Source organism: Gobio gobio (genome assembly GCF_949357685.1).
Source record: "Gobio gobio genome assembly, chromosome: 18".
Lineage (NCBI taxonomy): Eukaryota > Metazoa > Chordata > Actinopteri > Cypriniformes > Gobionidae > Gobio > Gobio gobio.
This window is the reverse complement of record NC_137111.1, coordinates 6,386,553-6,502,761: the sequence shown is the minus strand read 5'-3', so window position 1 is coordinate 6,502,761 and position 116,209 is coordinate 6,386,553. Positions and strand designations below refer to the sequence as shown.

Below are 116,209 nucleotides of genomic sequence, written 5' to 3'. Positions count from 1 at the left end.
GTGAAGAATATGTACTCTGAGCTCAATGTCCTCTACAACAGTCTCAGCCTTCCTCCAACGTCAGGCCGCCTGAACGAAGCCTGGACAAAATCTGTCAGATTCAACATTAATCAGCTGAAGTGTGCTTTACTTTATTACAAGACGTACAAACATCACATTTGGTGACGAGAATGTCGATTACAGCTCCTTTACCGGCTCCATTCCTGCCATGCCCTGGTGAGCCTTCACTTACTTTTACAGTCTGGTTCAGAATGTTTGAAAATTACTTTTTAAATCGATTGCTACAGGCGACGCATGGCCGGAGGAAAGGAAGCAAGCTGTTCTGCTACAAGGACAAAGACAGTTATAACTTACCAGACACGGGTAATAGTTATACTATGGCTGTAGCTGCACTGAAAAGATTTTTCGTTCCTAATGTTGACGCAGAGAGACACAAAGTACTTCACAAGTACGAGCCAATACAAGTCACCAGAATGTAAAACAACGAGACAGAAAGACAACACCTTCCTCTTCGTCAGATCGGCCAGTCGCCAACGCGAGACAACAACGTTCATGTTACTGTTGCGGATCCAACAACCATGTCCAGCGATCAAAGCAGTAGGCAATTCATGTGGAACAATTGGGCACTTTGCAAAAGTTTGTCGCTCATCACAGAAACAGGTACGTGCGATTGTTATACCAGAGCTCACTGTATTGTACTTGAATGATTGAAGACTAGCAGACAGCATTCTGTGTTCAGTGCAAATTAAAACAAATGATGGATATTGTCAGCCAGTGGAGTTAATTGTGGGCCCAAGAGCATTTACCGTAAACATTTTGCCTCATGCACCCTCAATAGTTTCCTATTCCAAAGAGACTATCCCAGTTCTGGACTGTTTCTCTACAAACGTCTTCCATGATAGTAGTACAGCGGGTGGGCACGTTCTACATAAGCCGCGTTTCCACCACAGGAACTTTCCCCAGGAACTAGGAACTTTGGGTGGTACTCGTTGTGTTACGACCGCAGGGTCTAAATTAAGTTCTGGGTAAATATTTCCCCCTCCGAACGGCCCTGCTCGCGAGGTAGTCCTTTTTCAAAGTTCAGGAACTTTCTGGGGTGGGACTTGGGAGCTGAACATGCTGATTGGTTGAGCTCACGCAGCATTTTATTTCAACCAGCATTTTTAAAAGCCTTTTGTGAGGTTCGTTCTGCGTTCAGTAAATATCAGTCTTGCTCTTTCTGTCCAATGGCGCGCGTTCGTCTCAGCAAACGCACGGTCAATGTCCGTAATAGCTGATAATAACATACGTTGTCTTAATTTAAATCTAGCTTTACGAGCTTTCAGAATACACTTTAGTATCAGTGCTCGTCTCTTTTCCACCGTTTTATTAATTACCTCTTTAGTAAACCAATACATAACCAGCTAAAGCAGCGCTGCTTGAATCTCCTCCACTTGTTATTGTTGCAGACAGTGTCGCGCAGAAATGATTCCTGTCCATCGCTGACTGGAGGAGCAGTCGCACGCAGTCCTACATCACCGGACTAATTTGCCTAATCTTCACGGTACTTTAGACCGCAGTGGAAATGCAGACAGTAGCAGGTCTGGGGGAAAAAAAGTTCCTGGTACAAATTGTTCCGGGTAATTTCGGTGGAAACGGGGCTATAGTAAAGTCAGGCTCACCTTTCCTGGAAATGGATCTGCTGAAAGCTCTTCACTGCCGTATTGAAGGTGATACTGTGATTACGAATGAGAATCCTGAAATACTTCCAGTGCAGTATTAGCCTAATGCTGTGTTCACAGCGAATGCGAATAGAGCGTAACATTCACGTCTGTTGCATCTAGTTGGACTCTTGAACATTTTGAACCTACTTGCGCATTTCCACAGCGCATTGGACGCTTGTATAAATCAAGTGTTTGAAGCTAATTAGATGCGCGTTCGAGGTGAAAGGGTCAAGTGGGAGGGGCAAGTGCTAGGCGGTTGTCTGTTTGCAAGATGGCTGATGTTGATCGAGCATTCATCGAGAGACTCACCGCTCTGTATATGCTCTGGAGAGCAGAACAGCGGCGTAGGGGTCAGCGTCGCCGTACTTGGGTCCACCAGACCCTCTGGAGGCGTACCCAGTTTGGCGAGTTTCACAACTTGCTCTAGGAGCTGCGCCTGGATGACGCCGCTTTTAGCGGTACTTCCGCCTGTCCCGCGTACATTTTGATGACCTGTTGTCCTAAATCGGAGCGACTATCGAGTGGGAAGTTCTGCTGGCATTTATCACGAGCAGGCTCCTGATTGGTTTACGTGGCGCAAACAGACGCCAAAGTTCAGATTTTTCAACTCGGGCGTCAGACACGAATTCACTTCAAACGCGGGAATGCACAAAAAGCACCAAATAAAATCACTCGCGCAAGACTTTTGCTCGAACTGGACATGCGAACAAGGCAAAATCGTGTCCACCACATCGCTCTAAATGTGTCTATCGTGCCGCAGGACCTCCTGACGTGCGTCAATGTGTCTTTACATCGACTTAACATGGAATTCACTTGCTCCAGACGCTCTATAATAAGGCTCTAGTGGTAGATAGCCACCCCTTGTCCCATATAGAGGAACTGTTGGCTGAACTGCCTGGGGAGACAGTATTCTCGCCCATAGACCTGGCCTCAGCATATCACCAGGTTCCTGAGATTTCTTTGTAGCCACCATTTCAATCCTGCATGTAATGCAGCTCTCTGTCGCCGAACACGTCATTCATGGAACTCCGGACAAGTTCTTGCGTGCGTCCGTTTTTAACACGCCTTGACTATCGTACAGTCTGACATTTAATGACAACTGAGATCTTACAGTGTGACATGGCTTACAGCGGGGATCATGTTCCTACAGTCTGACAAGGAACAATCGTGAAGGACTATTATAAATCGCACAGTGTGCACCGGCTTTAGCCACATTTCTCACGGGCGTCTGCGACTCATCGGCGAGTCTCTCTAGTCGCGTCTTTGATCATTCACACCGTGTGATTGTCACTCATGTGCACGAGCACCGATTTGCCGATTTTCGCTAAACCTGTCGGCGCCAGACACCTGTTTGGCTCCAGTCGTGACTGTGAGTGTTGACGGCTGGAAATCAGACCATTAACATTTGCACTATAAATAAGCGAACACTCATTTCAATAAAGCGTTTGTTTTGCTCAACAGTTTCACATAAAGGCAGTTCTCAGACCGACAAAGCACTGAATGAAAAGACAAGAAAGACACGGATACTGTCACGCATTTATTCTGGAGCAGGAATATAAAAAGAACAGCAGATTGGAGGATGCAGAACAAAAACAGGCTGATTTTGGCGTGTCAGAGAAGACGTCTCAGTCTTTCCTGAGTGGCACGATCTCTTCTCGAATGCCTTCCTTGGTGATGATGCAGATCTTGAGGGCATCTCCTGTGTAGACGTCCCTCTCAGCGGCCGAGATGAAGACGTCCTTCACCAGCTGCACGGCCTTCTCCTGGCTCAGGGGAAGCTGCTCCACGTTCTCCATGTTCTTGAATCCGATCTGAGCACAACAGAAACTCGGTTAAGCCTTAAGGAAGGAACGCTTTGGGAAGAAAACGCCCTTCGATTGAGCTCCATGAGGGACACACACTACTTTCATTTTATCTACTAAAAAGGGGGAAATGTAGCCTGGCGTGGCCATACTCAATTCTAGTCAGAATATGAGTCTGGTACCGCTCCATTGAGCTTTGATTATGGGGCGTGTTTCAACCGAGCCAGGAAAGACCTCAATTGGATAGACCCACAACCAATCAGAGCAACGGAGCGACGCGTAACGTTAGTTGTCAAATGTCAACAGAACTCAACTGCACTGTGTTACCAAGTCCGTGTTTTTCTCCATGTCCGCGGGTTGAAGCGACCCCAATTATGTGATTATATAAACCCAGGAATGCGAATTTTAGCAGGCAACCTTGCCAAAATAACATATTTTGCCAACCAAACGGCATTTTTTCCGGAGAACCCCCCGGAAAGTTATTGTTTTGGGCTATCGTTTTGAGTAGCAATTGTGCGCGACATTGCAAAAACACTTGGAAACCCTGTCTGCACGCACGCTGGATTAAGTAACGTTACAAGAAAAAGATGAGTGTAAACGATCTTTGCCAGTAATAAAATAATTTAAGGATACACAGAGTACTTACCAACACGATCATCGTTTCTGAGAGAAATAGTAAAGGTGAATGCATATACGAACAAGTTCTCCGTTTAGGATAAGAGCAAATTCAACCCAAGAGCCTTCGATGACGTGGATGATTACGTTACTGTTGATCATCTGTCCATCATCGTCTAAAGCCCGCCCTGACAATTTCATTGGTCCGAACAGTTTCTGTTCGGGCATAATTCCTCCTCTATGGAGCGAGTCCAGACCGAATTGCCCAAGCAAAAATTTTTGTGGGCGGGGCTAAATTCGGCTGGCATCCAGGCTAGGGGAAATGTGTCCAGGATACAAATCAAATCAAATATTGTTAACATTAATGATAATGTTTTTCTTGTATTTAGCCCTCGGGTATTCCTCACTAATTACTCACACTCATTGATGGTCAAATGTGTCCAATACACCTTAACTATTTTTCAATTTAATAAATGTTCTATATTTTAGTTCAATAATATTTATTGAATATTTTGAGGAGATCTTTTGGTACTAAATACTATTTGTGCAATAATTATTGTCAATTAATGACCACTTAAAATATTTTTTTCTTCTAATATTTTTCTTCTAACTTATTTACATTACAATTAGTGCAGTTATTAAGGTTAAAATAGAGAATTCCAATTCAAAAAGGCAAATTAGAGTCTTTTTGTGGCTAGAAAAATAATAATTTTCATTTGTAATGCCATTACCCAGCAGATGCCTGTATTAATAATTATAATAAATATACATGTATCTAGTCTAGTTGCTCAAAAAAGTACTGCTTACTTATTTTTAGGTTTTGCATTTTAATAAATATTTAGATATGAACAAATACTAGATTTCTTTAAATGTGAAATTTTAAAACGTTAATAACTTACATCCTAATATTTTTAATGATACTTATAAAAGCACACACAAGTGAATATTAATGAATTCGAGCACATATAATTAAACCCAAGAAACGTTTAAAATAGTTCTAAGGCAAACTTATTTTTCATTATGTACAGTAGGCTATATACATATGAATACTGAATCAAGATCGAAATCAATATTTGTGTCAATCACACCCCCCAAAAAATCTCACTCCAACCTGAACTTAAAAGTTGGAAACCCTGATATTGCATGACAAATAATAATTAAAATAATTTATTCATTTTAGGATTAAAGTGTCTTTGAGATCTTTGATTGAAATGTTATAAATCACTCGTGTGCCTTAAACTGCACTTCATTATTCTGTGATTCAATCCTGCATTTAATCATCAATTCTTCTCAATTCGTCTCTTTCTAACAAGAAAGGAGTAAAGCTGCCCATCAGTGTAAAGCTGCTCTGAATTCAATCTGAATTGAGTCTGAATCGTTTAAAGCGCTTTATAAATAAAGCTGACTTGGCTTGACTTTTAAAACAAAGCAAATGTTCCCGGTCTTCAGCCTCTCGTGTTCGTCTCAGACGTGGACCGGCTCTGAGCTCTGCTGTGGCGGCTTGACTTCCTGTCAGGATGATATCCATCCAATCCTACGTTTAATCCAGTGTGTTTTCTGTAGACTGGATGGTGTGTGTCAAAGCCTGGGGAAGAAAAGCAAAAGCATTCACACACTGCCAGTCCATCACATCTCAGTCTTTAGGGCTGGACTGGAGCAGAACTGAACTCTGTTTGCATCATTTCCTGTTTATTCCCGTGAAGCTGCTTTGAAACAATCTGGATTGTATAAATGAAGATGACTTGACTATAACAAGAACATTACAGTGAACACATTTGAAAATCTCCCTCCAGAATTGCAGATCAATGATAATAATGCTACTCTGTCTGTCACTTCCTCACACCTGAAATCACCGATCGAGTGAATCTGCTGAACTTCTCCATCATATCTAATCCACTCATGCTCTAACATCTGCTCTACTGTCGGCCGGCTAGTCGGATCCCGGGCTAGGCACTGGCTAATTAGATCTCTGCATTCTGGACACATTTCATTGAGGAGAGGCTGGTTAGTCATGACCATGTGACACGAATGTTGGCATCTATGAGAACAGCATCTGAAACATGACTGATATAAGGTCAAGTGTTCTTTATCTTCCTTTAAAGGTGAAGTATGTCATTTTGCGCCCATCTCAAACATCACAAACGCAGCTCTTACGGGTTCTTCATATCATATCTCATATCAGAAACACATTTAGCGGAGTTACATTTCTCTTCATGAACATGTGTCTTTCTGAATGAGTGCATGATGCTGTATTGTACTGAAGCACCTCTGTGGTGTGTTTGTAGCATCGCAATGAAAATCTGTTCGCTTTGACGTGTTCATCACGTGTTTAATGTGCTTTCACTTCAGTGACTAAAGGCCCTCTCACACACCCGACGCAATGTGACGCCAGGCCCGACGCAAGTGTGTTTTACTAGTTTCAGCCGGACGCAAGTTCTCATGTTCACGTCCAGCTTCTCGTTGTTTAAATATCAAATGCACTGGCGCTTCTGTTCACCCATGAGCATCTGGTCTGAACACCAGCTGTGATCTGCGACTGACCATTGACCAACACAAACCTGCTCTAAAGTCAATAGTGCAGTTTTTTTGTGCTATTTAAAGGGCGTGTTAGTAAAACGAGCCTATAGGCGGTGCACAACACTCTGATTATTACACACACAGGGACGCACAGCAGCACACACACATTTAAATATGAAAAATAAACGTTTTCCTCTCTGGAGAAGCGTTCAGTCTTTCCGCTCACATGTAAATAGTGAATCCTCCATGGTGCGAGCGCAACTGGCTTTTAAAGGGAAAGGGAGATGAGACTCTGATTGGTTAATAAACGTTACGCCCAAAACACACCCATGACTCATTAAGAGACGAGGGACGACCCTTTTGGATCATGTGTCTGGCACATCGACCGTTTTTTTCCGTCGTTAAACTAGCAAAAGTGGATTCAGACACGGCCTAAGTGCACCTACGCCGTGAACTTGAGACCATGAGCTCAGATCGGTAAAATAAGGCCCTAAATCTGATTTTTTTCCCATGTTCCCACTGTGGCTAAACACCCTCAGGCTCCGCCTATTGCAGTAGCCACGCCCCCAAACACACGCTATAGGTTGAGCTGTTAAAACGCGTTAAACTACAATAATAGTACATTCTTCACCTTTAACTGTTTCTCTACAGAGCCTTTGCTTTGTGTGTGTGTTTATCAGTGTTATCAATATTATTCACTCACCTTTGGATAAGTATGAGTTCTGAAATGTCACTTTAGCTTGTTTGATTTCTGTTGTAGTGGGAAAAGGAGGACAGGCGTTCATCAGCTCATACAGCAACACCCCCAGAGCCCAGACATTCGCTGGGATGGCGTGGAATAGAGGATCAGTGAAGACTTCTGGCGGAGTGTAATCCATTACTCCTGTAAGCAAGACATTTGAGCATCAATGAGCAATTTATCAAAGCGTCAAATAATCAGTGAGTCACTACATCCACACACTCCAGAAATGCTCACCGATGTATTCTTCGCCTTTATAGCCATCGCTGCTAAGCAGGCGACCGGAGCCGAAGTCGATCAGTTTGAGCTCTAGTGTCTTGGTCTTCAACAGGAAATTGTCTGCATGAACGTCGTTGTGAAAAACGTCTCTCTCGATGCAGTGTTGCACCGCCAGCACCGCCTGCCTCATGATGACCCGAGCTGTGCTTTCGTCCAGGGGAGGATTGCAATTGATGTAGTCCAGCAAACTTGTGCAGGGGTCAGGGAACTCCATTACCAGTGTGAATTTACGAGGGTGGTCAAACCAGTCATAGAGTTGAATAGCGTAGGGGCTTATGGGTCCTTGCCTCATCTTTAACAGCAGCGCCACTTCTGTGATGAGAGGTTTGGGATGCTCAGGCTGGAGAAAAGGAGTGGACAGAAGGTTAGCTGGCTCAAAATCTGAAGAAAACGTGATTATAGATCTGATCAACAGAGCCTTTCATTTGCACATAATGCGTCCTACAGGTGTATTGACTACAGTAATCAGCACAACACACACACACACACATTCAGCTTTTGACCAACTCACAATAGCAATATAGCGATCGTTGTCATTCTTGCGCATCCGCTTAATTGCAACCTGTAAAAAAAAAAAACAGTATTCAATAACAATGACAGTATTTAAAGGGTTAGTTCACCCAAAAATGAAAATTCTGTCATTAATTACTCACCCTCATGTCGTTGGACACCCGTAAGACCTCCGTTCATATTCGGAACACAAATGAAGATATTTTAGTGTAAAGCTGATGCTGAGAAAGGCTTCACACAGGCCTCCATTGGCATTCAGTACACTTACACTTCCAAGATCCATGAAAGGCACTTAAAACGTCGTTACAAAGTCTATCTCACCACAGTGACTCTACAATAATCATACAATGCGACGACAATAGTTTTTGTGCGCAAAAAAAAATCAAAATAACACCTTTATCCAACTTGTTCTTGTCTTCCGTGTGCGCCTCCACGACGCATGCGCGAGAATATGACGCAGATCCGGCGTTCGGACAGATGACCCAGAAGCGATTTGTTTACGAGCAGAGGAAGACGCGCGTGTCTAAGCTGTTGGATTCTACATTGATCGTGCTTTAGGTCTCGGCGTAGTGCTCAAAATGGGGCTTAAGTGTGTATTTCATCGATTCCCGAACACCGGCGCTACGTCATATTCTCGCGCATGCGTCGTGGAGGCGCACACGGAAGACAAGAACAAGTTGGATAAAGGTGTTATTTTGATTTTTTTTTGCGCACAAAAACTATTGTCGTCGCATTGTATGATTATTGTAGAGCCACTGTGGTGAGATAGACTTTGTAACGACGTTTTAAGTGCCTTTCATGGATCTTGGAAGTGTCAATGTACTGAATGCCAATGGAGGCCTGTGTGAAGCCTTTCTCAGCCATCAGCTTTCAACTAAAATATCTTCATTTGTGTTCCGAATATGAACGGAGGTCTTACGGGTGTCCAACGACATGAGGGTGAGTAATTAATGACAGAATTTTCATTTTTGGGTGAACTAACCCTTTAAGCGACTGACCTTACGAATAACATTTATGATTTGAGCATCTAAAACAGGGGTCTCCAAACTCGGTCCTGCAGAGTTTAGCTCCAACCCTAAATAAACACACCTGAACCAGCCTATCAGTGTCTAACTAGGGCCTAGTGAGACACTGATTGGCTGGTTCAGGTGTTTAATTAGGGTTGGAGCTAAACTCTGCACGAGTTTGGAGACCCTGATCTAAACCATCTGTATTAAACATGTTCTGATGCACACAAGAGCAAAATGTTCAGCTTTACCTTTTTGCCATCAAATTTCCTGGTTCCCTCGTAAACTCTGCCGAATCCTCCGTGCCCGATCATCTCTCCCGCGTCATAGAGAGTCTCAAAGACTGAAAAATATGAGAATATATACAGTATAAGTTTATTAGATCCTTTGTTTTATATTAAAAATATCAGTGCTGGTCGTGTCGAGAAAATAATATTGATATTCTCTGAAAACAAGCCTTAAAATCACACGCAGATGATTAAAACAAGAGAGACCGACATTAGAAAACTGGACAGATGTGACCATAGAGATTTATGTGATGGAAAAGAGCTCCTTGTTGTGTGTTAATTTAAAGAAGGATGTGATTCTGGGGGAAAATGGAGGAAAAGTGTCAGAAAGAAGGTCTGATTTTGCTGCTATACATAGAGGAAGATTAATACAGATTTTAAAAAAAGTATAATTATAAGGCTTGGGGTCATTTTGATTAGTTTGATCGGTGAGGTAAGAGGTAAGATATCTTTAGTGGAGCACAAGATGATAAAACAGACCTTCATCATTGGCCGTGACGGCGGAGTGATCTGGATCAGGTGATGCTGGCTCAGGATCAGGATCAGGCTCTGGCTCCAGATCGGCTGGAGGAACAAACGGCTCCACCACATCCACAGCCCCACTGAGACAACAGCAGAGGAAGGGAAACTTCACAGCCTTCCACAGCATCTTCATGAGGGAACGGAAGCCGTTCCTCTTCTCACGTTCGCTAGGTTTTTCTGAAACAAACACAATTATTAGAAACATCTCTCATCTCAAATTTGATATAGCTCACATTTTACTGTTCGATTCTTATCTGTAATGTTACAAATCCAAAGTAATGCAAATATCCCCCAGATATCCGCCTGACGGCAGCCCTGCTTGTTTACGCCACAGAATCAAAAATACCAAAGATAACTGGGACCTTTTCTCCTCACAATTGGACTTTATAACTCGCAATTTTGATAAAATGTGTGTAGAGTTTTGAGAAATGGAGCCATAGTTTCAGAAATTGTAAGCAATTAAAAAACTAAGTAATAATAGTCATTTTATTTCACAATAACGATATAGTTGTTATTATTTTACTTCAAACATTTCCAGACCTTATTTGTCCAATTCTGGCAAAGGCAAAGGTCATATGGGCTATATCTTAAAATATATTTAACATTAAATATAATATTTTTAATAACATAGTAATGTCATATTAAAGTCATAACCGACAGTGTTGACATGAATGGCCACAACAGCCATTTTGACACCATTTTGTGTGTATTTGAGCATTCAATCGCAATAAGTGGTGAAATAGAGCAGGCTTGAGAAGAATATGAGATATACTTTCTTTTAAAAACGCATCTGAAATAATAAATAAGTGCAATAGTGTTAAAATCCTTGTACCGATACTGAAATATCTGAAACACACTAATTTTCTGCTGAATAAACACACAATATCAGCATCTCTTTCTCTCTCTAATCTCACTCACTCGTTTCATTTGATCCGGATGAATATTGAGCATAATTTTACTCATTCCCGCAGATTTTATGCTTAAACACCCAAAGTGTGCACATAAAGCTGCCTCAGAACTAAAGTGAGCTCTTTTTCTCTGCTATTGTGCTTAAACAGTCAAACACACACACACACACACACACACACACACACACACACACACACACACACACACACACACACACACACACACACACACACACACACACACACACACACACACACACACACACACACACACACACACACACACACACACACAATAATGTCAGTCTTGATGAGTATTCATGTAAACACAGTCAGTTCTGAAGAGTTGAGAAAGAAAACGCGTGTGTAACAGTGTTATGGGTCCGTGTGCGGCAGCTCTTAAAGTCACAGCAGCCTAATATATCTATAATATAGAGATAATATTTAACAAATATCTGGCAGTTTTTACCCATGGTATCAATGTCAAAATAGTGGCTAGTGAACATGCTGAGTAACTTTGGGAAACCACGGACACTTGGTCTCAACATCCTATATATTTCTATATCCTATATTCATCCTATATTCCTATATGTCTTACCTGTTGAGCTGTTGTCCGCAGGTGAAGCCTCAAGGACAGGTTTCCTCAGGACAGGTTTAGTCTCCCTCAGGACAGGTTTAGCCTCGGCTGGCTCGATGGGAACTTGTCCTGGCACTGGAGGGCACATCCACTCTTGGAGGCTGTCGGATCTGGACAATCTCCTGGTTCTGCTGTCCTGTTCACACCGGCTCTCCGATCTATCCGAGCCGCTCGACCTCCTCTCCACGATGTACGTTCCTCCGCTGCAGAGGCTCAGCTCTTCACACTCATTCTCCTCCTCAGAGAGGGACATGATGCCCGGGGAAGAGTTCATCAATCTGGAGATTATCTGGACTTTCTACACACTGTATTATCTGCAGATTTGGACACCGTATGATCGCTGGACGTGGACGAAACTCGCTCTGTGACTCAGGAGATGTGCTCGTGTTGGCCATAAACGCTCGGAGATTCTGTGAGTGCGCGCGGATGGAACGCGGGGATTATGACATCATAGTGCAGAACGCCCGAGTCTCGAAGCGCATTATTTAAAACAGCAGAAACTGGAGAATTTGTGCCTAATCGATTTAATGCATCTATTTTACACTGGGTACACAATTAAACTCAGGACCTTAATTACAAAAATGTCCCCATTAAAACTGCAATTTTTAATCCATTTGGCTCTATAATATGCAGGAGCAGAAAACAGGAATAAAGCGAGTATTTGGTTTTACACTGTAAAAAAAAAAACGGTTGTGAAAACTTAAAAGTTTAAGGCAACCAGCTGCAGAACATTTTTGAGTTTTCTCAACTTAGGGTGAATTAGTTGTACAAACTTTTTCATGTTAAATATTTGAATAAACTTTAAAAGCTGAATTTGTCATACAAAACATAAGTTGGATTTTTTACAGTGTAACTAAATTATAAAAATATTAGTGCGGTCAAATCGATTAATCACATCCAAAATAAAATGACGTGTGTACTGTGTATAATTATGTATATACACTCATTCCTGTATATAGTTAAGACATTTTGTATGTACTCTATATTTATTAAATATAAATATTTCATATAAAAAAAATTTCCCCCTGAAATAGGTACATATACAGTATGTGTGTGAGTAAGTTTACACAGTAGCCTACACACACGTGTAAACAGGAACTTTTATTTTGGATGCGATTAATCAATTTGACAGCAATAACATTATTATTTTTTACCAGAGTTACTCAGGTTTGGCCTGTAAAATACTCGCTTTATTCCCGTTTTCTGCTCCTGCATATTATAGAGACAAATGGATAACGTAACAAATTGTGTGCATGTAATATTATTTGAAAGAGAAAAACTACTGTACTGCAAATTAGGGATGCACTGATATGAACATTAACCAATAATTGATCATTTTTATATTATTGGCCAATAAACCTAAATTCAAATCATTTTTGAGCGCCTGATTACAAAAACAAAAGCCTCAGCATTAAAATCCATGTCCCAAGCACACAATTATGATGCTCTCACTATAATATTATGTAGCCTATATGACAGATTTGCACTGAACTGTATTTTCCAATCATATTTCAATCAATTCAACTCATCAAGTTGATCAGTGTCTCAGCTGAAGGAAATACATTATTTATCAGCCAAACTTTCTTATCAGGCCGATACTGTTATAGTGGCTGATATAAATCGTGCATCTGCAAATCACAAATACAAGCACTGTGTCCCAGTGGAGCTTTACTGGCATCTCATGGGGAACATTTGGTACTGCACCCAAACTAAATCTTACTGAAAGCTCGTGCATTGACAAAAAAAAGCACTGGATGCATTTGAGAACAGTGTAAAAACTGATCTTATGAGTGTTGACGGCTGGAAATCAGACCTTTAACATTTGCACTATCAATAATCAAACACTCATTTCAATAAAGCGTTTGTTTTGCTCAACAGCTTCACATAAAGGCAGTTCTCAAACCCACAAAGCACTGAATGAAGAGACTAAAGAAAGACACGGATACTGTCACGCATTTATTCTGGAGCAGGAATATAAAAAGAACAGCAGATTGGAGGATGCAGAACAAAAACAGGCTGATTTTGGCGTGTCAGAGAAGACGTCTCAGTCTTTCCTGAGTGGCACGATCTCTTCTCGAATGCCTTCCTTGGTGATGATGCAGATCTTGAGGGCATCTCCTGTGTAGACGTCCCTCTCAGCGGCCGAGATGAAGACGTCCTTCACCAGCTGCACGGCCTTCTCCTGGCTCAGGGGAAGCTGCTCCACGTTCTCCATGTTCTTGAATCCGATCTGAGCACAACAGAAACTCGGTTAAGCCTTCAGGAAGGAACGCTTTGGGAAGAAAACGCCCTTCGATTGAGCTCCATGAGGGACACACACTACTTTCATTTTATCTACTAAAAAGGGGGAAATGTAGCCTGGCGTGGCCATACTCAATTCTAGTCAGAATATGAGTCTGGTACCGCTCCATTGAGCTTTGATTATGGGGCGTGTTTCAACCGAGCCAGGAAAGACCTCAATTGGATAGACCCACAACCAATCAGAGCAACGGAGCGACGCGTAACGTTAGTTGTCAAATGTCAACAGAACTCAACTGCACTGTGTTACCAAGTCCGTGTTTTTCTCCATGTCCGCGGGTTGAAGCGACCCCATTATGTGATTATATAAACCCAGGAATGCGAATTTTAGCAGGCAACCTTGCCAAAATAACATATTTTGCCAACCAAACGGCATTTTTTCCGGAGAACCCCCCGGAAAGTTATTGTTTTGGGCTATCGTTTTGAGTAGCAATTGTGCGCGACATTGCAAAAACACTTGGAAACCCTGTCTGCACGCACGCTGGATTAAGTAACGTTACAAGAAAAAGATGAGTGTAAACGATCTTTGCCAGTAATAAAATAATTTAAGGATACACAGAGTACTTACCAACACGATCATCGTTTCTGAGAGAAATAGTAAAGGTGAATGCATATACGAACAAGTTCTCCGTTTAGGATAAGAGCAAATTCAACCCAAGAGCCTTCGATGACGTGGATGATTACGTTACTGTTGATCATCTGTCCATCATCGTCTAAAGCCCGCCCTGACAATTTCATTGGTCCGAACAGTTTCTGTTCGGGCATAATTCCTCCTCTATGGAGCGAGTCCAGACCGAATTGCCCAAGCAAAATTTTTTGTGGGCGGGGCTAAATTCGGCTGGCATCCAGGCTAGGGGAAATGTGTCAAGGATACAAATCAAATCAAATATTGTTAACATTAATGATAATGTTTTTCTTGTATTTAGCCCTCGGGTATTCCTCACTAATTACTCACACTCACTCATTGATGGTCAAATGTGTCCAATACACCTTAACTATTTTTCAATTTAATAAATGTTCTATATTTTAGTTCAATAATATTTATTGAATATTTTGAGGAGATCTTTTGGTACTAAATACTATTTGTGCAATAATTATTGTCAATTAATGACCACTTAAAATATTTTTTTCTTCTAATATTTTTCTTCTAACTTATTTACATTACAATTAGTGCAGTTATTAAGGTTAAAATAGAGAATTCCAATTCAAAAAGGCAAATTAGAGTCTTTTTGTGGCTAGAAAAATAATAATTTTCATTTGTAATGCCATTACCCAGCAGATGCCTGTATTAATAATTATAATAAATATACATGTATCTAGTCTAGTTGCTCAAAAAAGTACTGCTTACTTATTTTTAGGTTTTGCATTTTAATAAATATTTAGATATGAACAAATACTAGATTTCTTTAAATGTGAAATTTTAAAACGTTAATAACTTACATCCTAATATTTTTAATGATACTTATAAAAGCACACACAAGTGAATATTAATGAATTCGAGCACATATAATTAAACCCAAGAAACGTTTAAAATAGTTCTAAGGCAAACTTATTTTTCATTATGTACAGTAGGCTATATACATATGAATACTGAATCAAGATCGAAATCAATATTTGTGTCAATCACACCCCCCAAAAAATCTCACTCCAACCTGAACTTAAAAGTTGGAAACCCTGATATTGCATGACAATTAATAATTAAAATAATTTATTCATTTTAGGATTTTAAAGTGTCTTTGAGATCTTTGATTGAAATGTTATAAATCACTCATGTGCCTTAAACTGCACTTCATTATTCTGTGATTCAATCCTGCATTTAATCATCAATTCTTCTCAATTCGTCTCTTTCTAACAAGAAAGGAGTAAAGCTGCCCATCAGTGTAAAGCTGCTCTGAATTCAATCTGAATTGAGTCTGAATCGTTTAAAGCGCTTTATAAATAAAGCTGACTTGGCTTGACTTTTAAAACAAAGCAAATGTTCCCGGTCTTCAGCCTCTCGTGTTCGTCTCAGACGTGGACCGGCTCTGAGCTCTGCTGTGGCGGCTTGACTTCCTGTCAGGATGATATCCATCCAATCCTACGTTTAATCCAGTGTGTTTTCTGTAGACTGGATGGTGTGTGTCAAAGCCTGGGGAAGAAAAGCAAAAGCATTCACACACTGCCAGTCCATCACATCTCAGTCTTTAGGGCTGGACTGGAGCAGAACTGAACTCTGTTTGCATCATTTCCTGTTTATTCCCGTGAAGCTGCTTTGAAACAATCTGGATTGTATAAATGAAGATGACTTGACTATAACAAGAACATTACAGTGAACACATTTGAAAATCTCCCTCCAGAATTGCAGATCAATGATAATAATGCTACTCTGTCTGTCACTTCCTCACACCTGAAATCACCGATCGAGTGAATCTGCTGAACTTCTCCATCATATCTAATCCACTCATGCTCTAACATCTGCTCTACTGTCGGCCGGCTAGTCGGATCCCGGGCTAGGCACTGGCTAATTAGATCTCTGCATTCTGGACACATTTCATTGAGGAGAGGCTGGTTAGTCATGACCATGTGACACGAATGTTGGCATCTATGAGAACAGCATCTGAAACATGACTGATATAAGGTCAAGTGTTCTTTATCTTCCTTTAAAGGTGAAGTATGTCATTTTGCGCCCATCTCAAACATCACAAACGCAGCTCTTACGGGTTCTTCATATCATATCTCATATCAGGAACACATTTAGCTGAGTTACATTTCTCTTCATGAACGTGTCTTTCTGAATGAGTGCATGATGCTGTATTGTACTGAAGCACCTCTGTGGTGTGTTTGTAGCATCGCAATGAAAATCTGTTCGCTTTGACGTGTTCATCACGTGTTTAATGTGCTTTCACTTCAGTGACTAAAGGCCCTCTCACACACCCGACGCAATGTGACGCCAGGCCCGACGCAAGTGTGTTTTACTAGTTTCAGCCGGACGCAAGTTCTCATGTTCACGTCCAGCGTCTCGTTGTTTAAATATCAAATGCACTGGCGCTTCTGTTCACCCATGAGCATCTGGTCTGAACACCAGCTGTGATCTGCGACTGACCATTGACCAACACAAACCTGCTCTAAAGTCAATAGTGCAGTATCTTTTGTGCTATTTAAAGGGTGTGTTAGTAAAACGAGCCTATAGGCGGTGCACAACGCGCTTATTACACACACAGGGCAGCAGCAGCACACACACATTTAAATATGAAAAATAAAAGGATTCCTCTCTGGAGAAGCGTTCAGTCTTTCCGCTCACATGTAAATAGCGAATCCTCCATGGTGCGAGCGCAACTGGCTTTTAAAGGGAAAGGGAGATGAGACTCTGATTGGTTTATTGCACGTTACGCCCAAAACACACCCATGACTCATTAAGAGACGAGGGACGACCCTTTTGGATCATGTGTCTGGCACATCGACCGTTATTTTCCGTCGTTAAACTAGCAAAAGTGGATTCAGACACGGCCTAAGTGCACCTACGCCGTGAGCTTGAGACCATGAGCTCAGATCGGTAAAATAAGGCCCTAAATCAGATTTTTTTCCCATGTTCCCACTGTGGCTAAACACCCTCAGGCTCCGCCTATTGCAGTAGCCACGCCCCCAAACACATGCTATAGGTTGAGCTGTTAAAACGCGTTAAACTACAATAATAGTACATTCTTCACCTTTAACTGTTTCTCTACAGAGCCTTTGCTTTGTGTGTGTGTTTATCAGTGTTATCAATATTATTCACTCACCTTTGGATAAGTATGAGTTCTGAAATGTCACTTTAGCTTGTTTGATTTCTGTTGTAGTGGGAAAAGGAGGACAGGCGTTCATCAGCTCATACAGCAACACCCCCAGAGCCCAGACATTCGCTGGGATGGCGTGGAATAGAGGATCAGTGAAGACTTCTGGTGGAGTGTAATCCATTACTCCTGTAAGCAAGACATTTGAGCATCAATGAGCAATTTATCAAAGCGTCAAATAATCAGTGAGTCACTACATCCACACACTCCAGAAATGCTCACCGATGTATTCTTCGCCTTTATAGCCATCGCTGCTAAGCAGGCGACCGGAGCCGAAGTCGATCAGTTTGAGCTCTAGTGTCTTGGTCTTCAACAGGAAATTGTCTGCATGAACGTCGTTGTGAAAAACGTCTCTCTCGATGCAGTGTTGCACCGCCAGCACCGCCTGCCTCATGATGACCCGAGCTGTGCTTTCGTCCAGGGGAGGATTGCAATTGATGTAGTCCAGCAAACTTGTGCAGGGGTCAGGGAACTCCATTACCAGTGTGAATTTACGAGGGTGGTCAAACCAGTCATAGAGTTGAATAGCGTAGGGGCTTATGGGTCCTTGCCTCATCTTTAACAGCAGCGCCACTTCTGTGATTAGAGGTTTGGGATGCTCAGGCTGGAGAAAAGGAGTGGACAGAAGGTTAGCTGGCTCAAAATCTGAAGAAAACGTGATTATAGATCTGATCAACAGAGCCTTTCATTTGCACATAATGCGTCCTACAGGTGTTTTGACTACAGTAATCAGCACAACACACACACACACACACACATTCAGCTTTTGACCAACTCACAATAGCAATATAGTGATCGTTGTCATTCTTGCGCATCCGCTTAATTGCAACCTGTAAAAAAAAAAAACAGTATTCAATAACAGTGACAGTATTTAAGCGTCTGACCTTACGAATAACATTTATGATTTGAGCATCTAAACAAGGGGTCTCCAAACTCGGTCCTGCAGAGTTTAGCTCCAACCCTAAATAAACACACCTGAACCAGCCTATCAGTGTCTAACTAGGGCCTAGTGAGACACTGATTGGCTGGTTCAGGTGTTTAATTAGGGTTGGAGCTAAACTCTGCACGAGTTTGGAGACCCTGATCTAAACCATCTGTATTAAACATGTTCTGATGCACACAAGAGCAAAATGTTCAGCTTTACCTTTTTGCCATCAAATTTCCTGGTTCCCTCGTAAACTCTGCCGAATCCTCCGTGCCCGATCATCTCTCCCGCGTCATAGAGAGTCTCAAAGACTGAAAAATATGAGAATATATACAGTATAAGTTTATTAGATCCTTTGTTTTATATTAAAAATATCAGTGCTGGTCGTGTCGAGAAAATAATATTAATATTCTCTGAAAACAAGCCTTAAAATCACACGCAGATGATTAAAACAAGAGAGACCGACATTAGAAAACTGGACAGATGTGACCATAGAGATTTATGTGATGGAAAAGAGCTCCTTGTTGTGTGTTAATTTAAAGAAGGATGTGATTCTGGGGGAAAATGGAGGAAATGTGTCAGAAAGAAGGTCTGATTTTGCTGCTATACATAGAGGAAGATTAATACAGATTTTAAAAAAAGTATAATTTTAGGGCTTGGGGTCATTTTGATTAGTTTGATCGGTGAGGTAAGAGGTAAGATATCTTTAGTGGAGCACAAGATGATAAAACAGACCTTCATCATTGGCCGTGACGGCGGAGTGATCTGGATCAGGTGATGCTGGCTCAGGATCAGGATCAGGCTCTGGCTCCAGATCGGCTGGAGGAACAAACGGCTCCACCACATCCACAGCCCCACTGAGACAACAGCAGAGGAAGGGAAACTTCACAGCCTTCCACAGCATCTTCATGAGGGAACGGAAGCCGTTCCTCTTCTCACGTTCGCTAGGTTTTTCTGAAACAAACACAATTATTAGAAACATCTCTCATCTCAAATTTGATATAGCTCACATTTTACTGTTCGATTCTTATCTGTAATATTACAAATCCAAAGTAATGCAAATATCCCCCAGATATCCGCCTGACGGCAGCCCTGCTTGTTTACGCCACAGAATCAAAAATACCAAAGATAACTGGGACCTTTTCTCCTCACAATTGGACTTTATAACTCGCAATTTTGATAAAATGTGTGTAGAGTTTTGAGAAATGGAGCAATAGTTTCAGAAATTGTAAGCAATTAAAAAAACTAAGTAATAATAGTCCTTTTATTTCACAATAACGATATAGTTGTTATTATTTTACTTCAAACATTTCCAGACCTTATTTGTCCAATTCTGGCAAAGGCAAAGGTCATATGGGCTATATCTTAAAATATATTTAACATTAAATATAATATTTTTAATAACATAGTAATGTCATATTAAAGTCATAACCGACAGTGTTGACATGAATGGCCACAACAGCCATTTTGACACCATTTCGTGTGTATTTGAGCATTCAATCGCAATAAGTGGTGAAATAGAGCAGGTTTGAGAAGAATATGAGATATACTTTCTTTTAAAAACACATCTTAAATAATAAATAAGTGCAATAGTGTTAAAATCCTTGTACCGATACTGAAATATCTGAAACACACTCATTTTCTGCTGAATAAACACACAATATCAGCATCTCTTTCTCTCTCTCATCTCACTCACTCGTTTCATTTGATCCGGATGAATATTGAGCATAATTTTACTCATTCCCGCAGATTTTAAGCTTAAACACCCAAAGTGTGCACATAAAGCTGCCTCAGAACTAAAGTGAGCTCTTTTTCTCTGCTATTGTGCTTAAACAGTCAAACACACACACACACACACACACACACACACACACACACACACACACACACAAACACACACACACACACACACACACACACACACACACACACACACACACACACACACACACACACACACACACACACACACACACACACACACACACACACACACAATAATGTCAGTCTTGATGAGTATTCATGTAAACACAGTCAGTTCTGAAGAGTTGAGAAAGAAAACGCGTGTGTAACAGTGTTATGGGTCCGTGTGCGGCAGCTCTTAAAGTCACAGCAGCCTAATATAGCTATAGAGATAATATTTAACAAATATCTGGCAGTTTTTACCCATGGTATCAATGTCAAAATAGTGGCTAGTGAACATGCTGAGTAACTTTGGGAAACCACAGACACTTGGTCTCAACATCCTATATATTTCTATATCCTATATTCATCCTATATTCCTATATGTCTTACCTGTTGAGCTGTTGTCCGCAGGTGAAGCCTCAAGGACAGGTTTCCTCAGGACAGGTTTAGTCTCCCTCAGGACAGGTTTAGCCTCGGCTGGCTCGATGGGAACTTGTCCTGGCACTGGAGGGCACATCCACTCTTGGAGGCTGTCGGATCTGGACAATCTCCTGGTTCTGCTGTCCTGTTCACACCGGCTCTCCGATCTATCCGAGCCGCTCGACCTCCTCTCCACGATGTACGTTCCTCCGCTGCAGAGGCTCAGCTCTTCACACTCATTCTCCTCCTCAGAGAGGGACATGATGCCCGGGGAAGAGTTCATCAATCTGGAGATTATCTGGACTTTCTACACACTGTATTATCTGCAGATTTGGACACCGTATGATCGCTGGACGTGGACGAAACTCGCTCTGTAACTCAGGAGATGTGCTCGTGTTGGCCATAAACGCTCGGAGATTCTGTGAGTGCGCGCGGATGGAACGCGGGGATTATGACATCATAGTGCAGAACGCCCAAGTCTCCGAAGCGCATTATTTAAAACAGCAGAAACTGGAGAATTTGTGCCTAATCGATTTAATGCATCTATTTTACACTGGGTACACAATTAAACTCAGGACCTTAATTACAAAAATGTCCCCATTAAAACTGCAATTTTTAATCCATTTGGCTCTATAATATGCAGGAGCAGAAAACAGGAATAAAGTGAGTATTTGGTTTTACACTGTAAAAAAAAAACGGTTGTGAAAACTTAAAAGTTTAAGGCAACCAGCTGCAGAACATTTTTGAGTTTTCTCAACTTAGGGTGAATTAGTTGTACAAACTTTTTCATGTTAAATATTTGAATAAACTTTAAAAGCTGAATTTGTCATACAAAACATAAGTTGGATTTTTTACAGTGTAACTAAATTATAAAAATATTAGTGCGGTCAAATCGATTAATCACATCCAAAATAAAATGACGTGTGTACTGTGTATAATTATGTATATACACTCATTCCTGTATATAGTTAAGACATTTTGTATGTACTCTATATTTATTAAATATAAATATTTCATATAAAAAAAAATTTCCCCCTGAAATAGGTACATATACAGTATGTGTGTGAGTAAGTTTACACAGTAGCCTACACACACGTGTAAACAGGAACTTTTATTTTGGATGCGATTAATCAATTTGACAGCAATAACATTATTATTTTTTACCAGAGTTACTCAGGTTTGGCCTGTAAAATACTCGCTTTATTCCCGTTTTCTGCTCCTGCATATTATAGAGACAAATGGATAATGTAACAAATTGTGTGCATGTAATATTATTTGAAAGAGAAAAACTACTGTACTGCAAATTAGGGATGCACTGATATGAACATTAACCAATAATTGATCATTTTTATATTATTGGCCAATAAACCTAAATTCAAATAATTTTTTTGAGCGCCTGATTACAAAAACAAAAGCCTCAGCATTAAAATCCATGTCCCAAGCACACAATTATGATGCTCTCACTATAATATTATGTAGCCTATATGACAGATTTGCACTGAACTGTATTTTCCAATCATATTTCAATCAATTCAACTCATCAAGTTGATCAGTGTCTCAGCTGAAGGAAATAATACATTATTTATCAGCCAAACTTTCTTATCAGGCCGATACTGTTATAGTGGCTGATATAAATCGTGCATCTGCAAATCACAAATCCAAGCACTGTGTCCCAGTGGAGCTTTACTGGCATCTCATGGGGAACATTTGGTACTGCACCCAAACTAAATCTTACTGAAAGCTCGTGCATTGACAAAAAAAAAGCACTGGATGCATTTGAGAACAGTGTAAAAACTGATCTTATGAGTGTTGACGGCTGGAAATCAGACCTTTAACATTTGCACTATCAATAATCAAACAGTCATTTCAATAAAGCGTTTGTTTTGCTCAACAGCTTCACATAAAGGCAGTTCTCAAACCCACAAAACACTGAATGAAGAGACTAAAGAAAGACACGGATACTGTCACGCATTTATTCTGGAGCAGGAATATAAAAAGAACAGCAGATTGGAGGATGCAGAACAAAAACAGGCTGATTTTGGCGTGTCAGAGAAGACGTCTCAGTCTTTCCTGAGTGGCACGATCTCTTCTCGAATGCCTTCCTTGGTGATGATGCAGATCTTGAGGGCATCTCCTGTGTAGACGTCCCTCTCAGCGGCCGAGATGAAGACGTCCTTCACCAGCTGCACGGCCTTCTCCTGGCTCAGGGGAAGCTGCTCCACGTTCTCCATGTTCTTGAATCCGATCTGAGCACAACAGAAACTCGGTTAAGCCTTCAGGAAGGAACGCTTTGGGAAGAAAACGCCCTTCGATTGAGCTCCATGAGGGACACACACTACTTTCATTTTATCTACTAAAAAGGGGGAAATGTGTCCAGGATACAATCCTGTATTTTGCTCAATGAAAATGGAGCCGTTTTAAGACCATTACGACTGTTTGAATGGTGACATTTTCATGACAAATACGCATTTTACAAATATGGAGGGTTCTAAATTACGAACAATAACACACACAATTATGCCAAAATGCCAGTTTTGTTGAGTATCCTCATAAAAGCAGCCTTAAAAGAGTTAAACCACTGTAAAGAACAAAAGTAATTAGTCGGTAAATACGCACTGCTCTTGACTAAATAACTTTTATAGCTTTAATTAGGATTACTATATATAATTTATGCAGTGCAAACTAACTTTTCAATTTCTGTAGGCTATATTTCCTAGGTGGGAAGGACACAGGTAGCCTTCATATGAAATGTATTATGGGCTTATGTGAGGATTGTTTTTAAAATCCCAAATTAAAAGTTTTTTAAGCTTAATAAATGTTATTGTTAGTGTCAGAGTCATCAGTATATTAGTATCAGTGATACTGGCCTTCATTCATAAAAGATGCCATTGAACAAAAATTGTATGCATTGTACTTTATATGCGTTTTTCATGCCAACAATGTTAATAAAATGATCAAATGCATTCATTGGCACTCGTAATTTCTCTTATTTTCACCGGAAAAAATTTGGCTAGTGTAAAATTTTAATTGGCTGGTAATTTTATAAAGTTAATTTAGAACCTTGATGACATGATGTATAAATAAATATAATTGCAACACACAAAAAAGAAAATGTCAAAATGCTGAATAGTCCTGGAAACAATCTTCATTTTATTAAAAATAATTCATGATGAAGCTATATAATCCTATATTCAGACGAGTGAATGTGTTCTTCAAACCTCATTGTGCTTTTGCTTCTTGTTTATCATTTTTAATTTGGTCGTTTTAATATCTACTTTAAATTAGTAAGCAATCGGTTGATTTCAGGTTTAGAGTGTAAAGTTTGTAATTTAACTAAGCGGCAACCTCCCGCAGTTTCTCTTGAAGCCGATATGGCAGTGACTTAAACTGCAGTTCATGAACTGGCCACTAGAGACAGATCCAGAAGGAGCAGAATCTCATTGAGCTCATGTTAAAATGCCCAACTTTACAGCAGAAGAACACATGTTTACAGTCAGGGACAAACTGTGCTTTTGGTCTATACGGCTAATTTTGCCCTTCATGACGCCTGTGAGGGGGTGAATTTATTTTATAACTCATTGATTTACATTATATAAAGCCTATGTTCTGCATAATTAAGGCGTGGCCACTTTGAGTGACAGGTGTCATTTATCTGCTGTCTGTTAGTCATCACGTCACCTCAGCCCCGCCTCTTTACCCATTTTCTATATTCATATTTTTTATAGTCTATGAATTCAACCTTTTTGCTTATAATGTCCAGCATAGACTGCATAGATACATGCACTATCTTTGTTTTGATAGGCTTTATATTACACATTGTTTGGAGGACAGCACTGGGCAGGATGTGGAATAACATTGTTGGATTAAATAATGGAGTAGAATTAATTTTTAATAAAAAGAATTTATGTATAATAATGTTTAGATATTTCATCCGATTAATCGAGGAAAAAAACGACATCAGATTGATCGTTTATCAAAATAATCATTAGTTGCAGCCCTACATCTTTTGCAACACGGACGCTATTTTCCCAATTAATTCGCTACTACAGGAAGGGAGCTAAACGAATACAATAGTGCAGTAAACGCTAAGACTATTTGCACTAGAAACACTTTTTCAATTACACAACAATACAATATGATGAGAAATACCAGTTTGCATTGGCAGATCAAGCAGCATAATGAGCGAATGAGCGGAAGACTCTCATTCAAAGCCGGACCGTCTCACCTGGTTGTCCAGAAGAGGCTGCAGCATTGCACTCGCTGATCCACCCGCTTTGTAAGAGTCTCTCTGGTAGGAACCAACTGGATCGAAACTATAAACGGCACCTCGACCTGGAACGAGAAAACAGACGGGCTATTGAAAGACAATAATGTTCATTACAGTGAACGCTTTGCTTTTCATGCACTGGCCAATCATAACATGTAGTTTCAGACTAGTGGAAGGAAAACATCCAAAATACACTTTTAACCAGGGCTTAAAAACGGAAAAAAATATCAATCGGTTCACTCCGAGCAGAATCGATATTATAGCGTTTCCGTTTTTGCGTTCCTCAATAAACATTACTGGTCCGAAAACGGTTTGATTTGAAGAAATACTGGTTAATAACGTTATTTTAATTTAGCCTATACTTTAAACAAATTTTAATTTTTTTCAGAAGAGTGATAACATTCTTTGTAACATTAATTAACTTTTTTTCAACACGACTTGTTTTAAAAAATGTATGAATAAAGAATAAATAAACTGGATAACCATTAATACACCGTCAACTGCTAATTTCAAAGCAAACAATGCGCAACACTGCATCACATAATCAAATTCAGTCAGCTAATAAAGCTTGATCATTTAATGCAATATAACATACCATTTAATACGAAGCATCAGCCGTCTATATAGAAAACATTGACCTGTCCTGTATTGGCAATCTGAAAGACTATAGGACAAATGTTTGATAGATGCTATAGCCTGCTTGGATAGGCTTAAACGGAATCCATAAACTAACCTAAATCAGTCTATTTGAGCTTAAAGTCCGTACTGCTTATTTAAACGTACGTAAAGAATGTCCTCCAATACCTGCGCATTCATTGTAGACCTCAGTGGGGAAAGAAATGTACTTGAGGCATGTAAATGCGCGCTCACACTGACTTGCGTACCGGTAGATTCATAGACGATGGTGCGCGGGCATTTCACTCACGCTTGATCCGACAACGTCACATGCTGAACTACTCTATTCATGATTGGTCACTGCCAAATTAAAATATTAAAAGAACGATAAAATAACGTTATTAACCGGTTAATGGCCATTTCAAATTAACGTTTCTGTTCAGAACGATTCAAATTGATTTTGATTTCGTTTTTGTTCCTCTTAAAATTTTGTTCGTTTCAGTTTTCGTTTTCGTTCCTTGAACCGGTTCGGAGCCCTGCTTTTAACTGATACTTTAGTAACACTTTCTATATTCTGTATTTATAATGCATCATACGGGTATTCTTAATGCATTATAATGTATACATAATGCCTTATAAACAACCTTATAATAAGTTGTATCATCTGATAATCATAAGTTACAATACATTATAATACTTACCTATTTGTGGTTATAAGAGTACAATGCATTATAACACCAGATCAAGCCTGCATTTATAATGCATTACAATGATAGTTGAAAATAGTTTCAAACAAACCCAGCAGACCCACAGCGCATCTGATATGACATTCATAAAGTTGGCTTGACATTCGCAAATTTAGGGACCATCTCTAAAGTTACACACGACACTGGTATACACGTTTCTAACTTCAATAGCATTTGAAGAGAATGACTTAGTCATAAAACTGACTGTAAAGTGTGTCAGGTATGATGCACACCTTTTGGATTTTTGATATTTAATCAAATAAACTGTCAAATCATATGAAAATATGGAGGCATTATTTCACTAGGATACTGTTTGGGCTCTAACACAAAATATGCTAGATTTAAATGCGTCATAGCTGATAGAACACTGTAAATATATTCTCAAGCAATATTCTCATCAGAGATGATATTAGAGATTATATTTACACCAAATTATTCATATTTATTAGGGATGCACCGATGTATCGGCCGCCGATATTTATCGGCTGATTTTTGATCAATTTACAACCATTGGCATATCGGCTATACCATGAGAAAGGCCAATAATGGTCTATTAATGAACTGCGTGAAGGTACTGAGCTGTGTAATGTCTGCTGCATAATCCAAGAGTATATGAAGACTTCAGATGCCAAAGCCTCTAAATCCGTCTGACGTTTTTCTTTAAAATAAGCACTTTTGTCAGGCTTCTATGTATAGGTTTCTACCTAAGTCCCGGTACTTCTGAATGGGCTGAGGCTGGGATTTAGTGGGTTTGAAGTGAAAGTATTTTATGAATGTATACTATATGCGGAGAGCATTCACTCAGTATCGTTATCTCATTTTTGACCGAAGTGGCTTTTAGAGGCTTTTGCATCTGAACTCTTCATATGTAATATTCCTGCTGCGCTACTGTCTGTTTTAATGTTTATCAAACAACAAAAGACCAACAAACTAAAATAATACATCGCTCACTACTCTTGACTAAACTTTCATAAGGATTAATTTCCGCAATAAGGACAACGCAGACAGAATCCAGTCATAAAAACGAAATTTGCTGCATAATGCGGAATGGCACGGAATGTTTTGATGAATAAATAAAACGTTGTTCAGTCACTTAAATCAATCGCGATATATACTAGTGTCTGGGAATATTAAGCCCCAAAAGGACTGTTTAAATATGAATACTGCATGTTTCTCTGTCTCTGTGAATGAATGGAGACGCCCGGCTTCATTTAGCCTGACGTTACCTCTTTCTCTCTCTCACACACACACACACACACAGAAACTCGCTGTGTTCTTTAGCCTCTGCCACCTCAATATGAGACACGAATGCATCTCTTCATGACCATTTTACCTTTTATTCGACAAAATCTATCGTCATATCAAAACACACACACAGACGCACAGGAACTCGAAGCACATGGCAACCCGTCAAAATAAAAGTTCAGTTTAACAAAGTAATTGTGACAGGATTAATGTTGTACAGATGAGCTATGTCTCAATGTAATAATAATATATTAATTTAATTTATACAGTGAAGAATATGCAGTGTTATTTAACATTAAACCTACTTAAAAAGCACTGTTTATTTCATTTTTTCCGTTGTGTGTATATGTATGTATGTATGTATGTATGTATGTATGTATGTATGTATGTATGTATGTATGTATGTATGTATGTATGTATGTATGTATGTATGTATGTATGTATGTATATGTATATATATATATATATATATATATATATATATATATATTATTTATGTTGGCCGGGTGATTGTTAAAAGGATCCAGTGCATGTTCATTAGATATTATTTGATAATGCAGCAATAAACTAGCTAGTAGTCTATAAGTTAATAATGTTGTTTTTTGTTGTTGTTTTTTTTACTTTAAAAACACTATTTTAAAATGACAACATTTCAAATAAGAGGGCAAGTGACAAATATCGGTAAATAATTGTTTGTTAAAATCTGTATCGTATCGGCCCCAAAAAATCGTATCGGTCCATCCCTAATATTTATGCCTTACATGTTGCTATTGACGACGGTCATCATAAGGAAGGAAATCCCACAGAATCTAGTTTAAAAAAGTGCATAGAGCTGCTTGATTTATTTGTTGTTTGTTGATTTTCAAATATAAAACTTGATGAAATGTTTTCAGTGTGTGCATCTGTTCTTTTTGAACACTTTCCTCTCAGTGATAATATTGATAACCATGATAATTTGGGTCACTATAATCGTAATGTGAAATTTCCATACCGTTTCATCCCTAGTACATTTATTTAATAAACTCGAGCACAAGTTTTGGAGCTTTGGAGAAAGAAATCTGTACAAGCATCTTTGAGAAACTAGGACCCGGTTGCCAAACTCACCCTCCTCATCGAGTCCGCCGATGATGTTGTACACATAGTAAGGGAAGAAGCGCCTGCCGTACAGGATGGTCGACAGCATGGCTGCGATGGCTCCACTGGTCATGCTCTTGTTATTTGAATGCTTGTACATCTGTAAGGGACAGAAACACACCGCTCATACAACATTCAATCATTTCTGTGCCATACCGTTAGTGCTGACCGAACATGACCATTTTCCGTTCTAGGTTCTGTTGTCAAACGCACCTTCAGTCTCGCCTCGATGATTTTGGTTAGCGTCAAGCAATCGCCATGGAAACCACTGCAGCCAATCACTGTAGTGTCTGTCCTGTATGGGAATGAGCGAGAGATTCAGCCAGCTGATCTTTATCTTGATATTCTTCATACAGGTACAGTTCAATCAAAGCACTGAAGCCACATATCGTCACTGTCGGGGGGGAAACCTTAAATATTTCATCTTTTCTTACCATAAATCATTACTCTTCGCCATCCTTTATGTCTGTCTGTGGGTTTTGCAAATATTTAACCAGTGAAAAGTATTACGAAGAGCTTGTGACTTAACCTCGTTAATCCATTGGATCCTCAAACCTCATAACTCCGCCCACCTCTATTGTGAATGAAGTTGTGCAACACTTGAGGTTTGAGGATCCAGTATTGAGTGTCTCTGCTTGTGTGCAAGAGCAAATAAAGGACTGGTTGTTTGAATAAGTGTTTTCTTTACTCAGGAAAAATAACGTTTTTAAAACTACTAAAAAAGTAGAAGTACACAGAAAAACAACTCATTTACAGTAGAGTGAATGTAATTTGTTACTTTCCACTAGGGTTGGGTATCGTTTGGGTTTTTTACGATACCTGTGTGCCAAACCGATACTTTTAAAACGGTACCGGTGCCTAAACAGTGCCTGAACCGATACTTAAAGTAAAATAAAAAAAGAGGAAAATAACTGAAAAATAGATGAAAATAAATTCATCCTCGTCTCACGAAATACATGAAAGTGAGTGACCGCTGAACTGGGAGAAGAATAGAGTAAACTATAGAGTTACTACATAATGTGTATCTGATATGAATAAAACACATAGTCAAGTTCAAACTGAAAATTTGTTATTGCCGCTTCCATAGACATCAGTGTGTGATTTTTGCTAGTACTTATGAGCATTTAAATGACTGGAACCTAAAATAAACATGATGTGGTTGAAAACACTGAATGGTTTTGATGTGTGATGAGCGCTGAGCGTGTCTGTCTCTGGCTCAGCCCCAGCACGAAAGCACGTTTGAGTTTAAGTGGAACCGTAATGAGGCACTGAAATCTGCGTTCTGATTCGGTCCGGTTACATAGGTACTGGTGCCATATTGATTATCTTTAAAGCTACACTGTGTGATATTTTCCCCCATCTAGCGGTGAAAAGGTATATGACCATCCAGAGAATTTTTGTTTCTGTTCCTCTCAATTCCGATTTCGTTTTAACTCCTACGGTGGCCGATTTAGTCCAAAATTAACATGGCTTCCAGTTCAACCTCGTCCACATTCGACACAGTGCCATCAAGTGTTAAAACGCGAAAGGCGAAGCGTGAATTTACGGGTATGTCCCTCTTTGGCTAATGTACATTCAAGATGGAGGGGCAACATGGCGACCCGCATTCGAACCCCTCACCCGGATGTATTTTCAATGGCATATTATAAACTTACGAGAATACTTTATTACTTGAAAGAAGTAAATATACATTATGGAGCATACATTTTTGAAAGAACTAAGTGTTTTTAGCTAAGAATAAACAAAAAAAGTTACACAGTGTAGCTTTAAATAAATTACTGCATTGTATTTTACGGTGCAATAAAGTTAAAAATAATAACGACTATATATAATAAATTACATATACATATCAAAAAGTTTCATTTTATGTGAATGATTGATGTCATAACTCACAGTTTGTAGCATTTCGGGGAGTCTCTGCTGTGGATGCTGTATCCCTCGCTTAAACGTGTGTCTGAAGCCACGATAGCAAAGTCTTCACCAGCCACCGCCAGCACAGTCCTGAGGAGAGATACAGAAAACAGACTCTTTACAATCTATAGTGAGGGGGAAAACAAGACATACATATATGGGCTGTAAAACGATTAATCGCATCTAAAATAAAAGTTTGTCTACATAATGTGTGTACTGTGTATAATTATCGTGAATATATAAATCCATGCATATATTTAAGAAATATGTGCAAGTATATACTGTATAAATATATTTAAATAATTTATCCTATGTATAAATATAAATATTTTACATATATAAATTAGGGCTGTCAAAAGATTAATCGTGATTAATCGCATCCAAAATAAAAGTTTGTGTTTACATAATATATGTGTGTGTACTCTGTTAATTATTATTTATATATAAATACACACACATTCATGTATATGTTTTAGAAATATTTGCATGTATATACTGTATATACATTTATATAATCTATAATACATATAAATATAAATGTTTTATATATAAAAATAATTTTTTTCTTAACCCTTTAACTGTCACCGTCCCACAGGTGGGACGCCTGGTGCTCTTTTTTTGATCGCCTTTTTTTCATATCATATATTTAAGTAATTATCACAAATTAGGTATCATTTGAAAGCTTACAAACTCAAAATTCATCCTGTGAAAACCGTTTTGAAATCGGACATTGTGTTGCCATGGAAACGTTACTCTAAATTATTCTAGTGGGCTCCTCCCCTAGTGGGCGCTGTCATGTTTCATATTACAACAACTATTTTAACTACTTTATATTCAAAATCTTTTCCAATCTTGACAAAACGCATATTGTCGGAAAGGTCTGAGTCTCAAGGGTCCATATTTGGTGACTGTTTTGTGATGGAAGTAATATTTGGACAGAAATTTACAGGAAAATGCATCAAAACAACAATAAATGGAATTTGAATGACACCCGGTGGCTATTTTTGGTACAGCACCCTAAACAAAATCTCATGGGGACTTCAATTTTTGTGATATCAACTTCAAATTTGGAACACAAATTGGTTAGACATTTGGCTTTGATTTTATAGTAATTTTAGAGTAAATGCTTTTTTGTAAAATATATATTTTATATGAAATAAAAAATATTTAGTACAGTATTTTTCATTTACAGTAAATTTAAACTTCCATAACTATTTCATACTTTCATATTTTGAATTGCTTTCACTTCAGCAATAATCTGCAGAACGTCGTCTTTAAAAAGAGACCAAACTTTGGTCTATATTCCAAAGCATTCTCGAATTACAGCCCTTTAAGTTTGGATAGTGCATTTTCATGTGTATTCTCAAAAAGGGGGGTGACAGTTAAGAGGTTAAATATATACATGCTTGTGTGTGTATTTATATATAAATAATAATTAACAGAGTACACACACATATATTATGTAAACAACACAAACTTTTATTTTGGAGGCGATTAATCTTTTGACAGCCCTAATATAAATATAACTAATATTGCTTAAATATATATACACATGCATGTATGTATGCGTGTGTGTGTGTATATTTAGGGATGCACCGAATATTCGGCCACCGAAAATTTTCGGCCGAAAATGGCCCTTAAGTACATTTTCGGTTTTCGGCCGAAAGACTTTTATCACCGAAACAACACGGCCGAAATGTTGTGATGATGCAAACAAAAAACCGCGACCTGCACGTGCTTGTCTGAAGCAACATGTCCGCGGTGTGGACGTGTTTCAGTATATCTGAGAAACACCCCCGTCTGCTCCATGCACAAGCACTGACAGCGAGAGCTCATGTTCTCGATGAGAAGAGGACCAGACTTCACTGTGAAACCCAACGCAATCTTTAACAGTGGGCATGTTTTAAGCGCGGAACACACTTCAATCTGGCGGCGGCGTGCGCGTGTGTGAACGCGATCGATCATCTCTTCCTTAAGAATAAACATGAATGAACATCTAAGGTGTGTTGAGGATACATTACAACTTACTGTCATGTGTATATATGTGGTGTAATCGCTCAATCAGTGTTTCAACGGCGGAAAGACGTCAATATAACTGCTGTAAACTAAACAGTCATGTAGCATCACATTTACCTCAGGCACCTCAGTGTCCACAGCTGTTAGTTCACTAGAGAAATCAACTCTTTCACTAAATATATGCTCTATATTAGCCGTTATATTCATTATATTCTACTGAACCTGTTAATGATATCTTGATTATTTCATGTATGTTTAAATAAAATGACAGACACTGTGTATAAATGATTATATTTCAACAACGAATTGGATAAAAAACTATTTTATAATTAAATTTAGAAGTTATTGCAAAAACTGCCTTATGTGAAGTTTACATGTTTGTGTACTCTGTTATTTGAGTGTTGATTATTAAACCTAAAAATACATAGCAACTGAATTTAGGCTAATAGTTTGGGCTCTGTTGTTAACCTTTAATATAAATGTGCAAGTAAGGGCTCCCTATATAGTTTACAGTAGGGGTGTAACGGTACACAAAACTGACGGTTCGGTACGTACCTCGGTTTTGAAGTCACGGTTCGGTACGGATTCGGTACAGCAGTTTTACAAAATTGCTTTTTATTAATTTTTATTCAACAGTGGTTTAATGAAAAAAAATTGTGTCAGTCCTTAAATTAATTCAGTTATAACTAAAAGTTTCTTAAAGATAATGCTGTAAACTATATAGGAAGCCCTTACTTACATATTGCTATTAAAGATTAACAACAGAGCCCAAACTATTAGCCTAAATTCATTTGCTATGTATTTTTAGATATAATAATCAACACTCATAAGCTTCACATAAGGCAGTTTTTGCAATAACTTCTAAATCGAATTATAATTTTTTCTCCAATTTTTTGTTGAATTATAATCATTTAGTGGCTGTAATTTTAATGACAGGTTTATTTAAACATACATTAAATAAACAAGACATCACTAACAGGCTAAGTAGTATATAATGAATATATATAGGCTAATATAATGAATATATAGGCTAATATAGTGCATGTATTCAGTGAAAGAGTTAATCTCTCTAACGTTAGTGAGCTAACAGCTGTGGACACTGAATGACTTCTGAGGTAAACGTGATTCTACACGACATTGTTTACAAGCTGTTTTATTGTCTTTCCGCGGTTGAATCACCGATGGAGTGATTACACAACATATGATACGTTTCAGTAAGTTGTAATGTATCCTCAACAAGATATTAATTTATATTTATTCTCTTCCTGATCGCGACGCGTTCACTCGCGCAGCGCGCGCTGCCGCTTGAAGTTGAACTGATACGCGTCTATCAGTCACGTAACATTAAAGAGCATTAAAATGCATTTATCGTTTGAATTTCGTGATAAAATGGACTGAATAAAACTCTTGAATCTTGAATACTCAATATTAGGGCTGTAATCAACCAAAGAAAATCTTGGTCGACTGAAGTCCTGAAATTTTCGACTAAAAATCGACTAAAATAACGTTAGGAAAAAAAAAACTTAAATGAATAAGCTGCACACTGTGCGCAGTACTTGGTAGCCTTGTTGTCTCCCTAAATTAATTATAAATAAACATAAAAAACTAGTAGGCTATTTGCTGTAGGCTATATTAAATAGTTTTTGAGCTGATTATTTTGCACTGAAATGAGTCTGACACACGAGTCTGTCGGCTCTGACAGCGTCGCATCGCATGCACCTGCGCAATATCATAGACTATGACTTCCGAAAATATGGCACTATGTGTTGTCAACTAGATATCATCACAAGAACTTTTGAGGAATATGCAACATAATTTAGACAATTGTTTTTGTCATATGTATTATAATAACTGACAGACACTCATTTCAGCCGCTCTGTGCAGCTCAAACATATGAGACACGAATAGACTATTAACTTAAAGCTTTTACTCTTAAACACAAAAGGCACGTCCTCTTTAATAAAAAAGGAATATTTATTAAACAAGCCAGATCAAGAGCAGAAAAAACGCTATCACAATTAAATAAATAATATACAAGAAAACTAGCCTTCTTCAATCTGTCTCTCTCGCCAGCGGGTTGGGCTAATCCAAAATAAGTGAAACAATGGGGGTGTTCTGAAGGCAGACTGTTACCTGTGAAACAGGGGTGCTCTGAAAACACCCCCATTAGCAATTAGTGCTTTCCACCTGATGAAATGAACGCGGCGCGGCAAAACTAATGAAATTAACGTGGCTCGGCAAAACTGATGAAATGAACGCGGCAAAACTGACAGTACAGATCCACTTATAGCGCGGTGTTGTGACGCTTCCCCTCATGTGTATGTTGATGGGCGTTCCTCAAGTTTACCACTTTGGGTGTACGTTTGAGCCAGCGGGGAATGAAACACAAAGGACCAGTGAGAGACTTCTCTTCGCCAGTGGGTTGGGCTAATCCAAAAGAAGTGAAAACAATGGGGGTGTTCTGAAGGCAGACCGTTACCTGTGAAACAGGGGTGCTCTCAAAACACCCCCATTAGCAATTAGTGCTTTCCACCTGACGAAATGAACGCGGCGCGGCAAAACTGATTAAATGAACGCAGCAAAACTGATTAAATGAACGCAGCAAAACTGATTAAATGAACGCGGCAAAAAATCGACCAATCAGAATTTTGGTCGAGCCAGAACGTATCGACCAATAATCGACTAATCGACTGGGAGATTACAGCCCTACTCAATATGTTCGTGTGGGAACTCGGATTGAAGTGTGTTCCGCGCTTTAAACAAGCCGACTGTTAACTGTTAAAGATTGCATTCATAACCGTTCGGTACACGCGTGCACCGAACCGAGAGCCTTGTACCGAAACGGTTCAATACGAATACGTGTACCGTTACACCCCTAGTTTACAGCAATATATTCAATAAACTTTTAGTTATAATTTAATTCATTTAAGGACAGATACTTTTTTTTTTTCTTCAGTAAACCAATAAAAATAAATAAGCCATTTTGTAAAACTGCTGTACCGAACCGTCAGTTTTGTGTACCGCTACTACACCCCTATTCTACAGTTAACATATGGGCTATGGCAGTCTTTGTTTTGATACACTATTATGTTGAAGGCCTACAGAGAAAATAGTTGTATCTTTAAGCAGTTGCACTTGTTCTGAATGCACTTTCTTGCAGTAGTCCTACAGAGAAAAATTCTAAATGCACTTTGTTTTTATGAGAGAACATTTCATTTTAAAACCTTTCTGTAGGCCTGTACATTATTATTTAATGCACAAATGAGTGGGGTCAAGTTAAACATTTTAGTTTGAATTTTATTTTATACTGTGCATTGTTGCAATGTGCTAAATAAATATTGGCATAATTTGTAATTGATATATTCTTTGAAACTTTAATATTAATTTATGCAATTGCAATGCCTTGATTTTAGTAAAGTTAGTACACAGTCAGCCATAAATGCAATGGTACTAATAATTGGCATAATTTTTTTCGGTGTTTCGGTTTTCGGCCTTGGTTTCCTCTTTTTCGGTTTTGGCCAGGAATTTTCATTTCGGTGCATCCCTAATAATATATATATATATATATATATATATATATATATATATATATATATATATATATATATATATATATATATATATTAAAAATACTTATACACAGTACGCACACACATACATTATGTAAACACAAACTTTTATTTTGGATGCGATAAATTAGAATTAAACGATTTGGCAGGACTAATATATTTGAAAGAAGCCTCTTATGCTCATCACCAAGCTTGCATTTATTTGATCAAAAATACAGAAAATAAATAACCTTTAATATTACAATTTAAAATAATGGTTTTCTATTTGAACATACTTTAAATGATAATTTATTCCTGTGATCAAAGCTGAATTTACAGCATCATTACTCCAGTCTTCAGTGTCACATGATCCTTCAGAAATCATTCAAATATGAGGATTTATTTTTCAATGTTGGAAACAGTTGTGCCGATTAAAAAATTGTATAACCCGTGATCCTTTTTTCAGTATCCATTGATGAATAAAAAGTTCAAAAGAACAACATTTATTCAAAATGGAAATCTTTTCTAATATAAGTCTATCACTTTATATCAAATTAACACATCCTTGCTAAATAAAAGTATTAATTTATTTTTTAAAAAACCTGACTGACCCCAAACTTTTGAACGTTACTGTATATTGTTACAAAATATTTATATTTTAAATAAATGCTGTTCTTTTAACTTTTTATTTATTAAATAATCCTGAAAAAAGTATCACAGGTTATAAAAAAAACAACATTAATAATACATCATAATATGAGAGTGATTCCTGAAGGATCATGTGACACTGAAGACTGGAGTAATGATGCTGAAAATTCAGCTTAAAATCACAGAAATAAATTAGATTTTAAAGTATATTAAAATAGAAAACCATTATTTTAAATTGTAATAATATTTCACAATATTACAGTTTTTGTCCTGTATTTTTGATCCAATAAATTCAGGCTTGGTGAGATTAAAAGACTACTTTCAAAAACATTCAAAATAGTAATGTTTCCGAGCTTTGGTGTGTGTGTGTGTGTGTGTGTGTGTGTGTGTATGTGTGTGTGTGTGTGTCCAAAATAATAAAATCACCAATGAATGAATCTGCAGAAATCAGGCAGCAACATCAATACACCATGAATTATACATATGATATTATTAGAGCAGATATCATTTGTTTTGACTAATATTATTGACTTTGAGGGTGTAAATCGGTCTTTTATTGTCATTCATATGCTGCAGTTATGATAGTGAAAGTAAAAAAAGCACACCGTTCATACCAACTTATTATTTTACCCTTACGACTGAATTTAACTCCAGAATGCGAAGCTTATCATATGGAGAAACTTACAGAAAGCAGGAATCAGTAAATAGACTTTATACAGAGTTTCTGCGTGAAGTGAACTGTCATGATCGGCGCGTGAGGAAAATGAAGAGAAGTCCGAAAACCCTGCGCTTCTTACCCTCCGTTGAAGGCATAAGGAGAGAATTTGTGCTCCACCGGTCCCGAGTAGTGATATTCCTTCATCTTTCCATTACCACCATAAGCTTGAGAAGAAATCATGATGGAGCTCCCTCACCAAAACTCGCTGTATCACCGCAATATGGCCGCCGGAAGTTGACAGGTCCTTTGTTTCCTGTGCGCCTACGTCACAGGGTTGTAGTAGCTTACACCGCCGTCTGCTGGAAGTCTCGTTTATATGAGTTTCACCGTAAATTTGTCAATAATAACTGATAATAACCTCAATATATTGATTCGTAAAACAAGTGAAAAGGGATAGGGAAAGCTATATCTGGAGGGTTGATGTGAACCGGGTTATTATTAACTAACAAAGGACACATCTGCTATCAATATTCATCAAATAAAGAATTTTTGTTGCAACTATTGTAACTACTAGGGCTTTTATCAGTATTTTTAGAGAATTGCCAGTGAATAAAAAACGTGAAATGAATAGCTATCAGCTAATACGAGTTATACAATAAATACTAGGCTATAGGCTAGCCTAGCATACATTAAAAGCAAATTCTATAGCATATGAGATGTTTTGTTTCTCTAATAAAAAGGAAAATATTACAATAAAATTAAAAAAATTGCACCTAAATATAATTCTATCTTTATCACTCGCAAAAAGAAAGGTACAAAAGCTGTCACAGGGGTGGTATACTATCTACGTTTTAGGTAGGCTACTAATATGCACCCTTTAGGGGTAAACTAATAAGATACAAAGGCGTATTTTCCGAAATAAATGTATATGTTTGTTTTCAATACATGAATGTATCTTTAATTGTAATATTATTCTTGGTTAATTTTTATTTTATTGGCTATGTAAACTTGTGAGTGATAAACGTAGAAACTTAAATCACTCCATCCTGTTCTGTTCAACCTGTTTAAGTATAATACAATTACTTAATTTAAAGGGTTAGTTTAGCCAAATAAAAATTCATTAGTTTCTCATTAAGTTTAAATAAAATTCTCGATCGTGTCTCTTCAGAAAAATCTGGACTAAACCGCTCTATTCATACGGATTAGTTTTAAGATCTCTTTATGAACTTTTAACTTTTATTAAATAATATTAATAGTAACTATTGTAACTACTAGGGCTTTTATCAGTATTTTAGAGAATTCCCAGTGAATAAAAAACGTTAAATGGATAATAGCTATTGGCTAAATTAAAAGAGTACAATAAATACATATAGGCTAGCCTAGCATACATTTTAAGCATATTCTATTGCATATGAGATGTTTTGTTTATCAAATAAAAAGGCAAATATTACTATAAAATTTTAAAAATTGCACCTAAATATAATTCTATCTTTATCACTCGCAAAAAGAATTATGATTATTATTTGATTGATATGATTATTTTATAGGCTATGTAAACTTGTGAGTGACAAACGTAGAAACTTAAAGAGATAGTTCACCCAAAAATTAAAATTCTGTCATCATTTACTCACCCTCAAGTATGTATGAGTTTCTTTGTTCTGCTGAACACAAAAGAAGATATTTTGAAGAATGTTTGTAACCAAGCAGATAGAGCAAACATTGACTACCATAGTATTTTTTTCCCTACTATGGTAGTCAATGGTTGCTCTCTCTGCTTGGTTACAAACAACATATCTTCTTTTGTTCTCATCAGAACAAAGAAACTCTTACAGGTTTGGAACTACTTGAGGGTGAGTAAATGATGACAGAATCTTCATTTTTGGGTGAACTATCCCTTTAAGTCACTCCAGCCTGTTCTGTTCAACATGTTTAAGTATAATAATTACTTCATTTAAAGGGTTAGTTTAGCCAAAAAAAAAAAAAAAATCATTAATTTCTCATTAAGTTTAAATTAAATTCTCGATCGTGTCTCTTCAGAAAAATCTGGACTAAACCGCTCTATTCATACGGATTAGTTTTAAGATCTCTTTACAAACTTTTCACTTTTATTAAATAGTTAATAATAGTTATTAACTATTAACTTTTATTAACAAAATTTTTGAAGCATCGTAGTTGTTTGAATGAAGATCTTGATTTGTGTTTTGAAGATGAATGAAGGTTTTACAGGTTTGGAATGTAAAGGGTGAGTAAATGATGATTTTTGGGGTGAAATATACCTTTAATATTACAATAATAAAAATAAAAAAACTCATAATCCAAAGATTTTTTAAAAGATTTTTATTCATAAAATCTTTATTTATATCCAGAGTGAATAGATCTCCATTGTAACCACTTCCACTTCAATATTTATTTATTAGCTACTACCTGACCTACAGCGATCAGTTGAAATTAATAACACTGATGATCTCTTCATCTCCTGTTAGTGGGTGGGATATATTAGGCAGCAAGTGCACATTTTGTCCTCAGAGTTGATGTGTTAGAAGCAGGAAAAATGGGCAAGCGTAAGGATTTGAGTGAATTTAACAAGGGCCAGATTGTGACGGCTAGACGACTGGGTCAGAGCATCTCCAAAACTGCAGCTCTTGTGGGGTGTTCGCGGTCTGCAGTGGTCAGTCTCTATCAAAAGTGCTCCAAGGAAGGACCAGTGGAGAACCGGCCACAGGGTCATGAAGGACCAGTGGAGAACCGGCCACAGGGTCATGAAGGACCAGTGGAGAACCGGCCACAGGGTCATGAAGGACCAGTGGAGAACCGGCCACAGGGTCATGAAGGACCAGTGGAGAACCGGCCACAGGGTCATGGAGGACCAGTGGAAAACCGGCCACAGGGTCATGAAGGACCAGTGGAGAACCGGCCACAGGGTCATGAAGGACCAGTGGAGAACCGGCCACAGGGTCATAAAGGACCAGTGGAGAACCGGCCACAGGGTCATGGGCGGCCGAGGCTCATTGATGCCCGTGTGGAGCGAAGGTTGGCCCGTGTGGACTGATCAAACAGACGAGTTACTGGAGCTCAAATTTCTCAAGAAGTTAATGCTGGTTCTGATAGAAAGGGGTCAGAATACACAGAGCATCTCAGTTTGTTGCGTATGGGGCGACAAACGGTATGGAAACGGTATTCCCTGGTGGCTGTGGCTCTTTCAGCAGATAATGCGCCGCCACAAAGCACAAATGCTTCAGGAATGGTTTGAGGAGCACAACAACGAGTTTGACTTGGCCTCCAAATTCCCCAGATCTCAATCCAATCGAGCATCTGTGGGATGAGCTGAACAAACAAGTCCGATCCATGGAGAACCCACCTCACAACTTACAGGACTTAAATGATCTGCTGCTAACATCTTGGTGCCAGATACCACAGCACACCTTCAGGGGTCTAGTGGAGTCCATGCCTCGACGGGTCAGGGCTGTTTTGGCAGCAAAAGGGGGATCAACACAATATTAGGTCATAATGTTATGCCTGATTGGTCTATGAAAAAATCAAACAAGATAACATTTCCGAGGGAACACAAGAGACATGGTGATGGAAAAAAATACATGAGATGGGATGGAAATGTCAATGTTTTTGCAGTTACTTATAGTGAATGCAAAACATTTGCAAGAAATGTTCATTTTTTCATCATCATCCCTTTTGGGGCTCCATTTTGTGTTATAATGGCAAGAGAATGTCTGACACATTTATTCAAAACAACAAAAGAGAACACAAGCAATTATTATAAGCCAAGGAAGACGCCATCCCACATTATAATTGAACAGATCAACACTCAGAACACTGACGCGGTCTGGTCTTTGTTGTAAGATAAAGAAGGCTGTGCCATTAGTGAGTGACCAATAAACAATTCCTACTTGCATGAAGGATGCTAAATAAATAATAATGAACACACTCTCGTTGTGCCAATGGCACACGGTGAACATGAGGTGAAGTTCAGGGTTGGGTGTGACGGACACCTGAAGGCAGGGCCGTCCCCTTCCTCTCACACGGGCCCCGCCTCATGCTCGGGTCGGCCCTGCCTTCAGGCACCTGTGGCTTCAGAACCTGTCTATCCAGGGAGTGTGTGTGAGGTGACATTTTCTCCACCGCCTTGCTGAGATGGTAATGTTTCTTGAGTCATTTGAAAATTCAGTCTGTAAATATTAAAAGTCTCTAGAGCCCTGTCTCATCAGAAGGCAGTGAGAAAAACCACACCCACCAATGCGCCCCATTGGTCATCTCTGATTCACGTGAAATCGTGAGCACGGGAATCAGACAGCACTGTTTCATCATGGGAGTATGAAAGGGTGGACATATGATTTCCTTGAATTATTCTGATGAGGCAGTTTCAGGACTTAATGATCACGCCCTTTGATTCATGCAACGACTGCAAAAATCACTGGATTAGGCCTATTATTATACGTCTCAGAAAAGAAAGCATGCGCAAGATTGTACAGTTAGAAAGTTTTACAAGCCAGTCATGTTTGTTCATTCATAATTTGTTACATTTATATAGCGCTTTTCTGGGCACTTTACATATACAGGTGCTGATCATATAATTAGAATATCATAAAAAATTTGATTTATTTCACTAATTCCGTTCAAAAAGTGAAACTTGTATATTATATTCATTCATTACACACAGACTGATATATTTCAAATGTTTATTTCTTTTCATTTTGATGATTATAACTGACAACTAAGGAAAATCCCAAATTCAGTATCTCAGAAAATTACAATATTGTGAAAAGGTTCAATATTGAAGACACCTGGTGCCACACTCTAATCAGCTAATTAACTCAAAACACATGCAAAGGTCTTTAAATTGTCTCTCAGTCTAGTTCTGTAGGCGACACAATCATGGGGAAGACTGCTGACCTGACAGTTGTCCAAAAGACGACAATTGACACCTTGCACAAGGAGGGCAAGACACAAAAGGTCATTGCAAAAGAGGCTGGCTGTTCGCAGAGCTCTGTGTCTAAGCACATTAATAGAGAGGCGAAGGGAAGGAAAGATGTGGTAGAAAAAAAGTGTACAAGCAATAGGGATAACCGCACCCTGGAGAGGATTGTGAAACAAAACCCGTTCAAAAATGTGGGGGAGATTTACAAAGAGTGGACTGCAGCTGGAGTCAGTGCTTCAAGAACCACTACGCACAGACATATGCAAGACATGGGTTTCAGCTGTCGCATTCCTTGTGTCAAGCCACTCTTGAACAACAGACTGCGTCAGAAGCGTCTCGCCTGGGCTAAAGACAAAAAGGACTGGAGTGGTCCAAAGTTATGTTCTCTGATGAAAGTACATTTTGCATTTCCTTTGGAAATCAGGGTCCCAGAGTCTGGAGGAAGAGAGGAGAGGCACACAATCCACGTTGCTTGAGGTCCAGTGTAAAGTTTCCACAGTCAGTGATGGTTTGGGGTGCCATGTCATCTGCTGGTGTTGGTCCACTGTATTTTCTGAGGTCCAAAGTCAACGCAGCCGTATACCAGGAGGTTTTAGAGCACTTCATGCTTCCTGCTGCTGACCAACTTTATGGAGACGCAGATTTCATTTCCCAACAGGACTTGGCACCGGCACACAGTGCCAAAGCAACCAGTACCTGGTTTAAGGACCATGGTATCCCTGTTCTTAATTGGCCAGCAAACTCGCCGGACCTTAACCTCATAGAAAATCTATGGGGTATTGTAAAGAGGAAGATACGATATGCCAGACCCAACAATGCAGAAGAGTTGAAGGCCACTATCAGAGCAACCTGGGCTCTCATAACACCTGAGCAGTGCCACAGACTGATCTCCTCATGCCACGCCGCATTGCTGCAGTAATTCAGGCAAAAGGAGCCCCAATAAGTATTGAGTGCTGGACATGCTCATACTTTTCATGTTCTTACTTTTCAGTTGGCCAAGATTTCTAAAAATCTTTTCTTTGTATTGGTCTTAAGTAATATTCAAATTTTCTGAGATATTGAATTTGTGATTTTCCTTAGTTGTCAGTTATAGTCATCAAAATTTAAATAAATAAACATTTGAAATATATCAGTCTGTGTGTAATGAATGAATATAATATACAAGTTTCACTTTTTGAATGGAATTAGTGAAATAAATCAACTTTTTGATGATATTCTAATTATATGACCAGCACCTGTATATTTCCTCAAGCACCACCAATGTGCAGCAGCACCTGGATGATGCGACGGCAGCCATATTGGGCCAGAACGCCCACCACACACCAGCTGACTGGTGGAGAGGAGACAGAGTGATGAAGCCAATCAGTATATGGGGATCATTATGGTGTGTTCACACCAGACGCGAATGAAGCGTTTTGCGGAGTGATTTACATGTTAATGCTGCGTTCACACCAAACGCGAATAAAGCGTCAAAATCGCGTCTAGTTGGATGCTTGAATATTTTGAATCCATTCTAGCGTCCACAGCGAATTGGACGCGCGTTCAAGGAGCTCCAGGAGAAATATGTCATAAAACACCACTCTGCATCTTTTCATTTTCACTAAAAATATATATTAAACATTAATAACCACACAAATGTGGTCCAGGGAACTCCCATTATCTTCACTGCATGTATATTTAAATATCCCAAAAAAATTAAGTTATGAAACTTCTCTTTGCCCTCAGTCAAAACAATTTGGCAGACAACAAATTATAGATTCATGAGAGCAAAGATCGGCTGTTAGATCCACACAAGACGAACCACAACAGGACATCAGAGCCAGCGGCAGACGGCAGAAGGACTGGCTGAGGAAAGGCTGCTCTTGCTGGGGTTAATGAGCGCTGAGCACCCGGTGATCGCCTGGATCTCACAACTCCAAAAACACAAGATTATTTTAAAATAGATGATCTCTTTATAAATAAACCACAGATTTGAGCTTTAAACAACTACATTCCCACCTGAGAAAGTCTTAAAACTACATTTTGTGACACAATAGTAGTATTTTTAAATTATGCTGGGTTTCTCATCACATTTACCATGTGACAGCAGCGAGCAGGCTCCTGATTGGTTAACGCGGCAGGGTTTTTTTGGGGGGGGCTTATATTGGGTCACTATGTTGGGTCATTCTAACATCGTTGGGTTAGGTCCGGTAGTCAACATATGTATTTGTAGTTTTATTACTTAGTCATCTTAGGTGTATATAACCAGGACAATAACCAGGGCCTGGTTATTTCTAGGCTTGACTACTGCAATGTGCTTCTGGCTGGACTCCCCTCTTGTGCGATCCAAACACTTCGAATGATCCAGAATGCAGCGGCACGTCTGGTCTTCAACGAGCACCAAAGGACCCACGTCACACCTCTCTTCATCTCTCTGCACTGGCTTCCACTCGCTGCTCGCATCAAGTTTAAGGCGCTGCCGCTTGCCTACAGAGCCCCCACGCGCTCAGCTCCTGCATACTTTGACTCGATTCTACGACTCCACACCCCCACCAGAAGCCTTCACTCAGCTAAGGAGCGACAGCTTGTGGTACCTTCACAGAGAGGCAAAAAATCCCTTTCCAGAACATTTTAATTTAACGTTCCCAGCTGGTGGAACAATCTTCCCAACGCCATCCGAAACGCAGAATCATTGACAACATTCAAAAGTCAACTAAAAACTCAACTCTTCCGTGAGCACATAACCTCATAAAAAATAAAAAAAAATTTTTAATGGTTTTCCTTTCCTCTTTCTTCCCTCTTTCCCTCCCTACTCTAGCCAGTGCTACACTGAGAAATGTACACGGTCTCAGTATTTCAGACACTATTTCAGGCACTCACTCGACTCTTCATGACCAATCGCTTATTGTACCCCCAAGTTGTAAGTCGCTTTGGATAAAAGCGTCTGCTAAATGAATAAATGTAATGTAAATGTAATAGGACATTCTTCTTTCAGACGAGCACAATCAGAGTTATATTAAAAATGAGAGTTATATTAAAAATGTCCTGGCTCTTCCAATCTTTATAATAACAGTGAATTGTTGCTTCGCTTTTGAAGTCCATAAAAGTCCATCCATCCATCATAAAAGTGCATCTGTCATCATAAAAGTGCATCTGTCATCATAAAAGTGCATCTATCCATCATATAAGCACTTCTATCCATCATAAAAGTGCATCTATCCATCCATCCATCATAAAAGTGCATCTATCCATCATAAAAGTGCATCTATCCATCATAAAAGTGCATCTGTCATCATAAAAGTGCATCTATCCATCATAAAAGTGCATCTATCCATCATAAAAGTGCATCTGTCATCATAAAAGTGCATCTATCCATCATAAAAGTGCATCTATTCATCATAAAAGTGCATCTATCCATCATAAAAGTGCATCTGTCATCATAAAAGTGCATCTGTCATCATAAAAGTGCATCTATCCATCATAAAAGTGCATCTATTCATCATAAAAGTGCATCTATCCATCATAAAAGTGCATCTATTCATCATAAAAGTGCATCTATCCATCAAAAAAGTGCATCTGTCATCATAAAAGTGCATCTATCATCATAAAAGTGCATCTATCCATCATAAAAGTGCATCCATCCATCATAAAAGTGCATCTGTCATCATAAAAGTGCATCTATCCATCATAAAAGTGCATCTATCATCATAAAAGTGCATCTATCCATCATAAAAGTGCATCTATCCATCATAAAAGTGCATCCATCCATCATAAAAGTGCATCCATCCATCATAAAAGTGCATCTGTCATCATAAAAGTGCATCTATCCATCATAAAAGTGCATCTATCATCATAAAAGTGCATCTATCATCATAAAAGTGCATCTATCCATCATAAAAGTGCATCTGTCATCATAAAAGTGCATCTATCCATCATATAAGCACTTCTATCCATCATAAAAGTGCATCTATCCATCCATCCATCATAAAAGTGCATCTATCCATCATAAAAGTGCATCTGTCCATCCATCCATCATAAAAGCACTTCTATCGATCATAAAAAGTGCATCTGTCATCATAAAAGTGCATCTGTCCATCATAAAAGTGCATCTATCCATCATAAAAGTGCATCTATCCATCATAAAAGTGCATCTGTCCATCCATCCATCATAAAAGCACTTCTATCGATCATAAAAAGTGCATCTGTCATCATAAAAGTGCATCTATCCATCATAAAAGTGCATCTATCCATCATAAAAGTGCATCTATCCATCATAAAAGCACTTCTATCCATCAAAAAAGCGCTTCTATCCATCATAAAAGTGCATCTATCCATCATAAAAGTGCATCTATCCATCATAAAAGTGCATCTGTCATCATAAAAGTGAATCTATCCATCATAAAAGTGCATCTATCCATCATAAAAGTGCATCTGTCATCATAAAAGTGAATCTATCCATCATAAAAGTGCATCTATCCATCATAAAAGTGCATCTGTCATCATAAAAGTGAATCTATCCATCATAAAAGTGCATCTGTCATCATAAAAGTGCATCTGTCCATCATAAAAGCACTTCTATCCATCAAAAAAGCGCTTCTATCCATCATAAAAGTGCATCTATCCATCATAAAAGTGCATCTATCATCATAAAAGCACTTCTATCCATCAAAAAAGCGCTTCTATCCATCATAAAAGCTCATCTATCCATCATAAAAGTGCATGCATCCATCATAAAAGTGCATCCATCCATCATTAAATCACATCTATCCATCATAAAAGTGCATCTATCCATCATAAAAGTGCATCTATCCATCATAAAAGTGCATCTATCCATCTTAAAAGTGCATCTATCCATCATAAAAGTGCATCTATCCATCTTAAAAGTGCATCTATCCATCATAAAAGCGCTTCTATCCATCATAAAAGCGTGCATCTATCCATCATAAAAGTGCATCTATCCGTCTTAAAAGTGCATCTATCCATCATAAAAGTGCATCTATCCATCATAAAAGTGCATCTATCCATCATAAAAGTGCATCTATCCATCATAAAAGTGCATCTATCCATCTTAAAAGTGCATCTATCCATCATAAAAGTGCATCTATCCATCTTAAAAGTGCATCTATCCATCTTAAAAGTGCATCTATCCATCTTAAAAGTGCATCTATCCATCATAAAAGTGCATCTATCCATCATAAAAGTGCATCTATCCTTCATAAAAGTGCATCTATCCATCATAAAAGTGCATCTATCCATCTTAAAAGTGCATCTATCCATCATAAAAGCGCATCTATCCATCATAAAAGCGCTTCTATCCATCATAAAAGTGCATCTATCCATCATAAAAGCGCTTCTATCCATCATAAAAGCGCTTCTATCCATCATAAAAGCGCTTCCATCCATCATAAAAGTGCCTCCATTCATCATAAAAGCGCATCTATCCATCATAAAAGCGCTTCTATCCATCATAAAAGCTCTTCTATCCATCATAAAAGCGCTTCCATCCATCATAAAAGTGCATCTATCCATCATAAAAGTGCATCCATCCATCATAAAAGTGTATCTATCCATCATAAAAGTGCATCTATCCATCATAAAAGTGCATCCATCCATCATAAAAGTGCATCCATCCATCATAAAAGTGCATCTATCCATCATAAAAGTGCATCTATCCATCATAAAAGTGCATCTATCCATCATAAAAGTGCATTTATCCATCATAAAAGTGCATCTATCCATCATAAAAGTGCATCTATCCATCATAAAAGTACATCTATCCATCATAAAAGTGCATCTATCCATCATAAAAGTGCATTTATCCATCATAAAAGTGCATCTATCCATCATAAAAGTGCATCCATCCATCATTAAATCACATCTATCCATCATAAAAGTGCATCTATCCATCATAAAAGTGCATCTATCCATCATAAAATCTCATCTATCCATCATAAAAGTGCATCATAAAAGTGCATCTATCCATCATAAAAGTGCATCTATCCATCATAAAATCGCATCTATCCATCATAAAAGTGCATCTATCCATCATAAAAGTGCATCTATCCATCATAAAAGTGCATCTATCCATCATAAAATCGCATCTATCCATCATAAAAGTGCATCTATCCATCATAAAAGTGCATCATAAAAGTGCATCTATCCATCATAAAATCGCATCTATCCATCATAAAAGTGCATCTATCCATCATAAAAGTGCATCATAAAAGTGCATCTATCCATCATAAAATCGCATCTATCCATCATAAAAGTGCATCTATCCATCATAAAAGTGCATCTATCCATCATAAAATCGCATCTATCCATCATAAAAGCGCATCTATCCATCATAAAAGTGCATCTGTCCATCATAAAAGTGCATCTGTCCATCATAAAAGTGCATCTATCCATCATAAAAGCGCATCTATCCATCATAAAAGTGCATCTATCCATCATAAAATCGCATCTATCCATCATAAAAGTGCATCTATCCATCATAAAAGTGCATCATAAAAGTGCATCTATCCATCATAAAAGTGCATCTGTCCATCATAAAAGTGCATCTATCCATCATAAAAGTGCATCTATCCATCATAAAATCGCATCTATCCATCATAAAAGTGCATCTATCCATCATAAAAGTGCATCTATCCATCATAAAAGTGCATCTATCCATCATAAAATCGCATCTATCCATCATAAAAGTGCATCTATCCATCATAAAAGTGCATCATAAAAGTGCATCTATCCATCATAAAATCGCATCTATCCATCATAAAAGTGCATCTATCCATCATAAAAGTGCATCATAAAAGTGCATCTATCCATCATAAAATCGCATCTATCCATCATAAAAGTGCATCTATCCATCATAAAAGTGCATCTATCCATCATAAAATCGCATCTATCCATCATAAAAGCGCATCTATCCATCATAAAAGTGCATCTGTCCATCATAAAAGTGCATCTGTCCATCATAAAAGCGCATCTGTCCATCATAAAAGCGCATCTATCCATCATAAAATCTCATCTATCCATCATAAAAGTGCATCATAAAAGTGCATCTATCCATCATAAAAGTGCATCTATCCATCATAAAATCGCATCTATCCATCATAAAAGCGCATCTATCCATCATAAAAGTGCATCTATCCATCATAAAAGTGCATCTATCCATCATAAAATCGCATCTATCCATCATAAAAGCGCATCTATCCATCATAAAAGTGCATCTATCCATCATAAAAGTGCATCTATCCACCATAAAAGTGCATCTATCCATCATAAAAGTGCATCTATCCATCATAAAAGTGCATCTATCCATCATATAAGTGCTCCACACGGCTCCAGGGGTTAATAAAGGCGAAGTGGAGCGTTTGTGTAAGAAATATATCCATATTTAAAACGTAATAAAGTAAATTATAAAGTTGCACGTGGTGCGCAGGCCTTAAAGCTGGGAAGAGCCAGGACATTATTTAATATAACTCTGATTGTATTCGTCTGAATGTCATCCACACCTAGGATGACTTGAGGGAGAGTAAATCATGGGCTCAATTTCATTTTAAAGTGAACTATCCCTTTAAGGTATGTTTACAATATTAAGTACACTCTAAAAAGTGCTGGGTTAAAAATAACATTTCTTTGTTCTTTGTTCTGCTGAACACAAAATAAGAGATGTTAAAGAATGTTTGTAACAAAGCAGAGAGAGCAACCATTGACTACCATAATAGGGGAAAAATACTATGCTAGTCAATGGTTGCTCTCTCTGCTTGGTTACAAACATTCGTCTAAATATCTTCTTTTGTGTTCAGCAGAACAAAGAAACTCTTACAGGTTTGGAACAACTTGAGGATGAGTAAATGATGACAGAACTTTCATTTTTGGGTGAACTATCCCTTTGTACACATTTATGTATATTTACATTAAATGCTACACTCCCCAATATTTACTTTGTCATTTTAAAATATATTTATTAAAGCATATGTATTTTTTTATACAAATAAACAACCTGTATTTGAACTGTTGGGTTACTTTTAACCCAATGCATTGGGTTAATATAACCCACAGTTGGGAAGATGCTATATCAACCCACAGTTGGGTTACTTTTAAACATTTTAAGTGAGTACATTAAAGGACACAGGTTTACATAAACTAAACATTATGTATTGTATACAGTATCACTCTAAAAATGCTGGGTTAAAAACAACCCAAGTCGGGTTGAAAATGGACTAACCCAGCAATTGGGTTGTTTTAACCCAGTGAATGGGTTGTTTTAACCCAGCGGTTGGGTTACATGTTTGATCAAAATAACCCAATCGCTGGGTTAAAACAACCCAATTGCTGTGTTAGTCCATTTTTGTTTTTAACCCAACATTTTTTAGAGTGATACTGTTCAAAAGCTGGAAATCACTTCAATATTATGTTTCAGGAAAAAAAAAACATAATATTTGTGAAGCATAATCGATCAAACAGTTATATTTCAAGTTATTAGTAATGTTCAAAATAACTATTAAATGTACTTTTTTACTGCGATAGCAATATCTTGTGAGACAATTAGCCTACTCAAAAAAATGCTGAGTTAAAAACAGGCAAAAGCAATTGGGTTGTTTTAAGCAAACATGTAACCCAACCGCTGGGTTAAAACAACCCCTTCACTGGGTTAAAACAACCCATTCACATTTGCTGGTTAAAAACAACCCATTTACTGGGTTAAAACAACCCATTCACATTTGCTGGTTAAAAACAACCCATTCACTGGGTTAAAACAACCCATTCACATTTGCTGGTTAAAAACAACCCATTCACTGGGTTAAAACAACCCAATTGCTGGGTTAAAACAACCCATTCACTGGGTTAAAACAACCCATTCACTGGGTTAAAACGTCTCAGGTTACGAATGTAACCATTGTTCCCTGAGAACAGGGAACGAGACGCTGCGTCAGCTTGACGCTACGGGGAACGCCTCCAGCGTGACTGGTGCCTGAAATCACAATGAAAAAACTTCAATCCTATTGACCGGCGACAGCCTATGATGTCATCAAGGTGCGACCAGGAAGTATATAAGGGCGCCTTGCCAGCATGACAGTATCTAATCGTCTGAAGGGACTGTTTTCGGCAGGCAGGCCCTGCGGCATGGCACAGCGACGCAGCGTCTCGTTCCCTGTTCTCAGGGAACAATGGTTACATTCGTAACCTGAGACGTTCCCTTTCGAAAGGGAACTCGCGCTGCGTCAGCTTGACGCTACGGGGAACGATATACCAACGCCGCCATGCCGACGGGAGTGCATGCCCACTGGCAGTGACAACTGTCAAGACAAGCAAATTCTACTGAGATGCCTGAACCACTCCCCTTCTGGTCACATTAGGCTGTCAGTGACAGCGCTCCCTACGGTCATAGCCCAAGCTATCGCCCAAGAAGGAACCTTCACACACATGAGGTCCTTCCCAGGCCCTGCTCGAAGGCCTGGAACCAGCCCATTCGACTTAGAAGGGGTTCCTTTAAGGGAACGTGGCAAGGGAACTACGAGGGAACCCTATGCCAGTCACTATTCGGGAGGTTCTCACCGAATGCCACCAGGGAGACCTGACCAGGTGACCCAGTCTGTTATGGGACACGTAATACGGTCAACCCTGTCTGTACAGTACAGAGCCTCTGGTACTCGCCTCCGAAGAGGCATCCCGCTAGGGTGCTGCAAAAAAGGCAGTGACATCCACTAGCCAGATCTCAGAGACGGGTTATCCCGGAGAGCAGCTCTCAGCGAAGTGCTATATAACCCTTGCTAGCGAGGGGAGTTTAGCCGCTCGATCCTCGGATCTACCAAGCACCTACTTTAAAACGTGCTTAGGAGGCCAGAGGCCTTACAGGCTGATTATGCCAGGGAGGCCCCGAGGGGCCTACAACCCTTAACCAGCGCCAAGCGGCCGTAAGCTCATAGTAGACCCTCATTCGAGAGGAGCTCATAAGCCTGCCTGGTAGGTAACCATGCAGTAGGCAAACTATGAAAGTCCCCTCCCGTGGGGACCGCATAGCAGCAGTAAGTTTCGTCGTGCTAGGGTAAGAACACCGCCTCCAGGTCTCGCGAACGGCCAGAGACCGGCGCCTGATAGCGGGTGACCACTAGCTGTCAGCGTAAAGCCAGTTGTGCGTTCCCGCCAGGGGAACTCGTTCCCCATGGAGGCCGAGAGGAGCCTCCACCTGGTAACCCTTGCCGACTGCTCGCGTGTCCAACAGCGGAGCTCGCCCTCAGGAAGGCCAAACGGGCCTGAAACCTGATCGCAGTCGTGCTAGCCCTCGAGGTAGCAGGGAAGATAGGGACTCGCATCATCAGGGAGGCCTAACGGGCCTACCACCTGCAACAATGCCGGGCATTTCTCCATCACAGCCCTCTGCTCAGTGACTGGACCTATCCAGAGACCACGAGACAGGAGCGTGCCCTCAGAGGAGGCCACGTGGGGCCTACTACTCCAAGCGAATCCCACAGGGAAGCCCCGTGCAGCTTTTCCTGATAGCATCCCATGCTACGATCCGTTACCAAACCTGGGGACCGGGGAACGATTCCAGGGAGGCGCAATGCCTCCACCTGATAGCAGAGCGAGCCGCCCAAGCCAGAATGTGCTACTCATGGCACTTCATGGTCACCGCCCCAGCGGCTGCATTAGGGGAGGCCGGTTGAGGCCTACTACCTACTAGCACTCGTGCTAGCCATACAGCGCCTACTAGCAGCTTATACCAGCCATCGAGGGACTCAATGCCAGTCGTGCCCCCTCGGGGGAGACCAGGCAGCGCCTACTGACCACAGCAGGCCCTCAGGGAGGCCAATCGGGCCTACCATCTGAGTAAAGGTAACCAAACCGGGAGCCTACCCCTCAGGGCGGCCTTAAGAAGGCTGGCTGCTGCGCCTGGGCTGGCGGCAGCTGTCTGCTGCTGACAAAGCCTGGAAATCCAGTTCACACCTGGGAACTCATCCCCAAGGAGAGTAGCTGACGAGGTTACTGCTGACGTCGACACCAGTGGAGAAGAGCCTCCAGGGCCCACTCGTGGGCCACGGCGTCGAGACTTCCTTGCAGGGAGGCCGGTTGATGCCTACTACCTGTTCTGAAGTCCAACTGCCCAGACTGCCGAGGCTGGCTACTAACAACCAGCTGGCTCCTATGCCGCACCTGGGCTGGCTCCATCCCAGAGGCAGCTAGGGACAACTTGCATCGCCGTGTCCTAGGGCCCCTAGGACGGCGCAGTCTCTCGGGCAGCGCCTACAAACATGGACCTAATCACATTGCCAACAGCAGTGTACTCAGCGAAAGTGCTTAAACAAAGACCCTCTAAAGCGAGGGGAGTACAACTTACGTCACCTGCCTCGGGGGGCTGTCTTACTTTCCATGCAGCGGCCAACCATAAGTGCGAGGGCGTCAGCCATTGGTAATGCTCGGGCCTCAGGGGAGCATCCGACCAGAACCTTCACAGAGGTTTATCCGATGTTCAGTTCAACCCGAGCCCTAAAGGAGGTGGAGCAGAGACATAGAGCAAGGGTGAAACAATACCTTTTCTTTTAGAAAATATAGAACCCACCGGCCGAACATCCTCCAGGAAGAGGCCAGGGGCCGCCAAAAGATGGCGGCCACCAAGCTCTGAAAGGCGGAAACGGCAGATAAAGTCTGATCGCAAAACCAGCGAAAGACGCTTCACTCCGCCCCACGACCACTGGCAAAGTCGCTGTCTGCTGCAACACCCCGACTGCGTTACTCGTAACCCCAGAACGCAGAGAAGGGGGCGGGCCTTGGCCGGACGACTCTGTAACAAGAGGAGGCTGAAACAAGGATGCATAAACCACGCCATGTTCTCATATCAAAGGACAGGCCAGGGGCGAACAACCTTCATTAAAAGGGAACGCCCCCATCCTTGACAAAGCCTAGGCCAAGTGGTGCGGCATACCGCACTAGATCTACTCAGGGCTCGGGAAAGAAATATTATTACCTCTAATATAACACACTGAGGCCCCGAAACCCCTTTTCCCAAAGCCCCGCAGAGCTGGGCGCAGATCTACTACAGCTCGCGCATTAGCGCGTACCCGGTCTTCAGCTACTTCCCACTTTTACGCTAGGAAAACACAGCTAGCCCTCTACACTACAAGCCCTTGGGCAGGAGCGCAAATTAAACACCCACATAGTGGGAAAAATAACACGGAGAGGCAGCAAGACTCTACTAGCAAAAGTGAGGCATTCACAGACAACCACATAATGTTGCAAAGAAGATCGTTCTTAGCTTACTCACGGGGAGCTGCAGGCCCTGCGAAATCCCTCGATGATCCAAAATTTCCCCAAGCAACCCCTCAGGGGAGCGACGGTCAAAAAGTCCTGAAAAACATAGTTTTGAAAATGTTTCGCCCTCATAGAGGGGGACTTACCAATCGCTCCTCGCGGTGCTTCAACCCAGCCATCGAGCTAGTATCCGCCCGCCATCCTGAGGGGGGCGCTTTCACCAAACTAGCCAGGCGAGCCGGCAGAATCTTACATTTTCTGCTCATCATAGGCCACCGGCCTGATGTAAAAGCGCCCGGGGGAAAACCAGAGGAAGGGAAAAAGGCAGCGTTCATCTCCGCGCTCCTCGGGGGGTGGAGTCTGCTGCCTGCGCTGGTTCCGGTTACCAGCCCCGGCTTCCTTCCTCTTCCTGTCGCGGGTGTCCCGCCTCCCCCGACGGGCCGGGGACACCCGACTGCCTGGGCACGGTCCCGGACCTCAGCGGAATGCATGTCCTGAATGCCGCCGAGCGCGCCTTCGCCTCTCCGAACTTTCCCACCACCGCCTCTACGGAGGTGCCGAAAAGTTCAGATGGCGAAACCGGGGCATCAGGGAGAAAGGATTTTTTTTTTTTTTTTTTTTTCTCCCTGATGTCCAAACGGTTTAACCACAGATGTCTCTCCGTGGCCACCCTCGCCGCATCGGCGCTATTTGTACGGTGGCCCGGAGAGCGAAAACCGCGGTCCGGCGCGACTCGACTACCGCCTCAGGGGGTCCCTCCCCCCTGATCGAGGTCCCTCAGCAGGTCCGCCTGCAATACAGCTGTGGTGTGCAAAGCCGCTGCAGCGCGACCCACTGACATGTACGCCCTGCCATTCAGGCGTTTAGACCGGCAGGGTGGGAGCCACAGTGTCGCCGGCCGCCCAGAGGCGAGATAAACATAACATCTCGTCCACGGGCGGCATCGACACATACCCAGCCAGGCAGTCCCTCGACATCAGCGACATCTAGCTCGCCGATGTCGACAGATGCGGGGCTGAGTATGGTTTCTTCCATTCCCTCGAGATCTGCTGATGGAGATCTGGAAAGAATGGAAGACTCCCAGGAGTTGGGAGGTCATGGGCGGAGAGAAACCGATCGTCCGAACTGTTTGGACGCTCAGCCTTTCTCCTCACGCGCCGCAAGGCAGCTGCAGTCTACCCGCAGCGCGTTCCATGACTTCCAGCAACTCCCCGTACATGGGACAGGATGGTTTGAAAAGCTTCAGCATCTTTAACTGACTCACCCATCCTCTGCTCGAGCCTCTCGCGATCTGGATCGTCCTCAAGAACCATAACTGTCTCCAAGCGACGAGCCAGATCCATCTGGGAAGCGCATTTCAGACGCCGCTCAGCCTCAGCTTGAGCGTGGTCTTTCCCAGATGCTGAAACCTCTCCCCTCGAGAAGAGGTCCCACCGAGAGCGGAGCGTTTCCAGAGGACAACGCTCACAAATACTTTCACAAGAGGTTCGCAAACCTCTCATGCATGCTCTTCTCCCAGACAGTAAACGCAAAGTGTGTGTGTATCCAAAGCGCAAGATACACATTCAAAACACACCTGCAGAAGTGGCGTTCTCAGCACACTTCATTGTTATCCTTCTTGTAGACGTTTCACGTGAAGACAGGCAAAACAGTCCCTGAAGACGAAGAGATACTGTCATGCTGGCAAGGCGCCCTTATATACTTCCTGGTCGCACCTTGATGACATCATAGGCTGTCGCCGGTCAATAGGATTGAAGTTTTTTCATTGTGATTTCAGGCACCAGTCACGCTGGAGGCGTTCCCCGTAGCGTCAAGCTGACGCAGCGCGAGTTCCCTTTCGAAAGGGAACAACCCATTCACATTTGCTGGTTAAAAACAACCCATTCACTGGGTTAAAACAACCCAATTGCTGGGTTAAAACAACCCATTCACTGGGTTAAAACAACCCAAATGCTGGGTTAAAATGACCCATTCACTGGGTTAAAACAACCCAATTGCTTGGTTAAAACAACTCATTCACTGGGTTAAAACAACCCAAATGCCGGGTTAAAATGACCCATTCACTGGGTTAAAACAACCCAATTGCTTGGTTAAAACAACTCATTCACTGGGTTAAAACAACCCAATTGCTGGGTTAAAACAACTCATTCACTGGGTTAAAACAACCCAAATGCTGTGTTAAAATGACCCATTCACTGGGTTAAAACAACCCAAATGCTGTGTTAAAATGACCCATTCACTGAGTTAAAACAACCCAAATGCTGTGTTAAAATGACCCATTCACTAGGTTAAAACAACCCAAATGCTGGGTTAAAATGACCCATTCACTGGGTTCAAAACAATCCAAATGCTGTGTTAAAATGACCCATTCACTGGGTTAAAACAACCCAAATGCTGTGTTAAAATGACCCATTCACTGGGTTAAAACAACCCAATTGCTGGGTTAGCCCATTTTCAACCCAACTTGGGTTGTTCTTAACAGCATTTTTTAGAGTGAAAAGCAAAGTGAATCTAGCAGGACAGTCGACGGCCTGGATAAAAAGAGAACAAGTACTAAATTCATACTCATATCATGGGAAAGAATATTTAATGGAAACATTGTTAAGTGTTGAGGTTCTCATCAGAAACACACAGCACTATCCACGGAGCATGACTGCGGCTGGAGCCGGTTTGCTGGTTTGCTCTGCGTGAGTGTGTGTGTGTGTGTGTGTGTGTGTGTGTGTGTGTGTGTGTGTGTGTGTGTGTGTGTGTGTGTGTGTGTGTGATGTGAATCACCAGCACTGATTCATCTCTGAAGGTTTGCTCAAGCCATTGGGATTCAATAGAGTTACACCAACACTGTGGAGAAAGTCTAAAGCTGACACTGACATACACCAACACACATTATCAGAGCCATTCCACTGGAGTAACACATTTATTACACAGACTCACAGTATATCGTGTCTAGGCTGATACTTTTCAAAGAAAGAATAGAAATATAGAAGAATAATCACTGGCATGATAATGTGGAGCCATTACCTGTGATTGACAGCTTTAACAAATGCCACAATAACTGCATGTTTATAAGTGCAAGTTCAGGATGATTAATGGATCAAGCTTGTCATGTGAAAAATGTTGACTGAGGCTTTTTGATATCCAGAAAGACGGCATGAATCATGATGCAACGTTAAGATAAGCATTTCCAACAGAAGAACGTGTGGCATGACGTTAGGCCTGAGTTTGAGCTGTTGGGAACAGTTAGTGAGGAAAACCCAATGGAAATCATCTCAGGAAGCATGGGAAGAAACCTCAGGAATATGCATGCAAGATATTTAACATTTAAAGAAAAAGAAAATGCATATAGTATATATTAAATTGGAAACTGTGATTTTTTCTCCCTCAGGATTCTTGATGAATAGAAAGTTCAAAAGAACAGCATTTATTATAAATATATATTTTTAATAATATTTATTAATTACATAAATGACTTTACTGCCTTTTTTATCAATTTATTATGCCTTTGCTTAAGAAAAGTATTAATTTCTTTTCATAAAAAAAAAATTCCTACTTACCCTAAACTTTTGAATAGCAGTGTATCATATTTCAAAAATAAATAATAATATATAGAGTAGCTTTAAGACTTGTTTGATGTTTTTGAAACTCTTAATCTCACATGCCTGCATTTATTTGATCAAAATGCTGTGAAATATTATTACACTCTAAAATATCAGTTTTCTATGTGAATATATATTAAACTGTAATTTATTAATGTGATCAAAGCTGAATTTATCATAATTTCTCCAGTCTTCAGTGTCATATGATCCTTCACTAATCATTCAGATATGAGGATATGATGATCAATAAACATTTATGATTATTATTATGTTAAAAACAGTTGTGCTGATTCATATTTTTGTGATTTTTTTCAGGATTCTTTGATGAATAGAAAGTTCAAAAGAACAGCATTTATATAAATATATATTTTTGTAATATTTATTAATTTCATAAATGACTTTACTGCCTTTTTATCAATCTAATGTGCCTTTGCCAAAGAAAAGTATTAATTTATTTTTATATAAAAAAAAACCTTACCCTAAACCTTTGAATAGCAGTGTCATATTTCGAAAAAATAAAATAAATAAATAAAAATAAATGTTGAAAACAGTTGTGAAAAGTTATATTTTTTCCCCCCAGGATTACTTGATGAACAGAAAGTTCAAAAGAACAGCATTTATTATAGGCCTAAATATATTTTTTTGTAATATTTATTATAATTTTATTTATATTTATAATAAATGACTTTTTTATATAAATTCAATGTGCTTTTACTAAATAATAGCATTAATGTATTTTCTTTTCTTTTTAAATATTACCAAACTTTTAAATGGCAGTCTCATGATTTCAAAAAATAAAAATAAAAAAAGCAGTTTTCAACATTGATAATAAATCATCATATCTGAATGATTTCTGAAGGATCGTGACACTGAAGACTGGAGTAATGATTATAAATACACTTTAACATATATTACAACAAAAACCAGTTAATTTAAATTGTAATAATATTTCACAGTATTAGTTTTACTGTGTTTTTGAATGCAGCTTTGGTGAGATTAAGAGACTACTTATATATAAAAAAAAAAAACATTTAAAAACCTTCATGTTTCCAAACTTTAGACCCCATGTCACCTAAAATACACTGTATATAGAATACTGCATTTATAATGTACAGTAAAATAAACGCATGTCAGGCCCTTTGTCATCTCAACACATTACTGTAAAAACAAACAATTAATTGTTACACTATGACAACAAATAGGCCAGCCCTATGGTAAAATGCATGAATGTGTCTCCTGTGATAGATATTAGGATTGATTTTAGCTCAAATAGCTAGAAGACACGGTTCAGTTCAGAATAATATTCATATATAAAGGCAGTTAATCTTTTGGGATTCTACAGAAACTCACAGAAACTCACTTTATATCACTACATAAGGTTTTGTAAAACGCATTGCCAATTAAAAGTGAGCTTCTACCATGTTAAAGAGACGGCATGACTGATGAAGTGTTCAGACCCAACCCTGCTGACTGAGGATGCATTCAAACAGGTCGAGCCTCTCCAGATCAGGTTTCACTGAAGGGTGGAGCTCCGGGAAACTTCGGATAAAGAGTGGCACGGAAGCGTTCACAGAGCTTCTTCACACTCGGTCAGGAGACACTAAACAGAGCAACTATCCACGATGTTTCGCTGCGGAATCGCCTATCCAAGATGCAGGTGGATCCTGCCCCTGCTCCTGCTGTTCGCGATCATTTTTGACATTATCGCCATCGCGGCGCAGTCCGGATGGGTCGAGGACGAGAACGCCAAAACGCACTACGCCAGCATGTGGCAACAGTGCCGAGGCCGCAACGACCAGTGGGACTGTAAATCTCTCATGGAGCTCCGTAAGTTTCCGCTTCAAGTCCTGTTTACATTCAAATGAGCTTTTCTCTCAAAGTTAAGAACTGAGTTCTCCCCGCAAACATGAATGGAACGTTTGTCTTTAAAAATGTGTCACTTTAAATGTTACAACTTCTTTTAGAACGTTCAGAGAACAATCCAAAGTAACGTTCCCAAAATGGTTACAGAATGGAATGTTCCCTTAAAGGGGCAGTTCACCTAAACAATGAAAGTTCTGTCATTGTTTACTCACTCGCTAATTCTTCCAAACATGTTTGAATTTCTTTCTTCTGCCCAACACAAAATAAGATATTTTGAGAATGTTTGATGATGGGTTGATATGTTTTCCCTCATGCTATGGAAGTCAATGGGAGTTTGGTTCCTCAAATATCTTCTTTTATGTTCGGCAGAAGAAAGAAAGAGTTGTTCCATTTTTCTGTCAACTATCACTTTAATGTTCGCATAACCATGAAAACGTTTTATATGTGCTGTTTTTAGAACATATATATTTGGGTCACACTTTATTTTAAGGTGTTGTTGTTACAGTGTAATTAAGTACTCATTCTTGTACTGTAGGTGCATGTATTTAAGCTTCATTTACTGTTATTACTATGGTCAGTACATGTAGTAACTGTAAAATAATACGTGTTATCTATAATTGTTAGCTGGGCTGTAACGCTCTTAGTTAAGTTGATAATTTCTCTTGAGCAAATGTCACTGAGTTTGCAAATGCAGCCACATATAACCAGTTGAACCAGCTTTAACCTCCAGGCAAAACCTGCCGTTTTGTTGTGTGTACCTCAGCTGTTATTGGCATTATTTTGCCAAATAAAGGCCTGTCAGGACAGATCTCTCCACTACTGCAGTATTCATAGATTGGGAATAGTGTCCACTTCTTAGGTTAGCACTCCAAATTTACAATGCCTTTGTGTCATGAAAAGTAAAATTGTAATCTGATGAAATGCCAAAGATCTGTGATTAGATATGGAGTGAGAGCAGATATAATCAATCATAGTGTTTCTGAGCGACCACACCCTTCCAGCGGTCTCTGGGTGTGCCTGTGTTCACGACTGTGTGCAAAAACACATTCCTCTGGTGAGTGTTAGGAAGCCAAGCGCTGTCTCTACAAGTCTGGTTCTGGGCCGAGTGAAACTAAGCATTGCTGGGGATCTGTTAATGTGTAAACCCTCCACTGTTGATTAATAAAGTGAAAGTGATGCAGCTTGTTCTCCGTTCTCCCTCCAGCTTGGGCTCAGGCGGTCGCTGCTCTGATGCTCATAGGCCTCATCATCCTCATCATCACCTTCATCATCTCAGTAGTGGCTCTCTGCTGTACCCTCAACATCCCTCTGCTGCCTGTCATTGGAGGCATGCTTATTTTGGCTGGTAAGAGACTTTCTTTGCTCTGTCGGGGAGTAAGGGCTGCGGACACGTTCATATTCATATTGGCCAAAACTCAAAATATGAGTTGTTTTTTCCCCCCACGTGTCCAGTTTTGCATCAAACCTTTTCTGAGGAAGTCCCACAGTACGATCACTTCCTTCCCTTTTCTAGATAAGATGTGGATGTAGGAATGGGCGGTGTGATGGTGTAACACGTGTATTTATAAAAAAAAAAAAATTGTTATTTTAACGTTTTACATTTAATTTAAATTATTTAGTTGGCAAAAAAAGATTTTTAATTAATAATTTTATTTTGAATATTTAATGTTTTCCATTTAATGTAAATAATTTAGTTGGCAAAAATATTTTAAATGATTTTAATTCATAATTTTATTTTTAATAATTGTATTTTTAATTATTTTAATGTTATTTTAATGTTTTTCATTTACTTTAAATTATTTAGTTGGCAACATTTTTTTTTTAAATGATTTTTAATTAATAATTTAATTTAAAATAATTTTATTTTTTAATAATTTTAATGTTATTTTCAAGTTTTCCATTTTCAATATCCATTTCATTTAAATTTAGCAAAAAAAATGTGGGCCAAAAAATTTATTTTAATGTTTTCCTTTTTCATTTTAAAATTAGATGGCATTCCTGTTTTTGCCATTTTTATTAGTTTTTTTTAATATCTATGCAGTTTTTATCATATTTTATTTCCGTCTTATTTTTAGTTATTTAAGCAAGTTAAACTAAATGAAACTGAGAAAACAATTACCTTAATTGAATTGTTTATTTGACAGTTTATTCTATTTCAAGTGTGTTTTTTGGTAACACTTTATTTAAAGCCCTTATGTATAATGCATTATTAAAGTATTGTAATGCATTAATTATACATTATATGGTCTCATGAATAATTGCAACCACAGTTAAAATTCATTATAATGAACACACCTTTAAGTATAATGCATTAAAACACACAACAGAATCTGCAGATGTTATAATGCATTTTAACCTGGGTTACAATTATTTATGAAAAGATATAATGTGCATTATAAATACCTTTCATGCATTATACATTAGGGCTTTAAGTGAGCCATAGAAATGTCTGTAACACTTTATTTTGATAGTCCACCAACTAAGTAACTTTGTCAACTTATTCCAATCATAACTAATACTCTAATGAGGTTAGTTGACATGCTAGGTTCAACGTTACTTCTAGTTAGTAGAATGTCTGGGCAATAGAAATGAAGTGTAACCGAAATGTCAGCAAGTAGAGATTACGTCAGGTCATTGATGCAGAATTTAACCTCATCCAAACAAGTTGAGACACCCTCAGGGGTGTGGGAGTTTAAAGAGAAACAATTGCTTTGTACAAGATGTGCGATTTTGGTCTTTCCGCCCTCTACTAAGTGCCTTTTGTTTTGCTTGTTTTGCTGTTGCTATGGGATGGAGTTGCGCTCTCGCCCCCCCTCGTCCTCTCGTGTTCAGGTGAAAGCTAAGAGCTGGGACGGGACAGGAGAGGTCCTGTGTCACTGATTCGTCACAACCTCTTCTTAGTAATGTTTCTGATCTGATGTCTCACAGTTAGTAAGTCATTGTTGACTTGGAAAAACAGAATTTATCATCTTAAATGTTTTATTTAAACCAGGGTTATTATAGTTAACTAAAACTAAGACCATAAAAAAGGTCATTTAAAAAAAAAATAATCAAGCTAAAATGTTTTATTCCAACAAAGTCATTTGTTGATGTACTAAAATTAGAACTGGAATAAAGTAAAACTAATACACATGACAAAAACACAACAAAACGACTAACTTTAACTACAATAAAACTGAAAATATAAAAATAAAAGATAAAACATACCCTGGACCACAAAACCGGTCATTTTTAAAAGAAATTAAGGTATGTACATCATCTGAAAGCTGAACAAATAAGTTTTCCATTGATGTATGGTTTGTTAGGATAATATTTGAAATGGATCTGGAATCTGAGGGTGCCAAAAAAAATCCAAATATTGAGACAATCACCTTTAAACTTGTCCAAATAAAGTCCTTAGCAATGCGTATTACTACTAATAATACGTTTTTGATATATTTACGGTAGGACATTTACAAAATATCTTCATGGAACATGATCTTAATATCCTAATATTTTTGGCATAAAAGAAAATACATACAATGTATTGCCACAAATATAACCGTGCGACGCATGACTGGGTTTTGTGCTCCAGGGTCACACATTATCTCAATGACACTAAAATAACACATTCTGTGTAAACGAACTCCGTCTGTGTGAACTATGGCTGTTTGAGCAACAGTTTGTTCTGTTTTATGATTAGATTATTACAGTGTTGTCACGTGACGCGTCAGACGCAGATCTGTGTGAATGTTCCTCACACACCCAAACAGGGCTTGGCTTCACTCACATGTCTCTGCAACGCTCTCCGTCACGCCCGTCCCTGCCACAGGGCATGATGGGTTTATTGAGCCGCTACTGATTAATCATGTTTATGACTGAAACCGATGGCTGCCAAGTTTATATTAGGTGCAGTAGATCAAGAACCTGTTGGATCATTTAGCCGAATGCAGACTTTTCACAATATTTTGTTGAATTAATGTGTGAAAATGCAATATATCAAAAGAAAGAACAGTGCCTCTGTTTTTAAACAAAAAACTGTTTTATTCTAGCTTCATGCATTATTATTTATCAACTCTTGAATATGGCTAAGTTTCATAAAAAAGCAACATGTTTTTGTCAAAGACTAAATCAAGATCAGATTCATAATGATGATCAAACACAGATGGTGTCCATCAACACCCCAAAGCTTCACAGTCCTATCGCTCATCCTGGCTCTTTTCATTCAGCAACATTAGGCAGTTATGATTCATATTCTGTTTAATGTTGATGATCACGTTATTTTGCATATGCATATGATTACATATGATATTGCTTGTTTGTGCTGCTTCTTCGCCTGTGTTTTGATCAGGAGATTCAGTACTCGTTCAGAAGATGTGTAATAGCGCCCCATTAAAACATGAATAGCCGGAAATTTCCATCAATACCCGGGAAGCGTTTAATCGGGAATTTGGTATTACGATCCCGGACGAGCCCCCACTTGTACACTCTATACCCCTTTATTTTACATTTGGGATTGTAACGGTGTCCCTCAAGTTCACACAGGTGTAGTTAATCAAATTAACCTTTAATGTTTAGTCTGGCGTAACCTTCAGACTGGCGGCAGGTCTGGACCCCATCGTAGATTTCATTGGACAAGGACCGTCCAGAGTCCGTCTGACCGACATATGAAGCTGTAAAGTCAATGTCCTCACAATAACAGGCCCAATAAGTTGATCCCAGTAAGCACTTATTGTCACAGTTGTAAACACCACAGCTTTCTTCTTCCATTTGGCATCATGACGGCCGTTAAAAGAACATGACTCCCGGAAATCCTGGGAAATCCCAAAGTGTTTCCCATTTTGTGTCCGAATACTTTTAGGGCCGCTGGAATTGAAATACAAATTGTGTTGTAAATTGTGCAGTGCCATTGACTGACCATGCTTTCTCTCATTACAGTAATCGCACAGATAATCGCTCTGATCATCTACCCTGTCAAGTTCAACGAGCTGATCTATGAAGGTTATTACAACTACACATGGGCGTACGGCTTCGGCTGGGGCGCTACCATCCTCATGCTGGGGTGCGGCATCCTCTTCTGCTGCCTTCCTAACTACGAGGATGAACTTTCTGGGAATGGCAAGACGAAATACATCTACACCTCTCACTGAAAGCCCCAGACCTCTCATAAAGGACAATATTAAAACACCCAAGACTAAAGGTCAATGCTCATAGATTTCCAGAAGCATTGCCATTTTCCCAAAGCAACCGTAGGACCGTATTGACTTTGATAAGGGCTGTGATGCGCAGTCAAACTGTGGTTGTTTCTCCAACCTTTGAGGTTAACGCAAACACCTTTTATTTCCATTTGTTTTCTATTCACAAACCGATTGGGATTTGATGCTTTTTTTTCAATGTCAATTAACACTTCTTGTAAACAGAATTAATTATAGACGTGATCGCATTAATACAGCTCAGAAAAAAATTGAAAGTAGTTTGCTTTCTTATGACTTTTACACTGTAACATGAACACTTTAAAGTAAAGCGCGACTGAGTTTTGATATTTGTATATTTCTTGAACATCTCTCTACATATCAACACTAAGTAAAATTTTTTACGATGTATATTGATGTGTCATTCCATGTTGGCCTGTTCTTGTTTAATGATTGCACACTTCTCTAAAGTGCTCTTACTGTTAGCCAGCACTGTGTGTTTTGTGATTGGCTGGCTAAAGGGAACATGAATGAAGAGTTTCACACAGATGTTTTATAGCGAAATAGTGGATAATGCGTGATGCATTTGGCAGTAACTTGATGCTTTGCTTTGCTTTGAATCTTTATAATTCTTGATGCATTCATGCCTCAGCTTGGTGCGGAAAATAAAATGAATAAATAATACAGAAAAGTATACTTTGCTTGTAAACTATGCAACATGTAGGTTTTTTTTAAGCGTTTTACTAGATTGAAACTCTTCACTTTGTCTTTTGTGGTTCTTTGTGATATGAATTATAAACTAATCTTCAATAAAAAGTCTTCCCGTTAAGACACCAATCAGAAGTATTTTATTTATTTTGTAATAAATTAAAGTTAGTTCTGCCTACTAAGGGGTCCAAGCTCAGAAAGTGTTTAGGCACTATTTGTAGGGTCGCGTATTAATGATTACGATTCTTTTCGGTTCCAATAAGGTTAAAAAAGTCAGATATCATTCACTTTTATTCTAAGTCTTATTCCAAAACATTTCATTGTGGCTGAATCTGACTCCAACTAATCCAACGTCATTCAGACGTCATATTTTGGTTGAAAATGAAAGTTGAATTGACATCTCAAACCAACGTTTGTTTGACGTCAAGCTCCAATGTCAGACAGACGTTGAATTTTGGTTGGAGTAAGCCCTGCACTGTAAAAAACAAAACAAAATAAAACGTAAAAAAGGGTGAAATGCATGAGCAGAGGAGGATTAAACAACTCCACAAACAGCATTACCAGCTTCACGCATTACTAACCAGATTGACTTTATTTCTGTCAGACGACTACAGTAGCTCGTATTGAGAATTAACAGAGGTTTTGTTGTTGATGTTTTATTGAAAATAACAGTTTTGTTTGAAGTCACCATTATGGTGATCAATGTTTACTTTAGTTGGGTAGTTTGATGACTTTTTAACATTCGTTTTTCTCTGGCTGCTGTAACTGTGTTTGTTATAGACTTGGTCTGCATTACTGGGAACGCCCACAAAACGTCATATCCGCCATATGCCATGCGGGAAAACAAGCCATTAGAATGAAGACCTTGATAGACGCTTTATCTTTACTCTTTGTAATGATTACGATTTATGTTTGCTTGGTGCAGTCCCGAAAAGTTGCCATGTGGCGTTCTGCACCTCTAGTAAGTTAAAAAACCCTGATCTGAAGTTTTATATACTGCTACATAAACAGACAGAGCCATTCGTCAATTCCGAAAGCCTGCAATACGTCCATTACAATTAAACATGTAAAGTGTAAAGATTAAAAAAGAGATTCCATTAATTGCAATGGCAAAAGTTTGTTGAACAAAACTTCTAGAAAGTCATACTTGTCACAAGACTCAATTTATCGATAAAGCAGTTTTTCACAATGAGCGATTACATAGCCTCATAATGCCTGAGGTTATTAATGTACAAAACATTCAAAAGTCTTTTTTAGTTCATGATGGGAAGGGCTGGGCTCATGCTTGTGCTTCAAGCTGATAGTCACATTATTTGTAAATTTTCTCGTCAAAATGCTTCTCCCACAAATATTACATGGTATAATAGCTACTTCATAAATCACACAGTCTTTGATGAAGACGGTTGCTATAAAAAAGTAAATAAAACAACTTCGCTATTATCAGTAATTCTAATGATATTGTGACACTGACATGTCAATTTCATAGCACAAGACACGTTTTATGATCATTTCAAAACATTAAATGTATGTAATACATACTTTTAATCCAGTAAATACAGGAACACTGAATTAACGTCTTCATGGAAAGACTGGGAGATTTATGAAGTTGGCATGTCGAATGGGGGTTGGGGGAGCTGCATGTATTTTGATGAGAAAATGCCACCTCTGGCCATTGATTCCGTTGGGTCGTTTATCAGTCACAGATACTGTACGGACAATCTGACCCAATACGGCTCAGTTTATCTATATATCTTGCTCTGTCGAGCGGCAAAAGTGATTCTGCACCCGCTAAACTGGCTACACTATTTCTCTAAAATAGGATGCATTTGATTAAGAATGAACGTGGGATAAAGCACGCCGGTGATCATCTTCAGCTTCAGCGCATGCAGCTCGAAACAGCAATGCACAACAATAATAACTGTGATTGGGACTGTCATATTGCATAACATTATTAAGAGAACAATATTTTTAATAAAACGCTGTGAATTCATTGGGTTTATTTGCTGTTTCAGCCGGATCTTACAGAAAGTGTGCATCCAGGAGTTACACAATCTGAATAGCATATAACTTAGTTCAAGTTCACTAGTGAATTTGCATAATTTTGGGGCAGATATAAAAATTGTAATATTATGTTTATTATTTTGTATATATCTGATTAATCTCATATACACTCAAAAAAAAATTTTTATTATGCTGTTCACTTTATTTAAGCAATTAATCTTGATTTTACACCATTATATTAGGTTTCTGGTTCAAATGTAATTGATTCATGTTAAACTGACTTAAAACCGTTACTCTTTGACATAACTTGATGTTTTCATTTTGAAATAACATGTTTCAATCAAGTAACCTAAAGAAATAAGACTTTCACTTCCCATCATGCTTTGCAAAGGGGCTGAATTCAGAGAGTAAATGTTTAAATAAAGTGCAATTTGATGCATTTTTAACAAGATGAGAAAATTGAGAGACTTTTTAATGCTTAATGTTTTGTTATGTTGGTATTTAAAAGTTTGTTATGTTAGTGTTTTTGGAGGTTACCATTGTGGTGAAGTGTAGAGCATGTGCTTGGGTTGAGGACCTACTAACAATTATTAAAGTTGATTTAATAATAAAAATCTACTTTAACCATGCCATGGATGTAACAAAACCATATTCTGGCTAGCTAATAAAATCTTGTAAAAGGTTTTGTAAATGCACTCAAAAGCTATTCTTTGAATTAGTGGAATTAAATCATGGAAAGTATTTCCATGTGATTAAATGGCTTTCTTTCAGCATTAAGCACTTTTGTTAGGCTTACTTAAATAAATGAGTTGGTCCAAAACATTGCAAATTAGTTGGGCTGACACTATTAAATTAAGCTGTACCTAACCATAGTAAATAAGTTGAATCAACCTTAATAAATTAAGTTGACCCAACGTAAGTACATTAAATTGGAATAACATAATTGCATAATGCTGAAATTAAGCAAGCTATTCATGTGGAAATACTTTCCATGATTGTTTTATGTTCATTCAAAGAGTAATTTTTTTGAGTGTAGGAAGCGTTTCGTTGAGTTAAATAACCCGCTAGCAAAGTGCTCCAGTTTACCGGTGTTCATTCAGTGCGCAGCTCAAACAGCAATGCACAACTAATAATAACTACGATTGGGACTGTATATTACTTATGCTCTGGGACTATTTTGGGGATTTCCACCTGGATTTGGCCTCTCCAAATTGAAAAGCTTCCCATACACACAATACTGGTGTCATTTTAGAGGAAACCCTCTGCTGTTTCAAAAACCACTGCTAAAAGTGATAAACAAAAAAGGTGCTATTTGATTTTTTGGCTATTAATTGTGTAACTCAGGCCCTGTGTGCTCTAGCACCCTGCAGACAGTTTGGGCTGTTTCCACTAGATTGCTGTAAATACTGGAAAAAATATTTTTTTCTGTATCATGTATGCAAGATTTATATAAATGGATCTGAAGGGAGGAAATTTGAGTAATTTCAGGGTTTTCTGTAAAATGGCACAGGGATTATATGGGATTGGGGGTAACATTAAAGGTCCCATGGCATGAAATTTTCATTTTATGAGGTTTTTCAACATTAATATGAGTTCCCCTAGCCTGAATATTGTCCCCAAGTGGCTAGAAATGTTGATGTAAACCGAGTTCTGGTTGTCTTTCTCTGCCTTAGAGAAAATGAAGCTCATGACGTCATACCTCCCTTTCCTCGGCCCAGAGAATTTGGCACACCCATGCCAGCGCCATATTTGTTTGTCCTGGAGAGATCATGGCTTGTGAACGACTAGGCCCTAGCCCGGCCCGTGTCCAAAAGCTCATCAAAATGATCAGCCCGAGTCCGACTGGAGCCCGTGTTTTTTTTTTATCCTCCCTATTACACATTAGTTGCAGCCATTAAAATAGTTCAGTTTTGTTTTTAATGTCAAAGTAGTTATATTTCGTTTTGTTTCTTTATTAAGTTAATTTAGAAAAATGTTTGAAGCATTTTTTTGTTTGTTAAATTAAAGTTTTTGTTCTTTAAAGTGACGACCAAGCGGCCAGCGGCTGACAGTGAGTTAATCCAACGCTTTAGCCTCTGAAATCAACACTTGTCAAAGTAGTTATTTCGTTTTGTTTCTTTATTAAGTTAATTAAAAAAATGTTTGAAGCATTTTTTTGGTTGTTAAATAAAAGTTTTTGCTTTTTAAAGTGACGACCAAGCGGCCAGTGGCCGACAGTGACTTAACCCAACGCTTTAGCCTCTCAAATCAACACTTGACTTGTCTTGCTTATTAAATCCATATAAAACACTTAAAGCATCGTTTAAACGTTTAGCCTACTATCGCAACCATCACAGTAAAAAGGCATTTTTGACAAGATGAGGCAGGCAGATCGCAACAGCGCGCGCAAACGTAACGGGCTACACAATAAATAAAAATTAAAAAAACATGCAGGTTGTCTTACCTTACACCTCTCCGCGAAATTAATATAAATCCGATCTTCAATTCCCGCGCTATATGCACATTTAACGGAGTTCATGTCAACGAAAGCAACCGATATGATCATTTTATTCATCAGCTCATTTCAACACCAAAGCCCGCATTATGAGAACGAGCGACCTAAACACTGGTAAGAGCCTTAAGTCTCATTAGTTTTAATGATGTTTGTGTTTTTGAGCATCTCTTAGCTTATTTTCAGTTTCACTTGTGGCAGTGTGTGTGTTGGCTTGCTTTACTCATTTGCCGTCCTCTAAACACTGTGCGAGTCCGTCTTGACAGTTGCGGATTCGCGATATCATGGTCTCGTGTTGTTTCCACCAGCGCAGCATATCTCATTGTTTCTTTTAATTATTGAATGAAATATAAAATGTAGGAGAAGCCTAAAAAGGCCTGAAGCACGGCCCGCGTTTGAGGTAGGACGGGAAAATTGTCCCGAAGCCCGACCCTAGGGGCGTAAAAAAGTCGGGGCTCGTCGGGCTCGGGCAGAAATGCAGGGCTCTAAGACACGCCCCTTGAAACAGGGCATTCAGCCAGAGGGCAAACATCAGTATCGAAAAAATGCCTTTTATTTCTAAATTATGACATTTTATGATGTAAAAATCATACTAACAATATAAGTACACCTCAGAATATATTATACAATAAAATAAAGAATGCATGCCATGGGACCTTTAAAAGAGGTCATATTCCTCTATTCAGATTCATTTCAATAAATCTTGAACTAGGGAGCTGATTGAGACGCGCCCACACTGTAAAAAAAGAAAAGTTGACATAACTTAAAATTGTAAGGCAACTTGCTACACAGCTTTTTTGAGTTTACTCAAATTTTAAACAAAGTAGTTCACTTAACTCAATTAACTGAGTAAGGTCACATGTCTCCCAATTTAATATCTTTTGTTCAGCTGATTAAGTTTTTTATTTTATTTTATTTTTCTATGTCACCATCATGGTGATCAGTGTTTCTTTAGTTGGGCAGTTTGACGACTTTTTAACGTTTGGCAAGAAAAGATAATGAAATGCTGTCAGCTACTCGATGATAAGAATATAATCATTGTGTAGTGGCTTAATTCACAGATTTTATGAGTTTAATATGAGCAATATACTATTAGCTTTTTTTTATTGTGATTCTAGAAAAGATCAAATATGGTTTTAATCAAAATAGTTGACTACGGTTTAAAACCGATTGTACACTAAGCACACTGACCTCCTATGAGATTTTCTCACACAAACATCAAGAATCAGCTTATAAATCTCAACAATGGTTACATGCTTCATACCGAAATGCATTCTGGGAGCCATGGATGAGTTTTGCATGATGCACCCAGAATGCATTGTTAACTTGTATGCTTGTTAACTTGCATTTACAAATCGAATTTACAATTAATCCTATGGTCCAACAATTGTTGAACCAACTTATTTTGACCAGTTAAGCCAACTCTTTTGCATTTAATTGTACAGTTAACTAAAGCATTATCATTAGTCAAAATGTTTGTGAGTTAGATTTTTTACAGTGCATGGCCTCACAGAGTAGGCATTTACAGACGAGCTGTCATTCACGTTGTGTGCGCACTGGCGCGTTTTCAGTTCAGTTTTCCGTTGAGTTATGAAAGCCAGAGCGGTCGTGTGCATGTTATTTTCGGTTAGATAGAATTAGTGATTTGAAAGCCGAGTCGGTGATACCGGTATTACCGGTGTTGTCACACGTTGATTAAACGGTGGGAAAATTTCCTCACTGTCACATCACTAGATAAATATCAGGAAATGTTCATTTTGAAGTGAACTAATCCTTTAAAAAGCAAAAGTGGATTCGGACACACCCTTAGTGCACCTGCGCCATGCGCTCAGATGGATGAAATAGGGACCCTCGAGTATTCTGGAATGGATTTTCGATTCCCAACCCTACCCATTTGTTATGTTTCTGATTATTCGGCATCGGTTAGAACTAATTGGCCTATGAACTCAAGAAGGTCTAGACAGATTTGTACGAGGAGTCAAAGCAACCAGCCAAGCAACTGCTATTGAGACAATGCTAACAGACAGCTAGTCTAGACCTCCCTATCATGAATAGCCATGAATCACAGCAGCTTCCAAGTAGTTATTGCCAGTATTATGACACTAAATGATGAGCAACAAATCACTTTGTATCTGCAGGGAATTACCATTCAGTTCCAAGCTATTCTTAGCTTTGAAAAGCAGCTCTGACGTGAACAAATAAGTTATATTAGAATTGAAAATATAATTGATAACAGGTATGGGAGCAGCATGTTTTGAGTTTTGATATTTGGGATAGGGTCATCAACCCTGCCATACTATGAGCGGACACACACATCATTGGTGTAATCCATATATGCAGCAATAACCTCTATTTCCGTTCAGTTGAAATGTCGAAATGCAAATGTCTTTACTGTTTATCAGAACCACAGCGTAAATACAAGTGAAGAGTGAAACAGGCACACAATAGGAAGGTGTGTTTTTCTGCTGAAAATGAGTCATCGTTGACATACGAGGACACACCTAAAGAGACACACCTGCTCTGTTCACGTCTCTGTGTCTAAACACTCACAACATCTGGCACATGGAGTTCTGAAGTAACTGAAGACACACACACTGATAACAGGGCAACCGAGGACAGAACACAACAGGAAGGGAAACAAACTGACGCCATGTCTCCGTTCACATTCCTCACAGGAAGCTCACACACTCCGTTACTGAGTTCAGCAGTGAGAGTTTGTGAGGGGTGTTGACACACACTTCATGATTCATGAGCTTGGGATTTGATTTCGATTTCATTTCACTATTTATTCACTGGAAACGGGTGTATAATTAGGTCTGCTTTGACAATGACAATAATTCTAACTAAATTATAACTACAATTATACAACAATAATTATAACTAAAATGAAGATAATACAATTCAGATGTTTGGGTATCTTATTTGATATCAAATGTGTTATAAAAGGAAATATAAACATTTGCTGATTTAGTTGTTATAAAACAAAATGTAAAATTATTCTAATGCCACTAAACTTTTACAGAATGTATTCGATAATATAATTCTTATTAATACTTATATATTTTTAAAAGTGCCATTAATGTAAAATACTAAATTACCTATTCTATTTCAAATTTAATTTTGACAACCAGTGAATCCCAGTAAAGGTAAAATTAGTCTGTGACTATATACATACACATATGAATATATACATATTTATTTGAAGATATGTCATACTATGAATGCAAATGGAAGGATTTATCTCTCAACTAACCTGCAGGTTTAAATGAAAGCGAAGAAATGTACACCAAAAAAAAAAAATTTTTTTATGTCAACAGGTTCCACGTAACTGGGTTATGTTGAATTTAATTAACATTGTTTATTTCAGTAAACAAAAGGTTATTTTTTTTATTTTTACGTAAGGTTAATTCAATGCCATTTAGTTGAATCAGGTTAACATTCTTAATTTTGTCCAAAACTATTAAGTTTGATTATTCTAAAATTAATATCAAACAAAAACCGAAAACAAGTAATCCAGTTTAATTGATTATTTTTATTTAAGTAAATTGAACAAGCATCAAATGTTATTTTCGGCCTACTTAACTGAAACATGTTCTTTCAAAATGAAAATATTGAGTTGAGCTGAACCACAACTGTTTCAAGTTCAACGCAATGCAATTTTGTTTGAATGAGAAACCTAATAAAATGGTGTTAAATGAAAATTATTTTTTAACCCATAAGAACCCGGACCAATTTCTTCTTATAGGAAAATTATGGGGCATATAAAACAGGCTTAATGGTCCACTTGTAACATGTTTCTGCATTTGTTTTTGAAATACAACCCCTCCTTGTGAAAGATCTGTAATGTTACATATATGTGACATTCGGCGTTTATGATACATTTTATATGTTACATGTTACATTGGGCATTTATTTCTCAGTAAAAAAAAATAATTAAATATATATATATATTATTTTTTTTTTGTTGCTAAATAACAGTTTCTTTTCTTTTCCACAACATATATCAAAATGATGCATATTATTCAAAATTATTAACAAAACATATCAAGCCATGGACGGATCTTCCAACACTTATCCCCTGCTCACTGATTTTAAGAATCATTGTTGTCAGTGAAATGTAGAGATGCTAGTAGAGTCTGAAAACAGTTGCCTCAGCCACCATGGTATGTCATTTTGTCATTTTGTATGGATGATTTTCATGGCATTTGGTGCAGATCAATACCAATCAATATTTTAAACAGTGCTGTTAACATTTTTCGGAGTCCCAGATTTTATATAACACATAGAGAAAGTATATAACACTAAAAAAAATTATTGAATCTGCTAAATTCATTGAGCAGCTCATTAATATTTTCATACATCACACTAAATCCCAAATATTTAATATTTATACATCACATCGAAATTCCACCAACTGTTGTAAGGTTAACAGCCCGATGTGACATATGTCACCACAATATTTTTGTAACTTGTTTTATATCAATTTGTTTAAGAAATTTACTAAAATCAGGTTAATTGTAATCTATGATAAGTTATTAAAATGTTAGAATTGTTGCATGGGTTGAAAACCTTTAGTAACAAAAACAAGCGTTTAAAAAAAATGCTGACACTGCAACATGAGCTAACCAGACAGGCCACCATTTTGGAAATGTTGCCATGGCAACAAAAAAAATGCACAAATTGTCACATGACTAAACCTGGATGTTCCTCTTAGGGACTTCCTGAGTTGAAATTTAGGAATATTGCTTTAAAAAGACCTTTCCAGATGATCACCAGTGTTTGTGACACCTGTGTCACTGTGGGTTTTTATGGGTTAAATAAACTGAACAGTATCAACATGTTTCTTTTTTGGTTGTACCTGTAGTTCATGGAATAGGCTGAATAATAACCTCACTGATTCTAATAAAATTATTAGATTTAATAATAATAATAATAATAATAATAATAATAATAATAATAATAATAATAATAATAATTATAATCGTGACAGCATGCCACTTCTGCCTTCTCTCTGTATGTGTGTATAATATTTTTATTAAAAATAAAAACTATAACTTTTACTTAAGACATCGATGTGTCCACAAATCCCTCATTAATGAATTAATAGACACAACAAACTTTGATGTTAAGCATATACGACGTCATAGATCACAATTTTCCAGAAACACTCAATTAGATCAGTTCACCTCAAAAGTTCAGTTTTACGACTGAATGCCACAAATGTTGATGAAATGACAAAATTATATATATATATATATATATATATATATATATATATATATATATATATATATATATATATATATATATATATATATATATATATATATATATATATATATATATATATATATATATATATATATATATATATATATATATATATATAAACATATTCGTCAAAAGTGCTGAGATGAGAGATTGAGTCATCTATGATCAGGATTCAAGAGAAAAAAATCAGGTGGTGGTGGGGTGGTTCATCTTACCCTGACACACCCTACACATATTTATGTAGCACAGCAAGAAACTGAAAAAATAAAATAAATACATTATACGCTATACATTATTTATCCGTGCACATCATGAGGCTATTTGTTTTAATGTATGTGCCTCATAATAATCTGTAATCAGAATAACTTCCTCTTCCTCAGTGCCCCGTGTAAATGAAGCTCTTCATCGACCATCTTTAAAAATAAACGCGCAGGAGTTTATTATGAATCATTTATCAAACAAATTAATAGGAGCTTTATTAATCCAAATCAAGTTTGTCGAGATTATGTGAGTCAACCTTTTCCTAAGAACCCAATTAATAAGAACAATGTATCTCTCCTTTTCTATACCTCAAAGCTAATTTATCCATCCTTAGAGCTTCTTAGATATAGATGTAATATTGATCACAATAATAGTTGTACTTTCTGTGATTCTGAAATGGAAACAACCGCACATTTGTTTTTTGACTGCTTGAGTAGAGCCTTTTGGGCTGGTGGCTTAAAATTACAATTCATTTGATTCCTTCATTTTCTAAAAAAGACATAACTTTTGGTATAATAATGGAAGGTGTACACATTAAATTTTTCCTGAACGATACTTTCATTTTGGGGAATTTTTATATTCATGAGTGCAAATGCCTTAAACAAAGCCTTTGTTTTCTGTTTTTCAGAAAGAATTTAGGATTTTCTGTTTGTTTTTGAAGATTGTTAAAACTGAAAAGTGGTAGAAGACTTGGTTTATTGAAGAAATGTAAACTATTGGAAGGCCCAGTTGTTTAAATGCCCCCCCACCCCACCCCTTTTTTCGTTATTCTTCTTTGTTTTTGTTTCATTTCCTTCTAGTTGTGCTCTGTTATTTAGAGTTTGTAAATGATTTTGAATGGCCTAATTGTAATTGTGTTACAATAAAAAATAAAATTAAAAAAAACGTCCTTTTCCTCTCTTCTCTAATGACCTGTCAATCACATGAGATCCACCAATAGCAAACCACCACCATCCAATCAATTCCCCGCGGACAAAATCAAGCCCCGCCTTACATTTGTTCTTGTTCGCGAAGCCGCTTCGCTCGGATTTCTACCGAGGGAATCAGATTTCATCATGTTGAAGTGTTTAAATCAAGACCACAACACAAGGATTCAACTCTGTGAGTTAATTAAATGTCACTAAATATAATTGAATGTGCTTTGAACTAGTCTGTTGATATAATTGAATGAAAGATATGCCCTTTATTTGTTACATTTTTATCACATAGGCTATATCTACTCATGTGGTGCAACTAATAGGATTATAGCAGGTGTCAACAACTTCATCTTTATGAAGAGAGGATCGGGCGAGGGTGCTATAATCAAAAAAAGCTTATTTTATTAGAGATAATAGTCCCCCAGATCAACAGTGACACGTTTACCCAGATTTCCCGCAATCGTCGAGGCTGTTCTCGGCTGAGTGAAAATGATTCTGACTCATTTATAAAATCAGTCACTGGTGACTGGACGCCACCCGCTGGAGTAATGATGCCACCTGCGACCAGACGTCAAAATCCCCACACGTGAAGAAGAAGAAATACCTCCTGGAACCAAAAAAAAAAAAAAAAAACGTCTTTTGAATGTAATATTTGTTCATATGTTGTGCTATGTGCTCTGTATTAGACATCAGGACTAGTTGTTTAAAAAAATAATAATAATATGAAATGACATGTATAGGCAAAAACATTTTTTTTTTCATTCACCAATCAATTTTTAGGTTTCAGGATTTTTTTTAAAAAACCAAACTTTGTTTAAAGATGATTCTCAACTATGTTATGAAACATAACGCAATGAAAGGCTTTACATAGGTTTTCCCATTCATTCAATACAATGTTTTGTATCTAATTTGCATATGAATGTGTTCTTAGTGCAACATAAGAGTGTAATAATGGGAGTATTCGTTGGCGACATTTTCATAATAATATCTAATATTTATAGGAACATTATATCAGTTCTGAAAACTTGTGAAAAGTGTCCATTAAATAATGATTCTAAATACAAAATTGTTTGATGTGGCTTTGGATGAAATATAAATCACATCTTCATATCAGTAAGCAAGAGTTGTTGTGTACGCTTTGTGTAATCATTCTTTGTCAGTTTTGAGTGGTTAATATATTTTACAGTATAAAAGGGTTTCCGCACTTTAGCCCGTTGAAAGGTTGCAGTTGCAGTTACAGCATGAATGATCACACCCCTCTGAAACTCAATTTACAAATGAGTCTTTATATATAGGACACATTTAGGTTTTTTAATTAAAAAATAAATAAGAATCATATTCACAGCTTTTTAATAACTTTTCACATTTCTGAAGTTCTCAGAACTGATATCATTGTGGCTGGAGAAACAACAGATACTGTTTAGTGGAAGTATAGTGGTAATGTAGCGGTGAACTACAGCAAATATATGTCTTCTCATTTTCCCCAGTAGCTACAGCTATATTATATTAACAATGCAATCAGTCAGTAAATAAAGTTTAACTCTCTTGCATCTGGTCCGTTGCCATGGCTGCGTTCAGCCCCAACAAAACATTGCAAAACGTTTTTAAATGGAAACGGTGGTGCGTTGAACACAGGTTGAACACGCTGTTCTGATGACGCAAGAGTCGCAACTATGGCAGCTGAGAAGGCCATTGTTTGTGTTCTTTTTGAGGAATTTTCGGATCCTGATGAACTCGACATAAATACGTGTTTAATACTGCAAAACACATGTAATCACTGCCCTTGCCGTCCAGAATAAAAGATAACATCCCAATCCCAATCCCTATTTAATTAACTTTTTTATCTCCTGGTAATCAATTCTAATTTAAATAATTACTAATTCTTACTTTGTATTTTCTTTTCATTTTTCATGTAAATCACTTAATTACCATAGGCCTATATGACATTTGGTAAACTTGCCTTGCAATGAAGCTAAAAATATAAATAAATACATCATAATGCTATATATATATGTGTTCACCATATATATATACACCATATATATTAGGGATGCAACAATACAGTTAGTCCACGGTTCAATACATACCTCGGTTTTTAACCACGGTTTTCGGTTTGGTTTTTTGCTCTATTCTTAGGCGACTGGAACAGCAAGAGGTTAAGGAGGAAAAAAGACTATTTTTTATTGCAATACTCTTTCTTTATTTTACTTAAAATAATTGAAAAACCTTACTTAAACTTTAAACTTTACTTTGTACACCTTGTACACATTCCTAGTGTATTGTATAATATAAAATAAATAAATATAAAGATTTACACTGGCAGCTCAGAGCTGTACAGCAGCATTCAAGTATGAGATTGAATGAATAAATGTAAAAATAAAACACTACATAGACTTCACTATAAAATATACACTGATTCTTATTAAAGCTACTGTATTAGTTTTTCAGTCAAGAGCAGTGAGTGATTTTCACTTTGTCTTTTGTTGTTGTATTAACATTAAAGGGATAGTTCACTCAAAAATGAAAATTCTGTCATCGAGAAATGAATACAGGTTTGGAACAATATTAGAGTGAGTAAATAATGACATCATTTTAGAGGTGAACTGTCCCTTTAAGGACGGCGTGTTCACTATAGGCTGCGCGGCTGTCAATTTAAGACCTGCGTGCATCTAATATACACACACATGATGATTTTACTTTCACTTTAGACATATCCAACTGTGTTTATGTTGACCGTGTGTGTATTTGACAGTATTAGCGCAGTAAGACGACTACTTAGTTCAGTAATCACGTGTTTGACAGGCGTTTAGTGCGCGCGCTCTGAAAAGCGCATGTTAAAACCGCACACGCGAATGAGCCGGCAAGGCTTTAAAACGCATGCAAATAATGAACGTACGTGATTGTGAATAACTATAGTGTTCAGTGAGTATAACTCTACCACTAACGTGTGATGTGAATGTGTGTCGCGTTGTTCAGTATTGGGATGGAGGAAAATGATAGAATTTGCAGAAAAATAATTAAGCAAAACCGATAACCAATTCACAAGCGCGTATTGAACCGTGAATGCTGTACCGAACGGTTCAATATTAAATTAAGAATTGTGGCATCCCTAAAATATATATATATATGGTGTATATATATGTTGCTGGTCATATAATTAGAATATCATCAATAAGTTCAAAAAGGCATTCAAAAAGTGCAACTTGTATATTATATTCATTCATTACACACAGACTGATATATTTCAAATGTTTATTTCTTTTAATTTTGATGATTATAACTGACAACTAAGGAAAATCCCAAATTCAGTATCTCAGAAAATTAGAATATTACTTAAGACCAATACAAATTGATACAAAAACCAATGATCTTGCCTATGAAGGGGAGATTTGAGATTGGTCTGTAGTTGCTCATTATGGAGTTATCCAGATTTCTCTTTTTCAGGAGAGGCTTTACTACTGCGGTTTTAAGGGAGTTTGGAAAAGTCCCAGAAAGAAGTGAGGCGTTTACCACTTCTAGGAGCTCTGCTTCTAAACAGTTAAACACACTTTTGTAAAAAGAAGTGGGGAGTGTGTCAAGAGCGCAGGTTGATGTTTTAAGGTGCTTTACCGTTTCTTCTCAAATTTTACCATCAATTGCTTCGAAATCAGTCACAGTAACTTTCTGAGGTTGTGGTCTCATCTGACTCACCTCAGAGCAACGGAGAAGAAGGAAGGAAGAAGGAAGGAAGAAGGAAGCACTATCACTGCCAAGTGTCATAAGCACATTTAGTGATCCTATCACACAATGTCCTTATTCACTATGTGTGTGTGTGAGAGAGAGAAAGCCTATATTAGATCTTATTGAATCAAATAAGCTCATATTATATTTTACTGTCACACTTTAAAGAGTAAATTAATTTATTTAATGGACAAATTAAACACAAACGTGTAAGGCTTTTATTTGTACGCATTGAAACGATGGGACATGGGAGTGTGTTGTCTTCCCTTCGCCTCTCTATTAATGTGCTTGGACACAGAGCTCTGTGAACAGCCAGCCTCTTTTGCAATGACCTTTTGTGTCTTGCCCTCCTTGTGCAAGGTGTCAATGGTCGTCTTTTGGACAACTGTCAGGTCAGCAGTCTTCCCCATGATTGTGTCGCCTACAGAACTAGACTGAGAGACCATTTAAAGGCCTTTGCAGGTGTTTTGAGTTAATTAGCTGATTAGAGTGTGGCACCAGGTGTCTTCAATATTGAACCTTTTCACAATATTCAAATTTTCTGAGAAACTGAATTTGGGATTTTCCTTATGTAATGTATCTATATGTGTAATACGTGATGACGTAAACTGTACTTTATGATGTAAGCCGTACGGGGAAGTACGATGGGACACACGTGCAGAGTGAGTGAATAAAGCGCATCAGTTCAGTTGTCATCTGTTGCAGTCTTAATTTATTACAAGACAAACAACAATACATGGTGTCAGAAGTTGTAAATGCAAAGAAAGAAGAATGGCACAGTTACAGCCACCATCAAATCTATGTCTACAAGGAAACCTAGCCGAAAACTGGAAGATTTGGAGTCAAAAATTCGACCTGTTCCTAACGGCTAGCGGTATCGCGGAAAAATCTCAAACAGTGCAGTGCGCCACATTTCTACATGTCGCGGGTGAGGAGGCAATTCAAGTTTTCAATACTTCTGAATTTGATGATGATGAGAGAGACAAAATCAACGTTCTCAAACAAAAGTTCAAAGACTATTGTGAACCAAGAAAAAATCTACCTTACATCCGTCACATTTTCTTCACGAGGGCTCAAGGACCGTCGGAGAATATTGACTCCTACGTCACGGACCTAAAGAACAAAGCCAAAGAATGTGAGTTTGGAGAATTGCATGATTCATTAATCAGAGACAGAATTGTTTGTGGCATTAAAGATGACGCAGTAAGAGCAAGATTGCTAAGAGAAGCAGATCTCACATTAGCAAAAGCTGTGGACATCTGTCGAGCTAATGAAATCACATCCAGTCAAGTGAAAGCACTAAATGAAGAAGTAGACATGCACAAAATTAAAGCAGTAAAATTTAAACAGAAAATTAAGAGTATGCCAAGAGAGATGCAACATGATTCGAGTGACAACACAAAATGCAGCAGATGTGGGTACAAACATGAACAGAGAAAGTGTCCTGCCTATGGGCAAACGTGCAGACTGTGCAACAAAAAGAACCATTTTGCAAAAATGTGTCGAATTGAGCATAAACAGCAAAAAAAAATGCACACGCTTGAACAGACAGAGGAAGATGACAAAAATATGTTCCTTGGCACGGTTGAAGTTCAGAATAACAAATTGAAAAGCATTCAAGCTCTCACCACTGAAACGCAAGAAGATAAAGAAAAGTGGTCTGAAGTGCTCAAGATAAGTGACATGCAAGTGAAATTCAAGTTGGACACTGGTGCAGAATGTAATGTGCTCTCGTTAAAAATCTACAATATGCTGGGCACAACTGAGATGCTGAGTAAATCTACCTGCAAGTTACTTACATACTCTGGACACCAGATGTCGCCATTGGGACAGAAACAGCTCATATGTGAGTACAAAGGTGAAAAACACAAGATTCAGTTCCAGATTGTTGAAAGAGATGCACCTGCAATCCTAGGAAGATCCACATGTCAAGCACTAGGGATGATAAAAAGGATACATGACGTTTCTGTTGATAATGATGGCATTCTGAATCAGTATGAAGATCTGTTCAATGGTCTAGGATGCATGCCAGGATATCACCACATTCAAGTTGATCCGATGGTAAAGCCTGTAGTACATGCTCCAAGAAAAGTTCCTGTTGCACTGAAAGAAAAAATAATTGAAGAATTGCACAGGATGGAACAGATGAATGTCATTGCTAGACAGACAGATCCAACTGATTGGGTGAGTAGCATGGTTACAATTGTCAAGCCAGACAAAATTCGAATATGTCTCGACCCACAAGATTTGAACAAGGCAATAAAACGTGAACACTACCCGCTACTCACAATAGAAGAGGTAGTATCTAACATGCCAAATGCTAAAGTTTTTTCTGTGCTTGATGCCAACCAAGGATTCTGGCAGATTAAATTGGATGATGACAGTTCCAAGTTGTGCACATTCAACACTCCTATAGGAAGATATAGATTCCTGCGTTTGCCATTTGGAATATCGTCAGCATCTGAAGTCTTCCAGAGAGCCGTAGTACAGATGATTGAAGATCTGGATGGTGTGATAAACATTGTCGATGATTTGCTGGTTTGGGGTGAAACGGTACAAGAGCATGATGCCAGACTGAAAAAACTGCTCCAAAGGGCAAGAGAGTACAACCTCAAACTAAACAAAAAGAAATGTCAAATCCGAACATCACAAATCAAGTATATTGGTCATGTGCTGACAGCAGAAGGACTGAAACCAGATGAAGAGAAGGTGAGAGATGTAGTTCAGTTACCTCCACCAGAAGATAAGCAAGCTCTTCAAAGATTTCTGGGTATGCTGCAGTATCTTGCCAAGTTTATTCCTAACTTGTCAGAAGTAAGTGCTCCAGTCAGACAACTGCTGGAGAATGATGCTGAGTGGTTCTGGGGAAGTGAACAAGAGAAAAGTTTTCAGAAACTTAAAGCTCTAGCAACAAATGCACCAACATTGAAATATTATGATGTCAACAAACCGTTAACATTGTCAGTAGATGCCAGCTCTGAAGGCATGGGTGCAGTTTTGCTTCAAGACCAGAGACCTGTAGCATATGGATCAAGAGCGCTCACGGATTGCCAACGCCGATATGCACAAATAGAAAAGGAACTCCTTGCCATTGTATATGGATGTGAAAAGTTCCACCAATATGTATATGGCAGAGAAGTTCAAGTAGAAAGTGACCACAAACCGCTTGAGAGCATCTTCAAGAAACCGCTGCATCAAACGCCATTAAGACTGCAAAGGATGTTGCTAAGACTTCAAAGGTACAATCTGAATGTCATGTACAAGCCAGGCAAAGAAATGCACATAGCAGACGCATTGAGTCGCGCTTACCTTGATGAACACAATGAAGACCTGCTTGAAGAGGAGCTAGAGGTAAACTGTGTCACACCACAACTACCCGTGTCTGAAAAGAAACTGGAAGAGTTCAGGAAAACAACAGATGAAGATCTTGAACTGCAGAAACTGAAAGACTACATACTGAATGGATGGCCTACAGAGAAAAGTTCAGTGCACAAAGACATTCAGAAGTATTGGACTTTTAAAGAAGAAATCAGTTATGCATCAGGTCTCGTGTTCAAAGCATCAAAACTCATAATTCCAAGTAGAATGAGAAAAGAAATGTTGGACAAAATTCATGAGTCGCATCTGGGCATGGTGAATTCCTTATTTAGTGTTGAGATAGTTGTTAAAGTTCTAAAAAAAAAAAAAAAAAAAGGGGGATGTAATGTATCTATATGTGTAATACGTGATGACGTAAACTGTACTTTATGATGTAAGCCGTACGGGGAAGTACGATGGGACACACGTGCAGAGTGAGTGAATAAAGCGCATCAGTTCAATTGTCATCTGTTGCAGTCTTAATTTATTACAAGACAAACAACAATACACCTTAGTTGTCAGTTATAATCATCAAAATTAAAAGAAATAAACATTTTGATGATATTCAAATTAAGTCCGTCTGACGTTTTTCTTTAAAATAAGCATTTTTGTCAGGCTTCTATGTATAGGTTTCTACCTAAGTCCCGGTACTTCTGAATGGGCTGATGCTGGGATTTAGTGGGTTTGAAGTGAAAGTATTTTATGAATGTATACTATATGCGGAGAGCATTCACTCAGTATCGTTATCTCATTTTTGACCGAAGTGGCTTTTAGAGGCTTTTGCATCTGAACTCTTCACATATTAGGCTATGTATATCAATGTTTGAACGTGCGTGCCCCATGTCTAATAGTTTTACAACAAGCGTCCATTCATAACTGACTTCCAGAAAAACTGGATTGACCAATGACATTTCAGGTTACAATGAAATAAGTAAAGTCCCGCCCCACAACTGAGCAAAATTGAGTATCGAGGGCGAGTGGCGAGTAGTGTCCAAGCTCGCAAGGGCTTGATTTGATCTCATGCGCGTGCGGAGGTTTAAAAGGAGCTCGCGGGCAGCCGTTTCCTCGCGTGTAGATGTTATTCTCTCGCGGGAGTGATTTACTGCGCGAGCAAGCATCAGTTGTGCGGTCATTAATGGCATTATAATGCTGCCACAAAATAGGCTCATTTTCCAACTCCCCTATAGTTAAAGCTGCACTATGTAACTTTTCCGTCCGCTAGAGGTCACCTATTCAAAACAAAGGCGTAGTTTGATGACGCCAAGTTTGAGTGCAGAATCTTGGGACATGTGGTCTTCAGCTCTCAGCCGGTGGGAAAGAATCGGGATAGGACTCGGGCAGAAATCATGTTGATGTGATTATTAACATTACTGTAGTGAAGCAGAAGCAGGAGCGAGTGTTGTGGAGCTGAGGAACTGCTGGAGCGATTGTTAATTAGATGAACGCAACACGCGCATCGCGAGCAGCGGGACTTTTATTATGCCACAGTCGCCACTTCCGCTCCTCCGCTCATGAGTGTGAGGTAACGCAGCTTACCGAAGCATATTAGACACATCTGAGTGTGTTGATGATGGGATGGCGTTACTCTGTGCGTTCTCTCGCGGCTGCTATGACACTTGTTCACACTGTAGTGAGAGGAAAGCGTTTCTGCAGAATAAAACCAGAAACCGAGGGGAACGCAGATATGATGTCATCGACAGGCCACGCCCTCACACGTCCTGGTTCATTGGTTAAAGTAGCAATTTCTCACAATTTACAAATAGTTGGAAACATTTGGGATAGTACTCAACTGAACAAAATATATAACATATTGCATATTGCAATCTATAACCCCGGCGCTACGTCATATTCTCGCGCATGCGTCGTGGAGGCACACACGGAAGACAAGAAAAGGTTGAATAAAGGTGTTATTTTGATTTTTTTTGCGCACAAAAACTATTGTCGTTGCATCGTAAAATTATTGTAGAGCCACTGTGGTGAGATGGACTTTGTAACGACGTTTTAAGTGCCTTTTATGGGTCTTGGGAGTGTAAATGTACTGAATGCCAATGGAGGCCTATCTGAAGCCTTTCTCAGCATCAGCTTTACACTAAAATATCTTCATTTGTGTTCCAAATATGAACGGAGGTCTTACGGGTGTCGAACGACATGAGGGTGAGTAATTAATGACAGAATTTTCATTTTTGGGTGAACTAACCCTTTAATAGGCCAAGCGGTTCATTCATAATTCCTTAAGATTGCTGTGGAAATGTAGCCTGGATGCAGAGGTGGGTAGAGTAGCCAAAATCTGTACTCAAGTAAAAGTACAAGTACTTACTGAAATATTTACTCAAGTAAAAGTAAAAGTAACAATCATAATATTTACTTGAGTAAGAGTAAAAAAGTATTCGATGAGAAAACTACTCAAGTAGTTAGTTACTAGTTACTTTCGATCTGATTGATAAGAAGCGAAAACCCTGAATTTCAGGCTACTTGGAGAGCTTTCACACACCTCTCTGTAACACTTTACAATAAGGTTGTATTAGTTAACATTAGTTAATGTATTAGTTAACATGAACAACACCTCTGTTCAGCATTAGTTAATCTTTGTCAACGTTAGTTCATAAAAATCCAGCTGTTCATGGTTTATTCATGTTAGTTCACAGTGCATTGACTAATGTTAACAATATTTTAATAATGCATTAGTAAATGTTTAAATTAACATAAAGATAAATAAGTGCTTTATAAGTGCAGTTCATTATTAGTTCATGTTAACTAATGTAAGCTAATGAACCATATATATATATATATATATATATATATATATATATATATATATATATATATATATATATATATATATATATATATATATAAATAAATATATATGTGTGTGTGTGTGTGTGTGTGTGTGTGTGCGTGCGTGCGTGCGTGCGTGCGTGCGTGCGTGCGTGCGTGTGTGTGTGTGTGTGTGTGTGTGTGATTAATGGTTAAACAGTGTAAATTAATGGTGTGCTGGGCTAACTAGAGCTCTTCTTAAAACATACTTTGTTCTTATATTTGTATAAGTATATAGGCTATTCTTTAGGTAGGAATAAAATACAATACCGTTTTTATTTGTATGTATTTTCTACACTTCAGACAGGTGTCTGTCCGGATTTGTGTATACATGCAAGACGTCACATTAGGCTATTCAATTTGTTTCGTTTTGTGAAGAAAATGATATGTAAATGTGAAGATGAGAACGTTTGTTCGTGTGTTGTTTGGAGGATTCAAACGATTCATTGCTTGCACAAGAGCGCATATGAGGAAAACACTCGGACAGTGTGTGAAATAGTATTATAATAAGGGAAAATTTCCCATAGTTACCAAATGACCGTTAATAGTGTTCAAATATAGGCATCATTGTGACACTTACCGTTACATGTTCTTTTCAGGGTGGAATTCTTGTATGCTGAGATGTCAGTTCGTTTTGGTGCACACAACATGCATCGCATTATGAAACTATTCTTTTTGACATCTTGGAGTGAAAACATAGACTGAACTTGAGGCCACGGGCAATCTGCCTCCCGTAGCTCACACACATCTTCCGACTAAACGCGCGCTAATTATAAGCGGGTGATGCGTAGCAACCTCTCGCGAAGCAGCCTCTCCAACGTTTCGCGAGACTTGCGAAAGTCATATTCACTTATTTTAATATATATAATATAATTATTACCATTTGACAGTAACGGAGGAACGCCACCGAATGTAACTAAGTAAAAGTACAGTTTTTTCACAAGAAATTTACTTGAGTAAGAGTAAAAGTACCCATCTTTAAATCTACTCTAAAAGTACAAGTTACCCAAAAAATTTACTCAAGTAAATGTAACGAAGTAAATGTAATTCGTTACTACCCACCTCTGCCTGGATGCCAGCCGAACTTAGCCCCGCCCACAACATTTTTACTCGGGCAGTTCGGTCTGGAATTGATCGGTAGAGAAGTAATTATGCCCGAACAGAAACTGTTCGGACCAATGAAATCATCAGGGCGGGCTTTAGACGATGATGGACAGATGATAAACAGTAACGTAATCATCCACGTCATCAAAAGCCGCTTGGGTTGAGTTTGTTCTAATCCTAAACGGAGAACTTGTTCGTATATGCATTCACCTTTACTATTTCTCTCAGAAATGATGATCGTGTTGGTAAGTACTCTGTGTATCCTTAAATTATTTTTTTACAACACCGGCAAAGATCGTTTACACTCATCTTGTTCTTCTAACGTTAGGCTACTTATTCCAGCGTGCGTGCAGACAGGGTTGCCAAGTTTTTACAACAAAACCCGCCCAATTGCTAACGTTCCTCAAAACTAGCCAAAAACAAGCCCAATAGCTTTCCAGTGGGGGGTTCTCCGGGAAAAAAAAGGCATTTGGGGGGTAAAATATGTGTTATTTTGGCAGGGTTGGCAGCTAAAAATCGCATTCCTGGGTTTGTATATCACATAATTGGGGTCGCTTCAACCCGCGGACTTGGCAACACAGTGCAGTTGAGTTCTGTTGACATTTGACAACTAACGTTGTGCGTTGCTCCGTTGCTCTGATTGGTTGTAGGTCTATCCAATTGAGATCTTTCCTGGTTCGGTTGAAACACGCCCCATAATCACAGCCCAACGGAGCAGGAGCAGACTCATATTCTGACTAGAATTGAGTATGACGACGTCAGGCTAGTGGAAATGTGGAAATCGCTGTAAAAACCGTAAGATCATTTAGGTAGCATATTTACGGAGCCCTGCATATGACGTGCAGGAAAAAACTAGTAGGCTAAATCGTGCACGCGATTTATAAATCGAGGGAACAAATTAGTACATTTTGCGCACAATTTACTTTTTTTTTTGCATATCATGTGTGGGGCTCTGTACATATTAACTAACACATTGCTTTAATTTATTTTACAATCAAATCTAAATTAGCATTTCAAATAATATCTACGCGTTACATAATGGCGTAGTTTTGCCTTGCGATTACATAATGACGTCATAGCGCAATGACGTCACAACGTCATTTAGCAACTTCCCCTGAAAATGTGTTGGCATCAGTGGCTTCAACTGCACAAAGCTAAAGAGAAAGCGGCAAATGTGTGCTGATTCAACTGCTTGCCGCGTTAAAAAGGCCTTTAAGTCAAAAGTGTAGGTCTATTTGTTAGCGTTCCACTACGTCTCGGAGTGCGCGCAAAAAAACTGCCTGCCAACGTGCACGTGGGAATTTCCTTTCGCGGCAGTTACTGTATAATAACTCAAATCAACTCACATCAATAACCCTTTTTTCTTTTTCCACTCCAACATTCCAATTATTCCTGCCCACTAAAAGCTGCACAAATATATTTGCTTACCCCGATAGGCCTATGTAAACGATTTAGAAAAAGATCCATCGATTCACAATTTATATCATCGCTATGAATCTACGATATGTATTGTCATATGAAATCACCAATCCCTAACATGCAGTAAAGTTAATATTTCAAACACATTTGACAAGCTATCAACAAGTAGAATTGACCATGACATCCTTATTCCAGAAGAGTTGTGCATGAATGTTGGGGTTGGGGGGAGGGGCATGTCTGGTCTGAACTAGTTGATGCATGAAAACAGCTCCTGATAAAGAGGTTGACTGGCTCAAAGTATTTTGAGTATTTTAAAAAAATACAAAAATAGTCATCTTAAATGTATTTAAATACAAATTACATTTGATTTTTTTTCCAAAGGGTTTAAAATACAAAATAGTATTTTGTATTTCAAATACGTATTTTAAATACATGTATCTTAAAGGGTTAGTTCACCCAACAATGAAAATTCTGTCATTAATTACTCACCCTCATGTCGTTCTACACCCGTAAGACCTCCTTTCATCTTCAGAACACAAATTAAGATATTTTTGTTGAAAGCTGATGCTGAGAAAGGCTTCAGATAGGCCTCCATTGGCATTCAGTACATTCACACTCACAAGACCCATAAAAGGCACTTAAAACGTCGTTACAAAGTCCATCTCACCACAGTGACTCTACAATAATTTTACGATGCGACGACAATAGTTTTTGTGCGAAAAAAAATCTAAATAACGCCTTTATCCAACTTGTTCTCGTCTTCCGTGTATGCCTCCACGACGCATGCGCGAGAATATGACGCAGATCCGGCGTTCAGACACATGACCCAGAAGCGATTTGTTTACAAGCAGAGGAAGACGCGCGTGTCTAAGCTGTTGAATTCTACATTGATCGTGCTTTAGGTCTCGGCGTAGTTCTCAAAATGGGGCTTAAGTGTGCATTTCATGGATTCCCGAACGCCGGCGCTACGTCATATTCTCGCGCATGCGTCGTGGAGGCACACACGGAAGACAAGAAGAGGTTGAATAAAGTCGTTATTTAGATTTTTTTTTTCGCACAAAAACTATTGTCGTCGCTTCGTAAAATTATTGTAGAGCCACTGTGGTGAGATGGACTTTGTAACGACGTTTTAAGTGCCTTTTATGGGTCTTGGGAGTGTAAATGTACTGAATGCCAATGGAGGCCTATCTGAAGCCTTTCTCAGCATCAGCTTTACACTAAAATATCTTCATTTGTGTTCCGAATATGAAAGGAGGTCTTACGGGTGTCGAACGACATGAGGGTGAGTAATTAATGACAGAATTTTCATTTTTGGGTGAACTAACCCTTTAAATACTGCCCATCCCTGATGGCACCGCTGCACTAATGGGACGTCTCAAAGCTCTTGATTATTACGCAGGAATGAGAGTATAGTTCCTGCCATATCGGCCTAGAATATCACAACTTTTCATTTCCCGTCGGTCTTAGTACACGTTGTAACAACAGAAGAGTCAAGTTTTAAAGCAGCACTAGGTAACTTTTCAACCTTCATAATATATTTTCAAACCTCTTGTGATGATACATCGACTTACAATAGGTTGAATGACACGTCTGCCATAGCCTGACGGGGTCTGTATCGTTTTTAATCGTACTTTTAAACTTCGGGTTTCGGGTAGTAACCCGAGAAAAAAAAGAACTACAAAATTCGACTGCTTTACGGCATATAGGTCACTTCCACCACCACCCCCACTTCCTTAAATTCGGACGTGCGAGCCAAACTATCATTTGTTTGCCGAATGTTATAGTCATGGCCGAAGCAGCACAGAAAAATAAGAAAGCAAAGGCTTCGTCGGAGGAAAGCAAAAAGAGGAAACGAGAAAGTGATGGGATTAAAGGCACGACGAGGATCAACATTGAGCCAGCGTTTGCTCGTTGGCGTGAGCTGAAGGAGGACGGGCTACATTCTTGCAAGTAAATACAGATGTATTAGACGTACAAAATCATATTTCAGGATACCTAACATGTCTGTGATATTGGTTTATTTGTCTTGCCTCAAGCTATAATGCAAATCGATTTTTCAAATTTGCAGATTCATCTAGGGTAGCTTGATATTATAATATTGACGATATATGGTTATTACCTACCACTCAAACATTGAATTGAAGTATCATATAGATTCTGTAAAACGGTAACCAATAGACTAGGCTACTATAATGACGCTGGCTTGTAAACGTGAGCATCGCGATCATTTGGCGTTTGAAAAAAATAAACCCATGAAATTATATTCATATGACATGCTGAAACATATGCCACTGTACCTGGGATGAAGACATTTCACACGCGACGCAAGCAGAACACCTGCATGTGAACTCCTGCAGTGTTCAGGGCTATCATAGTTGTCATGTCAACAAATGCACGTGCGATGCATCCGCTGATGTTGAATGACAGTTTACGACAGTAGTAGAGGACAATACTGTTTCCCAACTGTAGGGGGAGCCCGAGAGCAAAACCTACCTAGTGTGCTTTAAATAGGAAAAATATTGAAATTTTATGGTCATTTTTGATCGAGATGCTAACGGTCTAATCAGAGTCAATGATCTATGCTAAGCTAAGCTAAAAGTGCTACCGCCAGACCCGGAGATCGGCTGAATGGATTCGAAAACGGTAAAACTCAACTGTTTAACTCTATAGGGGAGACGGAAAATGAGCCTATTTTCAAAAAAAGTGGTGTGTTCCTTTAAAAACCAAGGAGAGGCAGTTGTGATGGCGAAACCCCTAAACATTTGGTCTCTCTGAAAAGCCCTGAATGTGCTCTTTACAGGACATCCCGACTGTGTCAGAGAAATTCACTAAAATATAATGCCCACTACAGAGGACAAAAGCCTATTCCTGGGTCCCAGAGGATATGATTCCAACACATTCAGTCTTTGGGCTCTCTCTGAAATACTAATGAACATTCATGCATGAGATTTATTCCTAATTCCATAAAAGCCCACTTTACTAAACTGTGTTGTGCACACACTGGCATTATCACACCACTAGATGGCAGCATATCATATACAAACACCTGCAGTCCTTCTTTCTTTGTGTCTGGATTATTGCCCATGGATGATGTCATGTCAGCTCTTTATCTACCTGTTGACTAGCAGAACGCGCTTTTGTTTTCCCTTTACTTACTCAAACTGCTCATGTGAGCTCAGAGGTCATTTTGTGCCTGTCCCAAAAGCGCTTCATCTTTTAAAGATGCTAAGCTTTTCAATGGAGAAGGAATGATATGCGTTTTAAACATATTTTGCACACACACAGATGTGACTGATGATATTTGTGTGCATATCAGAATAATCAGATGGACCGGTCACACTCTGGTCGGACTGTATCTCAGCTCGTCTTCACATGGTGATAAAGGAAGGAGAAAACTTCAGCAATGAGTCGTAGTGCCACATCCTGTCTTACAGATATGAGACAGAAACTGCTTTTTTTTAAAAAAAGATTTGAGATAAAGTGAGCCTGAGATATGTCATTCATAACTGATTTCATTACATCTGAACCCCAATTCTGAAAAAAAAAATCATTTTATAAGTCATAATTATACTTTAAAAAGCTGTAATATGTTCCTCTGACCTAATAAATGGGCATTAATGACTGATTAATGGAGTTTTTGATCTTCTGAGCTATTGACAGTGTTGCCACAGTTCTGATTACTGATTGCTGATTACTCCTTTAAAAAGTAACTTAGTTACTTTACAGATTACTTGATTTTAAAAGTAACTAAATTAGATTACAAGTTACTTTATTAGTTACATTCAGTAACATAAAAATGACAACCGTTTTTGACAACACTCACTTTATTGGAAGTGCATTTTTAACAGTAACGTCAACAATGTATCTCCTGACATTTTAAGTTGAAATTAAAAAATTTCCTGAAAAAAAAAACCGTTTTAATAAAAATGTAATAAAGACACTTCACTTAACATAAATACTCTCCCCGAGACGCAAAAAGAAAGCAAAAATATATATTTTTACTAAGGAAAAGGACAAAAATAGTAACGCACAGTGACTTGGATAAATGACTTTAATCTGATTACTGGTTTGGAAATAATAACACGTTAGATTACTCGTTACTGGAAAAAGTAGTAAGATTAGATAACGCGTTACTGGCATCACTGGCTATTGAAGGGTCTTGAGATATCCTAGAGCCAGTTGTTCAAAAAGTTTAATCTGGATCAGAATGATCTGGATTTGGAAATCCCATGTTTTGCTATACAGGATCAGGTCCATTTTACTCTAGTGCCGGTTTTTCAAAGCAAAATTGGATTGGATCCACCTGATCCAGACACACGCCTTTTCAGATGACCAAATCTGGATTACTAGTGCTCTACGGAGGACATGATGATGGAAAAAATATATAAGATAGGGGAAAACTTAAAGAAAAAAAGTGTGGTGTTCACAAAACGTTTGATGGTTCATCTCTTATTGTGCCAATGTAGTTTACAAACAGTGATAAAACAATTTAAATGAAATATAATATTTTTTGTTTGATATTTACAAATGTTTGGGGATTATTTTATGGTGTCAAAAAAAAAATCTCTCTTTTTTATTTTTTACAGTAGTTTACAGAAGGGTTAAATATGTAGCCTAATGTCAACTTCTAATTTATTATGTAATAAAAATACATTTCTATCATGTAATACACACGCACACACACACACACACACACATTTTTTATTTTGCTCTTGATTAGTTTGACTGTTAAATAGTCAAACTAATCAAGAGCAAAATAAAAAATGTGTGTGTGTGTGTGTGTGTGTGTGTGTGTGTGTGTGTATTACATGATAGAAATGTATTTTTTGACCAGTTATAAAGTTTTATTACATGTTTGTTCCTGAAATCCACCCTTCTGCTGGGATCAGGATAATCCGGATCAAAGTTGTCCCAATCCTACTAAAAGTTTTGAACAACACAAACTGATGATTTGATCCAGATAAATAATTTTTTCCTCATTTTCAAGATTTGATCCAATCCGAAAGCCGAAATCCCATCAGATGACTTTTGAACAACTGGCCCCAAGATCCCAAACAGAACATAAACATTAACATGATAACCATTCCAGTAAAATAGGTTTGTATTTTGAGTTATTAGGCCCTCTCACACTCACACACACGATGCAATGTGATGCCAGGCCCGACGCAAGTGTGTTTTGCTAGTTTCAGGCCGACGCAGTTCTTATGTTCACGTTGTTTAAATATCAAATGCACTGGCGCTTCTGTTCACCCATGAGCATCTGGTCTGAACACCAGGTGTGATCTGGAGCATTGTTGAAGTGTTGCTATTGTGAGGAACTGAAAACCATTGACCAACACAAACCTGCTCTAAAGTCAATAGTGCAGTATTTTTGTGTTATTTAAAGGGTGTGTTAGCAATATGAGCCTATAGGTGGTGCACAACATGCATACACTCTGATTATTACACACACAGGGACGCACAGCAGCACACACACATTTTTAAATATTACAAATAAAAGGATTCCTCTCTGGAGAAGCGTTCAGTCTTTCCGCTCACATGTAAATAGTGAATCCTCCATGGTGCGAGCGCAACTGGCTTTTAAAGGGAATGGGAGATGAGACTCTGATTGGTTTATTGCAAGTTACGCCCAAAACACACCCATGACTCATTAAGAGACGAGGGACGACCCTTTTGGATCATGTGTCTGGCACACCAACCGTTTTTTCCGGTTAAACCAGCAAAAGTGGATTCAGACACGCCGTAAGTGCAGCTGCGCCGTGAGCTTCAGACCATGAGCTCAGATCGGTAAAATAGGGCCTATAGTAGGTTCTAGTCAGGGTTGGGAGGTTTACTTTTAAAAATGTATTCTGTTACAGTTAAAAAACTTCATAAAAAAAGTATTCAATAACGTAATCCAAGCACCACAACGTGAAAGTAATGTAATCTGATTACTTTTGGATTCCCTTAAAGGGTTAGTTCACCCCAAAATGAAAATTCTGTCATTAATTACTTCCCCTCATGTCGTTCGACACCCGTAAGACCTCCGTTCATCTTCAGACACAAATGAAGATATTTTAGTTGAAATCTGATGGCTCTGAAAGGCCTCCATTGGCACAATGGCACGGTTCACTCTCAAGACCCTTAAAAGGCACTAAAGACAGAGTCCATCTCACTACAGTGGTTCTACAATAACTTTATGAATCGGCGAGAATAGTTTTTGTGCGCAAAAAAATCCTAAATAACGACTTATATAGTGATGACGATTTCAAAACACGGCCTCATGAAGCTTCGAAGCGTTATGAATCAGTGAGTCGATTCAGCGGTTTGAATCGCCAAATTTCATCAGTTTGGCGGTTTGACACGCGATCCGAATCATGAATCGACTCACTGATTCATAACGCTTCGAAGCTTCATGAGGCCGTGTTTTGAAATCGTCATCACTATATAAGTCGTTATTTAGGGTTTTTTTGCGCACAAAAACTATTCTCGCCGATTCATAAAGTTATTGTAGAGCCACTGTAGTGAGATGGACTTTGTAACGACGTCTTTAGTGCCTTTTAAGGGTCTTGAGAGTGAACCGTGCCATTGTGCCAATGGAGGCCTTTCAGAGCCATCAGATTTACACTAAAATATCTTCATTTGTGTCTGAAGATGAACGGAGGTCTTACGGGTGTCGAACGACATGAGGGGAAGTCATTAATGACAGAATTTAAATTTTTGGGTGAACTAACCCTTTAAGGTCACATGTAAATAAAGTCACTTTTATTTAATTATGAATATAAAATTAAAACTATTACAACCAATCAACGATGTCTAGGCTAGACATGGCTACTACGGTATTTCAAATGTTTTTTTTTTCTTCTTTAACATAAAAAATAGTTTCTACACAATATCAAACAAAATCAAATTTTGTCATCCAGGTAATTCCATCCACGTCTGTGTTATGAAATCAAAGCATTTTCACCATTGTTGCCGTTTGAACACTGTCTGGCGTGATGGGTGAGTGGGTTTTTGAATCATGAGTCAAAACAGTAACTTACTGAAAAGTTACAAAAAAGAAAAGAAAAGAAAGAAAAAAAACACCTGAGAAGTGATTTCCCCTCGAATGTTTCCTATAGCTTCTTTTGAGTCCACACCCCCACTTCAGCTCGATGCTTTAACTGACTCCATCCAACTCAAGCCTGTAGTTTTGGGGGCAACCCCTGAGCCACCAGCGCTGTGGGGCTGCTGAAATCACAACTCAAAGATGATGAAATTTACGGGATCTATCCTATAGATCGCTGGTAAAGAATGAGTCAGCGCTTGAACCGAGTGCACTCAACATGACGTGACCATGCAAATCACACCTATTCCCAGTATCAGTCTCTTGGTCGCTACACACACACGTGAGAAACTTTCTGAATTTGACATCACACCACCAAGACTTTTTGACATGCTTACTCATATATATATTATTACACAGTTAATTGATATTTTAACTATGAATGCACTGTTTACTGTGGAGTAATAAGATGGCATGTTAAAAAAGACAGGTGTTTTATGAGCTACGGCCTTCAGGAAACTTTTCTGGAATGCACCCGAGGTGACAAATCATCTTGGAACTTTTCCGGTTGTACAAAAATGACTCACGGGATGGAGTCAAACACACACTGTAAGTGAACAGGCGTGGAATTCCCTCTCCATTCCAGCTCGAAACTGCAGTACTTTAAGAGCCACCATCATCTTTTTGTTTTATTTTCCTTTTTTACCTTCCGTGGCGTGGCGATTTTTCTTTGTTCAGTTTCTTTATCACTCACTAAAACACACTTGAGATTCATAATTCAATAGAATGTATTTCTGTTGTACAGCAGTGGCCAAAAGTGATTTGTTTTTAAAAACAAGTTTGATTAAAATATGATTAAAATGTTATATTTTTGACATACTTTCAATATGAGCTCTAAGATTTTTTTAAGGTATATATCTGACAAAATTATATGGCAAAAAAAGCTAAACTACAGCTACAGTTTTTTATTTTGCTATGCAAAAAAAAAAAACGTTCACAGAAAAAAGCATACATTGACTACAACATAATCAGTTATTAATATTTCATTGGTTCTATCTTGCTTTTAACAGCCTGGCCAAAATTATGTGAGAACAATTTGTCATGTTTCATTGCGTTATCACAACGCACAACTACTCAATATGCTTACAAAATCTTTAACAAATTATGAATAATATTTGGATAAAGGGTGAAGATTTATAGGCTGGACATCACTTATGCTTACTGATTAGACAATAATTCCCTTATTAATGATTTTCCATGTTATCTGATTAGCAAGGTGGAAATAAGAAAGTATATAATTGTAACAAAAGGTTATTGTAAATATAAAAGTATGACATTATATAGCTAAATATATATATATAATATGACCTAACACCTCAAGACAGTTTTAGGATGTGTTATTTTATTATCATTGAGATACTATTTCTAGTTATTTTTAAATAATAATTATATATATATATATATATATATATATATATATATATATATATATATATATATATATATATATATATATATATATATATATATATATATATTCAGGAAAATCAATGTAATATATTTTTATTTAATAATATTTTTTGATAATTTTTTTGAATTTTGAGGGAATTTAATGATACCAAGCAATATTTAAAAACTTTTTTTCAGAGCTATTTTTCTCTAAAATTAATATTATTTAAAAAAAACATTTCAATAAATGTTTCAGATTAAAATAGAGTGAAGGCCTTTAAAATATCCGAATCACATCCATGAGTTTGTGTGTGTGTGTGCGACAAAAGTCACCAAGTGTCATCCCATTCCGATAAAGCAAAAATTCTAATAAAACAAACTCAAATGTAATTTACTAAAGGTTCTGACCAAATGTTAACCGCTGCAGTCTACTTAAGATATTTAATTAATTTAAAAGATATAAAATATTGAAAATTACATAATAATATAAAAAATATAAACTGGCTCATAAAGACTTCACCAACCTTCCGTTCTCTCTCTTGAATCCAACACAGAAGTGACTTAAACTGCAGTTCATCGACTGGCCACTAGAGACAGGCTCCAGAAGGGAGTCAATGTCATAGACCCTCCATGTTAAAATGGCTAACTTTACAGCAGAAAAATACATGTTTAGAGGCTGTGCTTTTGATCTATCCGGCTAATTTTGCCCTTCATGACAACTGTGAGGGGGTGAATTATTTTATAACTCATCCGTTTAAATTATGTTAAGCCTTAAAGATCTGCACAATTGTGACAGGTGGATTGACACTATGGTCAAGCTAGGTGGGCGTGTTTTAGCAACCAGGCACCTCAGCAAGCTCCACCCACATCCCGCCCCTTTGCCCATTTTCAGTTATCCGGGATTGACATGCGGGGACGCGCTGCCAAGATGGCGACGGCAGGCTCTGCCCACTTCAGGCTTCAAAACTGCTCTTCAGAAAGCTACGGGTGACGTCACGGACACTACATCAATGGTTTTATAGTCTATGGACTTCACTTGTTTCATTACTGGATGAATCAGCGTTTTTGAACGAATCTCTTGAATGAATGATTCAATGACAAATACATTTTTTAACCGTCACTTGTCGCCACCTACTGGCGTAACCAAATTAAGTCGTTATGTAACTATACAACTGTTATACAACTGTCAAAAGGTGATTTACTCTATTCTTATTGCTACTCTAGACATTAGTGTTTATATTCAAACTATAAACTTTGGTACCACTTTATTTACACGTTACATGTAGTTACTATAGTAATAACAGTAAATTAAGCATAATTACACGCAACTAACCCTAAACCAACCCCTATTCCTAACCCAAACCCTATAGTAAGAACATGTAGTTAATTAGTAATACTTAATTTCACTATAACACGGACATCTTAAAATAAAGCGTAACCTAAACTTTTATCCCAGTACTTATGTGATAATATGAACATTTGTGTCTTTTATACATGACAACTGCTCTCGCTGGATCGACGGCAGCACCAAAACAGATCTGAATGTGATCGTACTGTGATCGCTGTCAAGGAATGAGATCGCGTGGGTGTTTGAATTCAAATGGCCATCTTTTATAATCTGACAAGCCAGACCCACAACAGGATGTTGTGGCTTCCTTTCTTAAGAATGACTTCAGAGCCGTTCTTTGTTCTTTTCTCAAAGAAAAGCTTAACTCCAAGTCTTCCAGAGTCGCGGCCAAAGCCGATTGGAAAGACCACTGTTCGCCAGCTTCTTTGTTTACAGTAGCGCGGAACCGTCGCAACTCTGCCGCCATTATGTTAAGCCCGCCCACCGACTCTATACACGATGTGATTGTCCTGACCAGAGTTTGGTTTTTCCAGCTCGCAAGCCAACGGAGAGTTGCTAGACGACCCTGGCTGCCAATTACATCGCTGCCGCTAGGGTGCACCTAGATTTCTAGGCTACATCTTTTACTCATTAAAGGCACAATATGTAAGAATTTTGTGATCAAAATATAAAACAAACCCCCACTAGAATGGTGTTATATATATTTTGTTGACTTGTGTACTTACATTATCACAAATGTTTCCAAGAATATTTGCGTAAATCCAGTGAAATAAGCGGTGAAATAAAAAATCCAGTGAAATAATTTTAACCAGGACACGGACCGTGTGTCGCCTATCAATGACATCATACCCGTGTTACCCTCCGGTTTTATTTTGTAGAAACCATGGAAACACCAAAGACGCTTTAATATTTGATGTGTTTTATTAGACAGGAGAGCAACTGTTTGGACATTCATGGACAGAAACTAATCATTGTTCTCCAGCTCAACACAGTTAGTCTTATTGTTTAAATCTGGTGTTCTTGTTTTACCGCCTAATATTGATCTCTTATAGTGTGAACAAGTGTCTCATAGCAGCGCAGAGCGAACGCACAGAGTCGCATTATAACATCACTTTAACACACTCAAATGTGTGTAATTTGATAAACAGAGCTGCGTTATCTCACACACACACACACGAGTGGAAGAAGCGGAAGCGCTCGTCTGCGCCAAATCAAGTCATCAAGACACGCCTTTGTTTTGAATAAGCGATGAAAAATTACGTGAATTGACTCTTCGCGCAGCTCTAATATAGGATATATTCTGTTTTAAAATGCTTAAATGTTGTTATAGTTATTTCAGTACATCGTTAAAAGAAATAAAAATGAGAAATGTTGCATTGGCAATCATCTGAAATAATATAAGTTTGGATTTTTTTTATGGTTTTAGTTAACAATAACAACCCTGGTTTTAGGACAAGTACAAGCTACTGACGCGCAGCTCACAAGCTCCCGAATGCAGCTCAATATTTGACGTTCTTCTGACCAAAACATTTAGTGCACTGGAACTGCTAACAAGAATGCTCAAGTTGTGACACAGAATCAGGTTGTGTAGGCTGTGCACATTTTATGTCGAGCTTGTCACTTTGCATAGCATGCTATTTTCAGAGAGCCGCACTACAGGTTATGCGTTAACTTTCCGCCCACACTGCATCGGTCCCTTCCCCCGCACCACTGAAATGTCACCTCTTCCCCACACCAAATATCCCCTCCCTCTCTCATACACTCTTTCCTTCCAGCTGTGAGTCACTAGAGTTCTTGGGGGGGTTTGGGGGTTGCCTACTTCTCGAGCAATTTGAGTGTGGGCCACTGAAACGGCTGCGAGTTGACTCTCACAATCACATTATTAGAAAGAGCCACAAAGTTTTAAGCAGTCAAAAAAAGACAAAGATAGCGATGTTGTAACTCACAACCACAAAACTTCCTGTGATGGAATAGCACAGTTCTAGTGGCACAAAATTCACCTTGAGTTTTACCAGCCTCTATATTTAGACTCAGTCAAAAATGACACCATTAATACAGAGGTATTAAAATAAATGATTTTTTTCTCAACACAACACTAAATGGAGACTGAAAATATCAAACAACACAATGTTTCACAATAATTATCATTTGGCATCAGAATTCGGAAATAAGTATATGTTTCTGTTTCATTCCTCTTGATGGTAAGAGGCGGAGCAATGGACTAGTGGACTTTTTTAAGCTTTATAATAGCTGAGGCATCTTATTGTATGTATTGCATTATGATTCTAATGGACTTCCCCATCTGAAGTGTGATTCCAATCCAATGGGAGCATGCATGTTCAGTTCAAAAGGCACTGCGAACGGCATAGGGAATAAGGCAACGTCGATACATCACTTTCTAGAAATTAGAGAGGGAAATTTACTCACCAGTCATTGTGCACAACTGCTATACTTAAAGTCCATAATATTACTTTTGGGGTTTGCTAGAATATATGCACATGATAAGTTCATAAAACATTATTTTTCTCATACTGCAGCACCTCTTTTCACCCTCTGCTTTAGTTCATATCTCTTTAATGCCCACCTTTCCAAAAAACATACTCTGCTGTGATTGGTCAGCTGGCCCAGTCTGATTTGTCAACCAATTAGAGTGCATGTCAGAAATGTAGCGCTCCTTAACATTTTAGGCTTTCAGCTCCCGAGGCTTCATGAGCAGCTGTAAACAGCTTATATCTAATGCAACTATGGTGTCAATATTGGAAGCCCGGCAGCAAAAGAACAGACATAGCGAAATCCTCCTTTACCTAGCGAAATCACATGCAAATGTGTGTAATGGGCGTGGGCCAGAAAGAGCTGTGCGTGAAAACCTCACTCAAACCTCAAGAGGCGCTAGCGTTGTTAGCACGCCCTCCTCCCACGCCGGAGAACCCGGTTTGAATTCTGATCAGAGCGGGTCGAGTAGGACTGGTTATATTTGGTGCCGTGACCCGGATGGGAGTGAAGTTTAGGGGTGTGAGTGTAATGGACGTAGGCCAGTAATAGCTGTGCGTGTAAACCTCACTTCTCTGGCCTCTGGCTGCGGTTTTAGCGCCCTTGTTAGCGCACCCGCCTCCCACGCCGGAGACACTGATCCTAATCCCACTCGGAGCGGGTCAAGTAGGACCAGTTACATGTGGAACATGATGACATAACGCTTCGGTTACTTACGTAACCTCGGTTCCCTGAGAATTTCCTTTCCTCGAGATTTTGAAGCAATTTTTATTCTAAAAATACCATGTAAAACACAGTGCATCTGCACAGCTCTCAGCAGGAAGCAGCTGCGTGCTGATTGGCTGTGCCGCTGCTACTGCAGGAACCTATGGCGAGACCATATCAGGTCCCTCTAATATTCCCGCCACAAGGGGCAGCAGAATTTGCATAGCCAAGGGTATAAAAGACCCTGTCTCTCCAGGGTCGTCAGGTTAAATCGACTGAAGCGACTCCCTGAGCAAGCGAAGCACGGCAAGCAAACGCAATACTTGTTCCCTCTTCTCAGGGAACCGAGCTTACGTAAGTAACCGAAGCGTTCCCTTTCGAGAGTACAAATACTTAACCCAGACCGGACTATCGGGCCATAAGGGGTTAATATGTATTATAGGGCGAGAAGCCCAGCCTGTAAGACAGGGACATCCAAATTATAAAATCTGATAAATGTGGACGGGGAGGCCCAGCTTGCCGCCGCACAGATATCATTCAGTGAAATGCCAGTAGACCAAGCCCACGACGAGGCCTTGCCTCTAGTAGAATGGACTTTGATGCCTATAGGGCAGCTGAGATATTTGGACTCATAAGCCAGCGAGATAGCATCCATTATCCATCGTGACAAGGTCTGCTTTGTAACCGCGCACCCGCGAGTGCGGCCGCCAAAGCACACAAAGGTATGTTCAGTTTACCTGTAACCTGTGCTCTGAACGGAGTTGAAAGCACTTTAGGTACATATCCATGTCTTGGTTTGAGGACGACTTTAGAGTCGTTTGGCCCAAATTCCAGACAAGAGACGCTCACTGAGAGCGCGTGCAGATCACCCACTCGCTTAACTGATGCGATCGCTAGCAGAAAAGCGGTCTGAGTGATAGGAGCTTTAAGCTCACCAAATGCAGAGGCTCGAATGTTGAGCCTTTCATAGCATCCAGGACCGTGGCCCAAGCATTTAAAATGGTTGAGAAGCCAAGATCTGTGGTTCAATAACTGTATCTCTGACTGAGCTATTATGAGCCAGTCATCGAGATAGTTGAGAATTCTCATTCCCCGAAGCCTCAGCGGGGTTAGCGCTGCTTCCATGCACTTCGTAAACGTGGGGGGAGCCAGAGATAGACCAAAGGGTAACACCCTGTATTGGTACACTTTCCCCTCGAAGGCGAATCTCGAGAATGGCCTGCGATGGGGGGCTATTTGTATGTGGAAAAAGGCATCCTCTAGATCCACAGTGAAAAACCAATCTCCCGGGCGAATGTGCGTGAGGTTTTGTTTCATTTTCAACATTTTGAACGGGCGCTTCATAAGGGCCTTGTTCAGATGTCTGAGATCTAGAATGGCCTGAGACCACCGCCCTTCTTTTGGTACAAGGAAGTAGCGACTGTAAAAGCCTGACTCGCTCTGTGAGGGGTGCACGGTTTCCACCGCTCCCTTTATTAACAGTTTTGATATTTCGGTTCGAAGCATGTGACTCATGTCGCTTCTCACCGCTGTCTCTACCACAGTGCGAAAGCACGGTGGTCTGCGAGCGAACTGTAGCAAGTAACCTTGTTATTATGTTCAACAACCATGTCGAAATGCCGGAAATAGCCTGCCAGGCCTCGGTTTGCGAAGCCAGGGGTTGAATTAATTTGTGGGGTGGGTCACTGAGTAACAGGGACCTGTTAGCCCGGTTGCATTCTGCTAGTAGCACTGTGAGAGGCAGCGTGCACTGAATGGCGGCGCACGCTTTATTTGGGTCGCCGTGGAAGTGTCGCTTACCAAGGAGATTGTGTTTGTGTACAGGAGAGCACGTTTGCTCACGGGCTCGTAGACTGTGGGAATAATGTTCCCAGCCGCTTGAGTGCAGGGGGCTGGAGAACGCAGATTAGCGGGCGAACGCTTTATTTGTGTTGTCGGGGAAATGGTGCTTGTGTACAGGCGAGCGCGTTAGTTTACGGGCTCGTCGATTGTGGGAATAATGTTTCCAGCCGCCTGGGTGCAGGGAGCTAGGGGACATAGGGAAGTGCTTGAGTGTAGGGGTACAACTTTGATGTTGGCACACTGCCTACAGATGAACTCGTAACACTGTGTAGGATAGTGTTACTGTAAAGTGGACGCATTCTTGCAGATTAGTCCACGTGCACACTAGCGGCAGGGCTCTGGCAGTCATGGATAGCGCGTGCTCTGCCTAGCCACTAGAAAAAGCTCTGATTCATTGTAAATAATGTGTTGTGTCACTTACATTAGAGTACTCGCGGCGTACGCCGGCGAGCGAGTTCACAGAGGTAAACGCATAACAGCGTTAGTGTGCAACCGAGCATGTTTGACCACAGGCTAGTTAATTGCAATATTACATCTCCAGTCACCTGAACTAAGGGAACTGGGAGAATATCAGGTTTATTGAGAGATTTTGTGGCACTGAATTAACAGTGCTTGTGCAGGAGTGCACACTATGTAGTGGACACATAACCTACAGTGTTGAACCACTCCAGCCGCCTAAATAGAGGGGACTGGGAGAAGTGATATTGTGAAAAAAGGGTGCAGGCGCTATCAGTGCGGCAGAAGCGAGAGAAGAGGAGAGCTCCGTATGTCCGTGGCTTTATTTAGAGCGGCGGAAGACTAACGCTCTCTGTCCGCGGCGCATCACACATGCGGCGGACGCGAGAGAAGAGAGGTGGAGAACTAGTAAGCTCTTAGAAGTGGCATTGCCAGCAACGCACACACACACACACACACACACACATACACAGTATAAAGGATATTTTACTCTCGAAAGGGAACTAAATCACGGAAATAATGGCAGGACTAAAAACAACATTTCAGGCAAGTGTTTTCTGTTAGAGGAAGCATCTCTCCCTTTTGCATGGATTTTGTGCTTAATAACTTTGCAGATTGTTCACATGCACAAACAGGAACATTACAAACTAAAAGAAAAGTAAGATAGAAAAGCATAATAGGCTCATTGGTAGAGACTCAAAGACTTGAAATTAGTGGGTCAGATAATGGAAACATCTAAAATGTGCAGTTGATGTGCCTCCAGAAACAGTGTTGGGAGCAACATGGAATTTACACGGACACCCTGTTGAGGTACATCACTGATACAGGCCGTAGATCATACTGTATCAATCTACTGGCACTATGAGCAGTTTACCCAGTGCTACATTATTTCTTGACAGTCCTAGCTTGTTAGGTCTGACACACCTTGGCAGTTTTCCGCCTGAACCATAAAGTTGGCACAAAGAACCTTCGGTTCTTATTACTGACTTCCAGGAGGGAAGTGTCTTTACCTGGTGTCTACCATGACTCATTGAGAGTGGTACCTCTGGGGTCATACAATCAGGTGGCGGATACTTGCATGTAAACCTCACTCCCCTGGCCTCAAGAGGCATGCCAGCGAGTGACTTTAGCCGCTGTAGTCTTTAGTGTCCTTGTTAGTGCATCCGCTCTGAGCGGGACGATTTGGTGCCATGACCCGGATGGGAGTGAAGTTTAAGGGTGTGTGTGTAACGAATGTAGGCCAGTAAGAGCTGTGTGTGTAAACCTCACTCCCATGCCTGCAAGAGATACGCTAGTGGCTGCCGTCTTTAGCGTACGTCCTTGTTAATGCGCCCGCTTCCCATGCTGGAGATGCCGGTCTGAGTCCCGAGTCCCGCTTGGTGTTATAAATGGAGTAGGACCGATTACATTTGGTGCGGTGACCCAGATGCGAGTGAGGTTTAAGGGGGAGTGTGTAACGAATGTAGGCCAGTAAGAGCTGTGTGTGTAAACCTCACTCCCATGGCCGCAAAAGACACGCTAGCTGCTGCGGTCTTTAGTGCCCTTGTTAGCACACCCACTTCCCATGCTGCAGATGCCGTTTTGAGTCCCGCTTGGTGCGGGTCGAGTAGGACCGATTACATTTGGTGCCGTGACCCAGATGGGAGTGAGGTTTAAGGGGGCATGTGTAAAGAACATAGGCCAGTAAGAGCTGTGTGTGTAAACCTCACTCCCATGGCCGCAAGAGACATGCTAGCTGCGGTCTTTAGTGCCCTTGTTAGCGTGCCTGCCTCCCATGCTGATTTGAGTCCCTCTCAGAGCGGGTCGAGTAGGAACAGTTACATTTGGTGCCGTGACCTGGATAGGAGTGAGGTTTAGAGGGGTGACTGTAACGGACGTATGCCAGTAAGAGCTGGCCTCATGATGTGAGCTTGCAGCTGCGGTCTTTAGCGCCCTTGTTAGTGTGCCCGCCGAGACTCGGAGCGGGTCGAGTAAGACCAGTTACATACATAGAACCTTCATGTGCAAGCAGAAGAACCTTTGTAGAACCTCAAATGATCCGCCAGGAAAGCCACAGTTCTCTTCAGCCATCCATTTCAGCTTCCCCCCAGGGATGACCATGTCTTTCAGGTTTCGGGTGGTTGTGTTTGGACCATGGATTCAACCCTTTTCTAATGGATTGCGAACTTGCAGTTGGGCACACCATTACCAGGGCCAGAGCTATCAACACATGGCAAGTCTATGTCTCCTGTTATAAACCTTTCCCTTCATGGAATAAATCCTACACTTCAATTTTGTGGATGTTGACAGCAGCCCTTATGTAGAGATCTCAATTGTCACTCCAATAGACCATTTTTAGTGACACAGGCTGCCTTCTAAGTGGTTTTCTTGGCCGATATCTGCACTGCTGCCACCTGGGATTCTCTTTGGCTGGTTTTACAAGGTCAACTCTGCAGTTTATCTGGAGCAGCCTTGACTACTTTTTCAGGTGAACGTGGAGGAATGAAAGAGGACACTAGTTGTGTAACATGACTCTATGATTTTCGGATAGCTGCCAAAGTTTGTTTTCTTTGGACAGTAATCCTCACAGCTCAGCCCATGTCATTATATGACTTTGTATTCTTTCAACCTGTGAGGAACTCTGCGATCAACCACTAGCACATAGCGCCGCCTCTAGTGGTCATCAGGAATTCACCCAACCACAGTTACCTAACTAGTTTTTTTAGTGGAATCCATTGGCATGGTAACGTTGTTTTGCTACCAATACAAATGTTACTTTATTAATACATAATACAATTGCGTGTCACTAACCGATGCACTGTTTAATGAGCACTTTCAAGTGCTTCCTGTTTTAACATGCATTTCAAGCTGATTAAGGTAAACAGACACAGGAAACTGGTTTATGTTTTTCTATTAAAAATAATTTATTCCAGGACCACATATAAATAATTCTCCAAACACATTACAGATAATATTTGCTTTGAATAAATACCAAACAAACCAAAAAACAAGGCTTTTCATACGATATTCTATATGAAAGGTTGCACAAAAATTCTATCTTGTCATCTATATTCCTCTAGGTCTATAACTGGAATGTCACTATGTACTGTAAGTCAGGAGTACCGTTCCTAATTCCAGAGCAGCTTATTAAGTATTGTGCAAGTTTGTGATGATCTGACTGAGCAGATCCAGTAGTTGAAGAGTAGACACTCTTACATTTTTTGATTTAACTGCAAATTGTTCTGTGTATCATTTATCCAAAGCACATTTCTGTATAGGCCCACATGTATCTAATTCTCAAGTAGACAAAGCTAAATGTGCTTGCACAATATTGGACTTCAAAGATGGGAATGTTTAACACAGACAGTTATTTCTGTATAAATGATGCCACAGGAGCTAACTCTATCTTTTCGCTTTACGTCTTTGCAGATATTTCGGAAATATTCAAATAGAGAATGTCAGTTTGTGCATACTAAACATATGCAAAGAATAGACTGAGGCATTGTGTGTTTAAAGGAGAGTAGTGCAACCAAAAGAATGTGGCTGGGCAAAAACAGCAAACAGGGAATTCACAGATCTAGGAGAGGCGTTTCCCACTTAGGTGTGTTTATATTTGGACTGATTTGTTTTCACCTAGCTGTTTATCCCGACAGGAATTTCAGACATCTCAAAACTTTTTAGTTTTTTGCCACGGCCAGTCCCTTCAGCTGAGTTTAATTTCATCAGCTCTAGACATCGGGGAGGTGTCAAGTATCTGGTTTTCATTGCACTTAAGGAATTTTTCAGCCACAGAAAAATGAACATATCCATTCAATAGAACAGACCAAGTCATATGAAGTTTAGCAAGGCAAGCAAAAGTGAAAAATAGTTTCAAGAGCAAGAAGGACTTGCGAAAAAGTGATCAAATGGTAAACAAAAACATTCTCAAAGGCAACAGATCCATACTGCTTGCAGACATCAAATGGTGCAGCAGGAAATGAAATTCGAGCTCTGCTTAGCGAGCTCTCATTGGCACTTAACCTACATTTTATGAATAAACTATCAAATGCTGTCCTTCGGTGGTCTCTGCATACCCTGTACGTCTTATTCCTGTACTTCCAAAAGGCCTGTTGGCTTTCTGCAGACCACAGTGGCGATGTACATTGGCTTAGACTGATCTTTCGGTAAATTAACTTTGGTCAAATTTGTTGCTAAACTGTTCAAATCTTAGACATGCTCTCGTCAATTTTCTCGTCAAGAAAGTTTGCAATTAATTACCCTGTTCAATGCAAACGGCAGACGCCACGGGTGTGTGTACGTCATTGTGTATCATTAGTTTCTGTATGCTAGCATCACACGTCAGTCCTATACACATGATACAAATGACCAAAACTTCATTTGAGAGGTAATCACCAATTCTACAGCACCACCGGGTTCTTTAGGCCCTGCCCAAGATAGGTGGGGGATTCTGGGCAAAATGGTCCATGTGTAAGAGTGTTCACCAGCATGCACAAGAATGCCAGATGAACTAGGCCCTTTTGAACATTAAACTGTTTTGTCAGCCTCTGTAAATCTGCTTGAAGTGGTCACATTCGTTACAGTAGCCTTGCTTCTCTTGATTGGCGTAGTGATCGCAGCCCTGTGTCTTGCAGCGCTGTTTGCTTTTCTCTTTGGGCGCCTGGGCACGCCGACCCTCTCGCTGGCCGCGGCTGAGGCAGTCCGGGCAGAGGTCCGTGCAACCAGGGGAGAGGTTCTTACAGCCACTACGCCGACACTGCGCCTGGGTGAGCACCGGCGGTGGACGTGGTTTCGAGGCCCGCTGGACAGAGACAACAGAGCTTGTTGTTTTATCGGTTCTTCAACACTTAAGCAGAGCCAAACTTCCCCCACAACAGCAAATAAGGACACTTACCGTGACAAGAGGTGGGGATTGAGAGCCCCTGCTAGCAGCTTGGTTGAGTCTAGCACTCTGTTCCTTCACAAAGCACTTGTTGCAGTAACCCTCCAGCATGGCCTTTCCCTCGGCACCGCAGCCCTGACCCCGGCACCGCGGACAGTTCTGAAAACCCGCCTCGGACGTGTGCCTGGGCTGGACAATAGCAGGAGTGGCCTCTGTACAGACAAAACCAGCCAAAAAAGGCAAAAATTACATACTTGCTCCTGTGGTTGACTTTACAATGCCTATGAATTGCTTCCTGTAACAGGAAGTGGAGACATTATAACTGAGATGATATTTCTTGTTGCAGAATAGTTGCACTTACGGTGATTGGTCTGGTAGTCTAGATAACATATAGTGCAGAATCCCAGCTTCTCTGGCGTGCCGAAGAATTGGCAGCCGGAGCGTTTACACTGTCGGGCAGCAGGCGTCTGCCAGGTGTGGCCGGTGGTGCCAGTGCGCTCTGTCTCCCTATGCAATGCCCACACTGAGGCTTCTGTTGTAGGCTCCTGCTGCTGGGCATCCACCCTCTCGGAAACAGCAGTCCTCTGCATGCAGGGCGGGCAAAGACCATTAAATATCCTACAGACCTCCTGTCGACACATAACACACCTCTCGGTGTCCCTTTCTCGTTCTCTTTCGCTCTCCCTGTCCTTCTCTCGTTCCCGGCCGCCTGGCGCCCACTGACTGTGGCACCAGCCGTGAGAAGGGCCTTGCGGTGGGCCGTTGGCAGCGGGACGGTTTTGCCTCGCCGTAAAGCATCGTTCACAAAGCCCATCGTGCTCCACACTGAGTGTGAACAAGCATCCGGGTGTCTTGCACTTCATGGCATGAGTCTCACTGTAAAGGCTTAGGCTGGGGGCGGTAGGGGGTGCAGAACGCGGGCTAGGCAGGACGGAGCGCTCCAGCCTCCCTCGGCTCTCCGGGTCCGAGGATGTCGATTGATTTGAGCTGGAAATAGCCTCGGGCTTCCGACCCGCCTGCCGCTTCTCGAAGCACTCATGACAGTGGGGCTGAGTGTCCACTGAGACGTAGAAGGTACAGCGAGGTGTGGCACAGCGGATCTCAATGAGAGAGAGTTGGGAGACTGAGAAGGGAGGGGGACGCTGGGATTGGGGGGCCCATAAGGACTCCTTATCCTCTTGCCAGCGCTTATATTCATGGTTTACCAGTTGTAGGTAGTCCTCCATCAGGTTCATATCCTCAGGTAGGTTGCCTTCATCCAGTCTGATGAAGGAAGGATTCAAGGTTTAAAAAGGTACATGGCAAAGTGCCACAAATTTACAGGTTACACTGAGGAACTTAATCAGCAAGACTTCAACACAGAGTGTATTAAGCTCATACCTGGCTGCAGTGATAATCTGTGTGGGATCATAGCCCAGGCCAATGACAGGGATTTCTATAAGCATTAGGTAGTCTTTTAGCAACTTCTCCTTCTGTTGCTGCTCCTTTTCTGTCAGGAAGTGCACTCGAAGCTCCTCGAACCCTCCCCGTCCTGGGTTTATCAACGGCACCGCACGGATCTCTGAATGGGTCACAAAAAAAATCAAATATTCAAATACACTGGGACGACTAAGAGCACATTGAGGAGTAGAGCAAGCTCTAGTGACGTACCTGGGCCACTGTCTTTGATTGTGATCAGGGGTGCAAAGTGCTGAGAGTCATAGCCAAGCACTATGGGATATTTGTAGCATTCTCCTGGAGGCCAATGCAAAGGCAGGTATATGCCCCCCACATTGAGGGGTGAAAACGAGGAACCAGATTTCATACTTCTAAGTACTTGGTCTGTTGATAAATAAAAAAATGGTCATATATTATGGTCATGTTGATGTACTTGAGTGTGTTGGATTGCACCGGGAACGGATACATACCTGCAATAACAATAATTGGCCTCCGTAGAATATTTGAAAGCACAAAGATGTGGATATCCTCTAAAGAGTCAAACTGTAGGCCATTACTGCTGGACACAGGAGAGGCCATTTCTACAATCTTAACCCATTCCTCCTCCCAGTTCTGAGAAGCAAAAATTGCACATATCCATGAGTTCTATACTTGTTATATCAAAAGGACATGTTTGTGCCACACAAAGGGCAATTTTGCATTTTCGCTGTGAAGGTGGAAGTGCTTACCAAAGTGCTGTATCGCAGGCCAGTCTGGGTGAACTCCTGAGAGTGCAGTAGCTCTGTTTGAAAGCGCGTTCTAAAGTTACTAGTGTCTGTTTCCTTCAGCACTGCATAAAGAGCCTTTCGGAGCACCAGGTCCGTGTCCTGAACCCCTAGCAGATACTGAGAGGCTGCGTGAAGCAGGCAGTTCCCATCACCTAAATGAAAACAAACACAGATTATATCTCGGGGCTTGAGACTGTGCATGTTCTCGTGGTGCCATCAGGACATTATTTTCCTGAGGATCCAGAGTAATTAATCACAAATGGGCACTCGGTTTCTGCAAACATGGCAGCGAGTGGATGTCGTGAAGGATACCACACCTTCCACATGCATCATCACGCTTGCAGATAGGCTCACTTTTTTATTTGGCATAAAAGAAGAAGGTATTCACGCATTCACAAAAAGGCTATGAAACTTGCAGTTCCTGTTTGGACTTTCACAATCATCAAGATTGTCATAACATAGAGAGCCCTAACAACCATGCATTACATATAATTAGAAGAAAATGAAAACTACATATGTAACCCTTGCTTTGTTGTTGCATACGTTGACAGCAATCTCTTTTACACCTAAAGGTTATTTCAGCTGTATTCGTCAAGAACTAAGATTAAGGATGAGATAAAAGCAATACAGGGGATTTCCACCAGAGGTGTTAAAGCAGTTTAAAGATATCCGTTTCATCCAAACTCTGTGCGTTTTAAAACAGGACATGTGACCATCTTTGCAAAAGCAATTCAATCTCCTTCTCATAACACCCCAACAGCAATTCGGACTACTTGTAGTCTCAAAACTCGTACTTTTGCAAATCGATAACTTTACTGTAATCTTTGCACCTGGTAGTAACTTGAACACTCAAAGTGCATGCACTGCAGAGTTATACCCATGGCCTAGATTCTGTGTTCTTTCTGATGTTGTGCAACATGTGTGCTCAAATGCATTCGTACGCATTTGCATGCGCTTGTGTAAAACAGCCTGCGCACAACTGTGAGGAATTTCCCTAGTATGTGATTCTCTGATTAAGCACCGTAAGGGCTTCACTTCAACTTTTTCTTTCCCTTGACTCCTCTTGACACCAGAGCCATGATATAAAGCGTCTGGACTTTCCAGAGAGGAGGGGCGATGTTGAACAGGAATGTGCCTTGCCCATGCCATCTCTAGGGCCGATAAGGGAAGTCTGAACATATGATCTAGTTCCTGTTCTTTAAATTTGCACAAAGTTTGTGTCTGTACATGCTATCAACACAGAGACCAAAAGTTCCTAAGTAGAGGGAGGTTTTAACTGGTCTAGGGTTTATATATAGAAACTATTTGTATAGTGCATAATAGACTGTGTTTGGTTACACAAGACTAAGTTTCTGTATGAACTTCAACTCTAGGTAAAGAAAACGACAAATTCTACAAAAAGCATACTCTCATTAATGGATATGAATTGATAGTCCAACAAGCTTGCAAACTCAAAACTATCTAAAAGTAGTGCTGCTAACGTATAACCATACCTAACTTAACCACATTTTCCAGAAGCACTTTTCAAAACAAGTCGTTTTTCCAATAACAAATTTGCGGTTTTATGTCACACAGCAGATCTAGTTCAAAGTCTGCTTTCATTTAAGTGAAGCAATTAACTAGGACTTCATATCACAGAAAAATCACCAATGCACATTTGGTCTCAGACAAACCATACACATTTTTTATTAAATGTAATTGGCTAAATTTTGGCTAAATTAAACGTTTGAGTTACATATCCTAAATGCTTGTGCTTTTTGTTACTAGTTTGCAGTGTACATTGCCATCTTTCTCAGCTTGACTGTATTTAAACACGTTAATGTAAACATTGTGAAACTTGTCACTTGGGAAGTTACGGTTTGAAAGCAGCTTCCCCAACACAATGAAGAACAGAAAATGAACACACAAAACTTGGATACAAACAACATCTGCTATACAACCACATCCTTTTCAACACATTCAGCAACGATGGTCACAGGAGAAAAGTGTGGCCTCAAGGAAATGATTAAGCACTGAGTAAATATGATAAAATTGTCCAGTTCTCCGAATTTACCGTCATATGATCAGATGCACTATAGTGGCCCAAGCTCACACTTATTTAACTATATTTTTTTTTTTCTTCAGTTTTTTTGTCAATTAGTAACTGCAATGGGGTCTAATGGTAAATAAATACTATATTGTGAATATATAGTCAAACCAAAAATGATTCAGCCACAGATATAATGTTTCTCTAGTGTGTTCTGTAAGTGAGGAGAGCAAAATAAAGTAAACTGTGACATATCATACCCAAAAACTCCTCATACAGTGACTACCAGTGAAACTGATAATCATTTGTGAAATGATTCAGACACTTTGAGCTGAGCATGTTTTGCTGAAGTGTTTGTTCTTTAATTGCGAATGTGACCTTTGACTCCACAGACTGAACAAAATGAAGCATTGCTTGGTCATTGGTTGAGCTAAACTGGTATTATAATTGTGTTCTTAAATCTAACAGCGGATTGGTTGATTGTGATCCATTACATCCCTTTCTATCAAAGTTGTGACGATGAATTTTGGATGAATAAACTGTTATATTGTGAGAAAATGTTGAAGGTGTCTGAGGACATTTTGGTTTGACTGTATATAATATACAATAAATGAATCAATTGTAATCGATACAATTTCATGGTCCAAGGTTCATGGGTTTGATTCCCAGGGAATGCAAAAACTAATAATAATAAAAAATGCATCCCTTGAATGCAATGTAATTTGCTTTGGATGAATGCATAAATGTCAGACAAAAAAAAACAGACTATACCTTATTACGACCTTTATTTACGATTTAAAGTCATGCGCCCTCTAGCTGGCGTTAAAATAATGAGTGTCGTGTTACAAAAGGATGTATGACTGTCGTTACCAATCAAAATGCGTGTTCATTTAAATCCAATGTGTGGACTTTTTACCACCATTTGTCATATTTCCATTTAGCAAAAATCATTTTTATTATCAAGTACACCCACCCCTAAACCTACCCAGTGATTTATAGTGCATTTATAGGATCGAACCCACGATTGCATGATGTTGAATTTTGCAATGCTCTATCAACTGAGCTACGCAAAACCCGAAATATGACACAAATAAAAGGAAACAAAGCATTAAAATGAACGTGTCTTGTTGTCGATAAGGGCACAACATTAGTAAAAGCTCCTATGGGTCATATTTCAGGGAAGTGATAAATGACCTATAGAGGCGTATTGGTTGGAGGACATGTCGGTAAATGTACATAACACATCCTCAAACTTTACACACATCCTCTGCTTTAGTATTGACATCAGACTATTTGACTAAACCTGAAGATGCACTTTACAAATCAGTAAAAGACAAATCTACGGTTCATGCAATCATGTGTTCCCTGGGAGTTGGTGTATTTTTTAAATATTCCCACCAAAACAGGACAGAAAATAAGGAAAATACACGCGTTTTGAAGCGTAGAGGATCTAAAATGGCCATTGCGTCATTACATTTGAGCATTACATTTATTCCAGTTCCCCTCTATATTCTGTTACGGGATCATATCAGCACAATCTGTCTCAGACATGTTCCAGTCAAGCGCTTTCATAATAAAGGAAACTCCTGAAAAATCTGGGCTGTCCAGAAAAAAGCAAGAAATTTACCAGAATGCATGAACGAGAAACTGTCTCCACTACCAGTAAACTGGACGTGACAAAATGACATCTACTAACACAACTTACAAACAAACAACACTAGATTGATGGCTATTTCAGATGAACGTATAATGAGAAAATGAGATGCGTGTAGTCTCTGTTTACCTCATTTCAGTTACTGTAACTAGTGACTGTACAATGGAGCAACAATGGCAAGTACAGAGAAGTTTCCCTCGCAGCATTACTCATAAGAGAAGAGCAGCGCGACCTGACCCTGAGCTAGCAAGAGAAACATCAAGAGTCATACAGCGCTCACTGTGAGCCCAGCATCACGGCACGGCCCCTTAAATCAAACTGTGCTGGAGAATTACAGGGGGAAAAACATCCGCGTGACGGACAGCGCAGGATTTTCCCGTCTGCCACTTTTCTTTAAGTGGTCTAACGATGTAGCTTTTTTAATTTAATGGCAGATGTGGTATCTAGATAACGATAGCAAAGAGATGAATTACACCATGAGAGAAGTATCACTATCTTAATGTGTCTTGGTTACACTGTAATTAGACATTTAAGTACTGAGTAATATTAAGATTTAGGGGTTAGGTTTAATTGCATGTGATTATGCATAACTTATAGTTATTACTATATTAACTACATGTAACAATGA

General features: G+C 39.2%; 6 protein-coding genes across 6 annotated transcripts in view; 1 reads left to right on the top strand and 5 right to left on the bottom strand.

Moving 5' to 3' along the window:
• Positions 1 to 5,471: 5,471 nt before the first annotated feature.
• On the bottom strand, positions 5,472 to 8,213 carry LOC307141644 (serine/threonine-protein kinase pim-2-like). Its single transcript, XM_079842001.1, has 4 exons — positions 8,167 to 8,213; positions 7,614 to 7,995; positions 7,341 to 7,520; positions 5,472 to 5,705 (listed from the first exon to the last, which is right to left on the bottom strand). Exons 1-4 carry the CDS (start codon positions 8,200 to 8,202, stop codon positions 5,566 to 5,568), a joined length of 738 nt encoding a protein of 245 aa, XP_079698127.1. The 5' UTR covers positions 8,203 to 8,213; the 3' UTR covers positions 5,472 to 5,565.
• A 1,151-nt stretch (positions 8,214 to 9,364) lies between these two features.
• On the bottom strand, positions 9,365 to 11,779 carry LOC307142573 (uncharacterized protein; the record flags this gene model as incomplete). Its single annotated transcript, XM_079843544.1, has 4 exons — positions 9,365 to 9,373; positions 9,424 to 9,515; positions 9,940 to 10,158; positions 11,488 to 11,779. The coding sequence occupies 4 exons, from the start codon at positions 11,777 to 11,779 to the stop codon at positions 9,365 to 9,367; spliced, it is 612 nt and encodes a 203-aa protein (XP_079699670.1).
• A 2,930-nt stretch (positions 11,780 to 14,709) lies between these two features.
• On the bottom strand, positions 14,710 to 21,145 carry LOC307142572 (serine/threonine-protein kinase pim-2-like; the record flags this gene model as incomplete). The annotated part of the gene is made up of 7 exons (XM_079843543.1): positions 14,710 to 15,952; positions 17,583 to 17,762; positions 17,856 to 18,237; positions 18,413 to 18,463; positions 18,778 to 18,869; positions 19,294 to 19,512; positions 20,854 to 21,145. 7 exons carry the CDS (start codon positions 21,143 to 21,145, stop codon positions 15,813 to 15,815), a joined length of 1,356 nt encoding a protein of 451 aa, XP_079699669.1. The 3' UTR covers positions 14,710 to 15,812.
• Positions 21,146 to 22,842: 1,697 nt separating this feature from the next.
• Positions 22,843 to 37,960, bottom strand: psmb1 (proteasome 20S subunit beta 1). Its single transcript, XM_079842410.1, has 6 exons — positions 37,811 to 37,960; positions 30,784 to 30,891; positions 29,104 to 29,185; positions 28,861 to 28,990; positions 25,109 to 25,215; positions 22,843 to 23,129 (listed from the first exon to the last, which is right to left on the bottom strand). Exons 1-6 carry the CDS (start codon positions 37,909 to 37,911, stop codon positions 22,944 to 22,946), a joined length of 714 nt encoding a protein of 237 aa, XP_079698536.1. The 5' UTR covers positions 37,912 to 37,960; the 3' UTR covers positions 22,843 to 22,943.
• Positions 37,961 to 59,933: 21,973 nt separating this feature from the next.
• On the top strand, positions 59,934 to 66,645 carry perp (p53 apoptosis effector related to pmp22). Its single transcript, XM_079842879.1, has 3 exons — positions 59,934 to 60,252; positions 61,493 to 61,633; positions 65,206 to 66,645. Exons 1-3 carry the CDS (start codon positions 60,048 to 60,050, stop codon positions 65,415 to 65,417), a joined length of 558 nt encoding a protein of 185 aa, XP_079699005.1. The 5' UTR covers positions 59,934 to 60,047; the 3' UTR covers positions 65,418 to 66,645.
• A 41,083-nt stretch (positions 66,646 to 107,728) lies between these two features.
• Positions 107,729 to 116,209, bottom strand: part of tnfaip3 (tumor necrosis factor, alpha-induced protein 3) — an 11,466-nt gene continuing 2,985 nt past the window's right edge. Inside the window, exons 3-9 of the mRNA XM_079842937.1 lie at positions 111,863 to 112,053; positions 111,605 to 111,746; positions 111,348 to 111,518; positions 111,078 to 111,258; positions 110,059 to 110,960; positions 109,710 to 109,909; positions 107,729 to 109,616 (exon numbers count right to left, since the gene is read on the bottom strand). Of these exons, the coding sequence (XP_079699063.1) occupies positions 109,356 to 109,616; positions 109,710 to 109,909; positions 110,059 to 110,960; positions 111,078 to 111,258; positions 111,348 to 111,518; positions 111,605 to 111,746; positions 111,863 to 112,053 (2,048 nt within the window). The 3' untranslated portion in view covers positions 107,729 to 109,355. The remainder of the gene's footprint in view (positions 109,617 to 109,709; positions 109,910 to 110,058; positions 110,961 to 111,077; positions 111,259 to 111,347; positions 111,519 to 111,604; positions 111,747 to 111,862; positions 112,054 to 116,209) is intronic.

Excerpts from the sequence above, each read along its gene's own strand:
- perp (XM_079842879.1), top strand. The coding sequence starts at position 60,048 with ATGTTTCGCTGCGGAATCGCCTATCCAAGATGCAGGTGGATCCTGCCC. Across the intron at positions 60,253-61,492 it reads TAAATCTCTCATGGAGCTCC|CTTGGGCTCAGGCGGTCGCT; the intron begins GTAAGTTTCCGC and ends TTCTCCCTCCAG. Across the intron at positions 61,634-65,205 it reads AGGCATGCTTATTTTGGCTG|TAATCGCACAGATAATCGCT; the intron begins GTAAGAGACTTT and ends CTCTCATTACAG.
- psmb1 (XM_079842410.1), bottom strand. The coding sequence starts at position 37,911 with ATGATTTCTTCTCAAGCTTATGGTGGTAATGGAAAGATGAAGGAATAT. Across the intron at positions 29,186-30,783 it reads TCCCCGAAATGCTACAAACT|GACAGACACTACAGTGATTG; the intron begins GTGAGTTATGAC and ends ATTCCCATACAG. Across the intron at positions 23,130-25,108 it reads AGCCTCTTCTGGACAACCAG|ATCGGATTCAAGAACATGGA; the intron begins GTGAGACGGTCC and ends TGTTGTGCTCAG.
- LOC307141644 (XM_079842001.1), bottom strand. The coding sequence starts at position 8,202 with ATGCGCAAGAATGACAACGATCGCTATATTGCTATT. Across the intron at positions 7,996-8,166 it reads ACGATCGCTATATTGCTATT|CCTGAGCATCCCAAACCTCT; the intron begins GTGAGTTGGTCA and ends CCTTTTCTCCAG. Across the intron at positions 5,706-7,340 it reads GAACTCATACTTATCCAAAG|GCTTTGACACACACCATCCA; the intron begins GTGAGTGAATAA and ends TTTCTTCCCCAG.